We start from the raw sequence: 144,179 nt of genomic DNA, 5'->3' as shown, positions 1-144,179 counted from the left end.
ACTGCCTTGATTCAGACAGGGAATGGAAAAGCTTACTGGTATTCACTTTTTCCAAACTTTCACAATTTTAGACATTTCTATCGTATCTTTTTTCAAGAGAGAAAATGCCCAGGGGCAATGTTTGCTGGATACTTTAGGAATTTCCCAAGGTGGCCAAGATGGGGACTTAAGCTGCAACGTTGGTGGGCTTGTTAAACATCTGATTGCCACTAAAAATGCAGTCTAGTGCTCATTAAAGAGTCTGCACAGCATTTTCGTGGCGAGCCCTTATCTAACAGCATCCAGTTGTTTGGGAGCAAACATGACATTGATGTTGATTTCAAGCACCACTTAAAGGAATACTTACCATTTCATTTTCATTGCTACAGGACCTCAGAGACACATTGTGAGACTTTCTGGGACACTTTGTCAAAACTTCACCACCACTCCAGCAACATTTATTCCAGAAATTCTTTGAGGAACTCATCTAAACAGAGTAAGTGCTGTACTGCTTCACCTGATCTATCCTGCAATGTACCATTGTGTGCCAGCCAGAGCACTCACACCTTCAGTAGAACTACGTGCAAGGAGCCCACATATACTGCTCAACAAAAATTATATCTAATAAGCACTTGTGTGCTAAACATGCAAGCTTCTGGTTTAGCACTTCCTGGCAAGTTCAAATTATGGTAATCAGCTATTAGGATCAACATAATGTTCCAAATCCAGACTTTCAAAGAGGCTAATCTTATTAGCACTGCACTCATTTAGTGCCTTTTTCACCCTTTAGCCAAAATAACACCATCAAGTTAATCTTTTCTCAAACGTCATCCCCTTAAATTCTGGGATCAACCACGTAGCCCTTCTCTGTACCTTCTTCAATAGTTGAGTACCTTTCTTGAAACAGGGATACCAAAAGTGTGCACAGTACTCCAGATGTGGTCAAGTATAGCTTTAAAATGACTTCTCTTGATTTATCATGGAATCATAGAATGGTTCAGCACAGAGGAGGCCATTCAGCCCTTCATGTCCAAGCTGGCTCTCTGCAAGAACAACTCAGCTAGTCCCATTCCCCCACCGTTTCCGGATTCCTGCAATTTTTTTCTCTTTAGATAATTATCCAATTCCATTTTGAAAGCCATGATTGAATCTGTCTCCTCAGCCATCTCAGGCAGTGCATTACTGATCTGAACCACTCACTGTATACAGAAATGTTTCTGATGTTAGCATAGTGGTAATGTTACTAGAATAGTAATCTAGGGACCTGAGTTCAAATACTGCATGACAGCAAGGGAAATTTACTTAATAAATCTGGAATAAAAAGCTAGTCCCAGTCATAATAATCAAGAAACTACTGGATTGTTGTAAAAACCCATCTGGTTCACGAATATCCTTTAGATGAGGAAATCTGCTACCCTTACCTGGTCTGGCCTACATGTACCTCCAGGCCAAAGGAATGTGGTTGACTGTTCACAATCCTTTGAAGTGGCTGAGTAAGCACTCAGTTATATCAAACTGCTACAGAAAAAAGAACTGTGGGTGAACCTACATGACATGGACTGCAGGGGTTTAAGAAGGTGGCTCACCCCCACCTTCTCAAGGGCAATTAGGGATGGGAAATAAATGCTGGTTTTGTCATCCCACATCCCACAAACAAATAATAAAAATAAGCCCTTCCACCAATGGGAACAGTTTCTCCCTATTTATTCTGTCCAGACCCCTCATGATTTTGAACACCTCTATCAAATCATCTCTCAGCCTTCTCTTCGCTAAGGAAAGCAGCCCCAGCTTCTCCAATCTATCCACTTAACTGAAGTCTCTAATTCCTGAAACCATTCTCATAAATATTTTTCTGCATCCTCTCTCATGCCTTCACATCCTTCCTAAAGTGTGGTGCCCAGAATTGGTGTTTTATAAAGGTTCACCATAACTTCCTTGCCTTTGTACTCTCTGCCTTTATTTATAAAGCCCAAGGATCCTGTAAGCCTTGTTATGAAAGTGCTTCTGTTTTTAATTTTTTTTGAGGATTTGTGTTTTAGAATTATGGACATTGGTTTCATAGAGTCAGAGAGATACAGCACTGAAACAGGCCCTTCAGTCCACTGAGTCTGTGCCGACCAACAACCACCCATTTATACTAATCCTACATTAACCCCATATTCCCCATCACATCCTACCACCTACCTACACTAGGGGCAATTTACAATGGCCAATTTACCTATCAACCTGCAAGTCTTTGGCTGTGGGAGGAAACCAGAGCAGCCGGCGGAAACCCACGTGGTCACAGGGAGAACTTGCAAACTCCACACAGGCAGTACCCAGAACTGAACCCGAGTCGCTGGAGCTGTGAGGCTGCGGTGCTAACAACTGCACCACCCAATTTGGGAAAAATTTATTTGGGAAAACTAAAAAGACTCCATTTTTTTTACTAGAAGTCACATGCCTTAAGCTCAATAAACAACAGAAACCTTGGTGACTTTGGGAAGATTTATGATGGTCAGGAGATTCTGACTTCTTGTTTGGAGTTTCGCTTTCGAGATATTATTTTGGTTCATTTTGGGTGTGGACTGTCTTTGAAAAGCAGTTGGAGATAAACCTGCCAAGGGAGAAACACCCAACTCATCTTTCCTGCACCTCTCTAAGAAACCTGGAAAAATCCAGTGTGTCAGCTCCTGTTTCTCTACCTCTTTGAAAAATCTGCGAATCCAGAGTGGGATAACTGAAACCCCTGATGCCACATTTCTCCTGGAAAGCCTACCAGACTACTTCTCGACATCTCCAGAACGAACTGCTCCAAAAAAGGTTCCTGTGATCCGTCTCCGTATACCCGGACACCAGACAAAAAAGGACAACTAACATCCTTCCATATCTTTTCTTTTTTCCTCAAGAATTAGCAAGTATTTGGCCAAATACTTTCCATTATTTTGCTTTTTTTGTAAAAGAGCTCTGCAGAGAAAATCTCTTTATTTTTCAGTTAACTGGTGTGTGTATGTGTGTGTGTGGTATTTAAAAAGGAATTTTCATATTTCAATCTGTGTGTTGATGCTTTGCTTCGTTACTGGATAAGTCTTGTTTTATAATAAACTGATAGTTTTGTTGTTTATTGAAGAAACCTGGTGGTGTACTTTATTCGGGGATAAAGAGTAGAGTATATAATTGACCGTATTGGTACCTGGGTCAACATTTAAATATATGTTGTGACCTGTGGAGAAGTGGAACTAAAAAAGACAGTGTACTCCTCCCGCCTCGGTCATAACGACCTTTTAAACTACTTTCTCAACCTGCCCTGCCACCTTCAACAATTTGTGTACATATACCTCCAGGTCTCTCTGCTTCTGCACCTCCTTTTAGAAATTGTATCCTTTATTTTATATTGTCCCTCCTCATTCTGCCTGCAAAAATGTATCACTTCACACTTCTCTGCATTAATTTTCATCTGGCACATGTCTGCCCATTCCACCAGCCTGTCTATGTCCTCTTGAAGTCTATCACTATCCTCTTCACAGTTCACATACACATCCTAGTACCGACCCCTGGGGATCTCACTGTTTACCTTCCTTTAGTCTGAAAAACAACCATTTACCACTATTTTCTACTTCCTGTCACTCAGACAACTTTATATTGTGGCCCTTTATCAAACACCTTTTTGAAGTCCATGCACAACACATCAACCGCATTATCCTCATCAACCCTCTCTGTTACCTCATTAAAAGCTCAATCAAGTTAGTTAAACATGATTTACCTTTAACAAATCCGTTCTGACTTTCCTTAATTAATTCACATTGCTCCAAATGACTGTTAATTTTGTCCCGAATTATCATTTCTAAAAGCTTTCCCAAGACCGAGGTTAAACTGACTAGCCTGTATTTGTTGGGCTAAACCTTACGCCCTTTTTGAACAAGGGTGTAGCATTTGCAGTTCTCCAGCCCTCTGGCACACTCCTGTATCTAAGGACGATTGGAAGATTATGGCCAGTGCCTCCGCAATTTCCACCCTTACTTCCCTCAGTATCATCAGATGTATCTCATCCGGTCCTGGTGAGTTATCAACTTTAAGTAAAGCTAGCCTTTCTAATAACTCCTCCTTATCAATTTTTAGCCCATCCAGTGTCTCAACAACTCCTCTTTCAATATGACTGGCAGCATCTTCTTCCTGGTAAAGACAGATGCAAAGTACTCATTTAGTACCTTAGCCATGCCCTGTGGATCCAAACATAAATCTCCTTTTATGTCCATATTCGGCCCCACTTCTCCTATTACCACCCTTTTACTATTTATATGACTATTGAAGACTTTTGGTTTCCCTTTTATGTTAGCTGCCAATCTTTTGTCATACTCTCTCTTTGCTTCTCATTACTTTTATCACTTCCCCTCTAAACTTTCTATATTCAGTCTGGTTCTCACTTGTATTATCAACCTGACATCTGTCATTTGCACCCTTTTTATGCTCTCTTTTATTACTCTCTGGGGTGAATTTTCACCATGGAGATGGGAAACAGGAGCTGGGCTTGTTTTTGGATCAGAAACCTGACTCTGATGAAAGTCATGATTTTCATGTGGGTGAGCCCTTAATTGATATGAAGGCAGGTTTCCTGTCCAATTAGAGCCAGTGGTGGCAGGAACAGAGGTGGGTCAGATCAGGTGTGGTAATGATTTAGACTCCCCACTGCAGCCATCATTGAGGCTGCTGGCTGTCCTGAAGAAGAGAACTGTGGTTCATGCAAAAGCTTTCCATTGCTCCAAAGGGAGGATGAAATGAATGAAGAGAGCCGGAGGCCTGGCACTTGGGGCAGGGCTGCCTCTTGGTTCATTGATGCAGACCTGAATCTGATATTGGAGGCTGTGAAGGAGAGGAGGGAGTTCTTTTTCCCAGAGGGTGGGTGGAGATGGCCACAAGCAGAGATCAAACCGGCCTGGCTCCAGCTTGCTGCTGCTGCTGCGAGCGGAAGAAATGAGACAAGGAGAACTTGGATCCAGTGCCGAAAAAGGTTCAACACCCTCAGACATTCCATCAAGGTGAGTGCACTCCAGACAGTTTTCAGGGCTTCCCCCTACAGCAGACAAACCACCTGAGAAGCCTCGGGTGTATGCTGCTGCTGAACATGGAACACTTACTGAGCCCACAGAATGGCTCACAGCCAAAGAGCTGCTGAGGATATGTCACCATTGAGACATGCAACTCCGAATAAAGAGGGACAGATGCCATTGGCCACAGAGGACAGCAGTGCTTTATCTTGTTTTCTTTTTGTCATTGCAGGAGAAACACATGCACAATGCGAGAGAGAGAAGGCTCAGATGGGAGAAGGGGTGCTCTTCTCTAATGAATAACCCCCATGGAGCAAACAGCATGCAGATAGCCAGGATAGTGGTTGAGGAGGCAGTTGGGCCTGGTGAAACAGAGCTCTTGGTAGACCTGGTGAGTACAGAGGACAAATTGTTCATTAAAGGGGTGCAGTGCACTCCACCCCATCCGATAGCGTGTCACACAATGATTAACAATGGGTAGCCACAGCACTGCAGAGGTCACTACTCTCCAAGACTAGCTCTCATCGTCCTTATTGTGTCTCTCAAAGGTGCAGACACCCAACCCATGGCAGCCTCTCCCTCTGCATCTGTGGGTCCAGAGCAGCACGAGCAAGAAGAAGAACCATTGTCACACCTTATGAGCCCATCGTCCACCACTGCAGATACATTCACTTTGGTGGATCCTTGCATGCTTGTAGATATGGTGGCACAGGGTGAAAATCACATCACTAGAGTACAGGAGGAGGTGCCAGAGGCAGAGGGAGCTCTGGTCAGTCACCCTCGGAGGAGGAAGGCTAGACACAACCTACTGAGCTGGACACAGGTTCAGGGGCTCAGGAGTCACAGGTAAGGAGGCTCAACCAAGAACAGCAGCAGGAGATATGTTCCCACATGTTGGAGATCCCTGAAGCAGTGCAGGATCTTGGGCAGAGAATGGAGGAATCCATTCAGCTCATGTGCGCCACAATGGCTCAGGGCGATGAGCGCATGAACTCCTCCCATAGAGAGAGTGTCCAAGCTTTTGGAGAGCCATATGCGGCTATCGGAATGGATGCAGGAACTGTGCACTGACTTTCACATGAGATGCTGGGTAGCATGGATCAGTCAGTGGCGCAGGTGGTACAGAGATCTTTGAAGGGGTTTCCAGTGGCACCCCGGCTGGTATCTACTGCCAGGCATCTGGCACACCTGTCAAGTCCCGAGGATGTCACTAGGGAGGATAAGGGCGCCACCTCTCACAGGGCACCCTCATCATCCTCAGCCTTCTTGGCCCCTCTGGCTAAGGGACCACCTGTGCAACAGGACCAAATAATGGAGGCTGATACTGGCGCAGCAGCCTCTGCAGGTATACCCACAGGCCTCTCCATGATGAGGATGACCGCCACATGCATCTCAGATACAAGCTGAGACAAGTGAGCGGGCTGCCTCCACCTCTTCTGAGGCCACAAGGGGAGCATCACGTAGGAATAGCCGAGCAAGCAGACTACCATGTCATGTAGAGCACTAAATGGGTCACTGCGGTATCTTTCAAATGTCTCTGTGAACTGATTTCCTCTCTGTACACTTTATAAATAATGACACATTAAGGCACATGTCTAGGACTCCTTTTATTGCTGCCATGACAGGAAAAGGGGTATGAGGTGATGAAAGACATAGCAGGATCCTCCACGGTGAGGGCAAAGTCTCTGGACAGATGTGCTCCCTTCATTTGTGTTGAGTGATTAGATATTCCAGGCTGCGTCTCCATGCATGTGTTAGCACGGGTATTTCAGACTCCTTTCCATGCCCCTCAACCTGGGTCAGAGGAGCTCAGTTGAAATTTTCCTGAATCAGGAGATCTCTGACATTCATGGCATCCTCACGAATCCTTTGCACCCCTAGTTGTGCAGCAGGGGGCACCTTTCTGTTCTGCATTATCTTCCTCCATCTCCACCTCCTCCTCCTCTCTCACCTCCTGCTCCTGCTTCTCCCCTGATGAACTGTCTCCTTCCAGGGCTTCACCATCCTCAAGGCGTACACCTCTCTGGACAGCCATGTGAAGGAGAATGCAGCCACCACAATGACCAAGACCCTTGCAGGAGGGTATTGGAGAGAGCCACCCGATTGGCCCAGGCACCAGAATCGCATCTTTAGAAGCCCAATGGCCTGCTCAATGGTGATCCTAATGAGCAGGTGGCTTTGGTTGTCTTGCCTCTGTGCCTCTGTCTGGGGTTCCCGTAGAAGAGTCAGTAGCCATGTCTTCAAGGGATATCCCTTGCCCCCTAGGATACATCCAAGCACTTTGGGAATTGGAGTGAAGATCTGAGGCAGCGTGGACTGGCAGAGGAGGAAGGAGTCATGGCAACTGCCATGAAAGTGAGCGCACACATGGAGAAAGCTCTTGTTGTGGTTACAGACTAGTTGGACATTGAGGGAGTGTAAGTCATTCCTGTTGATGGATCTGACTGGCTAGTTGCTGGGCACCTTGTTGGCCACAGGGGTGAAATCGATGATGTCCTCGACTTGGGGGAATCCAGCAATAACAGTGAAATCCACTGCCCTCTGTGCCTGTGAGGCTGTATCTGTTGTGAAATGAATGTACTGACCAACCACTCGCAAAGAGACCATCAGGGACCTGCAAGGTGCAGTGGTGTGCAGCTACTTGCAAGATGGCACTAAGGTCCACAGCTAATCCTTGGAAGGAGCTGGAAGCAAACAAGTTTAAGGCCACAATGACTTTGATGGCAACTGGCAGGGCATGGCGACCAGTGCTGTGAGATGCAAGGTCTTCAGCAACAAGGCCACAGATGTCTGTGACCATCTGCCTGGAGAGTTTCAGTCTCCTGTGGCACTGGGTCTTGGTCATCTCTAGGTAGCTCCATCTTTGGCGGTAAATCCTGTTCTGAAAGTATAACCTCCGTTACCTTCCTGCCTCTCTTTCCTCTCTTGTGCCCTCCTGCTGCACAGAATTCCACTCTTCCTGTGGAGGATGTTTTCCCTCATCACCACTGGGACCAAAATCTGATAGTTGTGCCCCCTTTGCCAGCTGCAGCCTTCCTTCTGAACTGGTGGCTGCCCAATTGTGACTGGCAGTGATGCCCCCTGCTTTTCTGCCCCAACAATGCCATAGGGGGGGGTGATGGCCCTGTTCAATGCCTAAGTACTGAGTGCTCACTCTCACCGCCACCTGTGCAGTGTCTCGGGCACCTCCTTACAGAATACTGACTCACCCTCTGTCCTGCTGACCCTCTTATGGGGACAGGATAATTCCATGGGGTAGCCATGACTGGCTCCATACCCTTTACCCACCTCCCTTCAGCTGATCTGCAACAGAAGGTGCATGTAACTTGTGTGCCGCCTTCAAAATTCCACCCTTCAACTCTAATAAGCTTTTAACGAGCTTTAAAACTACTTTATTTGGCCTCAATAGGGAGGCGAGCAGGATCCCCATCCTGCCCTCTGCCCGCCCTAGTTAACATTGCCAGTGCCAGAAACAGCATCCTGAAACTGACACGCCAGCCAGTGCCAGTATTTGCAGGGCCCTCCCCAACCCTCACCTCTGTTTCACCTTCGGGAAGGCCCGTAAGTTTAGCCCTCTACCTCTTACTTCATCCAGGGAGCTCTGGTTTTGTTTGTCCTACCTTTCCCCCTCCTGGGAATGTGCCTTGACTGTACCTAACCCATCTCTTATTTAAAGGCAGCTCATTGTTCCATTACAGTTTTGCCTGCCAATCTTTGATTCCAACTTACCTGGGCAAGATCCATTCTCACCCCATTGAAATTGGCCCTCCGTCAATTAATTATTTTTACGTAGGTTTTCTCTTTGTCCTTTTCCACAGCTAACCGAAATCTTATAATACTATGATCAGTGTTCCCTAAAATTGTCCCTCACTGACACTTAATCCACTTGACCTGCCTCATTCCCAAAAACCAGATCCAGCAATGCCTCGTTCCTCATTGGGCTGGAAACATACTGATTTAGAAAATTCTTCTGAACACACTTCAGAAACTCTTCTATTACTAGCTCAGTCTATACTGAGATAATTAAAGTCCCCCATTATAACTACACTATAGTTTTTGCCTTTAATTTCTTCACAAATATGTTCCTCTATATCTTTCCCACGAGTTGACGGCCTATAGAATTACATCAAGTAACGTAATGGTACCTCTCTTGTTTCTTAGCTCAAACCAAATAGATTCTGCCTTTGACCCAATCTAGGACATCCTCTCTCTTCAGCACTGTAATATTCTACTTAATCAATACTGCCGCCCCCTCCTTTCTTTCCTTCTCTATCTTTCCTGAACACCTTGTGTCCAGGAATATTTAGTACCCAGCCCTCCCTTTTTTAGACCAAGGTCTCTGTTATCACCACAACATCATATTCCCCTGTGTCTATATGTGCCTGCAGCTCACCAACCTTATTGGCCATGCTCTGTGCATTCACATATATGCATTGTAAACCTAAATTGGACCTTATGCATTCCTTTTCAGTCTGACACCACCTAAAGCCTTACTGTTTCTTACTTTAGTGTTATCTGTTCCTCCCAGTCCTTTGTGCACCTTGTTTATCATTTCTAATGTTACATGTTGGTTCCCATCCCCCTGCCAAGTTAGTTTAAACTCGCCCCAATAGCCCTGGCAAACTGCCCCAGAAGGGCATTGGTCCTGACTCTGTTGAGGTGCAACCCGTCCAGCCTGTACAGGTCCCACCTCCCCCAGAACTGGTCCCAGTGTTCCAAAAATCTATAGTCTCTCCTCCTGCACAATCTCTCCAGCCATGCATTCTACCCTCCTATTTCTAAACTTACTAGCACACAGCACCAGGAGTATTCCAGAGATTACTATCTTTGCGTTCCTGCTTGCTAGTTTCTTTCCTAGCTTCCTAACATTTGTCTGGAGATCCTCACCAATCTTTCTACCTATATTGTTGGTACCAATATGTGCCACGACTGCTGGCAGTTTACCCTCCCCCCTCAGAGTGCTCTGCAGCTGCTTGTGACATCTATGACCCTGGCACCAAGGAGGCAACATACCATTCTGGATTCTCATCTGCAGCCACAGAGAAGCCTGTCTATTTCCCTAACTATAGAACCCCTTATCACTATTGCTTTCCCATTCTTCCTCCTGCCTCCCTGTACAGCTGAACCAATCATGGTGCCATGGACATGGCTCTGGCTGCACTCCCCAGAGGAACCATCGAACTCACCAGTATTCAGAACTGAATACCGGGCGGAGAGCGAGATGCACTCAGGGGACTCCTGCACTACCTGCCTGGTCCTTCTTGACTGCCTGGTGGTTACCCAATTCCTTTCTGCCTGCACTTTCTTAAGTTGCAGGGTGACCACCTCGAGAAACCTGCTATCCATGAATATACCCCTTGCTGTGCATCCCAACTTTGTGTTTGCAGTTTTAACAGAAGTGTGCCAGTATTCATTCACTGAGGTCTGTGCCTGTCTGAGCTTTCTGCCAAGCACCTCACAGGCATCCCCCTCTGGTCTCGCTGCAAACATCAATCCTCATTAACAACACAAAAAATAACTCAGCTACAAAGCTCGACTTTTTTGTTTCTGAGTCAGAAGATCATGGGTTGAAGTTCCACTCTGGGACTTCAGCACACAATCTAAATGCGGGATTGCTCTATCGTCAGAAGTCTAGGGTAGAATTTCTGCAGGGTTTCTGATCTCCCACTGTAACAAGCAGAAGATCGTTGTATATTCCAGAGAAACGGCATAAAGAGCCATTTACATAATTTCTCCGCAGTTTGCACTGGCCTGGCAATGCCCCAATTTTAAAATTATCATCCTTGTTTTCAAATCCCTCCATGGCCTCATCCCTTCCTATCTCTGTAACCTCCTCCAGCCCTACAACCCACCATCTCCCCCGTGCCTTTCCCCCCAACTCTGTATCTCTGCAGTCCTTCAGAGGCTTCTTGTGCATCCCTGATTTTCTTTACTCCGCCATTAGTCATGCCTTCACTGTCAAGACCCCTAGATCTGGAATTCCCTCCCTAAGGTTCTCTACCTCTCCTCCTTTAAGACGCTTCTTAAAACCCACCTCTGATCAATCTGTCTGATTATCTTCTTATGTAGCCCAATGCCAAATTTTGTTTGATGATCATTCCTGTGAAGGAATGTTTTACTGCATTAAAGGCACTATATAAATGCAAGCTCTTGTTGTTATTCCACCAAGAGTGGAAGAATCCTGCAGAAGTTTCAACATTTGTTATTTGGATGCAATGCTAAACAAGATCTCATTCACTTGTTCAGGTGGATGTAAATGATCCCAGGGCACTATTCAAAGAGCATAGGACTTCTCCACATGTTTTAGCCAACATTTATTCTTTAACCAATACATTTAATACAGCTTAACTGATCATTTCTCTTATTAGTCTGTTTATGGGACCTTGTGTGCAACTTGGTTGCTGTGTTCATTGACAAAACAACAGTGACTGGACTGCAAAAGTAATCCATTATCTGTGAAATGCTTTGGGATATCCTGAGGAAGAGAACGGTTCTGTTTAAAGGTAAGTCTTACTTTCTTCATTGTAGTTGCACATGGGGGGGGGGGTGGTGGGGGTGTGAAAACTGCAACTTGCATGGTTTACCTGTCTCAAATATGGGCAGAACTTTTCAACTGGAGCTCTAAGCAATCATGTAATTAATGAATCCAACCTTTTTTGTCCATGTGTGATGTTTAATGTATTATGTTAGACATAATATTTTTTGGCAAATGTAATGGGGTATGCAGGGAGACAAGATGGCTGTTCAAATGTCTTGAAGGTTGATTGGTCACTTCTATAGTAAATGTCTGTTCATGAATTCAGTGATTTGACTGCGTGGCTTCGTGGTGGTTGTTGGTTGTTGATTGGTAGCTTTTCTCCCTATCAGTGAATTGAACTTTTTTTATTGATTTTCATTTTATCATGTTTAATCCATGAAAATTTGAACCAATCAACACTGTTACTTTAAACGATAGTGGATATTTCAGTTTGTTGCTATTTTTACCCTACATATCATTTTGAGGTGTGATGTTTTAAGATATGACACCTCTGAGAGGTGTGATGTTACAGATACATATTAGGCACAAGATTTTTAATTATATTGGTAAACTTAAAGTTATGCACATTTTAACAAGAAACATACACAATGAAGTGACCTCCATTAGCAAAAATGAGAAATAAAGGACACCCATTAGCAAAAATCATAAAGGAAGAATTGGGTCTAAATATTTGGATGGTTGTCAAGGACACTTGACTATAGTTCAAAACAAATTATTCTAATTTTGGATGATAGATGAGGCTACAAATGAAACATTTAGATTACCAGGTTATTTGAACAGAACAAGAGGGCATGTGGAGAAAATTAACATATCCCAAGCTTCTAATCTTGAGATTAAAAGAATACTTTCCCCCATGCTTGATAAATACTTTTTATAACAAAAAAATGGGGTGAATGGGTATTGGGTTACAGGTAAGTACAGAGATGATCAAGTACTATATGGAATTTGATGGTTGCTGAACTGCTGTGGCAGTTGTCAATATCATATGAAGGACAGGAAGCAAGGAAAAGGTGGAGGGGTAGCTCTGTTAATTAATGATGGTATTAGCGCTATAGAGAGGGATGACCTAAGTTCAGGAGACCAGGATGTAGAAGCTGTTTGGGTATAGATGAGAAATCATAAAGGCAAGAAGTCACTTGTGGGAGTGGTGTGCAGGCCACCTAACATTAACCACACTGTGGGACAGGGTATAAAGAAAGAAATAATGGCAGCTTGTCAGAAAGGTACAGTGATCATAATATGATTGAATTTTACATTCAGTTTGAGGGAGAGAAGAATGTTTCCAAAACTAGTATTTTAAACTTAAATAAGGGCAATTATGAGGGCTTGAAAGCGGAGCTAGCTAAAGTGAACTAGCAAATCAGGTTAAGGGATAGGTCAATAGAGATGCAGTGGCAGACATTTAACGGGATATTTCAGAATACACAGAATTGATATATTTCAACGAGAAAGAAAACTTCCAAGGGTGGGACCTGTCATCTGTGGTTAACGAAAACAGTTAAAGATAGTATCAGACTTTAAAAAAAGCCTGTAATTGCGCAAAGATGGGAGGCAGGTCAGAAGATTGGACAGAATATAAAAAACACAAAGAGTGATTAAAAGATTGATAAGGAAGGTAAAATTAGAGTACGAGAGAAAGCTAGCTAGAAATATAAAGAAAGATAGTAGGAGTTTCTATAGATATTTTAAAAAGAAAAGAGTTAACAAAGTGAGCGTTGGTCCTATAAAAAGTGAATCTAAGGAATTAATAATGGATAATAAGGAGATGGCAAATGAATTGAACAGATATTTTGCATTGGTCTTCACTATTGAGGATACAAGTAACATCCCAGTATTAGCTGTAAGTCAGGAAATGGAAGGGAGGGAGGAACTCAAGAAAATTACAATCACCAGGGAAGTGGTACTGAACAAATTGTTGGAGCTCCGGGCCGACAAGTCCCCAGGTCCTGATGGACTTCAAAGAAGTGGCTAGTGAGATAGTTGATGCATTAGTTTTAATTTTCCATAATTCCCTAGATTCGAGGAATCCTAGATTGGAAAATAGCAAATGTAACTCTTTTATTCAAAAAGGGAGGGATACAGAAAGCAGGAAATTACAGGCCAGTTAGCTTAACATCCGTCTTAGGGAAAATGTTAGAAGCTGTTATTAAAGATGTTATAGCAGGGCATTTAGAAAAATTCAAGGTAATCAGGCAGAGTTAACAGGGTTTGTGAAAAGGAAATCATGTTTAACCAATTTATTGGAGTTCTTTGAGGGAGTTACATGTGCTGTGGATAAAGGGGAACCGGTGGATATATTGTACTTAGATTTCCAGAAGGCATTTGATAAGGTGCCACATGAAAGGTAAGTGCAGAAAATATAAGCTCATGGTGTAGGGGGTAATATATTGGCATGGTAGAAGATTGGTTAGCTAACAGGAAACAGAGAGTCGGCATAAATGGGTCATTTTCCCTTTGGCATGATGTAACAAGTGGTGTGCCACAAGGATCTGTGCTGGGGCCTCAACTTTTTACAGTTTATATAAATGACTTTGAAGAAGGGACCGCAGGTATGGTTGCTAAATTTGCTGATGACACAAACATAGGTAGGAAAATAACTTGTGAAGAGGCCATAAGGAGGCTACAAAGTGATATAGATAGGTTAAGTGCGTGGGAAAAGACCTGGCAAATGGAGTATAATGTGGGAAAGTGTAAAATTGTCACTTTGGCAGGAAGAATAAAAGAGAAGCATATTATCTAAATGATGAGAGATTGCAGAGCTCTGAGATGCGAGGGATCTGGATGTCCTTGTGCATGAATTGCAAAAGGTTAGTATGCAGGTATAGCACATAATTAGGAAAGCTAATAGAATATTATCGTTTATCGTGAGGGGAATTGAATAAGAAAATAGGGAGGTTATGCTTCAGCTGTACAGGGCATTGGTGAGACCACATCTGGAGTACTGTGTACAGTACTGGTCTCCTTATTTAAGGAAGAATGTAAATGTGTTGGAGGCAGTACAGAGAAGGTTTACTAGACTAATATCTGGAATGGGTGGGCTGTCTTATGAGGAAAGATTGGACAGGCTAGGCTCGTATCCACTGGAATTTAGAAGAGTGAGAGGTGACTTGATTGAGACATATAAGATCCTGAGGGGTCTTGACAGGGTGGATGTGGAAAGGATGTTTCCCCTTGTGGGAGAATCTAGAACTAGGGGTCACTGTTTAAAAATAAGGGGTCGCCCATTTAAGACAGAGATGAGGAGAAATTTTTTTTCTCTCAGAGGGCCGTGAGTCTTTTGAATTCTCTTCCTCAAAAGGCAGTGGAAGCAGAGTCTTTGAATATTTTAAGGCAGAGGTAGATAGATTCTTGATAAGCAAGGGGGTGAATGGTTATCGGGGGTAGGTGGAAATGTGGAGTAATCAATTCAGCCATGAACTTATTGCATGGCGGAGCAGGCTCGAGCGTCAAGTGGCCTACTCCTGCTCCTAATTCGTATGTTCATAAGACAACTAGCATGGATTCATACTGTAGGTTATTTGCTTCGTTTATATTGGGAAAAAATTAGATGGTCATTATAATGGGAGACTTTAATTATCCAAACATAGACTGGGATAATAGTAGTGTAAAGGGCAGTGAGGGGCAAGAGTTCCTAGAGTGTGTTCAGGAAAATTTTCTACAACAGTATGTTGCTAGTCCAACGAGAATGGAGGCACTGCTAGACCTGGTTCTTGGGAATGAGGTGGACCAAGTGGATTAAGTATCAGAAGGAGAGCCTTTAGGGATAGCGATCATTGTATCATAAGGTTTAGGTTGACTAGCGAAAAGGACAAAGAGCAACCCAGGGTAAGAATAATTAACTGGGGGAGGGCTAACTTCAATGGGGTAAGAATGGAGTCCGGGTGAATAAATTAGAGTCAAAAGCTGGCAGGAAAACCGATAGATGAACAATGGGCTATCTTCAAAGAAGGTAGGGCACAGTCAAGGTATGTTCCCTCGAAGGGGAAAAGTAAGGCAAACAAATCCAGAGCTCCCTGGATGACAAAAGAAATAGAGATTAAGATAAACAAGATAAAGTGTGCTTATGACAGATGCCAGGTAGAAAATACTATTGAGAACCAGGCTGAAAATAGAAGGTCCAGAGTGGAAGTGAAAAAGCAAATAGAAGAAGCAAAGAGAGAGCATGAAAAGAGATTGGCAGCTAGCAGTAAAGGAAATCCCAAAGTTTTCTATCGGTATGTAAATAGTAAAAGGGGGGCTAAAGGAGGAGTGGGGCCGATTAGGGACCAGAAAGGGGATTTACACATGGAGGCAGTGGGAATAGGTGAGGTATTAAATGAATACTTTGCATCTGTCTTTACCAAGGAAGAAGATGCAACGCAGGCAATGTTGAAAGAGGAGGTAAGTCGGACACTAGAGGGGTTCAAGATTGATAAAGAAGAAGTAGTAGATAGAGTGTCTGCACTTAAAGTTGATAAAGCACCAGGGCCAGATGTGATGCATCCAAGGATACTGAGGGAAGTGACGGTGGAAATCACAGAGGCACTGGCCATAATGTTTCAGTCTTCCTTAGACTTGGGGGTGGTGCCAGAGGACTGGAGAATTGCAAACGTTACACCCTTGTTAAAAAAAGGGTGTAAAGATAAGCCCAACAACTACAGGCCAGTCAGTTTAACTTCAGTGGTGGGAAAACTTCTAGAAAAAATAATTAGGGACAAAATCAATAGTCACATGGACAAATGTGAGTTAATTAAGGAAAGCCAGCATGGATTTCTTAAGGGAAAATCATGTTTAACTAACTTGCTGGAGTTTTCTGAGGAGGTACCAGAGAGGGTTGATGAGGGCAATTCTGTTGATGTGGTATACATGGACTTTCAAAAGATGTTTGATACAGTGCCACACAACAGACGTGTGAGCAAACTTGCAGCTCATCGAATAAAAGGGACGGTAGCAACATGGATACAAAATTGACTGCGTGACAGTAGTGGTTAATGGATGTTTTTTGGGCTAGAGGAAGTCTGTAGTGGAGTTCCCCAGAGATCAGTATTGGGACCCTGGCTTTTCCTGATATATAGTAATGACCTAGACCTTGGTGTACAGGGCACAATTTCAAAGTTTGCAGATGATACGAAACTTGGAAGCATTGTCAACTGTGAGGAGGATAGTGTCGAACTTCAAAAGAACATAGACAAATTGGTGGAATGGACAGATGGGTGGCAGATGAAGTTCAATGCAGAGAAATGTGAAATGATTCATTTTGGTAGGAAGAACATGGAGAGACAATATAGAATAAAGGGTACAATTCTTAAAGGGGTGCAGGAGTAGAGGGACCTGGGTTTACATGTGCATAAGTCATTGAAGGTGGCAGGACAGGTTGAGAGTGCGGTTCATAAAGCATACAGTATCCTGAGCTTTATTAATATGGGCATAGCATATAAGAACAAGAAAGTTATGTTGAACTTGTATAAGACATTAGTTCGGCCTCAACTGGAGTATTACGTCGAATTCTGGGTGCCGCACTTGAGGAAGGACATGAGGGCGTCGGAGAGAATTGTTCCAGGGATGAGGAATTTCAGTTATGAAGATAGATTGGAGAAGTTAGGACTGTTTTCCTTGGAGAAGAGAAGGCTGAGAGGTGATTTGATCGAGGTATTCAAAATCATCAGGGGTCTGGACAGAGGAGATAGAGAGAATGAGAGGGCACAGAAAGTATTTGGTAAGAGAAGCAAAAGTGACATGAGGAAAAACTTTTTCATGCAGCGAATGGTTAAGGTCTGGAATGCGCTGCCTGAGAACGTGGTGGAGGCAGGTTCAATTGAAGCATTCAAAAGGGAATTAGACAGTTATATGAAAAGGTAGAATGTGCAGGGTTATGGAGAGAAGGCAAGGGAATGGAACTGAGGGATTTGCTCTTTCAGAGAGCCGGTGCAGACATGATGGGCCGAATGGCCTCCTTCTGCGCTGTAACGATTCTGTGATTCTGTGAAAGTGGGTGAGGCAGGTAGAGCAATACCATGGAACATTTTTTCAGATGATAAAATGCGTTGGCCAGAGTTCATAGTAAAGCAGATTGTACATTGCCTGTGGAAGAAACAGTATTAATGGGATGAATGCCTTTTCTTGTAACATGCTTTTGTGTGTGCTTATGTTCTTGGCTGTGCCCTTTTCTCCCATTCTTGGCAGCAGTTCTCTTCTCTCACACCAGAAAATGTTTGTAGATTATTAATTTGGTTTTACATTTAGATTAATCAGTTCCTTTAGCCTCAGTTATGTAATAAAGTTTTTTTAAACAAGTTTGAGGATTTCTTTTCTCCCTGCTTGTTACAAAGTTTCATGCACAGTTTTCACTGATGTGGTTTTCAGTATCCTACTCCGCATCCTACTCCAATGACTGAGTCACGCTGAATCTACCTCTACCACAAATAAGTGCCAGTTCCTAGTTTTAAAACGTTCCTCATGGAAACAGCAGTGGGGAGCATTGAATAATTAGGTAGCAGTGTAAGTACTGAAGCACTCTAAAAAAAAAAGTGACCAGAATAGTTCTGGATAGCAGACCTAAACTATTATCCATAAGGAGTAGCCATCTGCCCATATTATCTACTTCCTGTGGGACTCGTTGAAGAACATCGTGTTGGAGAGCAGAAGGAACTGAACTACACTGACAAATAAGCCAGATAATATAACTCCAAAGTAAAAGAAAGTTAGTAAAAGGTGACAGCCCCGCAGCACAGGTAATGACATCAGAAACATAATCCAAGCAGCAAGACTTGCTGATTCTGATGATAATTAACACAGAAAAAGACTGGCCAACTGATTTAGTGGCAATTCTCTTGTGGGTGTAGGCCTGGAACATTTTAATTGTCATTGTGTTTGGAGCCTGCTCAAAGTGAAAGTTCATCTGTTTTAATTAGTACATGAACATCTGATGAAGTCATACACCCTTCATGTGTATTAAGGTGCTTTCAATTAGTGAGACATGCAAGTCTGTAAGAGACATCTGCTAGCAATTTAGAAAAATAATGTCCCTTAAAGAGACTCACAAGATGTAGGTTTTCTACTTTGCCCTGAATGAAACAGAGGCATACATCAAGGTGCGTATCTTTGTTAAGAGGCAAGGACCCCAATGGAACAATCAGTCATATCAACAGCTCTGACCCAGGATGAATTGATATTATTGATTAAAACCTGGAGAAAGTTAAAATCAGCACATCAACATTATTTCCTCTAGCTCAACAATAACAAAGATTTTACTCTATTTTTTTGCTGTCTGTTTCTCCACTAAACTGCTGAGTTAATTGGAGTCTATCCAGTACACCTCGAGTTGGCCTGCATTTGACCCAACTGGTTTAGATTGAACCTCATTAAATTTGGATTGGATTAGATCCAATCAAGTAGATTTTGAAACCATTTGCAAATAAAAACAGAAAAATGTATTGCATGAGTTCCTTGCCTCAGTTTAACACCTGAGAGAGATGGAGTACTACATTATCTCCCCTGGGAAGGGGGACAGAAAATAAGGAACTGCCTCTTGCAAAGACTGATTCTTTAAATGAAGATTAACCACAAGTAAGAGCAATACATCCACCTGGAAAATATCAGAACTAATCATTTGTGATATTACAAGTCGGAGTCTTGTAATTGATCTAAAGATTTGTTGACAACAAGGCTTCTATTTATTTTGCTCATTTAATGTAGAAAGATGATCTAGGGTATTTCACAAAGGTGTGAGGAAGAAAATTAACACCAAACTAATGAAAGAGATAGTAGGAAAGGTGACCAAAATTTTGGTCAAAGAGGTGGGGTTTATATATGTTACTGTAAAACACTAACAATTCTAATTGCAAAGTGATTTGTACTTGAATGCATAATCAAGCTATCACAAATTTGTTTCTCTCCAGTTTAGAACATTTAAAAAAAAAGCTTGTAAATAACATTTAAGAGAAACTGCTCACATACCTTGCAGAGTATCTGAAGAACTCTGAGTTTAATTGCATGCGATAGAGCTAAGCGATCCCAAAACCAACAGATCAGATCTAAGCTCTGTAGTCTTGCCACATCCAGCCGTAAATGGTGGTGGGCAATTAAACAACTAACTGGAAGAGGTGGCTCCACAAATATCCCCATCCTCAATGATGGGGGAGCCCAGCACATCAGTACAAAAGATAAGGCTGAAGCATTTGCAACAATCTTCAGCCAGAAGTACCGAGTTGATGATCCATCTTAGTCTCCTTCTGAAGTCCCCAGATGCCAGTCTTCAGCCAATTCAATTCACTCTGCGTGATATCAAGAAATGATTGAAGGCACTGGATAATGCAAAGGCTATGGGCCCTGACAATATTCCGGCAATAGTACTGAAGACCTGTGATCGAGAATTTGCCGCACCCCTAGCCAAGCTGTTCCAGTACAGCTACAACTGGCATCTAGCCGTAAATGTGTAAAATTGCTCAGCTATGTCCTGTACACAAAAAGCAGGACAAGTCCAACCCAGCCAATTACTGCCCTATCAGTCTACTCTCAAACATCAGTAAAGTGATGAAAGGTATTGGCGACAGTGCTATCAAGCTGCACTTGCTTAGCAATAACCTGCTCTGGGACGCTCAGTTTGGGTTCCGCCAGGGCCACTCAGCTCCTGACCGCATTATAGCTTTGGTTCAAACAGACGAAAGAGCTGAACTCAAGAGATGAGGTGAGAGTGACTGCCTTTGACATTTGACGGAGTATGGCATCAAGGAGCCCTAGCAAAACTGAAGTCAAGGGGAAAGCTCTCCGCTGGTTGGAGTCATATCTAGCACAAAGGAAGATGGTTGTGGTTGTTGAAGGTCAATCATCTCAGCTTCAGGACATCACTACAGGAGTTCCTCAGGGTAGTGTCCTAGGCCCAGCCATCTTCAACTGATTCATCAATGACCTTCCTTCAATCATGAGGTCAGAAGTGGGGATGCTCGTTGATGATTGCACAATGTTCAGCATCATTCGAGACTCCTCAGATACTGAAGCTGTCCATGTAAAAATGCAACGAGACCTGGACAATATCATGGCTTGGGCTGATAAGTGGCAAGTAACATTCACACCACACAAGTACCAGGTAATGATCATCTCAACAAGAAAGAATCTAACCATCTCCCCTTGACATTCAATGGCATTACGATCGCTGAATCCCCCACTGTCAACATCCTGGGGGTTACCATTGACCAGAAACTGAACTGGAGTAGCTATATAAATACCGTGACTACTAGAGCGGGTCAGAGGCTAGGAATCTTGCGGTGAGTAATTCACCTCCTGACTTCCCAAAGCCTGTCCACCATCTACAAGGCACAAGTCAGGAGTGTGATTGAATACTGTCCATTTGCCTGGGTGGGCGCAGCTCCAACAACACTCAAGAAGCTCGACATCATCCAGGACAAAGCAGCCCGCTTGACAGACAACCCCATCCACAAACATTCATACCCTCCACCACTGACACACAGTGGCAGCAGTGTGTACCATTTACAAGATGCACTGCAGCAACTCACCAAGGCTCCTTAAACAGCACCTTCCAAACCTGCAACCTCTACCACCTAAATCAGATTTCTGCCCCATACCACAGTATCAAAAAGGCTCTCATCAAAGTCACAAATGATATCCTGTGTTCCTATGTGACTGTGACAAAGGTAAACAATCCCTTTTCATCCTATTCAACATTTCTGCAGCCTTTGGCACAGTAGACCACCATCCTCTTCCAATGCCTCTTCTCCACCATCCACCTGGATGGGACTGCACTCACCTGGTTCCATTTGCCCCCCCACCCCACCTCCCCCATTTATTATCTACATGCTGCACCTTGGCAACACCATCAGAAAACAGTGTTAGTTTCCAGAAGTGCGCTAACGACACCCAGCTCCACTTCACCATTACCTCCCTCAACCTCTTCACTGTCTGCTTGTCTGACATCCAGTACTGGGTGAGCAGAAACTTCCTCCAACTATCAGGAAGATCGAAACCATTGCCTTCAGTTCTCACCACAATCTTAGTTCCCTGACCACCAACTACATATAGGAACTAAAAACAGGAGCAGGTCATTTAGCCCTCAAGCCTGCTCTACCATTCAGTGGCTGATCTGCAACCTAACTCCGTATATCCTCCTTTGTCCCATATCCCTTAATACCTTTGGTTACAAAAATCTATTCATCTCCGATTTTAAATTAACAATTGCCATTTATGGAAGAGAGTTCTCCTACCCTTTGTGTGAAGAATTGGTTCCTAATTTCACTCCTGAAAGGTCTGGCTCTAATTTTTAGACTATGTCCTGAACTCCCCAATCACTGGGAGTAGTTTCTTTCTATCTAGCCTATCTGTTTCCCTTAATACCTGGAAAACTCCTTAACCTTCTAAATTCCAGGGAGTACCACCCCAGTTTGTATAATCTCTCCTTGTAATTTAATCTTTAGAGTCCAGGTATCATTCTAGTAAATATACACTGCACTCCCTCCAAGGACAATATATCCTTCCTGAGGTGTGGTGCCCAGAACTGCTCACAGTATTCAGGTGTGGTCGAACCAGGGCTTTGTATAATTGAAGCATGACTTTTACCCCCTTGTATTCTAGCCCTGTAGTATAAAGGCCAACATTTTATTAGTTTTTTTGGTTATTTTCTGTACCTGTTCATGACATTTTAATGGTCTACGTATCTGGCCCTCCACTGTTTCTAGATTTTCACCATTTAGAAAGTACCCTGTTCTATCCTTTTCAGGTCCAAAGTGAATTACCTCACATTTGCCTACATTGAAGTTCATTTGCCATATTATATTCACTCATTTAATCGATAAATAACCCTTTGTAATTTTATGCCTCCTGTACTGCATACAGTTCTGGTCGCCACAGTATAGGAAGGATGTGATTACACTGGAGAGGGTGCAGAGGAGATTCACCAGGATGTTGCCTGGACTGGAGCATTTCAGCTGTGAAGAGAGACTGGATAGGCTAGGGTTGTTTTCCTTAGAGCAGAGAAGGCTGAGGGAGGACCTGATTGAGGTATACAAAATATGAAAAGCATAGATAGGAAGAAGCATTTCCCTTAGTGGAGTTGTCAACAACCAGGGGGCATAGATTTAAGGTAAGGGGCAGGAGGTTTAGAGGGGATTTGAGGAAAAAAAATTTCACCCAGAGGGTGGTTGGAATCTGGAACACACTGCCTGAAGGAACCCTCAATACATTTAAGAAGTATTTAGATCAGCACTTGAAACACCATAGCATACAAGGCTAGGGGCCAAGTGCTGGAAAATGGGATTAGAATAGATAGGTTTGATGGCTGGTGCAGACGCGATGGGCCGAAGGGCCTGTTTCTGTGCTGTATAACTCTATGACTCTATCTGCATTGCCTACAATGCCACCTAGCTTTCTGCCATCGGCTAATTTGGATATGTGGCTTTCTAACCCATCATCTAATTAATTATAAATATAATGAATAATTGAAACCTTGTGGGACACCATGAGTCACATCCTGTCAATTAGAGTAGCCGCCCATTATCCCTATTTTCGGTTTCCTGCAGCTCAGCCAATTTCGTAACCAGGTCTATAATTTGCTTTCAATTCCATGAGTATCAACTTTGGCTAACTGTCTCTTATGAGAGACCTTATTGAATACCCTCTGGAAGTCCACATAAATAGCATCCATAGATATCCCCAACTTGAGTCACCTCTTCATAAAGGTCAGGTTTGTCAGGCATAACCAATCGTTTACACATCCATGGTGGTTCTCTCTATTGAGCTGAAAATTTTCAAGGTGTTCAGTCACTCTACCCTTAATTATAGGCTCTCGTAATTTCCTGACAACAGATGTTAGACCAACTGGTCTATAATTCCCTGGTTTTCCTCTGTCACCTTTCTTAAATAGCAGAGTGGCATTTGCAATTTTCCAATCTGAAGGAAGGTTTGTTAATCTGTTAATTGTGTATCAATTGTTTGATTATATGCAGGTGGAGTGCGTTCATTGGAGTCTTTAGAAGCTTAGTTTAGTTTAGAGATACAGCACTGAAACAGGCCCTTCGGCCCACCGAGTCTGTGCCGACCATCAACCACCCATTTATACTAATCCTACATTCCTACCACATCCTCACCTGTCCCTATATTTCCCTCCCTGCTACCTATACTAGGGGCAATTTATAATGGCCAATTTACCTACCAACCTGCAAGTCTTTTGGCTGTGGGAGGAAACCGGAGCACCCGGAGAAAACCCACGCAGACACAGGGAGAACTTGCAAACTCCACACAAGCAGTACCCAGAATTGAACCCAGGTCGCTGGAGCTGTGAGGCTGCGGTGCTAGCCACTGTGCCGCCCCCAAGCATTTAGAAGCAGACACTTACTGAGACAGGTGGAGGTTTTTGAGTGAGGACCTACATGTTTGTAATCCTTTTACTCTGTATAATAAATGTGAAACTGAGTAAAGATAAGCTACAGCATTATCCTTCCATAACAAGCTTTTTGGAGTTTAACATGGTAGCAGAAGATGGTTGCCTAAAGCTGAAGGTTGGAAACCAGGATTTTTTTTACATAGAAAACTAAAATCTTACATGCTATTGTGGAATATATGGCAGAAAGCAAGTGTAAATTGTCAGGGTATGATTATCTTCTGATGTTCTGAGTCTGAACCATATGACCAGTGGACGAATGAAGTGGATATGTGGACACTGGTTACAACTCTTCTCTTCTTCTTTGGCCTCCTTGTCTCGAGAGACAATGGGTAAGTGCCTAGAGGTGGTCAGTGGTTTGTGGAGCAGCGCCTGGAGTGGCTATAAAGGCCAATTCTAGAGTGACTGCATCTTCCACAGGCGCTGCAGATAAAACTGGTTGTCGGGGCTGTTACACAGTTGGCTCTCCCCTTGCACTTCTGTCTTTTTTTCTGCCAACTGCTAAGTCTCTTCGACTCACCACTCTTTAGCTCCGCCTTTATGGCTGTCCTCCAGCTCTGGTGATCACTGGCAACTGACTCCCATGACTTGTGGTCAACGTCACAGGACTTCATGTCGCGTTTGCAGACGTCTTTAAAGCAGAGACATGGACGGCCGGTGGGTCTGATACCAGTGACGAGCTTGCTGTACCATGCGTCCTTGGGGATCCTGCCATCTTCCATGCGGCTCATATGGCCAAGCCATCTCAAGCGCCGCTGGCTCAGTAGGGTGTATATGCTGGGGATGTTGGCAGCCTCGAGGACTTCTGTGTTGGAGATACGGTCCTGCCACCTGATGCTAAGGATTTTCCAGAGGCAGCGAAGATGGAATGAGTTGAGACGTTGCTCTTGGCTGACGTACGTTGTCCAGACCTCGCTGCCGTAGAGCAAGGAACTGAGGACACAGCCTTGATACACTCGGACTTTTGTGTTCCGTGTCAGTGCACCATTTTCCCACACCCTCTTGGCCAGTCTGGACATAGCAGTGGACGCCTTTCCCATGCGCTTGTTGATTTCTGTATCGAGAGACAGGTTACTGGTGATAGTTGAGCCTAGGTGGGTGAACTCTTGAACCACTTCCAGAGTGTGGTCTCCGAGATTAATGGATGGAGTGTTTCTGACGTCCTGTCCCATGATCATTTTCTTGAGGCTGATGGTTAGGCCAAATTCATTGCAGGCAGCCGCAATCCTGTCGATGAGTCTCTGCAGCCACTCTTCTGTGTGGGATGTTAATGCAGCATCATCAGTATAGAGGAGTTCCCTGATGAGGACCTTCCGTACTTTGGCCTTGGCTCTAAGGTGGGCAAGGTTGAACAACCTGCCATCTGATTTTGTGTGGAAGAAAAGTCCTTCTTCTGAAGACTTGAACGCATGTGAAAGCAGCAGTGAGAAGAAGATCCCAAACACTGTAGGCGCGAGAACACAGCCCTGTTTCACGCCACTCAGGATGGGAAAGGGGTCTGATGAGGCGCCGCTATGCTGAATTGTGCCTTTCATGTTGTCATGGAATGAGGTGATGATACTTAGTAGCTTTGGACATCCGATCTTTGCTAGTTTGCTGACGAGGTCAAAGGCTTTTGGTGAGATCTATGAAAGCAATGTAGAGGGGCATCTGTTGTTTGCAGCATTTCTCCTGTAGCTGGCGAAGGGAGAACAGCATGTCAATGGTGGATCTCTCTGTTCGAAAGCCGCACTGTGCCTCAGGGTAGACACTCTCAGCCAGCTTCTGGAGTCCGTTTAAAACGACTCGAGCGAAGACTTTTCCCCACTATGCTGAGCAGGGAGATTCCAAGGTAGTTGTTGCAGTCACCGCGGCCACCCTTGTTCTTATAGAGGGTGATGATATTGGCATCACGCATGTCTTGTGTATTGCTCCCTCGTCCCAGCACAGGCAAAGCAGTTCATGGAGTGCTGAGAGTATAGCAGGCTTGGCACTCTTGATTATTTCGGGGGTAATGCCGTCCTTTCCAGGGGCTTTTCCACTGGCTAGAGAATCAATGGCATCACTGAGTTCCGATTTTGTTGGCTGTTTGTCCAGCTCATCCATGACTGGCAGGGACTGGGCTGCATTGAGGGCGGTATCTGTGACAACATTTTCCCTGGAGTACAGTTCTAGGTAGCGCTCCACCCAGCAGTCCATTTGCTTGCGTTGGTCAGTGATCGTTTCCCCAATTTTAGACTGGGGGGTGGGGGGGGCGAGCAATCTTCTTGATGGTTTACCCAAAAGCTCTCAATGCCATCATACATTTGTCTGATGTTTCCGGTGTCAGAGGCCAGCTGAATACAACTGCATAGGTGTTGCCAGTAGTCATTTGCACAGCGCCTGGCTGTTCTTTGTGCAGCGCTTCTGGCTACTTTAAGTGCTACAGATGTTAACTCCCTGGGGGCTTTCTTGTAGTTCAACAGTGCAGTGCGCTTAGCGGCTATGACAGGTTCCAGCTCTTGAAAGTGAGATTGAAACCAGTCTGCATTCTGCTTCTCATGTTTGCCAAAGATGGTCATTGCTGAGTCGTAGATGGCGTCTCTGATGTGGGCCCACTTCGTCTCTGCATCCCATGCAGGAGTGTTTTGAAGGGCTTTTTCAAGTGAATTTAGAAACTTATGTGGATAAGAAATGCTGTTAGTGTTGATGTGCAGGCAGCCTTCTGCTTGGAGTGATGTAGCTTCTTTGGTTTGAGTCTAACTTTGCTGCACACCAGGGAGTGGTCGGTATCGCAGTCCACACTGTGGAAGCTGCGTGTGATTTGGACACTGTTATATAGAGACTTGCCTCGTGATGATGAGGTCCAGCTGATGCCAACGACATGATCTTGGGTATCTCCATGAAACCTGGTGACAGGGTTTAGTATGAAAGAATGAGTTGGTGATGCAGAGGTTGTGATAGGTACACAACTCCAGCAGTCTCTGTCCATTCTCATTCATCCTTCCAATGCCAAAGCACCCAAGGCAGGAGAGCCATGAGTCATGGTCGGCCCCAACCCTGGCATTAAAGTCCCCCAGCAGGAACAAATGTTCGGTATTAGGAATGCTACTAATGATATTATGGAGATCCTCGTAGAATTGGTCTTTAACTTCAGGTGGGAAGCAGAGTGTTGGAGCATAGATGCCGAGTAGGTGTACTGGACCAGAGGCGGTGAGCAGTCGGATGGACAGTATGCGTTCCGAGCCATTTGAAGGTGGCTCTATTATGCTGAGCAAAGAGTTTCTGATGGCGAAGCCCACTCCATGCTGTCTTGGTTCTTCAGGATCCCTACCCTGCCAGAAGAAGGTGTAGTCTTGCTCTTTTAGAGAGCCGCTCGCAGGGAGGCGTGTCTCTACCATAGAGGAAACAAGGTATGGCCTTGGCATTGTTTCTTCCTACCAAAAGTGAAATCAGAAGTAAAGTGTTTTCTGAACTGGATGCTCATCAGTTGGATCTTCTGTTTGAATTCTTGGATGAAATTTACAAGAAAGATGACCTATTGAATACGTATGAAGTGTGGTCAGACTTTGATAGATTTCAGAAAACATGGTTATTCAATGGAGGAATATATCATGGACTTTAACAGACTGTATAGAAGAGTGAGGAAATTCAATTTGGAGATCCTTGGTCCAGTGCTATCATTTAATTTGCTAGATTGTGCTCGGGTGTTGCATATGGTTAGGCTCCTGGTTCTAACGGGTTCGGTTCTTGGACAAAGACTCCCTTTTGGATCAAATGTCTGCTACTTTAAAGAAATTCCTGGGGAAACAGTCTTTTACTGTGGCCCTGGTAGAAAAAACAAGAATGGAGGACTTAATGTTTACTAGATTTTGAAATAGTCCAGATACTGGATGCAGACAAAAGTACAATGGAAGAGTTAGACAGGAAGAATGAGGATGAAAGCACCTTTAGCAGCTCTGACTATTTCAGTGGAAGACAGAATTGGAACAGCAATCATAGTTGAATGAATCCCAGGAATGCCCAAGGAAGAGTTAATAGGTGCTTCAGATGTGACTCAAAATATCATTTATGTAATGAACTGCCCTAATTGGAGGGGCAGAGTCCTCGATGCAGAGAAGAATTCTTAGGCAGGAGAGGAAGAAACTGATGAATCTGACCAAATTGTACTAGTCACAAGGAGTTTTAGTCCTGTGATGAATGTATTAGTTGTGGATTCATTCCACTGTGCTGTATTGGATAGTGCTTGCACATCACCAGTATGTGGAACTGATTGGTTACAATGTTATCTGGATTCACTCAGTAGTGAGGATCGACAAAAGGTTATGGAGAATAAAGGTACTACCAGTTTTAGGTTTGGTGATGATATCAGATTGAAGTCACTGAAGAGAGTTGTAATTCCATGTAAGATAACTGGAGTAAGCCACTTAATGAGTATTGATGTAGGCCAGATTTTTACACCACCCCAGCGAGCCGGATGGTGGCATGGGAGTGTTGTAAAATTGAATGGTGGGGGGAGAAGCGAGAAACAGTCCACACGCCCCAGGCCAATCAAGGCCCTTAAGCGGCCACCTAAGGGCCTTCATCTGCCTCCGCGGGATTTTACCCATGGCAAGCAGACGTGCTGGGGATTTGAAAGGCTGTCCAGTGAGAGCTGCTGGCCTTTCCGCGCACCGGGGCATGACTGATCACCCTGATGAGGCATCCAAAACCTACCTTGGATCCTGGCTCCGTGCCATCTGCCACGGTTGGCTGGGCTGCAGTCCCAGCAGTGGCCACTGCTCCCGGTGTCGCTGCTGGGACTAAGAGCTGCCGGGCCAATGATTGGACAGCAGCTCAATGAGGCGGGACTTCCTCCCTCAAGTGGGTGGAAGTCCCACCTCGGGGCAATTAAAGCCCGGGGACCCGTAAAGTGCAGGACGGATCCCCAGGCTAAGCGGAAGTGGGTACGCCACCGACTTTTACGTTAGTGGTGAACTCCTGTCTGCCTACGGTAAAATACCGGCTGTAGTCTCTAGTGAGATACCTTTACTGTTGAGCAAGCTTTCAATGAAAAAGGCACAAATGAAACTTGATATGGAGCATGATAAGGCAATTATTTTTGGAAAGTCAGTAAATTTGCAGTTTACCCAGTCACGGCATTATTGTATACCCTTAATAAAACCTGATGTTTCTGGTCAGAGTGTTAGTATAAATGGCATCAGGTGTTAAGAATCAGATAAAAAGCAAATTGTCTTAAAGTTACACAGAGAATTTGCTCACCCTTGTCAGAGATTAAAACCCTGCTAAAAGATGCAGGTTTGATTGATGAAGAATATATGAAGAAGAGATTAGCAAAGTGTGAAATCTGTAAAAAGTATCGCAGGACACCATCACATACTATTGTCATTGGCATGTCACCTTACGAGGTAGTTGCCATGGATTTAAAGGTGTGGGACAAAGTCATAAATATTTTCATTCTACATTTTACAGACCGAGCTAAAAGATTTAGTCTTTCTCAAACAATATATAGCAAGGACAAAAGGGTGATTATGGACAAAATTATGGAGAAATGGACAGGTACTGAACTTGGGGTACCAGCTAAGTCTCTTATTGATAATGGAGGGGAATTTGCCAGTGACGAGTTCAGAGACATGTGTGAAAACATGAACATTATGGTTATGAATATTGGGCGGCACAGTGGCGCAGTGGTTAGCACCGCAGCCTCACAGCTCCAGCAACCTGGGTTCAATTCTGGGTACTGCCTGTGTGGAGTTTGCAAGTTCTCCCTGTGTCTGCGTGGGTTTCCTCCAGGTGCTCCGGTTTCCTCCCACATCCAAAAGACTTGCAGGTTGATAGGTAAATTGGCCATTATAAATTGCCCCTAGTATAGGTAGGTGGTAGGGGAATATAGGGACAGGTGAGGATGTGGTATGAATATGGGATTAGTGTAGGATTAGTATAAATGGGTGGTTAATGGTCGGCACAGACTCGGTGGGCCGAAGGGCCTGTTTCAGTGCTGTATATCTAATTCTAAAAAAAAATCTAAAAATCTGAAGCTGAAAGTCTTTTCAGCAATGGGCTCTGTGAAAGGAATTCAGCAGTGGCTAATGAAATGCTGCATAAAATTTTAGCTGACCAGCCTAACTTCAAGTTAACAACTGCCCTGGTTGGGCAATTCATATGAAGAATTTGCTTCAGATGGTTGGAGGATACAGTCCCTATCAATTGGTCTATGGGCGGAATCCCAAATTGCCTTCTGTACTGTGTGACAGTCCTCCTGCTCTACAAGGTACTACAATTAGTTCCATTTTTTTCTAAACATTTGAATGCTTTACATGCAGGGATATGGCTTTCATCAAGGCTGAGGTCTCTGAGAAAATTCGGAGAGCTCTGAGGCATTATATAAGGCCATCTGTGGAAGAATTTAATTCACAAGATTTGGTCTATTATAAAAGAGAGGGTCATAGGGAATGGAAGGGCCCTGGTAAGGTAATTGGTTGTGATGGTAAGACAGTAGTTATCAAGCATGGAAAACAAACTATTAAGGTTCATTCCTCGTGATTGTTCGGGGTAGGTTATAAAATCTCAGAATCTGAGCAGTTGATAGAGGGAAACGATGTACCTTGTACCTCAACTACTCATGTGTTTCATGGTGAAGGACCTGAGGAACAGAATGAGGTAGATCAGGGTTGGATAGTAATATGAGGGATCATGGTGCTCAAGAAAGAGCTATCGCATCCAAAGGACAATTGCCTTGTGTAGGTACTTGGGTGACATATATTCCAGAAGGGTCTAATAGATGGAGGGATGCAACAAATTTGGGATGTGCAGGAAATTCTACAGGCAAATTTAAATATTGGTTAAATGTTCAAGATGACGACCAAGAAGCAAGGTCCATGGACTGGCAGAATGGGGTGAAAGAGTGGAGAGTAAGAAAGAGCAGTGTATGTTCCAGTAGTGGGTCTGGAAGTGACTCTTGCGGAAGGAAGTGATCACGTACTGGAGAACGAACCTCTGATAATGTGCGAGGGAGATCTTCTAGCAGTAGTCCCAAAGGACATCAAAAGTGCAAATAGAGGCTATTGTTTGAACACATTCCACAATGAAACAAAGGCTAGAGAGCAGTCTCGGAACAGAACTAGAAGCAGAAGTCCTTCTGATCATGAAGCTTTGGTGGCTGCCAATAAACTTGAGGATAAACTAATCAGCGAAGAAAAACATAAGGAGTTTGGAGTTTATTCTGATGTACCAGATAGGGGACAGCCAGCCTTGTCACATAGATGGATTTATACTGAACAAGTCTTTCCTGATGGAACTTAAAAGGCTGCGAGGCTAGTTGCAAACGGTTTTGAAGAGTGACTGGTTTTATGGCAGTGCTTCTATTTGTATTTAAATTGCGGAAATTGATTTATTTTTTGGAGGCTGAAGATTTCATCGTTACTGGACTTTATTTGAAAGTTCACTGAGGAGACACTTGAGAAGTTGTTGTTGAAAACAACCTTTTGCTGGAAATCATGTGATTTAAGATAAATAAACAACAAAAACCTTGGACTAAGGAGATGTTTACAGAGAAGTAACAAGGCAAGATTTATGTGGGTCAGGGGGTTTTTGACCTGCTGTTTGGATTTTTGCTTTTGGAGAGATTTGTTTTTGGTTTCACTTTGGACAGAGTTGGGGTGTGCACAGTGTTTAAAAGAAAACAAAATTGGAAAAAACTTGCCAAGGGAGCAAACTGCAACTCAGCTTGTTTCATCTGTTTGAAAAGTCTGTCAGCTTTTCGATCTGTTTAAGAAGTCCTGAGAAGCAAGTGTAAGAAACAGACTGAAACTGTTGCTGCATTTCTCCTGAAAGGCCTGCCACACTGATCCTCAACGCCGTTGAAAAAGTACTGTTCTAGGAAGATCCCAGTGACAGCTGTCTATGCGTAATTGGAATGCCAGACAACAAAGGGACAACTGACATTTTTCCCATATGTTCTCTTTTTTTTTCAAGAATTGGCAAGTATTTGGTCAAAGTATTTTTTTTGTAACAAACCTCTGCAGAGAGAGAATTTCTGTATTTTTTCAGCGTGATTGTGTGATTGTGTGATTGAGAACTTTTATATTTCAATCTGTGTAACAAGAACACAAGAAATAGGAGTAGAAGTAGACCATATGGCCCATTGAGGCTGCTCCGCCATTCAATGCGATCATGGATGATCTTGGGCTTCAATTCCACTTTCCTGCCCGCTCCCCATATCCCGTGATTCCCTGCGAGACTAAAAATCTATTTATCCCAGCCTTATATGTAATGTGTTAATGCTTTGCTTCGCTATTAGATAAGTCTTGTTTTGATAAGAAAATGATAATTTTGTTTATTAAAGAAACCTGGTGTATTTTATTCTGGGATAAAGAGTAGAGTATATGATTGACTGCATTGGTATCTGGGTAAACATTTAAATATAGCTTGTGACCTGTAGAGAAGCGGAACTAGAAATGATAGTGCACTCCTCCCGCTTCGGTTGTAACATATAATTGGGGGGTCGTCCAGGATAACCCAACGCCGACAACATACAATTGTAAGTGGGGTAATAATAATTGAAAGGAGGAAAAGTAAAAAAAAAAACAGGTTTCTCGTGCATTAGAGTAAAGTTTGCACTACCAGAATGTTGTCTTCAATTGCTATAACCTTTCTGGGGAAAGAGGATGTATCCCTGAGTGATTTGAGAAACTTAACCAAGGCAAGGCTAAAGGATTTGGCAGAATTGTTGGTGTTAGAGTTGAAACCAGGGGCTAAGAAAGCAGACATAATTGCAATAATTTGAAATTGGAAGAAGAAAAATGCAAACCAGATGGTGGTACAGTGGAATTAGCTAAAATTCAGTTACAGATGAAGCAGTTTGAGCTTGAACAGGAAAAAGAGTTGAAACAACTTGAACCACAATTTCAAAGGGAAAGAGAAGGAAGGGAATTTGAATTTTTAAAAAATGGAACTAAGACAAAGGGTGCTCTTGACTCTAGTGAAAGTCTTGGTGAGGAAAGATCTGACTCTAGCCCAGGATCCAGTGGAGAGCTGTTTAAACTTGTACAAGCCCTCCTGAAGTTTGAGGAAAGGGACCTAGAGGCATTTTTCATTGATTTTGAAAAGATAGCCAGATAGATGAAGTGGCCGAAAGAAAGCTGGGCACTGCTAATGCAAAGCAGGTTGATGGGCAGAGCTCATGAAGTTTATGCCATGCTTTCTGAAGAGGCTTCTGCAGACTGAGATTGCAAAAATGGCTATTCTCGCTGCATAATGAGTTAGTCCCTGAAGTGGACAGGCAGCAATTTTGGAACCTCTAGAGACAGTCTGGGCAGACCTATATAGAATTTGAGAGGGTAAAGCAAATTAATTTTGATTGTTGGATGTGGGCACTAAAGGTAGAGGCCACGTATGAGAACCACAGGGAACTAATTTTCCTGGAAAAATTTAAAAATTCACTCCTTCTGTTAGTAGGAACCCAAGTAGAGAACCAGAAGGTTTCAACAGCCATACAAGCAGTGAAAATCACTGATTAGAAGCTTGTTTACAAGCCAAAACCCTTTGTCTGTCAACCCAAAAACCCAAGAAGGTGGGAGGGTGAAAGGAAGGCAAGTAGCCTGGGACAAGAAGGGACAGCTGGGAACGCCCTGGGATCTCCTCCTCAGGCCAGAAAGGAAGAAGCTGAGGGTGGAAGTGAGATCCGCAAGCCTAAGTGCTACCATTGCCACAAGGTGGGACACCTTCGTGCAGAATGCTGGAACTTGCAGGATAAACCCATGAGACTTATTGGGGTACGCAAAGCCAATGTAGAGAAACAAACCCTGATCAAGAGTACAACAGATTAGGCTGTAGCTGTGACTGCAGCTGTAAGGCCAAGTATAAAAACCGCTGTGAGTGCAGGGGATGTCAACAAGATACCTGAGAGTTATAGGGAATTCTTGGCAAAAGGAAATGTAACGCCTTATCCCTCAAGTGAAGCATAGAACATAGAACATAGAACAGTACAGCACAGTACAGGCCCTTCGGCCCACGATGTTGTACCGACCCTTTAACCTACTCTAAGATCAAACTACCTACATACCCTTCATTCTACTATCATCCATGTACCTATCCAAGAGTCGCTTAAATGTCCCTAATGTATCAGCTTCTACTACCACCGCTGGCAGTGTATTCCAAGCACCCACCACTCTTTGTGTAAAGAACCTACCTCTGACATCTCCCCGAAACCTTCCTCCAATCACCTTAAAATTATGCCCCCTGGTGATAGCCCTTTCCGCCCTGGGAAAAAGTCTCTGGCTATCCACTCTATCTATGCCTCTCATCATCTTGTACACCTCTATCAAGTCACCTCTCATCCTTCTTCACTCCAATGAGAAAAGCCCCAGCTCCCTCAACCTTTCTTCATAAGACATGCCCTCCAGTCCAGGCAGCATCCTGGTAAATCTCCTCTGCACCCTCTCTAAAGCTTCCACATCCTTCCTATAATGAGGCGACCAGAACTGAACACAATATTCCAAGTGTGGTCTAACCAGGGCTTTATAGAGCTGCAGCATAACCTCGCGGCTCTTAAACTCAATCCCCCTATTAATGAAAGCCAACACACCATACGCTTTCTTAACAACCCTATCAACTTGGGTAGCAACTTTGAGGGATCAATGGACGTGGACCCCAAGATCTCTCTGTTCCTCCACACTGCCAAGAATCCTGTCTTTAAGCCTGTATTCTGCATTCAAATTTGACCTTCCAAAATGAATCACTTCACACTATTCCAGGTTGAACTCCATCTGCCACTTCTCAGCCCAGCTCTGCATCCTGTCAATGTCCCGTTGCAACCTACAACAGCCCTACTCACTATCCACAACTCCAGCAACCTTTGTGTCATCGGCAAACTTACTAACCCAGCCTTCCACTTCCTCGTCCAAGTCATTTATAAAAATCACAAGGAGCAGAGGTCCCAGAACAGATCCCTGCAGAACACCACTGGTCACCGAGCTCCAGGCTGAATACTTTACATCTACTACCACCCTCTGTCTTCTATGGGCCAGTCAATTCTGTATCCAGACAGCCAAATGTCCCTGGATCCCATGCCTCCTTACTTTCTGAATGAGCCTACCATGGGGAACCTTATCAAACGCCTTGCTAAAATCCATATACACCACATCCACTGCTCTTCCTTCATCAATGTGTTTTGTCACATCCTCAAAGAATTCAATAAGGCTTGTGAGGCATGACCTGCCCCTCACAAAGCCATGCTGACTGTCTCTAATCAAACTATGCTTTTCCAAATAATCATAAATCCTGTCTCTCAGAATCCTCTCCAATAATTTGCCCACCACCGACGTAAGACTGACTGGTCTGTAATTCCCAGGGTTATCCCTATTCCCTTTCTTGAACAAGGGAATAACATTTGCCACCCTCCAATCATCTGGTACTACTCCAGTGGACAGTGAGGACGCAAGATCATCGCCAAAGGCGCGGCAATCTCTTCCCTCGCTTCCCGTAATAACCTTGGGTATATCCCGTCTGGCCCCGGGGACTTATCTATTCTCGTGCCTTTCAAAATTTCCAGCACATCCTCCTTCTTAACATCAACCTGTTCGAGCATATCAGCCTGTTTCACGCTGTCCTCACAAACGTCCAGGTCCCTCTCACTAGTGAATACTGAAGCAAAGTATTCATTAAGGACCTCCCCTACCTCCTCCGACTCCAGGCACAAGTTCCCTCCACTATCCCTGATTGGCCCTACCCTCACTCTGGCCATCCTCTTGTTCCTCACATAAGTGTAGAACGCCTTGGGATTTTCCTTAATCTTACCCGCCAAGACTTTTTCATGTCCCCTTCTAGCTCTCCTAAGTCCATTCTTCAGTTCCTTCCTGGCTACCTTGTAACCCTCTAGAGCCCTGTCTGATCCTTGCTTCCTCAACCTTAAGTAAGCTTCCTTCTTCCTCTTGACTAGCTGTTCCACATCTCTTGTCATCCAAGGTTCCTTCACCCTACCATCCCTTCCTTGCCTCATCGGGACAAAGCTATCCAGCAGTCGCAGCAAGTGCTCCCTAAACAACCTCCACATTTCTGTCGTGCATTTCCCTGAGAACATCTGTTCCCAATTTAAGCTCCCCAGTTCCTGCCTAATAGCATTGTAATTTCCCTTCCCCCAATTAGATGTTTTCCCATCCCGTCTGCTCCTATCCCTCTCCATGACTATAGTAAAGGTCAGGGAGTTGTGATCACTATCACCGAAATGCTCTCCCACCGAGAGATCTGCCACCTGGCCTGGTTCGTTGCCAAGCACCAAATCCAATATAGCCTCCCCTCTAGTTGGCCTATCGACATATTGAGTCAGGAAACCTTCCTGGACACACCTGACAAAAACTGCTCCATCCAAACTATTTGCACTAAGGAGGTTCCAATCAATATTAGGGAAGTTGAAGTCACCCATGACAACAACGCTGTTACTTCTGCACCTTTCCAAAATCTGCCTCCCAATCTGTTCCTCCGTGTCTCTGTTGCTATTGGGGGGTCTATAGAAAACTCCCAATAAAGTGACTGCTCCTTTCCTGTTTCTGACTTCCACCCATACTGACTCAGTAGACAAACCCTCCTCGACGACCTCCCTTTCTGCAGCTGTGATACTATCCCTGATTAGCAATGCCACTCCCCCACCTCTTTTTCCTCCCTCCCTATTCCTTTTGAAACATCTCAACCCCGGAACATCCAACATCCATTCCTGCTCCTGTGATATCCAAGTCTCCGTAATGGCCACAACATCGTAGCTCCAAGTACTGATCCATGCTCTAAGTTCATCACCCTTATTCCTGACACTTCTTGCGTTAAAAGCAGGTAAACCTACAGTTATACTTAGGGATACAGGAGCCACCCAAACTCTTTTGCTGGGAAAAGGCATAACTTTTCCACCAGAGAGCGCATTGAATGCCAAGGTTTTAGTGAATGGTATCGGCGGGAAGTATATACCCATACCTCGTATCACGTGCGCCTGGAGTTTGACCCAATGTCTGGAACGGTAACTGTAGGAGTTGTCCATAGTTTACCTGTAGACAGAGGTGACCTACTCCTGGCAAATGATTGGGACGGAGCGAAGGTAATAGCTTTTCCAGTCGTAATGGAAAAACCAAGTGAAGTTAAAGAGTCAGAAAAGTTGCAGGAAAAGGTTCTAGGAATGTTTCCTTCATGTGTAGTGACTCGAGCAATGGCTGAACAAGTTCCATTGTCGGGGGTAAAATTGGCATCACAGTCAGACAGTCGAATATCTGAAACTTTCTTTGGGGATTTGGATAAGCCGAAGGAAATGTTTCAGTCTTCTCTAATCAAGGCTCGGCAGAGGCCATTCCCTTGAGAACAATTGCTGCTAAGGTAGTAGTAGAGAAGTTAACCCAGTTCTTCAGTATACTACCCACAGACACAAGAGACTTTAGAAAGGTGCCATCAGACCCTCAAAACGATGATCAGGGCATTCTTCTTCTTTGGCCTCCTTGTCTCGAGAGACAATGGGTAAGCGCCTGGAGGTGGTCAGTGGTTTGTGAAGCAACGCCTGGAGTGGCTATAAAGGCCAATTCGAGAGTGACAGCCTCTTCCACAGGTGCTGCAGATAAAACTGGTTGTCGGGGCTGTTACACAGTTGGCTCTCCCCTTGCGCTTCTGTCTTTTTTTCTGCCAACTGCTAAGTCTCTTAGACTCACAACTCTTTAGCCCCGCCTTTATGGCTGTCCGCCAGCTCTGGCGATCACTGGCAACTGACTCCCACAACTTGTGATCAATGTCACAGGACTTCATGTCACGTTTGCAGACGTCTTTAAAGCAGATACATGGACGGCCGGTGGGTCTGATACCAGTGACGAGCTCGCTGTACAATGTGTCCTTGGGGATCCTGCCATCTTCCATGCGGCTCACATGGCCAAGCCATCTCAAGCGCCGCTGGCTCAGTAGGGTGTATATGCTGGGGATGTTGGCCGCCTGGAGGACTTCTGCATTGGAGATACGGTCCTGCCAACTGATGCCAAGGATTCTCCGGAGGCAGTGAAGATGGAATGAATTGAGATGTCACTCTTGGCTGACATACATTGTCCAGACCTCGCTGCCATACTCAGGACACAGGCTTGATACACTCGGACTTTTGTGTTCCGTGTTAGTGCGCTATTTTCCCACACTCTCTTGGCCAGTCTGGACGTGGCAGCAGACGCCTTTCCCATGCGCTTGTTGATTTCTGCATCGAGTGACAGGTTACTGGTGATAGTTGAGCCTAGGTAGGTGAACTCTTGAAGCACTTCCAGAGCGTGGTCGCCAATATTGATGGATAAAGCATTTCTGACATCCTGTCCCATGATATTCGTTTTCTTGAGGCTGATCGTTAGGCCAAATTTGTTGCAGGCTGCCGCAATCCTGTTGATGAGTCTCTGCAGACACTATTGTGTGGGATGTTAGATGCAGCATCGTCAGCAAAGAGGAGTTCCCTGATGAGGACCTTCCATACTTTGGTCTTCCGTCTAAGACTGGCAAGGTTGAACAACCTGCCATCTGATCTTGTGTGGAGGAAAATTCCTTCTTCTGAAGAAATTGAACGCATGTGAGAGCAGCAGGGAGAAGAAGATCCCAGTGTAGGTGCGAGAACACAGCCCTGTTTCATGCCACTCAGGATAGGAAAGTGGTCTGATGAGGCGCTGCTATGCTGAATTGTGCCTTTCATATTGTCATAGAATGAGGTGATGATACTTAGTAGCTTTGGTGGACATCCGATCTTTGCTAGTAATCTGAAGAGACCACGTCTGCTGACGAGGTCAAAGGCTTTGGTGAGATCAATGAAAGCAACGTAGAGGGGCATCTGTTGTTCGCGGCATTTCTCCTGTAGCTGGCGAAGGGAGAACAGCATGTAAATGGTGGATCTCTCTGCTCTGAAGCCACACTGTGCCTCAGGGTAGACGCGCTCAGCCAGCTTCTGGAGCCTGTTTAAAGCGACTCGAGCGAAGACTTTCCCACTATGCTGAGCAGGGAGATTCCACGGTAGTTGTTGCAGTCACCCTTGTTCTTATAGAGGGTGATGAAATTGGCATCGCGCATGTCCTGTGGTACAGGCAAAGCAGTTCATGGAGTGCTGAAAGTATAGCAGGCTTGGCACTCTTGATTATTTCAGGGGTAATGCCATCCTTCCCAGGGGCTTTTCCACTGGCTAGAGAATCAATGGCATCACTGAGTTCCGATTTTGTTGGCTGTTCATCCAGCTCATCCATGACTGGCAGAGACTGGGCTGCATTGAGGGCGGTCGCAGTGACAACATTTTCCCTGGAGTACAGTTCTAGGTAGTGCTCCACCCAGCGGTCCATTTGCTTGCATTGGTCAGTAATCGTGTCCCCTGATTTAGACTTGAGGGGGGCAAGCTTCCTGATGGTTGGCCCGAAAGTTCTCTTAATGCCATCATACATTCCTCTGATGTTTCCGGTGTCGGAGGAAGCTGAATACAACTCCATAGGTGTTGCCAGTAGTCATTCGTGCAGCGCTTCTGGCTGCTTTAAGTCCTACGGATGTTAACTCGCTCGGGGCTTTCTTGCAGTTCAACAGTGCAATGCGCTTAGCGGCTATGACAGGTTCCTGCTCTTCAAAGTGAGATTGGAACCAATCTGCATTCTGCTTTACACGTTTGCCATAGGTGGTCATTGCTGAGTCATAGATGGCGCCTCTGATGTGGGCTCACTTCGTTGCTGCATCCCCTGTCGGAGTGTTTTGAAGGGCTTTTTCAAGTGAATTTAGAAACTTCTGTAACAGCTGTGGGTAAGAAATTCTGCTAGTGTTGATGTGCGGGCAGCCCTTCTGCTTGGAGTGATGCAGCTTCTTTGGTTTGAGTCTAACTTTGCTGCACACCAGGGAGTGGTCGGTGTCGCAATCCGCACCGTGGAAGCTGCGTGTGATTTGGACACTGTTTATAGAGGCTCACCTTGTGATGATGAGATCCAGCTGGTGCCAACGACGTGATCTTGGGTGCCTCCAAGAAACCTGGTGACAGGGTTTAGTATGAAAGAACGAGTTGGTAATGCAGAGGTTGTGATAGGTATACAACTCCAGCAGTCTCTGTCCATTCTCATTCATCCTTCCAATGCCATAGCGCCCAAAGCAGGAGGTCCATGAGTCATGGTCGGCCCCAACCCTGGCGTTAAAGTCCCCCAGCAGGAACAAATGTTCAGTATTGGAAATGCTACTAATGATATTATGGAGTTCCTCGTAGAACTGGTCTTTAACTTCAGGTGGAGAGCAAAGTATTGGAGCATAGATGCTGAGTAGGTGTACTGGACCAGAGACGGTAAGCAGTCGGATGGACAGTATGTGTTCCGAACCATTTGAAGGTGGCTCTATCATGCTGAGCAAAGAGTTTATGATGGCGAAGCCCACTCCATGCTGTCTTGGTTCTTCAGGATCCCTACCCTGCCAGAAGAAGGTGGAGTCTTGCTCTCTCAGAGATCCGCTCGCAGGGAGGCGTATCTCCCGAGGTGCTGCAATATCCACATTGAGTCTACTGAGCTCGTTGTTAATGATGGCGGTCTTCTGAGAATCATTGATTTGTGTAAGGTCTTCCGACAGGCCAGGACACATAGTTCTGACGTTCCAACTTGCAAAACGAAGGGCTGGTACCTTCTTTCCATTTTTTGTTGTTCTGTTTGGTGCGGTGTTACAGTCCACTTGTCGGGCAATGACCCTGAGCTCCAAGCACCCATTGAAGCAGGTGGACTGTGGCGGGACAGAACCTTACTGACCGGGGGCTGCCCGGTTTGAGGCGGGCGGTAGCTGTCCAGTGAGATGTGACAAAGGCAACCCGTGGCGCCCAAGCTCTACGCCAATTGAGCTGGACTTATAACCCGTAACTGCTACCTTCCGTGTTGTTTTGGTCGCTGTGAGGCGACTATGGAGTGACCTCTACATGGCGCATGCCTGGGCGGATGTATGGAGGTTGTGAGTTGCCCAAGCGTCAAAACCCCCCTCTCTGCCTTCCTGGTGGGTTCCAAAGGAGTGCAGAGGACGATGTTTGGCACCGGTGTGTGCAGAACTGCCGGAAACATGCCAAAGGTGACACATGACTGCCTTTGGGGTTCCACTCTGGATTTTCTGTTCAGGTTTACTCCCTTAGCCTTGGTCTCTCCTGAGATGCCCACAAGGCAGTGGGGTTGTTAGGGCCCTGCTCAGGGATAGGTGGATGCCGGGGGGAGGGGAGGAGGTGTGGGGGGGGGAGGGGGTGCAAGAAGGAGGGGTGCGAGGGGGGGGGGTGCAGGGGGGTAGGGAATGGGGTGCGAGAGGAAGGGGGTGTGAGGGGGAGGGATGGGGGGGTGAGCTGGGAAGGGGGTGTGAGGAGGAGGGGTGGGGGGAAGGGGGCATGGGGGGGATCAGGGCATACTGTCATGAATATCCCCATGATAGGGATAAAGTGCTAGAATTTCTTTTGTTTGCCACTAGGGATTCACCTAATAAGTCCACTGGTTTCAGTCCTTCTGAATTAGTTTATGGACATGAGATAAGAGATCCTCTGAAACTAATTAAAGAAAGGTTTTTAGAACCGAGGGATGAATATTCTGTGTTAGGTTATGTAACTGTGTTCCAGGAATGGCTCGCAAGAGCCTGAAAAGTGGCTCAGGAACACTTTAAAGCTTCCCAAACAACCATGAAGAAATGGGCAGACAAGTATGCTAAGACCTGAACATTTCAACCAGGGGATGAGGTGTTATTATTACAGTCTTTCCAAGGTGAATCGCTGAAAGCACGATTCAGTGGTCCATATAGAGTGGTCAAAAGAATTGGTCAAGTAAGTTGACATCCCAGATCACCGGAAAAAGAATTGGCTGTATCATATCAATATGTTGAAACAATATCATCACTGGGAGGAGGATAAGCAAGCACAGGTATGTTCGGTAATAGGGCCAGTGAAGGATGAAAGGGATAGTGAGGATGAGGCAGAAGGAGGCCTCGACCATTTTCAAATTGAACCTCCTACTATCCGGTTAGCTGATACTGAATTGTAAGGGAGATTGGATATTTAGATGCAGAACAACAAGAAGACCTAACAAGGCTACTCATGGCATTTAAGAGTCTGTAGGGACAAGCCAGGATGTACAACCTTACGTGGGGTTGAAATTTATAGTCCCGCTGCCAAAATCGGCAGCCGGTGAAAACAATGGTGGCCCGTCTGCGCGGGCTGTATGTCATGGAGCAGTCACTATATTAAGCGCAGCGGCTCATTTAAATAGCTGGGGCAGACCACAACCCCCCCCCACTTATGATGTGGAAGGGGCATGTGCGCAGGCGCTGACGCAGTTTGTAAAGGACTTTGAGCCCTACCATTCAATTTAACTATTTAAAGGAACAGGTAATAAAAACATTTAAATCCATTTAAATTGCCCCTCTCACACCCCCAACTAATAACCATTAAAGTTAGTTACTTGCCCTCTCCTCCCTGACCTTCCCCCCCCCCACCCACAAAATACATAAACTTTGCACTATAACCCTTCCCACCAATGATATGACTTTGACTCCACTCCCCACCCCACCCCTGCATTGAGAAACCTGCCTCCTTCCCCCTCCACACCAGTGTTCCACCTTAATTCCCCAGACAAGGATCCGAAGGCACAGGAGTGCCGGCCAGTGGCACGAATATTGCACCGGGACGGATGGCACAAATGTACAGGTAATTAATTCAGTGATTATATTTATTTACATATGTTAATGGCAGTGCCATCACCGAGCATGGGGTGGGGGGAGGGGGCACCATGAGGCCTCGCCGCCGCCAACAATATCGGGCCAGGCCCTCATGGTGTCGGCGTGTGTGACAGCCCTCTCCTGGAGGCATTTGGTGGAGTTCCCTACCCCTAAGACTAAATGAGAAATTGTGAGATTTTTAGGGATGTGTGGTTTCTACTGCAAGTTTGTACTAAATTTTATTACTATAGCTGCTCCACTGACAGATTTGCTACAAAAAAGGAAAACCAAGGTAGTGTGGTCAGGGGAGTGCAAAACATCTTTTGCGAGGCTGAAAGCCATTTTGATTAATGAACCAGTTTTTGGGGAAATCCAGCTGCTTTGCCTGGGTTCAATTTGGCTGCTCCAAATTTCACTAAGCTCTTCAAGGTAGCAATTGATGCTAGTGACCTGGGGGTTGGTGCAGTGTTGTTACAAGATGTTGAATCAGGTATAGAAAGGCCAGTGGGATACTTTTACAAAAAACTAAATTAACACCAAAAAAGATATTCAACAGTGGAAAAATAAATGGATTCATTTTTTGGAGGCTGAAGATTTCATCGTTACTGGACTCTGTGTTTTTAAAGGTCACCAAGGGGGCACTTGAGATGTTATTGAAAACAACCTTTTGCTGGAAATCATGTGATTAAGATAAATAAAGAACAGAAACCTCAGACTAAGGGGAATTGTTTACAGAGAAGCGACAAGGCAAGATTTATGAGGGTCAGGGGTTTTTTGATCTGATATGTGAATTTTCGCTTTTGGAGAGATTGTTTTTGGTTTCACTTTGGACAGAGTTCTGAGTGTGGACAGTGTTTAAAAAAAACACTTGGAGAAAACTTGCCAAGGGAGCTAACTGCAGCTCTGCTTGTTCCATCTGTTTGAAAAGTCTGCCAGCTTTTCGATCTGTTTAAGAAGCCATGAGAAGCAAGTGTAAGAAACAGACTGAAACTGTTGCTGCATTTCTGCCACACTGATCCTCAACGCCGCCAAGAAAGTACTGTTCTCGGAAGATCCCAGTGACAGCTGGCTATGCGTAACTGGAACACCAGACAAAAAAGGGACAACCAACATCTTTCCATATGTTCTCTTTTTTTTCTTCAAGAATTGGCAAGTATTTGGCCAAAGTATTCCTTTTTGTTTTTTTTGTAACAAACCTCTGCAGAGAATTTCTGTATTTTTCTCAGTGTGAATGTAAGTGTATGAGGGGCTAATTTAATAAGGGAACTATCATATTTCAATCTGTATGTTACTGCTTTGCTTTGTTACTGGATAAGTCTTGTTTTGATACTAAATGGATAATTTTGTTACCTATTAAAGAAAGCTAGTTGGTGTATCTTATTCTGGGATCAAGAGTGGAGTATCTGACCACATCAGTATCTGGATAAACATTTAAATATATGTTGTGACCTTGGCGAAGTGGAACTAGAAATGATAGTGCACTCCTCCTGTCTCGGTTGTAACACTGGGTGATACCGATGTTAGAGTGGACACTCCTATAGCTGGAAAGGTAATCTTATCAATCTTTTTTGCTCTTTTGGCCACATATTCATGGGAGTGTAGATCTATTGACATAAAAGCTGCATTTCAGCAGAGTGATACCCAAAGAGGCAGCGGATGCAGAAGGAAAACTATGGAAACTACAAATGCCATAATGATGCTTCCAGGGTGTGGTATTTCTCGGTGAGATGTTTTGTTGAAAATTGGTTGTGTTTAACTAAAAGCAGATCCAGCAATGTTTTATTGGAGGACCCACTCACAAAAAGGTACACTGCAAAAGACTCAGGTGGTTGCTGATCTTTGTGCCCTCACAGAGGAGGGCCTCAGGCCTTGCTGGTCACATGGGCACACCCTGCCAGTAGCTGTAAATGTGACCATGGCCTTAAACATCTTTGCCTCTGGGACATTTCAAGGGGTGTCAGCCAGCCTGTGTGGTATCTTGCATTCGGCCGCCCATCTTAGTATAAGGCAGGTGATGGATCCCTTGTATAAGAGGGCATCAGAGTACATTAAGTTTCAAACTGATGGGGCCACTCAGGCACAGAGAGCCATGGGCTTTGTCTCCATGGCAAGATTCCCTCAGGTGCAGGACAGAGCAGCCAGGGGCATTTATAAATAAGAAGGAATTCAGGTGCTTTCTGCAGGTTTGTGCAAGGTTTCCTTATGGTTGCCATATCGCCTTCTTCCACAGGCAATCACAGGTGTCACAGTTGTTCATGACACCAGAGACACTGGGCTGAATTTTACCAGCCCCACTGACATCAGGGGTGATGGCGGGGGGGGGGGCGGAGGGGGCCTGGAAAATGCCTCCGGGAGAGGCCAGCCACGGGCCTTGACGCCAGGAAGGCCCCGTCCCATATTACCGGCGGCAATGAGGCCTTGTGGCTGCCCCCTCACCACTCGGAGACAGGGCTGAAATTTCAATATGTTAATGTATGGTAATGAATGAATTAATGCCTTACCTGCTGCCGCCGGCCGTCCCACTCTGATATTGAGGTCGGTTGCCAGGACTCCCGCGTCTTCGGATCTCCATTCGGTGGAACACTAGTTGGGGGGAGCAGGTAAGTTTTCAGTTCAGGTGGCGGCGGGGAGCGGGGGTGGCGGTTAAACGTGTTCAGTTGATCTGGGGGTGATGGGAAGGAGTGTAGTTCCTAGTTTATCAACTTTGGTGGGGGAACGTCGGGATCACAAGGTAAGTGTTTGTTGTGTGGTGGGGAAGGGCAAGCAATAAATTGTTTGCTCATGGGGGAGGTGGTGGGAGAGGGGCTTGAATCTTTTACATTTTTTACATTAAATTTATAATGGCTGTAACTTTCAAAATTCAATTTCAATGGAAGGGCTTGAAGCCCTTTAAAGACGCTGTTGCCTGCTGAATGGCGCTGGACGCCATTGCCAGGACTGAGCACCCGGCTCCTCCACGTCATGGGGGCGGGTTGGCAGTCTACCCCAGCCATGTAAATGAGCTTCCGCGTATAATATTGCGGCAGCTCCGCGGAGTAAAAACCGTGCATGTGGACCTCCACCTTTTATGGCCACCACTGAAAATAAAATCCAGGCCCCCATGTCCGCTTCTAGCAGACGAGGGTTATCCATTGAAGAAATAGTTGCTGACACCTGTGTGCCACCCTACAACAGAGAAGCTACAACAGCTGCCATCTCAGCACAAGGGCCACCATTGAGCAGGCCATTGGACTCCTGGAGATACAGTTCCAGTACCAGTCTGGGGTAGGGGAGGTGCACCCTCCAGTATGCTCCCTTAAGGGTTTCTTGCATGGGGGTGGTATGCTGAGCTTTTCACAACATGGCCCTCCAGAGAGGTGTGGACCTTGGGAAGAACGATGCGGAGGAATGGGATATGTCTTCGGAGGAGGAACTTGGTGGAGCACAGTGATCTGCACTGCAAGGCCTTTCAGAGGTCCAACTGACATGTCAAACCATTGACCAGGATGGCAGGGAAGCTAGGGCCACATTGATCCAGGCATTCTTCTCCTGACGACGGCATATCCTGGATGGCATTTGGCAAGGAGTGGCTGCATTCAAAATGCCTGCCATGCAGACCTGTCTGCTTTTATTTCCCCAAAAATATACTTTATTCATAAAAATCTGTGAAAAATACATTACAGAACAGGTCAAAACAGCACCAAGTTGACATTTCAGGAAGTGCTAAGGAAATCCATTTTCTTCAATATAGGAGTGAGTTGCCCCACAACCCTTCCATTCCATTTTACATGCCATGTACATTTTACAGCAAACCCATATTTGGTGTATACAGCCCGAGGGGTTTCCCATGGGTCCAGCCCCTCAGTTCACTTTGGTGGGAGGACCTTACACAGTGGTCTTTCCCCATTGAGCCTTTGTGGCAGCTGCCCCAATCTTTAGTGCGTCCTTCAGCACGTAGTCCTGGACCTTGGAATGTGCCAATCTGCAACATTCGGTCGTGGACAACTGTTTGCGCTGGAAGACCAGCAAGTTTCGGGTAGACCAAAGAGTGTCTTTCACTGAATTGATGGTCCTCCAGCAGCAGTTGATGTTTATCGCAGTGTGCGTCCCTGGGAACAGCCCGTAGAGCACAGACTCCTGTGTTACAAAGCTGCTTGGGATGAGGCCTCGACAAAAACCACTCTATCTCTTTCCACACCTGCTTTGCAATTCCAGAAGGAGGTGGGCAACAGTCTCGTCCCCAGCACAGCCACCTCGGGGGCAGCATGCGGAGGCGGTGAGATTCCGGCCGTGCAGGAAAGATCTGACAAGGAGGGCCCTTCTCACCACCAGCCAAGCTACGTCTTGGTGCTTGTTTGAAAGTTCTGGTGATGAGGCGTTCTGCCAAATGACTTTGGCAGTCTACTTGGAGAACCAAGCGACAGGATTCACCATCTCCTTTTCCTGTAGGGCCTTGAGAACATTCCATGCAGACCACTGCCTGATGGATGGTGGTCAAAGTGTTTTTATGCACAAACTTTTCCACAAAGGATAGGTGGTACGGCCCGGTCCAACTGAATGGAGCGTTCCGTGGCAATGTGGCAAGACCCATCCTTCGCAACACTGGGGACAGATAGAACCTCAGCAGGCATTGACACTTGGTGTTTGCGTACTGGAGCTCGACGCAATTTGATGCAGCCGCACACAAAGGTGGTCATCAGGATGAGGGCAACGTTGGGAACATTTTTCCCGCCTTTATCCAGCGGTTTGAAAGTCATGCCCCTCCGGACCCGGTCCATTTTGCATCTCCAGGTAAAGCGGAAAATGGCCGGCAGCATGTCAGAATCCATCAGGAAAGGTATAATCACCCTCATCTACAAGCGGAAGGGGAGAGGGCGGAAATCAGAAATTGGCGGCCATCTCATGGCTTAATGTAGACTACAAGATTCTTGCCAAAGTCATCGCCAGTCTGGTCAAGTCTGCTCTGGAATTGGTGATTCACCCTTACCAGACCTGTACTGTACCCAGCAGGAAGACCTCTGATAGCCTCGCAGTACTCAGGGATACGATCGCCTATCTACGGGACAGGGCTGGGGTATGGGCCAGACCTGCGCCACATACAGTAACAACGTGATCGCCTCGCACCTGATGACCAGGTTCGTACCCACAAGGGAGAGAGAACGCTGCTTCCACATGCTCAGTTTATGGTGTACCATGGCTACTCGCTCCTTCCAGGTTTTGGCGCATGCCCCGGCCCTTCCGAACCATATTCCAGCATCTTCAGGTAGTCTGACCTGACGGTGAAGGGAACACTGGATCGGTCGGCCCAGTTCCCAAAGAACATGGACTCACTCTTGCCACAATTTACTTTGGCTATTGAGGCCAGTTCAAACTGGTCACACATGCTCATCAGTCTGTGAACGGACAGCGGATCTGAACAGAAGACGGCAACGTCGTTCATGTACAGGGCGGCTTTAACCTGAGTGTCTCCGCTGCCTGGGATTGTCAGTCCTCTTATGCCCGCATCCTTCCTAATGGACTCAGCAAAAGGTTCAATATAGCAGACAAACAAGGCAGGAGAGAGAAGGACAGCCCTGTCTTACTCCAGATTTGATCGGGAAACATTTTAATTCTCACCCATCGATTGAGACTGCACTACTGATATTTGTGCAGACCAGTTTGATCCAATTGCAGATTCCCTCCCCAAACCCCATTTTGGAAAGCACGTGTATATGTGCGATATCTTGTCAAAAGCCTTTTCCTGGTCCAAGCTGATGAGGCAGGTGTCCACTCCCCTGTCCTGTACATAGGTGATCGTATCCCTGAGTAGCGTGAGGCTATCAGAGATCTTCCTGCGAGGTACAGTATAGGTCTGGTTAGGGTGAATCACCAACTCCAGAGCAGACTTGACCCGACTGGCAATGACTTTGGACAGAATCTTGTAGTCTACATTAAGCAGTGAGATAGGCCGCCAATTTCTGGTTTCCTCCCTCTCCCCCTTCTGCTTGTAGATGAGGGTGATGATGCCTTACCTCATGGATTCTGCCAGCCAGAAGATGCTCTCATACATTTCCAGCAGGTCTGGGCCGATCCAGTCCCACAGAGTCGAATACAACTCAACCAGTAAGCCGTTGCTTCCGGGAGTTTTACTCATCTCTAAGGCCTCAACTCGTCCAGAGTTATCGGTTTGTCCAGACTCTCCCGCATGCTGTCATCTAAGACCTCCGTGATAGATGACAGGAAGGACTGGGAAGCCGTGCTGTCCATGAACTTCACGTCGTACAGCCCAGCATAAAAGGATTTGTTAATCCTTAGTACGTCGGACTGCGACGACGTTACCAGGCCATCCTCTTCCTTCAGGCTGCTAATCACAGAGCTCTCTCTGCGTGCCTTTTGGAAGAAGAAACACGAGCACATCTCATCCTGCTCAACGGAGCGGACTCTGGACCAGAAGATGATCTTGGAGGCCACCGTGGCAAAGAGCGAGGCCTGCTGCCTCTTCACCTCTTGGAGATCCCCCTTGACCTCGATCCCCATTGACTGCAGCCGGAGCAGATTTTGCATTCTTTTCTGGAGTCGGGATATTTCCCTCTGTCTCTCTCTCTTGCCCTCTGAATACCTTTTAGGATAAAGAACCTCTTGATGTTCACCTTGATCACTTCCCACCAGTGAACTGGAGACTCAAAGAGGGGTTTCATGGTTCTCCAACCTTTGTAATCCCTTTTGAGTTCCTCAACGTTCTCTGGGGTTAGCAGTGTAACATTGAGCTTCCATGTACCCCTGCCAACCCGCTGGTCATCCAGTAGGCCAGTAAGAGGCAGTGGTCAGAGAAGTACACCGGCTTGACGTTGGTGGATCTGACCGTGAATGCATGGGACACAAACAGGAAGTCAATCCTGGAATGGGCAGACCTGTCTGGTCTTGACCAGGTGTATCTACGCTGCGCTCCGTCTGCAGGGTTGCTGAAGACATCGTGCATCTTGGCATCTTTTACTGTTTCCATTAGGAATCTGGACATAGTGTCTAGTTTGCTGTCGTCACTGCCAGATCATCCAGCTGCATCAATGATGCAGTTGAAGTCACCGCCAAGAATGACCAGCCTGGATGTCGTCAGCAGCAGTGGGAACTGCTGGAGGATGGTCAGTTGCTTGTTGCATTGAACCGGGGCGTACATGTTGATTAACCGGAGTGGAGCAGTGTTGTACATTACGTCTGCTACGAGGAGGCGACCGCTCACCACCTCCTTAACCTCGGAGATGGTGAAGTTGCCTCCCCGCAGCAGAATACCCAGGCCGGAGGAATGGGAATCATTCCCCCCTAACCAGATCGATGGCCTGTGGGCCCATCATCGCGACCATTGTCTGTAAGAGCTGAGGTGCGGGATTCCACACTCCTGCAGAAACAGTAGGTCGGCTTTGACCTTGGCGAGGTAACCCAAGGTCGAAACACATCGCGTAGTGGATTTAATGCTACGCACTTTAATCGAAGCAATCTTTATACCCATTTTAAAGTTGGGTATTGCTTACCACACCAGTTGTCCTTGCTAGTCCCAGTCCTTGGGTATGTTCCTGCATATCCATAGTGCACACAAGCTGTTTTACATTCGTTGGGCTCAGAAACCCCTCCTGGTTACTCATGGGGGGTTTGTTCTGCTGGGGTGGCATCGGGGGGGGGGGGGCGGGGGGTGGTTCTTGTAGGCAGCAAGGCTTGAGCTGTCCTCTGCTGGTGGTGTCTTTCCCCTCTGTACCTCCTCAAAGACATCACTGCTCCCAGCTTCCCGGAGCAGGAGTGCACCAGACGCTTCGCTGCTCTCGGTCTCCCGGAGCTGGGGTGCGCTGGGCATCTCGCTGGGATCGTCGCTTTGGGGTTGGGGCGCTCTGGTCCTGTCACAGCTTCCAGTGCCATGGAGCTGGGGGCCTTGCTCTTCCAGCTCCTTTGGGTTCTGCCGCTTCTTTTGCATGTGCCATCTTTCCGGCCCTTCCCCGTCCAATGAAGAGCAGCTGCCGTAGTCTGTCTCAGACGGTAGCCTCTTCTTGCCACTGGTTTAGGTGGTGATCAGTTCCTTTTTTGGAGGCTTCTTCCTTGTGGTTTTACTTTTTGCCACTTGCCACTGACCAGTTTGTCCATTTGCTGCCTCCTCCATTGATTCTGTCTTTAGAGAAGAGGTTTCCAGGCACGGGGTAGGTGTTGGGTCGCTAGTTGCAGCTGCCTCCCCTTTCTTCTCCTTCTCAGATAGACTTTCCTTGCTGCAAGGAGGATTGCTTGTCTCCCTCCCAGCACCAGACGCGTTCTCTGTTCCTTCTCCCGGTCTTTCCTTGGACCTTGCCACCTGTGCATAACTGTGTTTGGGGCAGGTTTTGTAGAGGTGGCGTGCGCCACCACTCAGGTTGCAGTCCTTGGTCTGATGGCCTTCCTTCTTGCAGACGACTGTGCTGCAGTTAGCTGCCATGTGACCAGATTTGCCACAGGTACGACAAACTCTGGGCTGCCCAGCGTGGACCAATAAGCCTCGACTTCCCCCGATTAGTGAAGCTGGAGGGGGGATGGATGATGGCTCCGTTGGCATCGACCTTCAAGGTCACCTTGACCTGTCGCTTGCTGGTTCAAATCCCAAATGGGTCCCTGACATCAGTACTGCTGCCAGCAACCTCGACGTACCTGGTGAGGAAGGCGAGTGCATCCATGACAGGGACATGAGGGTTGTAGAGGTGGATTGTCACCACCCGGTCACGTTGTGACGGCAGCCTGAAGAGTGGCTCCACTTTGAGGATGAACAGCGGCGCCAGGTTTCCTTTCTCCTTGAACACCTTCAGGAACTTGATGCATCCCGCCACATTCTTGAACGTCACGTCAAAATGTCCACCACTGGCGAAGTCCTGCAGGCAGAAGATGTCTGTAGCTTGGAATCCACAGCAATCAATAAGGATTTTCTTAATGAAGAAGTTACGGTCATGTCTGCTGTTTCCCCACAATGCCTGGAAGACACATGTACACCAGCCACACAGTGTTCCTGACCATTCACCTTTGCATTGCACATCCACTTCATCATGCTGGTGCCGTAATGCCCTCAAAACAATGGGACAATGGGATCACAAATCAGGGTGCTGTCATGAACCATTTCATTCCATGGAGGGTTAGTCAGTGAACAGAAGCATTACAAAAGTCACCCAAGTGAACCCCAAAGTGAAACTACTGGCGTGGCACCGTTTGCATGCGGCTGCGCCTATGGGGTTCTCACCCTGTGGCTGAGGCAGAAGTGGAGTCATTAAGGTGCTAGTGGGAGCACCACCACAAGCTGGCCCACCTGCGTCAATGCAGGGGCAGTTTTGGTCATGGGGGCTTGCTGTATAAATGGTACCTCAGTCAGAGGGGCCAAGGGGGCAGCCATTGATGAAGGTGTCCCGTGAGGGGTGGCGCCCTCGACATCATCCATGCCTGCCCCAGCCTTTTCATGGCGCACATGCATGTCCGAGGGAACCAGCAGCTGAAAGGCATCTGGTTGTCCGTTGATGGATCTTTGCGCCATCAATGCAACTGACTGGTCAATGCTACAGAATGTGACGTTCATTCTGTGCATGGCAGTGCGATGATCCTGCATCCAATCAGCGTGATGCTACATTTGGCTTTCCACAAGGTTGGCCACTCTTTCAACGGAGGAGCTCATGCGCCTGAGACATTGCGGAACACATCTCATGAATGGACTCCGCCATTCTCTGCCGAAGGCTCCGCACTGCCTCAGGTAACTCCAGCATTTAGGCACACATCTGCCTTTGCTGCTCCAGAAAGATCCGCCTTGCATGTGATCCCCGAGGCTCTGCATCTCCGCACAGCTGAGCATGGCTGGAGCTGTCCTCCATCCTCCAAAGGGGACTGCCAACAGTTGCCCCTGCCTCCGTCACCGGCCCCTGCTTGCACATGAAGTGTTGGTCACCTTCTGCCATCTGTTCTAAACTCACGTGAGGCTCAACCGAGGTGAGCTGGTTGAGGGAGCACTTGACTGCTGTGACGGTGGTGCCTCAGATGCCATCTTCCTCCTCTGAAATTGCTGCTGACAGCTACTCCTTCGTGCAGAGAGATCAACCGTTGACATGCTGTTCTCCCTTCGTCAGATACAGGAGAAATGCCGCGAACAACAGATGCCCCTCCACATTGCTTTCATTGATCTCACCAAAGCCTTTGACCTCGTCAGCAGACGTGGTCTCTTCAGACGACTAGAAAAGATTGGATGTCCACCAAAGCTACTAAGTATCATCACCTCATTCCATGACAATATGAAAGGCACAATTCAACATGGTGACTCCTCATCAGAGCCCTTTCCTATCCTGAGTGGCGTGAAACAGGGCTGTGTTCTCGCACCCACACTTTTTGGGATTTTCTTCTCCCTGCTGCTTTCACATGCGTTCAAGTCCTCTGAAGAAGGAATTTTCCTCCACACAAGATCAGGGGGCAGGTTGTTCAACCTTCCCCGTCTAAGAGCGAAGTCCAAAGTACGGAAAGTCCTCATCAGGGAACTCCTCTTTGCTGACGATGCTGCTTTAACATCTCACACTGAAGAGTGTCTGCAGAGTCTCATCGACAGGTTTGCGGCTGCCTGCAATGAATTTGGCCTAACCATCAGCCTCAAGAAAACGAACATCATGGGGCAGGACGTCAGAAATGCTCCATCCATCAATATTGGCGACCACACTCTGGAAGTGGTTCAAGAGTTCACCTACCTAGGCTCAACTATCACCAGTAACCTGTCTCTAGATGCAGAAATCAACAAGCGCATGGGAAAGGCTTCCACTGCTATGTCCAGATTGGCCAAGAGAGTGTGGGAAAATGGCGCACTGACACGGAACACAAAAGTCCGAGTGTATCAAGCCTGTGTCCTCAGTACCTTGCTCTATGGCAGCGAGGCCTGGACAACGTATGTCAGCCAAGAGCGACATCTCAATTCATTCCATCTTCGCTGCCTCCAGAGAATACTTGGCATCAGGTGGCAGGACCGTATCTCCAACACAGAAGTCATCGAGGCGGCCAACATCCCCAGCTTATACACACTACTGAGTCAGCGGCGCTTGAGATGGCTTGGCCATGTGAGCCGCATGGAAGATGGCAGGATCCCCAAAGACACATACATTGTACAGCGAGCTCGCCACTGGTATCAGACCCACTGGCCGTCCATGTCTCCGCTTTAAAGACGTCTGCAAACGCGACATGAAATCCTGTGACATTGATCACAAGTCGTGGGAGTCAGTTGCCAGCGTTCGCCAGAGCTGGTGAGCAGCCATAAAGGCGGGGCTAAAGAGTGGCGAGTCGAAGAGACTTAGCAGTTGGCAGGAAAAAAGACAAAAGCGCAAGGGGAGAGCCAACTGTGTAACAGCCCCGACAAGCAAATTTTTCTGCAGCACCTGTGGAAGAGCCTGTCACTCTAGAATTGGCCTTTATAGCCACTCCAGGCGCTGCTCCACACACCACTAACCACCTCCAGGCGCTTACCCATTGTCTTTCGAGACAAGGAGGCCAAAGAAGAAGAAGACTCCTCCACAACTGGCCCTGCAGGAGTCATAAGTCATTGGTTAGAAAAGCTCTCCTCTGTCAGTAGTTTCTTGCGCAGGGCTGCAGCAATCCATTGCAGCTTATGCACTTGCATGGACTACACCAATGAGGATGGAGCTCCATCCCTTCATATGGAAATGGTAACATCCTTTCACCCTCTCTCGGACGGACACCCATCTCGCCCTCACCAACTTCCTGCGAAGCTGCCACCCTGGCAATTTCAAGGACCTTCTCCTCCTCCATGGCAGTCAAATAGTGAGATGTGTCACTCCACCACTGGTGTGACCCCTTTCTCGTGAATTGTGTGCTTTTTTTTTTCCTGCAAAGTCAAGAGTTAGGACTATGGTGCTCCCCTTCACCGCATCCTGTCACTTACTCACATGGGGCTGGATTTTATTCGCACAGCGTGCTTTAAACTCGGCGGCTTTCTGACATGGAATTGCCGCCACACAGCCCCGGCGATATTACACACGGAGGCTGATTTAAATAGAGGGGGCGGAGAGGCTACCCCTGATGACATAGAGGGGGGTGCCGTCGCATCCCTGGCAATGCCGTCCAGCGCCACTTCACAGTATAGTTCAATATTTTTAAAGGTCCCGGTCTCCAGGAAATAACAAGATTTTATTTACGCCTTCAATTCCATCTCCCACCCCCCCGATGGGTAATTTATATACAAATTTTCCTCTCCCCCCATAATTTATCTTGTTTTCATCTCCCGAAGTTTCCTCCTGAAATTTGTTCCCTTTGACACACAACCCTTTCCCACCATCCCCACAGCCAATAAAAATTGGTTTCCCCACTCCCCCATCCCTCCCGCTCTGAAAGTTTTTTCCTCCCACCCCCCACTAGGTTCTCGCCTTGGAACGAACGGTGGCAGTAAAATCGATGTGGGACGGCTGCCGGCTGCCGCTTGCAGGCAAGTTTATTTGCATATCATTTAGGTTTATTTTAATTTGCAGATGAAGGATCCACTGCCAGGCACAGGGAAGGCTGCACCGAAGTCCCCCCGCCGCCAGTAATATGCGGCAGGCCCTTCTCAGGGTCACGGGTCGAGGCAGGCCTCCCCCCGCAGAATTTTACTGGCCCTCCCACCGCAATCCATGGCATCGAGGGACTCATAAAATTCAGCCCATGATGTCTATGGCTCCAGTATCATCTCCTCCACAACTGCTTGTGGTGTGAGCATTGCCTACAGCTTGGGTGCACCTGGGAACAAATATCCTCAATGTTCCTAAGCACAATGTGCCCTTAGGCTACTCTGCTGATAGGTGTGCAGGTGACTCCCGACTTGGGGGCCTGTCATCTGGGTGTTGCATTGTACTCACCTTGTTAGACCTCAGAGGGCCACTGAAGCACCTCCTGCACTGCACCCATCTCCTGCTGACCACACTGCATCTGTTCATCTCCTGAGCCACCTTCATCTATAGTCACAGACTTTCTAGATAGAAATGGAATAATAGGTCTCTGTTAGAACAAATAAAACAAAAGGAGCTGGTATTGCGACACATAAAGAAACAAAAGATGGTCTAGCGCAGGTGCAAATAGCAATTGCAAAATCATCACTAAAGCTGCTGTGCAAAAAAATGGGAGGAGTGGTTATGATCTGAAATTGTTGAACTTAATGCTGTCTGGCCTGCTGAGTATTTCCAGCATTTCCTGTTTTTAATTTCAGATCTCCAGTGTCTGCAGTATTTTACGAAAGGGAAAAATAAATATACGAGTTGTCTATCGGCAGCATCTAAGTTGCTGGATAATTTGCAAAGAAAGCCATAGAGCCTGTTCCTGGATTCTCTACCCTGAGACCTTGCTAAAGTGGCAGAAAACAGATTAGGAAGTTAAAGCAGAACAACATACTTGGGAGATAAGCTTGTATCGGAGAACCCTATGGAACTGAAGGATGACACATTGATTAGTTTTGGAAAGGATACCATCATGGAAATGAAATGCTATAAGTTTACAACATGAATTGAGGCGCTCAGTAATAAAAACCTGATTTCCAGAACTGCATGCTGAACATTTCGAAAGTAGAAGCAATTTGCTACTTTGAAAAAAAGTTTAACTCTATGCCTCAAGCAGAGCTCTGCACCAACCTAGATGAAGCATGACACATCAATGACAACAAGCAAATCATGTTTCTTTAAATTAATTCACTTCCTGTGGGAATGTGCAATTCAAGCATATTCCTATATCCATGGCCAGTGCTGGGTAAATTTCTACCCCATAATAGTTAATGGAAGAAAGCTCCAGCTTGCAGCTTAAAACATAAACATAGCTGCTTTGTACCTATTGTCCCTCCCCATCTAACTCAAAACATGATAAAACACTCAGCATAAAGTGCCAGTGGCTGAAAAGCAGCTGATGCTGTATCTACAATTCTTATCACAACAGATGTGGTGAATGGCACTTATCCAAACCATTAGCTCCCCTTTGCTGGATTTAACTGTGTGTGCACCTCATGCAAGCCGAGGAGATGGAACTGCTAACGTTGCAGCCACAAGACAGTCAAAAGGAAGGGGTCAGTCAAAGATAGGCGGAAGCTGAGCAGAAAATTAACTTTCTCAGCCTCCAGTATGCAATCTGAAAATAGTGGGAATCGCCATCACCTACATGTTTAGATTTTTGACGAAGAAAAAAATAGTAATCATCTTCTCACCAGCTCTGCATTTATGCCAAGATTGCTATCTAGCAATCAAATTAAATTGAATTGCTTTGATCTAAATTGAAGTAATGGCATTTGAAGGCATTAACTGAAAACCATGTAAAAAAAAAATTATTTTATGCTCATTCCAATAAAGAACCTCACTGACCTAGCATTGCTATAAGAACAAGCAACCAAGTCCCATTGGCCATTCTGAAAAGTTGCTGAACTTTTGGATTAGCCTTGGATAGCTCAGTACTTGCAAAAATATAATCTCCAAGCCAAGAAATAACCACCTGCATGACAAAATAATATTGTTCCAATATAGTGCAACAACAACCCTATTTTACAAGGACACCTTGAAACATCTATGCAGGCCAGCACAAACATGAGGATTCTGATGAAAGTTCATCAACCTGAAATGTTAACTCTGCTTCTCTCTCCACAGATGCTACCTGACCTGCTGAGTATTTCCAGCACTTTCTATTCTTATTACAATCACAAAGATATTAAGTTGCAGTGGGTAACGTTCAGCAACAGATGCCATACATATGATTCAAAGGGAACTGCAACCCAGTGGGTAACAGCCAGGACAAATGCTGCATAGGGTATGAGGTTCAGTGGCCAATTGCAGAAAGGGGAGATGGTGGCGTAGTGGTAATGCCACTGAACTAGTAACCCAGAGGCCCAGGCTAATGCCCTGGGGACCTGTATTCAAATTCCATCACAGCAGCTGGTGGAATTTAAATTCAATTAATTAATAAATTCAATTAGACTATTTTTTAAAAATCTGGAATTGAAAGCTAGTCTCAATAATGGTGCCATGATTATATCATCGATTGTAAAAATCCATCTGGTTCACTAACGCCCTTCAGGGAAGGAAATCTGCTGTCTTTCCCTGGTCTCCCAAAGCAATGTGGTTGACTCTTAACTGCCCTCTGAAATGGCCGAGTAAATCACTCAGTTGTCAAGGGCAATTAGGGATGGGTAACAAATGCTGGCCTTGCCAGTGACAGCCACATCCAATGAAAGAGTTTTTAAAAAAGGGTTACCAACCCTCATGACCGTGGAAAAGGTTTCTCCTTATTGACTCATCAAAACCCCTCACAATTTTGAACACCTCAATCAAATCTCCACTTAATCTTATTTACTCGAAGGAGAACAATCCCAGCTTCTGTAATCTGTCCACATAACTGAAGAAAATTCTGCTAAATTTGCCAGGCACCATCTCTAACTTATAATTTTTTGTAATGCTAAATTCAACAATTTTTCAATAAAAAGCAGATTCACTACCATGATGATCTGAATTTTGAATTAGCTATTCAAAAGAGGTTGTATTGTTGCATACAATTTCAAAACTATTGAAACAATCTCCCAACAGGAATGGGGCTTCGTCCAGAGGGGGAGTGTGTTGGAGGAGTGTAGGGGTCGACTGGAGAGGGGGCGGGGGGAGGGTGCAATTGGAGCGGTGTGGCAAATGAGGAAGCTGCTGATTCCGGGGTGATGGTCAAATCCTGAACGGGGATCAGAGGCTTTTGGGGGATTGGAGCTGATGGTGGTGGGGAGATCAGGGCCTGGGGTTGGGGGTGGGAAAGGTTGGATGCCTCGCAGGGACGGCCATTGGTGGGGGGGGGGTGGGTAGCTGGGACCTAATTGAGGAGGATCCTCAGGCAAGCACTTGGATCTGGAGGGGTAAGTGTGAAGGCATTTACCTCCTGAATCCACTTAGTCCTCATCTTGAGGAAGTTGCCAGTTTCCCACAAAGAACAGTACAGCACAGGAACAGGCCATTCGACCCTCCAAGCCTGCGCTGATCTTGATGCCTGCCGAAACTAACACCTTCTGCACTTCCGGGGCCCATATCCCTCTATTCCCTTCCTATTCATATATTTGTCAAGATGTCTCTGAAACGTCGCTATCGTATCTGCTTCCACCACATCCCCTGGCAGCAAGTTCCAGGCACTCACCACCCTCTGAGTAAAAAAACTTGCCTCGCACATCCCCTCTAAACTTTGCCCCTCGCACCTTAAACCTATGTCTCCTAGTAACTGACTCTTTCACCCTGGGAAAAAGCTTCTGACTATCCACTCTGTCCATGCCGCTCATAACTTTGTAAACCTCTATCATGTCGCCCCTCCACCTCCGTCGTTCCAGTGAAAACAATCCGAGTTTATCCAACCTCTCCTCATAGCTAATGCTATCCAGACCAGGCAACATCCTGGTAAACCTCCTCTGTACCCTCTCCAAAGCCTCCACGTCCTTCTGGTAGTGTGGCGACCAGAATTGCACGCAATATTCTAAGTGTGGCCTAACTAAGGTTCTGTACAGCTGCAACATGACTTGCCACTTTTATACTCTATGCCCCGACCGATGAAGGCAAGCATGTCGAATGCCTTCTTGACTACCTTATCCACCTGCGTTGCCACTTTCAGTGATCTGTGGACCTGTACGCCTAGATCTCTCTGCCTGTCAATACTCCTAAGGGTTCTGCCATTTACTGTATACCTCCCACCTGCATTATACCTTCCAAAATGCATTACCTCACATTTGTCCGGATTAAACTCCACCTGCCATTTCACCGCCCAAGTCTCCAACTGATCTACATCCTGCTGTATCCTCTGACAATCCTCATCATTATCCGCAACTCTTTGTGTCGTCCGCAAACTTTCTAATCAGACCAGCTACATTTTCCTCCAAATCATTTATATATACTACAAACAGCAAAGGTCCCAGCATTGATCCCTGCGGAACACCACTAGTCACATCCCTCCATTCAGAAAAACACCCATCCACTCTGTCTTCTGTGACCGAGCCAGTTCTGTATCCATCCTGCCAGCTCACCTCTGATCCCGTGTGACTTCACCTTTTGCACCAGTCTGCCATGCGGGACCTTGTCAAAGGCTTTACTAAAGTCCATATAGACAACATCCACCGCCTTTCCCTCATCAATCATCTTCGTCACTTCCTCAAAAAACTCAATCAAATTAGTAAGACACGACCTCCCCTTCACAAAACCATGCTGTCTTTCGCAAAGAAGTTCGTTTGTTTCCAAATCAGAGTAAATCCTGTCCCGAAGAATCCTCTCTAATAGTTTCCCTAATAAGGCTCACCGGCCTATAATTTTCTGGATTATCCTTGCCACCCTTCTTAAACAAAGGAACAACATTGGCTATTCTCCAGTCCTCTGGGACCTCACCTGTAGCCAATGAGGATGCAAAGATTTCTGTCAAGGTCCCAGCAATTTCTTCCCTTGCCTCCCTCAGTATTCTAGGGTAGATCCCATCAGGCCATGGGGATTTATCTACCTTAATGCTTTGCAAGACACCCAACACCTCCTCTTTTTTGATAATGAGATGACTGAGACTATCCGCACTCCCTTCCCTAGGCTCATCATCCACCAAGTCCTTCTCCTTGGTGAATACTGATGCAAAGTACTCATTTAGCACCTCGCCCATTTCCTCTGGCTCCACGCATAGATTCCCATCTCTGTCCTTGAGTGGGCCAATCCTTTCCCTTTTTTTTATTTCCAAAATATACTTTATTCATAAAAATCTGTAAAAATTACATTCCCAAACAGTTTAAAACAGCATCAAGTCAAAAAATACAAACAGTGCAAAGATGATCAGTTTCCTTCAATACAATCATGAGTTGCCTCACAACCCTTCCATTTCATTGTCATGCCATATACATTTTTACATTTACAGCACACAAAGTTTTCCCGATACAGTTCGAGGGGTTTCCCATGGATCCAGCCCCTCAGTTCAGCCTGGTGGGGGGAACCTTACACTGTGGTCTTTCCCCATTGAGCCTTTGCTGCGGCTGCCCCAAGCTTTAGTGCGTCCCTCAGCACGTAGTCCTGGACCTTGGAATGTGCCAGTCTGCAACATTCGGTGGTGGACAACTCTTTGCGTTGGAAGACCAGCAAGTTTTGGGCAGACCAAAGGGCGTCTTTCACCGAACTGATAGTCCTCCAGCAGCAGTTGATGTTTGTCTCGGTGTGCGTCCCTGGGAACAGCCCGTAGAGCACAGACTCCTGTGTTACAGAGCTGCTTGGGATGAACCTCGACAAAAACCACTGCATCTCTTTCCACACCTGCTTTGCGAAGACACATTCCAGGAGGAAGTGGGCAACCGTCTCTTCCCCACCACAGCCACCGCGGGGGCATTGTGCGGAGGGGGCGAGACTTCGGGTGTGCATGAAGGATCTGACGGGGAGGGTCCTTCTCACCACCAGCCAAGCTACGTCTTGGTGCTTGTTTGAAAGTTCTGGTGATGAGGCATTCCGCCAAATGACTTTGACAGTCTGCTCGGGGAACCATCTGACAGGGTCCACCGTCTCCTTTTCCCGTAGGGCCTTGAGGACATTCCGTGCAGACCACTGCCTGATGGACCGGTGGTCAAAGGTGTTTTCCCGCAGAAACTGCTCCACGAAGGATAGGTGGTACGGCACGGCCCAACTGCATGGAGCGTTCCACGGCAATGTGACCAGGCCCATCCTTCGCAACACCGGGGACAGATAGAACCTCAGCACGTAGTTACACTTGGAGTTTGCGTACTGGAGGTCTACACACAGCTTGATGCAGCCGCACACGAAGGTGGTCATCAGGATGAGGGCCACATTGGGTACATTTTTCCCGCCCTTATCCAGAGATTTGAACATCGTGTCCCTCCGGAACAGGCCAACCCTTTCCCTGGTTACCCTCTTGCTCTTTATATATGTATCCAGAGATTTGAACATCGTGTCCCTCCGGAACAGGCCAACCCTTTCCCTGGTTACCCTCTTGCTCTTTATATATGGATAAAAAGCCTTGGGAGTTTCCTTAATCCTGTTTGCAAATGACTTTTCATGACGCCTTTTAGTCCTCCTAACTCCTTGCTTAAGTTCCTTCCTACTGTCTTTATATTCCTCAAGTGCTTCATCTGTTCCTTGCCTTCCAGCCCTTACAAATGCTTCCTTTTTCTTTTTGACTAGGCTCACAATATCTCGCGTTATCCAAGCTTCCCGAAACTTGCCAAACTTGTCTTTCTTCCTCACAGGAACATGCTGGTCCTGGATTCTAATCAGCTGACGTTTGAAAGACTCCCACATGTCAGATGTTGATTTACCCTCAAACAGCCGCCCCCAATCTAAATTCTTCAGTTCCTGCCTAATATTGTTATAATTAGCCTTCCCCCAATTTAGCACCTTCACCCAAGGACGACTCTTATCCTTATCCACAAGTACCTTAAAACTTATGGAATTATGGTCACTGCTCCTGAAATGCTCCCCCACTGAAACTTCAACCACCTGGCCGGGCTCATTCCCCAATACCAGGTCCAGAATGGCCCCATCCCTAGTTGGACTATCTACATATTGTTTCAAGAAGCCCTCCTGGATGCTCCTCACAAATTGTGCCCCATCCAAGCCCCTAGCACTAAGTGAGTCCCAGTCAATATTGGGGAAGTTAAAATCAGGCCGGCAGCTGTAAAAGTCCAAAAGCTGCATGAAAATAAGGTTCACGGCCTCATTGTCATATTTAAATCTGCACCCCTCCTCCTGGGATCAGGTTGCTCACCTGACCACCTTCCAGTTTCACTTAAAGGCAGAAATGGGTGGGTTGGAGGTGGGTTTGGGTCAGGAAGCAGATTTCCAACACTTTTTTAACCCCCACCACCCAAACCCATCTGTTTTTTGAGGTTGAAGTTCAACCCAGTGTGATATTTTGATTATTTTCCATAATTGAGGAGCGTCAACAATTGATTTCTCTTACTGGCAAAATCTTCTACTGTTTATTCCTATATTTTATATAAAAGACACAGTTGTTGAATTGAAGATATGCCTGTCTCAATAAAGGATTTTCAGTCTGCCTTCCTTGAACAGGGGAGAACATATGTGACAGAACATAGGATATTTCAGTAGCTGATATATAGAGCAAGGGTTCTCAGTTATGCTGGTTCATCTACTGCGCAATAAAAATGAGCACCCCAAATCCCTAATATCAGCTCCTATTTTAGGAGTGAGTGGCAATGATGAACCTGAAAGAATATGTAATGCAAAACCTGAAAATTGTGACAGCATCCGTAATGGGAAACTGTGCCAATCACAAGAACTGGGCCATTTTTGCTGTAATGACTGGTGCTAGATGACATTATAACAGTCTTGATGAGAAGCAGAGTTAACGTTTCAGGTCAGTGAGCTTTCATCATGTTCTGATGAAAAGTCACTGACCTGAAACGTTAACTCTGCTTCTCTCTCCACAGATGCTGCCAGACCTGCTGAGTATTTGCAGGACTTTTTGTTTTTATTTCAGATTTCCAGCATCTGCAGTATTTTGCTTTTATTTATAACAATCTTGATGGTCCAGTACTCATGCATGATCCATGAGCATTGGCAAGCTATTCGACTACTAGAATATCACAGTCAAACCAAATTTTCTCTTCATGCAACACCAAATAGGCATGATCAAAATCAGCACAGACAGAGGAATTACCTCAGCTACTCACCAAATAAACACCAACAATGCTACTGTCAACAGCATTGGGTAAGGTAGTCAATGTGGGGTCAATTTTCAAGTAGCACCCAAAACAGTCCCTTTACTTACTGCTGGTCAGGCTACTGAAGACCTGATACAACCGTGCCCACCTATTTATACCTGAAATTTGCAATTGGAGTCCATAATTAGTGTAGGACCCTGATTTGCATATGTAAGCGGTGTAATGCCTGTTTCAGGCAGTTGGATTTTTCACCAACAGGCCCAACTAAAAATTGCATCAGGTGGGCCTTGGGTGTTCAAGGGGTGGTGGAGATGCCCTCCTGTACCCTGCCCTCCAACTACCTCGCCAATTTCAATTGCTGGCCGCCAAATTTTTTAGGCACAAAATGGGGGTTGGAATTTTAAAATCGCCCCCATGTCTTGGTAGTCTTGCTAAATTCAGCATATAAAATAGAACGATACATTGTAATGAGATAATCCGGAATGTTGGAAGTGGTTTCTGCTAGGGAAAATACTTCACTGGAAATTCTTCATTTCTCCTGCAAAACAATAGTAAGCATAGATAAGCTCTTCATTTGAAGCTCTTGGCTCATGTTGTCTGTGCCATTGGAAGTACTTGGAAGGTGAAGCTTGGGCACAAATGGATTTGCTAGGTGGGTCTAACCTATTTGTGTTGGCTCCTTGCATGCAAGACTTTGTAGCAGGCAATTTCCAGAGCTGTTGTTAGATCCTGTGCCTGTGACACCGAGATCTGCCTCTCCCCAGTTTACAGCAGCTGGTTTGCTGGAAGCAGCCTTGCCAGCCCGTGCAAACAGATGTAATGTATTTTTGCGCTGGACCATGCTGTTCTCATTTAAAAAGTGTGAACTTATAATTATCAGAATTATGCTTTTAATTATGTGGCAATTAGTCTCCTGCAATGAGCTGAGAGGAAGCATATAGAATTATTTATTGCCTTAATTCATTTCAGTCAAAATTTTGTGCAATTTTTTTTTAACCCTAGATATATCACTGGGTTGAGTAATGAAGTGGACAGCAGCTATGTAGGTTCGACAAACTGCAAAACACGGAGGAGAGGAACCATATGCTATATAACTTTGAGACCAGTGAAGAAACAAAATATAGATGAAAAGAAAAAGGAACACTTTCATTTATATAGTGCCTTTCATAACCTCAGGACATCCTAAAGTGTTTTACAGCTAACAAGTACCTTTGAAATGTAGTCACTGTTGTAATGTAGAATGTAGATCTGCATTATTAATCCTTCAATCCATCAATCCAATTTGAGCAACACTGGTATGAAGCCAATGGACAAGATGTTGGGGACGCGGGGGTGGTGGGTGGGCGGTGGTGAAGTCCAATCCTTGTACTGCCATTAACAGATTGATGCACGCCTCTCCACTGCACACAGCTGAGATCTATCATGGTTCATAGCAACCATGATCTTCCTTTTGGGGGTAGCCTTCTGGACAGACTCAGTTTTGTGAGCAGCTTAACCTTCTCAGTCACATGAGCACATTGTCACTGCAGTAATTCTTTTTTATTTGTTTTATGAGATGTGGACATCACTGGCAAGGCCAGCATTTGTTGCCCATCCCTAATTGTCCTTGAACCACCTTGAAACGTTGCAGTCCACATGGTGTAGTTACACCTATAGTGCTGTTAGCGAGGGAGGTGCTGGATTTTGATGGAACGGCGATATATTTCCAAGTCAGGATGTTATGTGGCTTGGAAGGGAACTTGCAGATCGTGGTGTTCCCATGTGTCTACTGACCTTGTCTTTCTAGGTGGAAGAGGTCACGGGTTTTGAAGGTACTGTTGAAGGAGGCGTGATGCGTTGCTGCAGTGCATCTTGTATATGATACGCACTGCTGCCGCTATGCGTCGGTGGTGGAGTGAGTGAATGTTTAAGGTGGTAAATGGGGTGCTGATTGCGGTTTCCATCACACTTCTGGCATTGTAACATCAGCAGAGTGGAAGCATTTCCAAGGAATTTCCCTCTCATGGGAAAGCAAGTAGGGAAGGGCAGGTTTGATTTTGCCAGGATTGCAGAACGGGGGCAGAGATGTCTGAAGAAATGATATTGTTACTTACTTTCCATGTTCTTTTGAAAAATTACATAAAGCACTTTATAATAGCCAGCGTTATTTTAAATATATAAAGGCTGTATTGCTGAAAATGCTGCAGTCCCTATTAAGTTTTAAACTCAATGTCAATGAGTATTGTAAAAATTATTCCAGATATCTACAGAATGATTTTGAGACTGTAACATGTTCCCCTTTATCTATTCCCCCCATTCTCAGATCTGTTAAACAATGTAATATTCTCAACCAAAAAGGCAGACTTGCTTCCTGACCTTTGTCAATTACCCTCTGAAACCAGGCTCCTGGAGTTGCACAAGAATATCCCAAGGATTGCTCTTTTCCATTTGTGAGTTTTGGCTGATATTACACCTCCCCTTTCTACCCTGCCTGGCAGTTATGTATGAAATTTCATGTCTTGTTAAAAAAGGGAAAATAATTGTAGAAAAGTGAGGGTCAATTTTAACTCAGCCTACTGGGCAGATCTAGAGTTAAAGTAGTTGTGATGAAATTACCACCCCATTCCTGCTTTGCCACCATACCTTTGACCCTGTATTCATTTTAACCCTCCACCTTTAATCCTTCTTTCCCTGGTTTGGTAGCCATTTGGTCCTCAGCCCAGTAAAGCACCCGGAAACATCTGTATGTACAGCAGCAGCATTAAGGAATGTAACAAGTTGATTTACAGTGACAGGTGAAGTCAGAGTGTAAGAGTGTGTGTTTTGTTTTTATTCGTTCCTGGGATGTGGGCTTCGCTGGATAGGCCAGCATTTATTGCTGATCCCTAATTGCCCTTGAGAAGGTAATGGTGAGCTGCCTTCTTGAACCACTGCAGTCCATGTGGGGTAGGTACACCTACAGTGCTGTTAGGAAGGGAGTTCCAGGATTTTGACCCAGCAACGGTGAAGGAACGGTGATATAGTTCCAAGTCAGGATGGTGTGTGGCTTGGAGAGGAACTTGCAGGTGGTGATGTTCCCATACGTTTGCTGCCCTTGTTCTTCTAGGGGTAGAGGTCGCGGGTTTGGAAGATGCTGTCTAAGGAGCCTTGGTGCGTTGCTGCAGTGCATCTTGTAGATGGTACACACTGCTGCCATTATGCGTTGGTGTTGGAGGAAGTGAATGTTTGTGGATGGAGTGCCAATCAAGAGGGCTACTTTGTCCTGGATGGTGTCGAGCATCTTGAGCGTTATTGGCGCTGCACCCATCCAGGCAAGTGGAGAATATTCCAACACACTCCTGACTTGTGCCTTGTAGATGGTGGACAGGCTTTGGGGAGTCAGGAGGTGACTTACTCGCCACAGGTTCCTCGCCTCTGACCTGCTCTTGTAGCCACAGTATTTATATGGTTGCTCCAGTTCAGTTTCTAGTCAATGGTGACCCCTAGGATATTGATAGTGGGGGATTCAGTGATCATGGTGCCATTGAATGTCATGGGGAGATAGTTAGATTGTCTCTTGTTGGAGATAGTCCTTGCATGGCACTTGTGTGGCATGAATGTTACTTGCCACTTATCAGTCCAAGCCTGGATATTGTCCAGATCTTGCTGTATTTATACATGGGCTGCTTTAGTATCTGAGGAGTCGCAAATGGTGCTGAACATTGTGCAATCATCAGTGAACATCCCTGCTTCTGATCTTATGATTGAAGGAAGGTCATTGATGAAGCAGCTGAAGATGGTTGGGCCTAGGACACTACCCTGAGGAACTCCTGCAGTGATGTCCTGGAGCTGAGATGATTGACCTCCAACAACCACAGCCATCTTCCTTTGCGCTAGGTACGACTCCAGCCAACGGAGAGTTTTCCCCTTGATTCCCATTGACTTCAGTTTTGCTAGAGCTTCTTGATGCCTTACTCGGTCAAATGCTTCCTTGATGTCAAGGGAAGTCACTCACCTCACCTCTGGAATTCAGCTCTTTTGTCCATGTTTTAACCAAAGCTGTAATGGGGTCAGGAGCTGAATGGCCCTTGTGGAACCCAAACTGAGTGTCAGTGAGCAGGTTATTGCTAAGCAGGTGCCACTTGATAGCACTGCCGATGACACCATCCATCACTTTACTGATGTTTGAGAGTAGACTGATGGGGCGGTAATTGGCCAGGTTGGACTTGTCCTGCTTTTTGTGTACAGGACATACCTGCAAAATTTTTCACATTGCCGGGTAGATGCCAGTGTTGTCGCTGTACTGGAACAACTTGGCTAGGGGCGCAGCAAGTTCTGGAGCACAAGTCCACAGATATTACAGTGAAGCTTATGTCACAGAGATATGTATTTCAAAAAGAGGTAGATGGAAAGATCTTTGCTACAGTAAGCTATGTTACATTCAGAGATTATATTGTGGAGGGCATGTGAAGGACAAAGTTGAGGCCAATATAGTGCCCTCATATTTCTGATACACTTTCAGCAGATGAGATTTTCCTCTCACTCCCTGCTCGGCGCATACTCAGAAAATTATCCTGAATACTCACTCGAAACATTTCATTTTATCTTTGCCAGTCAATCTTTCTTAGTATAGATACAAGATTGAATTTAATTTCACGACACAATCTGATTCTTTGCCTTTGGTTAGTGTGTTAAAAGTGAGCACATTGACTTCTTAAACTCCATTAATTGGCAATTATTGAGAGTAGAATTGCAGCTCCCAGTCGCCTGGTGTGAAAGCTGGATTTAGATCTCGAGAACAGATTGATTGTGAAAATACAGTCCGTTCTGAATCACAGAAATCACACCACGACATAAACATAATCTTCAAAATAAAAAATGAGTCACCAGCTCTGAATATCTGTTAAAACTTGACGAGGCAATAATGATCTCAGTGGTGTGGGTTTGTCACAAGTCTTGGGACCCGGATATATGTTTCCCAGATAGTGAATATGTATTGTTACAACCAGGTGAGAAAGAGGTCTAGGGTTCCCTTTCAGCCTTCACCTGGTCTTACTGTAACAGAGTTTAATTTTAAACACACCGTGTTTTTAGATCCACCGAGGTGAATCCTGGTTCACCGCTTTCCAATTATAAGGCAAAGAAACCAGCACAAACAGGCTTTCTTGGTTTAAAGAAGAAAAGTTGAAATTTCTTAAACTCTAATTCGATTGATGCCTACTGATACACGACGCGCCCACGCTAACATGCATACGTGATACACACATGCAAATAGAGACAGAAAAGAGCAAAAGAAGAGCAAAGTTTTTTAACACCCTCCATGTAGAGCTCGATACCTTCCAGCTTCTTCATGATGCAAGTATGAAAGTAATGGGCATCAAGTTCAATTGTTAGTTCACTTTGATACTGGAAAGTTCTGATGGATACTGGCTTTAGCTAGGGAATAGATTTTTGAGGCCACACTAAGAAGAAGCAAAAGGTGGTCTAGGCTTTCTTGTATCTCTTCAGTGGCGGCAAAGTCCCAAAGCAAGTTCATCTTCTGGCTTATAAGATGTATTTTCAAACAATGCTCCTTCATGGTTCAGAGATCCTAGGATGTAATGGAACAGTAAGGTTAAATATTGGTCCTGGGATCCTTCCTGTGTGCTCTAACTCACCCAATGGGTAGGGTGATCCTACCTGAACAAGCAGCGGGAAAGTTACCAATGCTTTCTGCTGGTAGGCTGCATGCAATTTAACTCAAGTAGCATCCCTACATACCTGGGTGTTGTTGAAGTTAGGCCTTCTTAATCCTCACTTCTTGCAACCTTTTCAGAAGTGCTCTGAACTTAATTATAATGGGATGTGTCTCTACGGCGAGAGTGCACAATCCATCTCAACTAAATTTAGGTGTGTTTCTCAATAGTTTATTTTGGAGATTTTTAACCATCTTGATGGGGTTTTTACTCAATGTCAGAAACCCAGCTGGCCAAGAAAATATCTTAGCCAGCCTGGTATCTTACACGTCTAGAAACCCCATCACCATGTTTAAGAATGTCCCAAACAAACTACTCAAAGATAATGCCATACCATCTAATGCTCATTGGTGTATTAAAGTACAGGTATGAGTCCATTTTTTGATTAAAAAGCATTTTTCCCACTCTTTCATTGCTTATGACTTAAGAATGTAAGAAAACATTGCAAAAGAAATGGTTATTTGTCATAGCAAGGCTGTTCCACAAACCATGTGCAAGCTGTCCTGTCACAGACCCTACCCCAGTTATTAAACTTCTAAGGGAACATTCCACATTTTTTTTCTTGAATTCCTCACCACATGGACGAACAAAACTCAACATTACCATACTTGTCACTCTTCTCTAAACCTTCACTGTTCCTTCGAAGGTAGGGTGTCCAGGATTGCATGGAATTTTCAAATGTTATTTTGAGTCACCTAAACAATGTTAGAATAAAATTGTCGTTTTGATTTATAATAGAATACCCTCAAGATGCCTCCTATGTTTAAGTAACATTATGATAACAGCTTCACATTGCCTGAAAACTCTCATAGAGTTATACAGCACAGAACAGGCCCTTCGGCCCACGGCCATTAAGCACCTAACTCTTCTAATCCCATTTTCCACTCAGTGATTGGTAAATATTCGCCCTCAAATTGTTTCTTGTAGGGATGGCAACTCTTCATCAAATAAATGTTTTCAATTTCCTGTTCCAATGTGTCTAACTCTACATTTATCCAGCAGCTCACATTCAGCCACACAGTTCATACTCGTACTGTACCAATTCCCTTCTGCTTGCAGGTATCATCATTTCTTTTAAATACAGCCCCTTTGAGAAAATGCTGAACAAGTTTTACATGACTGCTTGCTTCCCTAAATTAAATATTCCTCCCCCTGCTTTTGATCACTTGTATCTCCTTCAATTCCTCAATTCTTCCAACCCCTCATGCCTCTGTTCTTCCTTAATCCTCTGTGATAACTCGGATCACCCTTGCCTCCATCTGATGCCTCTATTTCTCAAAATCCTCTCCTGCCTCCAGTGCTCTCCCTATATCTGCAATTCCCCTCATGCCTTTTACAGAAATCTGATTCCCTACAAAGCTTAATACATGTCTCCTATCCTTTCAGTGCTTGCCCATGCATTGATCCCATTATGCCACTCATGGTTCTGATTCTTTCATACTACTCCAAGAGACTGATCCTTTCTTGCCCCCTCTTGCATTAGATTCCTCTGAGATGAAGCTCTGATCTTCATCATGCCTTTTCCATGTCTGTCATTCTTTCTTGTCCCTGGCTGCACTTACGTCTTGGTTTCCCTCATTGGTCTTCCATGCCGCTTATCCATTTCATGCTTACCTTCCTCATTGCTCTTCCATGCCATTAACGTCCTTCAGGCCCCTCCATGCACTGAATAAACATTGTGTTCCACAGTCATGTTTCTCTTCCTGTTGTTCCATATTTTCCTTAAAAATCTGTGTTTCAATACATGCCTACCTCACATGCCTCTGATATTCAATATTTCCCTCTATCTCTAATTCCCCTTAGATTCCCCTTCAGGTCTCTGACCTCCCTCGAGCTTTCTCCATACCTCTGATTCGTAATTTGCTTTTGATCCTGTGTCCCTGATGTCTTACTGGTCATCTTCCATGCCTCCTCATGCCCCTTCAAGTCCTTTACATTTCCCTTCTGCTTCTCCTTCCCCACCAGTTTCTAATTCTGATCATACCTCAACTCCTCTTGTACCTCCATGTGCCACTGTTACTGCTTATCACATAAAGATCAACTTTTGCGTATGTCACCATTTATGTGTGGCTTTCACTGACAACAATGTGGAGTAGCTTACAGGTAAAGTATTTCACTTGTATCTCACTAAGTTTAACATATAGACATGCCGAGGCCCTCAGTGTGTGTAAATCCTGGGAAAATTGAAATTTTTTAAATAAAATGTTTGGTAGTTGATGCAGTGAAATCATAGGTCAAAAGACCCAAATTCCACTTGCACCCCATAAAACCCTTCCAAATATGTTGAACTTTACTGCTGTATGGCAGCATTATCTCAGAGTGTGCAAAGTAAAAACAATCCTTTGGATCCTGATTTCACTAAAAACAATCAGGTGAAATTCTAAAAGGCAATTAAAGAAGAGCAAAAGGTGGGAGTGTTCAGGAATGTTTTACATTTACACAGCTGTTACCATCCTGTGTTCATTCTTAGGAATAGATCCAATATTTTTTTGTCACTAATGGTAGTAGTTGCTTCGCTTGAAGTTGTTTGAGAAACATCACTTAGGGTCAATGGGCACGAAAGTTAAGTTTTGAAAAATGATCTGGCCAAAGAATAGGCTTCATTGGTAAGAAACAAACCAGGACATGGCCTGCTGGGATCAGATCCAGAGATATGTGAGTAGACAGCTATGAATTTAGTAAGCTAAATGTTAGGAGGTGGTAACAGTGAATGCAGGTACACTTTGAGAGAGAGCTGCATTCAGTAAAAACTTCATTATGACGAGCAAACTTTGGTTTACAAAACAAAATCTAAATTGAAGTCCCAGCCCATTTCATAACATCATCGGGACATGGCCAGCTTTAATGCGCCATTAACTTTAAAAAATGCTCCCTTTTGGTGTTTCCAGTGTCAATGTGGACTCAGGGGTGACAGTTTGGTGAGAAAGGTTGGCACTTCCACAAGCCATGTGGTAGGCTCAAGAAGTCAGAATATCCCCGTACATTGATGTGCAGAGCACCATTTTCTTTATCAATTTTTTTTGGTGAATTTATGCTCACCAAGATGAAAGATGTTAGCATTTAGGAATGAATGGTTTACCATTCTGTCTGGTTCTCTCAATTCAGGGGCAGCATGAATAAAGACAGAAACAAAGGAAGAGCAAGCTGGCATTAATGTACCACTTTTTACGTTCTCAGGACTTTTCAAACCAGTTCACAGTGTGTAAATTATTTTTGATGCATAAGCGATGGTTCTTAGAAAAATGCACCACCAATTTATGTACAGCAACGTCCAACAAACAGCAATGAAATAAATGATCAGATAATTTGTCAGGAATTTCCTGATCGGTCGCAGTAACTTCAGTGAACATTCAGTGGAAAATCTGGATACAATCCATAAATAGGGTTTCCACCATAATTACAGTGGCTTAGTAGTAGAACCCCAGAACTAGGAAAACTCCTCTGTTCATCATTTAACATTGCTAGGGATCTTTTCCATTCATCTGAGAAGGTAATGAAGGCAAAGGCTTCATTGGCACCAATGTGGCACTCCTTCAGTAGGGCACTGAAATCTCAGCTTAGATTATGTGTTTACATCCCGGAGTAGGGTCATGACCTTCTGATTCAGAGGTGAGAGTGAGTGAGTCAAAATGCCACATAAAAGAAAAATGTGAAATACTGGAATCTGAAAAGAAAATGCTTATCTATCAAAATCTGAAAGCGGAAGATGAAGAAAGATTAACGTTTTAGGTGCAATCCCTCAGCAGAACTGATGAAATGTTAAACCTTCCTTTCTCCTTCAGGTAATAGCGGATGTTTCGATTCGTGAATGGAGTCTTGATCAAGTAGATTGCTTTGTCCTGCATGGTGTTGAGCTTCTTGAGTGTCATTGCAGCTGCATCCATCCAGGCAAGTGGAGAGTATTCCATCACACTCCTGACTTGTGTCTTGTTGCCAATGGAAAAGCTTGGGAAATTAGGAGGTGAGCCGCTTACTGCAGAATACCCAGCCTCTGGCCTGCTCTAGCAGGCACTACATTTATGTGGCTGGTCTAATTGAGTCACTGGCCAATGGTGACACCCAGGATGTTGATGCTGGGATATTTGGTTGTGGTAATGCCATCGAATGTCAAGGGGAGTTGGTTAGGCTCTCCCTTATTGGAGATGGTCATTGCCCAGTACTTGTTTAGTGTGAATGTTAGTTGCCACATATGAGCCCAAGTCTGGATGTTGTTCAGATCTTGCTGCATGTGGGCATGAGCTGCTTCATTAACTGAGGACTAGCCAATCATGTTGAACGCTGTGCAATCATCACTGTGCAAGTCGTGCTTCTCAGTTCCAGTTTTTGAAGTGGTTAAATTCAATAATTTCAATTAACATCGTCAAGATTAGGCATAAACTAGGCAGAGTTAATCAGTGAGCAGTAAATTAGTGCATTTACCTTGCACAGCTACCGAAACAACTTTAATTTTGGGATGTTCAAAAATATGTCCGCATTTCAGATTATCATTATCCAATTCCTGATGTACTGTATTTGTATTTATGCTATGGTTTATTTATGAAAATATTATTTTTGATTACATTGTACAATACACTTGTTTTAAAAACACACTACAAGCATTATGAGCATTTGTTTTTATTTTGTTATTTTGCAAATGAATTGGCACTATCAAAGCCACATTGCATGTACAGAATGTTAGAAAATTAGTACCTACCAGTGGAAAGTTAAAGTGCAGTGCAGCAAAAGATATATTATTGAAAGCTGAATGGTAACTATGTGTGCTTATTACCTAAAAACTGTCTAAGCTCGCAACATTACTCCCAAGAATTGGAATAGTTGTCCCTCTATTCTTGGGTCAGATTTATAGACCTTTGACACAGGGAAACAATGAGCTTTACAAATTTTAAAATAGTTAATATAAAGTGTTACTGTTAAGCATCTAAATTTGTGTTGGATATGTCTATAATATGAATGACATAACACGATTATATATTTAAATAAATTAGTCCAGGAGCAATTTGTGAAAGGGCTAAATAAATTAAATTCTAGCCCTTCTTAACAAATAAGCCTACGCCTATAGCATAACAGTCTGAAAAGTGTTCCTTTCTATTTGCTTTATTACATGCAAATTTCAAATATATTCTGGGTAGCGGGGGAGGGTGCAAAGTTCAAACTTATTTTTTCATTACTCCAGGATGAATGTTGCTGAAGGTGCATTATTTTTTAATAGCATGAATAATCACATTCACTCTGCTATAATTCTATGAAAGATGATGATCACTCTGCTATGATTGTATAAAAAATGATGATCAATTTGCTATAATTGTATGAAAGGTGATGATCACTGTGCTTAAGTTGTATGAAAGATGACAATCACTGCTTTAACTACGCAAGATGACGACCACTGCTTTCATTGTACGAACGACGACAACCACTGCTTTCATTGTATGGAAGATAATATTTACTCCTTTGATAACATGATGTTCACTCTCTTTTAATAGTAGAAAAGATGACGCCTTATCTCTCCTTCTCTTCTCCTTCAAAACCTCTTTTCTTATAATCTGCTATCTCTCTCCTCTCATGGATGCACTCTAATTCCCTTTCTTGCCTTTCTCTTTCATTCTTCGCCTGCCCCTCTATCTATTCTATGCTCTCTTCTTTCATAGTGTCTCTAATAGTAGCAATAGATTGGTGGTCGGCCAATCATTTCTGCATCATTGTGCTCAGTGTAATACAAAACTACAATAATTAAAATATAAATAAGTCATGCAATACGCTGGGTAGAAGATGGGATGACTTAAGTTAATTTTCTGTTACAATGTCACCTGAGCCAAGTAAAATTACTTATCATAGTCAGAATACAGAGGCATTAGTGAGAATGTAAGGCCACCTCTATGTAGTGGTGAGCCATGCAAACCAAGAAAATTCGGGTTCAATTCCCAGATGTACTGACATAGCCATTTGCAGCCTGGGTTGCATTGGGGCATTACAATTAAACTCAGCAATGCTGGTCTCAGGTTGGGAAATGTCAACTAAAGTCTCTACCCCTGGTGGAGATATGGTTTTTATGGATCTTTTACTTGAATAGACCATGGGAAGTCAATGATCAGCTCATACATGAAGTGCCACTTAGCTACACATCAAACTGTATCTTGGCATGAGGAAGAATCTTCAGGGGAGGAGAAGTTAATTGTTGTCACCTGTTACGACCAGGTGAGAAAGGTGTCTAGGGGTCCCTTTCAGCCTTCACCTGGTCTTACTGCAACAGGATTTAATTTTTAAACACACCATGTTTTGAGCTCCCCCTTGGTGAATCCTTGTTCACCACTTTCCAATTATAAGGCAAAGAAATGAGCATAAACAGGCTTTCTTAGGTTTAAAGAAGAAAAATGAAATTTATTAAAACTTAAACTCTAATTCGGTTAATGCCTATTGATACACTTCCTCAAAAGGCAGTGGAAGCAGAATCTTTAAATATTTTAAGGCAGATGTAGACAGATTCTTGATAAGCCAGGAGGTGGAAGGTTATTGGGGCTAGGTGGAAATGTGGAGTAATCAGTTCAGCCATGAACTTATTGAATGCCGGAGCAGGCTTCAGGGGTCGAATGGCCTACTCCTGCTCCTAATTCGTATGTTTGTATGTTCGTACACGCCGCACCCCACACCAGCATGCATATGCGATACACACATGCAAATAGAGACAGAAAAGAGCAGAAGAAAAATAGCGGAGAGGTTTGAGTCAATCTCTGAAGAGGGGTTTTTCGTTGGGGCCCAGTATTCTTTTTAAACCTGGTTCACTGTAGGAGACTTTTCCCTCTTGGGGTTCATATGTCTTCAGTGGTTTCCGAAGCCGGTGAGAGAGATGAGAGCAGACAGGAGAGGCTGTGGCAAGCCAGCCATGAGAGATCTTTTCAGTCCTGGAGCAAACAGCTTTCTGAGTTCAAATTCTCTGTGGCGTGTTCAAAAAAACTCCAACAGCCGGTTAGTATATGACTAAACTGGTCTGGCTGTGTCTGTTTGTGTATTCGGCCATCTTAGCAGTCAACCTGGAAGGTGAGCTCCTCCACCCTCAATATTTGTTAATCAAAAGTCCATTGTGGATTGAATGTGTCAGGGCATGGGCTTTTGTCCCTTTTAAGCACTGTCTGTAAATATGCAAATGTCTTTCCAGTCAAGGGTCTGGTGTTTTTTTTTAAAGCAAGCTCTTCCTTTACATCAGTAACAGTTTAAAAATCAATGTTCATGTGGCAAAATTAATATGCCTCATTCTTGGTAGGTGGGAGCCTGCATGACATCTCCACACCCAAGGGAATGAAATGCGATTTGAAGAAAAAAGGCGCATTTCATTAAAAGGTTTGAGAGAAATATAAGATACAGAAAGAAAAACCATGCATTTCTCTCATTCATTTCCATTCACTCATAAATTTTAAAGCTTATTAAAATTGTCCTTTCTGGGTGCCAGTGCTGCTTTAATGTCCCCTTTTTGGCATCCTCTTTGGGGAAGCTTTTCTTCAGTTTTCCCATTGCCATGACTGCCGAGGGTCTTTGCCTGTTGCAGTCTTTTTTTTTTCAGGAGAGTTAGTAGTGGGTGGGTCTATCCTGAACTCTCTTTCAGTGCTTTGCAAAGGCTTTTGACTTCAGGGAATGGGTTCCCTTTCCTCTGACTGTTTGGGAGGATTCTTTGCTGATCTCCACTTTGTTCTCTGGGACATTCCTGCCTGCAGGTATGTGTGCAGACTTGGCTGCACTCTCCTGTGACACTTTGATTAGGTGAGGCATCACCCTCATGGTTTCTCTGCCCCCGAGAGGTCTCTCTTTGTTGCTGCAAGTTTCTGTAAATGCTGTTAACAACTCTGGTGGGGTGCTTCTAGATTCTGCATTTACATTGGAGGATGTGGGGTCTAACTTTTTTAATTTTTCAGGGTTGGCTGACTGGACAGTAGGGGTTTTCATCCGGGACTCCTCCTGGACTTCCTTTAACCTGCCCTCTTTGTCGCTTTTTCCCCTTCTCTTTCTAAACTTTTGCCAGCCCTGTGCCTGCCTGTCCCCTTTTGTTCTCAGCGGGGGTCCCTTACAGTTCACCAGCCCTCTGCTGGAGGGTCCTCATAACACCGGTACAGGACTTAGGGATGCAGGTTGCACTGTAAGTTGGGGTTTCCCTTCAACCTGGCACATATGGCAGCTCCTGCAGTACTCCATCACATCTTTCTGGAGTTTTGGCCAGTCAAACTGCTGTCTTGTGTGGGTTTTAGTCTTTCGTTTACTGGCATGCACAGTCACTGTAGTCTCTTGGGCACTTCTTAATATTTCTCCCCGGTACCTCTGTGGCACCACTAACTGGTGAACTACTGTCCACTCCTTGCTCTCAGGTCTGTGAGGATAACACCATTTCCTTCTTATTCTTTAAATAGTAGCAATCAGGGACTCCCTCTGCTTCACTTTCAGACTGGGCAGCCTGTGCTAACTCTTGCAATACTGGGTTGGCTCGCTGAGCCTCAGCTAGGGAAGATTTATTTAATTCATTCCCTGGGTCTCCTAACTTTCCAAAGAAAGTGTCGGACAGGCAGACCTCATGGCCATCTACCTGCAGTGCCAATGCAGTCTCCTCTGGGGGAGCTGGTTTGATCATGGCCTGATCCACTACACATTCATGGAAACTGCAGGGAATCGTCTCCTGCCACCGCCCTGTCTCTCTGACCTCCTGCGGTCTTTCTTTCACTACTGGGGGGCTACTACCTTGTCCCCTGCCAGATCATTAACTAGGAACAGGTCAACCCCGTCCACAGGCAAACTAGGGACTATACCTACAGTCACTGGTCCCGAAACTGGATCGCACTCCAGTTGCACAGATTAAGGCATACACTGCCCTCCAATACCATTCACCACCATTTTGGTGTTCACTGCACTCTCTGGGGGAAAGGTCAGGCCTTTTCCCAGTAAAAGGGGTTTAGTGGCCCCTGTGTCACTGAGAATCACTGTGGGCTTGCTTGCCCTACTCGAGGGATGTGCGGTTACTTTCCCTTCAGACACAAAACCCTGATAACCTTCAGGAATCCTATAAGCTTTTCCCGCACTGGACGTAGTAAGCTTCCTGGGTTGCACTCTTACTGCAGTTAAAGCCACAGCTTGTTCTGCTGGGCTTTCCATCAGGGTCCCGTCTTCACTGAGTGGGTGTGCCCTGATCAACCCTACTGGTTTTCCCTTTAGTTTCCAGCAGTCAGCTTTTAAATGCCCTGCCTTATGACAATGGAAGCACACAGGTCTCTGGGTCTCACTCTTGCTCACACCACCTTCCTTTTTGGCTAGAGGAGGGCCCCCTGTGTCTCCTGCTTTTCTTGCTCTCCCAGGACTGCCTGGCAGAGATCATATTCCCACCCTTTGTCCTTTTCGGATTTGTGGAGGTGATTAGGAAAGGTTCTCCCCGGGAAGCCGACTTATAAATTAAAGCAAACTCATCAACTAGAACGGCTGCTTGCCGGGCTCTCTGAACCCGCTGCTCCTCTACTTGGGTCCTTATTGAGAGTGGGAGAGAGTTTTTAAATTCCTCTAACAGGACTACTTCCCTGAGATTTTCTCAGAGCTGAGCTGCATTTTAAGAGCCCTCAGCCATTGGTCAAAAGCCAGCTGCTTACTTCTTTCAAACTCCCGATAAGTTTGATTAGCTTGCTTTTTGAGGGTTGTAAACTTTTGGCGGTAGGCTTTGGGTATTAATTCATATACCCCGAGGATAGCATTTTTGGTCAGTTCATAATTTGATGAACTCTCATCTGGGAACAAGGCATAAACCTCATGGGCTTTTCCAGTTAGCTTGCTTTGTATTAAAAGAGACCAGGTCTCAGCTGGCCATTTTAACTGCCTTGCCAGTTTCTCAAAGGACACAAAAATGCTTCCACATCTTCCTCATTGAATTTTGGAATTAGTTGAGCAAATTTTAGCAATTTAGTACCCAGCCCTGAATTATGCTCCTCCATTTTGGCTATGCTTTCACTGAGGTTACTCTGTCGCCTCCAAGTTAACTCAAGCCGCTTCAGCTCTCTTTCTTCAGATTCTTTCTGGAATATTCTTTCTTTCTGCCACTCCTGCCTCTCTCTTTCTTTCTCCTGTCTTTCATTTTCTTCACGTTCCTTGTGGAAGGCTCTTTCTGTCTCTCTCTCTCTCTCTTTCCCTGTCTTCTAATTCAAGTTTCCTTTGTTCCAGTTCTATCTATGCTAGCAGTATCCTGTCTGGGTCTGCTTCTAACACTGCATCTGCTTCTTCAGCTTCAAGGGAAAAATGGTTGGCCACTAGTCTTAGGAGTTCAGACTTCCTAGCCTTGCCACGTACAGTGATCCCACACTGCTCAGCCATTTTTCTCGACTCCTCCATCGACAGTGCTTTTAACTTATCCCAAGTTACTTCACCCTGGCTTGGAAAGCTACTCGCTTCAGTTGCAGACAAGTTAGTATTCAATCACACACAACCACAAGAAAACCTGTATTAATCTTGCTCTTTTTTTTAGATTGGAAACAATTTGGCTTCCCACTTCCAATTCCTCGTTTGTCTGTGGGTAAAATTCCGGATGCCAGCCCCCAAATTTCTGTTATGACTGGGTGAGAAAGGTGCCTAGGGGTCCCTTTCAGCCTTCACCTGGTCCTACTGTAAAAGGATTTAATTTTTAAACACACTGTGTTTTGAGCTCCGCCTTGGTGAATACTTGTTCACCACTTTCCAATTATAAGGCAGAAAATGAGCACAAACAGGCTTTCTTAGGTTTAAAGAAGAAAAGTGAAATTTATTAAAACTTAAACTTAAACTCTAATTCGGTTAATGCCTATAGATACACACCGCAGCCCATGCCAGCATGCATACGCGATACGCACATGCAAATAGAGACAGAAAAGAGCAGAAGAAAAATAGTGGAGAGGATTGAGGCAATCTCTGAAGAGGGGTTTTTGTTACTGTCCTTCAAGCACACTGTAGTCCTTGCTTATGGTTAGATTTTGCTTTTCGTTGGGGCCCAGTATTCTTCTTAAACCTTGTTCACTGTAGGAGACTTTTCTTGGAGTTCCTATGTCTTCAATGGATTCTGAAGCTGGTGAGAGAGATGAGAGCAGACAGGAGAGGTTGCAACAAGCCAGCCATGAGAGATCTATTCAGTCCTGGAGCAAACAGCTTTCTGAGTTCAAATTCTCTGTGGAGAGTTAAAAAAAACTCTGACAGCCAGTTAGTCGTGTGACTAAACTGGTCTGACCATGTCTGTTTGTGTATTCGGCCATCTTAGCAATCAACCTGGAAGGCAAGCTCCTCTACCCTCAATGTCTGTTAATCAAAAGTCCATTGTGGATTGAATGTGTCAGGGCATGGTCTTTTGTCCCTTTTAAGCACTGTCTGTAAATATGCAAATGTCTTTCCAGTCAAGGGTCTGGTGTTTGTTTTTACAGCGAGTTCTTTCTTTACTCTAGTAACAGTTTAAAAATCAATGTTCATGTGGCAAAATTAATGTGCCTCATTCTTGGCAGGTGGGGGCCTGCATGACATCACCTCAGTCTTCATGTGTGTCTAATATTTTGTTCTAGGATAATTGTTGTCACCAGATTCATTAGTTTGTGATCCTGACTGGAAATGCATATTTATGGACATTGGATGAGGACAAAACTGGGTTCTACCATGATGGCTCACCTCCAAATAACCTGCCATGTTGTTCATCCACCCAGGTGAAGATGACCATGTTTATCATCTGGCCAACACTCACCAATAAGGTTCGGACAAGAATAATGGCATTTAGATGTGTTATGCTGGATAATATTTATCCTTCAACCAAATCACAAAAATATTATCTTGTTGCTATTTGTGTCATCTGGCTGTGCGAAAGTTGATTGGCACATTTCCTATATCACAATAGTCACTGCACTTCATTGGCTGTAAAACACTTTGGGATGTTATGAAAGCTGCTATATAAATGCAAGTTCTTTCTTACTGTAGGGAAATCCATACTCATGGAACCACACCCCAGAAAGGATTAACACCATCACAAGTGGGCATGAGGAAAAACGGTGACAAGAGAAAATGAAATAAAGATTGTATTTACTTGAACACACTCCTTTGTGAATAACTATAATTGAATTGGGTAATAATCAATCAATACTGCATTTGTCATGGATTCTAGCACAGTAATTCCTCTTTTAAATGTAGAGAAGCAGGATACTACTAGACGAACCTTGGTGTGATACAGTGTATATTGTACACATTTGAGTTCAGCATTCCTACTCTTAATTGTTGCTGAAAGAGCTTTGGTGTTAAGACTGACTAGATTTACTGTGGCATTGATGACAGTAACAGTGAGAATCCTGCCTAATGAATAGTTGTAATCAAATGGCTTATTCACTCCCACAAGGACAGTGCATGGCCTCATCAAAGACAGGATTTTGTGTCAATTTAATCAGAAAAGAAAAGGGAGGAAATAAGGGTGAAGATCAAAGTCTCCTAGTTCAGCCGCAGCATTGGATCTCTCCATTGTGCAGGTAAAAGGAGTAAAGGATTAGTTGATTTATGATTGGACTGCAGTTATTTTTCCTGTGTATATTTAGCAGGGTTATAGGTTAAGCCAGGCTACAAAATGTCAAATCAGTTTGCTTTTCTCTGATCGTAATATGAATGATACATTATGGTTGGGAATCAAACGGTTTTTCTGTTTAATCCTCAAAATATTTGTAAGCTAATTTCTTACCTCCCCCCCCTACCATTCATTGCCCATTGCAAGCCTCTGCAGGCCCTCCACCTCCATTTCACCAAGGCCTTTGACTGCAGGTTTGCCTTGAAAAACAATGATAACTGGAATAGAGAATCCTTCAGACTGCCTTGTGCCCTTGAATGATGGGAAAGGTACGACACTTGTCTATGCCTTCTCCTAGCAGCACCTTAATATGCTGTGGGACAAGCCAACAGCAGCCAAGAGCATTGGCAAATATCAATTCATGTTGTGCTGATACGTTTGTGAAACTGCACCCCTCAACATTCTCTGCTTGGTGTTCTTCCAGCTTTTAGTAAAGTGTTTCTTGCATTCACACTACTATACTGCCCTATCCTACACTGCCTGCTGTGGTTAGTAATTTACACTTGCAATCGATAATAGTGCATTTGTTAGATAAATGGAGTTGAGGTATTGATCAGCGATGATCGACTTGAATCATGCACTTGAATGCTAAATAACTTGTTCCTCTTTCTGTGTTCCTTTCTTCACCGGTACTGAAATTATATATGTGGTCTGTTTGTTTGCTGTTTCTGCCTCTAGCTCGCAAACCTTTGCTGTGTTTGACATTAGCCTGATTATTTTCCTTCCCTGACTTTAGATACACTATAAATCCCTAGTGATTTTCTATTCTTTGCCATAATCTCTTCTTCTTGTTTGACTCCATAGAACCAAATTTGGTCATCACCTAGCTCTGCATTCATGACTCCCACAATTTCCTGTTGAAATCACTTCAGTCTGGCTTCCAAAACTGAATCACCTAAATCAGAGTCACCACAACATCCTTTATGATTGTTACTGTGGCACATTATCCTTCCTTCTCTTCTGCGATTGCTCAGTAACATTCAACACAGTTGATCTCTCCATCCTCCTCCACCACCAATCTTCTATAATCCACTTCTGCAGAACTATCGGGTTTGTTTCCATTCCTGCATGTCCCTGCATAGCTGATACATTTACTTTCTTCTATCACTGCATGATCACTTCCAGAGTACCTCCATCATGCCCCCTTCTTTTTCCTTGTCTACATGTTGTCCTTAATGACATTGGCTATAGGTGTGGAATTAATTTCCACCTGTATGCTAATGACTTGCATCTCCATCCTTGACTCCATGACCATCTGGCAGATTGTTTGTACAACATCAACAACACCAACTTATATTTATACTGCACCTTTAACATAATAAAATGTCCCGAGGCACTTTACGGGAGCATAAGAAAGCAAAAGGAGATATTAGGTCAGACGACCAAAAGCTTGGACAAAGAGGTAGGTTTTAATGAGTGTCTTAAAGGAGGAAAGAGGGTAGAGAGGTGGAGCGGATAGGGAGGGTATTCCAAAGCTTGGAGCCTAGGCAACTGAAGGTGCGTCCACCAATGGTGGATCGATTAAAATCAGGGATGCACAAGAGGCCAGAATTAGAGGAGCACAGATATCTTGAATGATTTGTTGGGCTGGAGGACATTACAGAGATAAGGAGGGATGAGGCCATGGAGGGGTTTGAAAATAAGGATGAGAATTTTAAAATTAAGATGTTGCTTGACTGGGAGCCAACGTAGGTCAGCGAGTACAGGATGATAGGGAAACAGGACTTGGTGTGAGTTAAGACACGGGTAGCAAAGTTTTTGATGGTCTCAAGTTTATGGAGAGTAGAATGTGGGAGACCAGCCAGGAGTGTGTTGAAATAGTCCAGTCTAGAGGTAACGAAGGCAAGATAGAGGGTTTCAGCAGCAGATGAACTGGGATAGGGGCAAAGTTGATGATATTATGAAGGTGGAAATAGGCAATTGTAGTGATAGTACAGATATGAGGTCAAAAGCTTAACTTGGGGTCGAATGTAACACCAAGGTTACAAACAGACTGGCTAAGTCTCAGACTGTTGCCAGGAAGAGGAATGGAATTGTTAGCTAGGGAATGGAGCTTGGAGCGGGGACCGAAAACAATGGCTTCACTCTTCCCAGTATTTAATTGGAAACATTTCCGCTCATCCATTACTGGGTATCGGATAAGCAGTTTGATTACTTAGCAACAGTGAAGAAGTCGAGAGAAGTGGTGGTGAGGTAGAGCTGAATGTCATCAGCATACATGTGAAAACTAACGCTGTGCTTTTGAATGATGTCACTAAGATGAGCACGTAGACGAGAAATAGGAAGGGGCCAAGGATAGATCCTTGGGGAACACCAGAGGTAATGGTGTGGGAGCAGGAAGAGAAGCTATTGCAAGTGATTGCAAGTGATAGATAAGAATGGAGCCAGGTGAGAGCAGTCCCACCCAACTGGACGACAGTGGAGAGGCATTGGAGGAGGATGGTGCAGTCAACCATGTCAAAGGCTGTAGACAGGTTGAGAAGGACGAGAAGGGAAAGTTTACCTTTGTTACAGTTCCATTGGATGTCATTTGTGAGTTTGATAAGAGTTGTTTTGGTATTGTGGCACAGGTGGAAACCTGATTGGAGGGATTCGAACAACGGAGTTCCGGAAAAGATGGGGACAGTTTTGGGAGGTGACAACACATTCAAGGACTTTGGAGGGGAAAGGGAGATTGGCGATGGGACAGCAGTTTGCAAGCATTGAGGGGTCAAGGGTTGTTTTTTTGAGGAGTGGGGTGATGACAGAAGATTTAAGGAGGGAGGGACAACACCTGAAAAGAGAGAACCGTTTACAATATCGGCTGACATAGGGGCCAGAAGGGGAAGTTGGGTGATCAGCATTTTAATGGAAATAAGATTAAAGGAACAGGAGGTGGGTCTCATGGACAAGATGAGCTCAGAGAGGGCATGAGGGGAGATAGGAGACAAACTAGAGAGATGCGAGTTCAGGGCTCAGGCAGGGAGGAGCAATAGAGGAAATTTGGCCAGGTGGGCTCGTGGAAGAGAGGGACGCAGCAGAGGCAGCTGATTGGATGGTCATGATCTTAGTAACAAAGAAGTCCATGATCAAGTCATGTATGAACCCGAATTTTCTCTAGTGGAACACTGGGAGGACAGAAGTCACATTATTTAGATCATACCAAAAGTCCTGTATCCTTACCCAGACTCCATTCCTCCATCATTCGACTACCTCTTCTAATTCTGAGTGGCTAATTGGTTGGTCTAAATCAGACAATGTACAATCTCAATGTACTGTTTGATCCAGAGATAAGTTTGAAAACCCACAACAATTGCAGGACCATTGATGCAATATTGATGCCAATGTTGTTCCTTTGTTTAAGGAGGGTAGCAAGGATAATCCAGGAAATTGTATGCCGGTGAGCCTTACGTCAGTGGTAGGGAAATTATTAGAGAGGATTCTTCGGGACAGGATTTACTCCCATTTGGAAACAAATGAACTTATTAGCGAAAGGCAGCATGGTTTTGTGAAGAGGTGGTCGTGTCAAACTAACTTGATTGAGTTTTTTGAGGTAGTGACGAAGATGATTGATGAAGGAAGGGCAGTGGATGTTGTCTATATGGACTTCAGTAAAGCCTTTGACAAGGTCCCTCATGGCAGACTGGTACAAAAGATGAATTCACATGGGATCAGAGGTGAGCTGGCAAGATGGATACAGAACTGGCTCGGTCATAGAAGACAGAGGGTAGCAGTGGAACGGTGCTTTTCTGAATGGAGGGCTGTGACTGGTGGTGTTCCGCAGGGATCAGTGCTGGGATGTTTGCTGTTTGTATTATATATAAATGTTGGGAGGAAAATGTAGCTGGTCTGATTAGTAAGTTTGCGGACGACACAAAGGTTGGTGGAGTTGCGGATAGTGATGAGGATTGTCAGAGGATACAGCAGGATATAGATCAGTTGGAGACTTGGGCAGAGAAATGGTAGATGGAGTTTAATCCGGACAAATGTGAGGTAATGCATTTTGGAAGATCTAATGCAGGTGGGAAGTATACAGTAAATGACAGAACCCTTAGGAGTATTGACAGGCAGAGAGATCTGGGAGTACAGGTCCACAGGTCACTGAAAGTGGCAACGCAGGTGGATAAGGTAGTCAAGAAGGCATACGGCATGCTTGCCTTCATCGGTCGAGGCATAGAGCATAAAAATTGGCAAGTCATGCTGCAGCTGTACAGAACCTTAGTTAGGCCATACTTAGAATATTGTGTGCAATTCTGGGCGCCACACTACCAGAAGGACGTGGAGGCTTTGGAGAGGGTACAGAAGAGGTTTACCAGGATGTTGCCTGGTCTGGAGGGCATTAGCTATGAGGAGAGGTTGGATAAACTCGGATTGTTTTCACTGGAACGACGGAGGTGGAAGGGCGGCATGATAGAGGTTTACAAAGTTATGAGTGGCATGGACAGAGTGGATAGTCAGAAGCTTTTTCCCAGGGTGGAAGAGTCAGTTTCTAGGGGACATAGGTTTATGGTGTGAGGGGCAAAGTTTAGAGGGGATGTGCGAGGCAAGTTCTTTACACAGAGGGTGGTGAGTGCCTGGAACTTGCTGCCGGGGGAGGTGGTGGAAGCAGGTACGATAGTGACGTTTAAGAGGCATCTTGACAAATACATGAATAGGATGGGAATAGAGGGATACGGTCCCCGGAAGTGCAGAAGGTTTTAGTTTAGACAGGCATCAAGATCGGCGCAAGCTTGGAGGGCCGAACGGCCTGTTCCTGTGCTGTACTGTTCTTTGTTCTTTACCTCATCCCCAAGGCCACTAAAATCAGTATTCGTGATTTTTTATCCCTAGACTTAACTTCTCCACTCCCTTAGCCTTGCCTTCCTGCCATGGAGAGGTCACTTCATAGTTGCCTCGCAGCGACTGACACCACTGACCACCTCCAGGTGCTTACCCATTGTCTCTCGAGACAAGGAGGCCAAAGAAGAAGAAGAACTTCTCCACTGGCTTGTTTCCCAACCTCCCATTCGTCACCTTACACCAATTCCAACTTGTCTAAGACTGCCAGTTACATCCTGTCCCACTAAGTTCCACACGCCATCAACCCTGTCCTCCATTGGCTCCCCTTCTCCAAAAGCATTAGAATTTATAATCCTCAATTTTGTTTACAGCTCCCCCCACCCCTCACATCCCCCGTGGTCTTGCCCTTTTTACTTCTGCAACCTCCAGCAGCCCTTTATCCCAGCCCAAGCTCTCCAGTTCTCTGGCCTGAGATCTTGAGCACTCCATCTTCTTAATTTTCCACTCTATCATTTGTGACACATTATTAGCCTTATTGTCTAGAATGTACTCCTTAAACCCCTCTGCCATGCTACTTCTCTCCCAACTTTAAAATATTGCGCAAAACATTTTTATTTTTTTTTGTCATCCCCCCCTAAAGCATCTATAACAAACAGCTCAGCACCTCTTCATTCCCATTCTCCAGAATTTCAATAGACCATGCCACTTTTGATTATTTTCTGTTTCAGAATTCCAGTAGATCAAAGTAAATCCCATTCATATTATGAATGACCACATCATTCCCGAATCAATCTCATAATATACATTTTTATATCTCATTTATTCCCATTGTATGAGAAGTGGAGGGTATGATAGAAGTTTGTGAGAGAAGATGTGCAAGGTAGTGACGTAAGTGATTGTGGCAAAGCATTTATATAGAATTATAGAATGATACAGCACAGAAGGAGGCCATTTGGCCCATCGTGCCTGAGGCAGATAATACACCTCTATCCAATTAGTTCCACTCCTCTGCTCTCTTCATGGTCCTGTCAATTTTTCCATTCAAGTATTTATCCAGTTCCCTTTTGAAAGTTACTAGGTTTATAAGTTTATCGGTTGGTTCCTGGGAGTCTATCATGATAAGTCGAGAATGATTAAGTGATTTTAAGTCGCTCAGTTTTGAAGCAATTAGTGTAAGTGGAGAGTGGCAATGTGTCCCTTGTTCAAGAAAATCTCCTTGGGAAATTTGAGCCAATCTGGAAAATGTGATAGATCTATTTGTGCGACACTTACATTTAAAGTGCAACAGTTTATTACTAGATGATACAGTTGATCTGCTGTACAATTGCTCCAAAACAAAAATAAAAGCAAAAGGGTAGATTATCCAGCTGCTTCTCATTCTTGAGCAGTCATCAAAGACTCATTTTTAGCTTTCAACACTCACTAGGAATGCTGTAAGACAAACTATGAAATGGTCTCCACCTTAATTACGCAATTAGTATTGCTCCTGGATTATTTTCGCCCGCAATTTCATCTTAACTAACAAGTTAATACAACTCTGAATATTTCTTCTGTATGCAAATACTATAAGCTTTCACTTAAAGAATTGAAAATTAGTCTCCTAAATTCTTGCTGGTTGCTTTCAGGGTGGTTTGATTTTCTAATGAGGCGTCACCCAATATTCTGTACCCACAGCTATGACATACAGTCCTGTCAGTTCATGTAATCACTCCTTTCAAAGCTAATTCTAAACTTAAAAAAATGCAAAATATGGTGAAGCCACAAATGTGTTAATATTAAGTAGGAGTTACTATATTAAAAATTACCTCTGATGTAGTCATTATGTAAAATTTAAAAAATAATCAACTCCAAAGATCATATTGAGCTTGAGACTATTTCAACAATTCTCCTTTGGGCCCTTGCAACAGCCAATAAATATTTTAGTTGAACCCCTGGTTGGTTTTGTGGCTCTGGTTTGCTCATCTCCTTTATTCAAAAAGGGAAGGAGACAGAAAGCAGGAAACTACAGGCCAGTTAGATTAACATCTGTCTTAGGAAAAATGTTAGAAGCTATTATTAAAGACGTTATAGCAGAGCATTTAGAAAAATTTAAGATAATCAGGCAGAGTCAACATGGTATTGTGAAAGGGAAATCATGTTTAATCAATTTATTGGAGTTCTTTGAGGGAGTTACATGTGCTGTGGATAAAGGGGAACCAGTGGATGTATTGGACTTAGATTTCCAGAAGGCATTTGATAAGGTGCCACATGAAAGGTTATTGCAGAAAATAAAAGCTCATGGTGTAGGGGGTAACATATTGGCATGGATAGAAGATTGGTTAGGTAACAGGAAACAGAGAGTAGGCATAAATGGGTCATTTTCTGGTTGGCAAGATGTAATGAGTGGTGTGCCACAGGGATCTGTGCTGGGGCCTCAACTTTTTACAATTTATATAAATGACTTAGATGAAGGGACCGCAGGTATGGTTGCTAAATTTGCTGATGACACTAGGTAGGAAAGTAAGTTGTGAAGAGACCATAAGGAGGCTACAAAGGGATATAAATAGGTTAAGTGAGTGGGCAAAGATCTGGCAAATGGCATATAATGTGGGAAAGTGGAAAATTGCCCATTTGGCAGGAAGAATAAAAAATAAGCATATTATCTAAATGGTGAGAGATTACAGAGCTCTGAGATGCAGAGGGATCTGGGTGTCCTAGTGCATGAATCGCAAAAGGTTAGTATGCAGGTACAGCACTTAATTAGGAAAGCTAATAGAATGCTACTGTTTATCGTGAGGGGAATTGAATACAAAAGTAGGGAGGTTATGCTTCAGCTATACAGGGCATTGGTGAGACCACATCTGGAGTACTGTCTCCTTATTTAAGGAAGGATGTAAATGTGTTGGAGGCAGTACAGAGAAGGTTTACTAGACTAATACCTGGAATAGGTGGGCTGTCTCCTGAGGAACGATTGGACATGCTGGGCTTGTATCCACTGGAATTTAGAAGAGTAAGAGGCAACTTGATTGAAACATATAAGATCCTGAGGGGTCTTGACAGGGTGGATGTGGAAAGGATGTTTCCCCTTGTGGGAGAATCTAGAACGAGGGGTCACTGTTTAAAAATAAGGGGTCGCCCATTTAAAACAGAGATGAGGAGAAATTTTTTCTCTCAGAGGGTCGTGAGTCTTTGGAATTCTCTTCCTCAAAAGGCGATGGAAGCAGAGATTTTGAATATTTTTAAGGCAGAGGTAGATAGATTCTTGATAAGCAAAGGGGTGGAAGGTTATTGGAGGTCGGTGGAAATGTGGAGTAATCAGTTCAGCCATGAATTTACTGAATGGCGGAGCAGGCTCGAAGGGCCGAGTGGCCTACTCCTGCTCCTAATTCGTATGTTCGTATGTAGATTACACAAACATGTCCTGTGATTATCATCAGACTGTTTCCAAATTGATGTTTCACATCTGTATTGCAGAAGTGCTGAATGGGATGTGATGCTTTTACTACACATTTTGGACCAGAAAATAAGGAAAGAAAGACTTGCATTTATATAGCGCCTTTCACAACCACCTGACATCTCAAAATACTTTACAGCCAATGAAGTACTCTTTGAAGTGTAGTTGTTGTGTAATGTCGGAAATGCAGTAGCCAATTTGTATGCAGCAAACTCCCACAAAAGCAATCTGATAGTGATCAAATAATCTGTTTCTGTGTTGTTAATTCAGGGATTAATATTGACCAGAACACTGGGAATAACTACCCTGATGTTCTTCAGAATAATACCATCTTTTACACCCACCTGAGAGGGCAGACGGGGCCTCTCAGCTGAGCAACAGCACCACCAACAGTGCAGCATTCTCTCAGTATAGTACTGGAGTGTCAGCCTTGAATTCTGTGCTAAAGTCCTGGAGTGGAGCTTGAACCCACACCCTTCTAACTGAGGGATGAGAGTGCTACTAACCAAGCCACAGCTGAATTCACAGTCCTTTGGGAGTGATATATTCATACTCCCGAAGAGACCCAGAGACATAAACTATGTGAGGTTTTTCTGTCCGAATACGACAATATAAATGCACCAAATCAGGATGAATAACATTGAGTGGGACTATATTCAGAAATGTACATTGCTGCTTGTTGTGTTGTTTAAATCAATTGGACAATGTCTCATTGGCTGGGGAGATTTAATGATGGTGAGAATCACAGAGTTTCTTTTTAGCTTCATTTCCAGAATATCTATCCACTTCCCCTTGGCCCTGCTTTTTGACCTCTTACTCCCTTCCCGCCAGACTCTATAAATGTTTAATTGGTTCCAGTTGGCCTACGCTGTCAGCAGCAGGTTTTCACTTTCTGTACTTCTAATGGCCTCATACTGAGTAGGGCACAGCCTGCTAATTGAGAGCTAAGCTGAAGAGGGAGGTGGAACTATGAACAGTGAAAAGCGCCCACTTACCAGCTCCTGCTTCCAAGGCATGTCTGTGTTGCTGGAGTTTTTCATCTACATTCCATTCCAGTTAAGTCTACAGTGCCATTCAAAAACACTCCCAACCAATCCGCAGTATCTATTTCAGGGATAAGGAGATACATTTTGTCAAGATCTGTGCAGTGAAATGATCCTGACACAATGGGGGGAGAATTGGATTAGGCCAGTAATTGAACGTGGGTAACGCAATGCAAGAATAACCTGCACTTGTTCGTAGCAATGCAGGTAGCACACAAACTTGGTGTTGCCTGTTAGTTTAAATGATAGCTGCCGCAGCCCAGCACTAAGCACTCTGCTGAGTGGCTCAGCAGGAGACTCAAGTTCGTGCAAGGCAAGCACCACATAAGGCTAGCCTGCACTACTGAAAGCCCGCCTGCACCTCTTAAAGGAGAGGTGCATTTTGGCTGCAGCAGCTTCTGGAACTGATTGAAGAGGAGTTTATGAGCCAAAAGAGGAGTGGAAATGGTGCGACAGGCCAGAAAGCATGCTCCTAGTGTCTCCAGTGCTGCACTGGAGGGCTTGGTGCCAGAGGTAGACAGGAGGAGAGTGATTCTCTTCCCCCAGGGGACCAGGAGATCTTCCAGGCAGCCATTATGAAGGCAGTGGGAGTAGATCGCTGTCACAGTCAATGCCAGCAGTCTAGCTCGAAGGTCCTGGATGCATTGCTGCAAAAAGTTCAACAGCCTCACATGAGTGGTCAAGGTCAGTGATGCATCGTCAGGTGCCATTTTCTTACAAATTAACCACTGGCATTACACACTGCTCAATTCACCTGCCAACAATCTCTATCAACTTTGACTCAGAACCAACGTTCATTGACTCCATGATCATACACTTAGCACTGCTGCAAGGCTCACACACCCATCTCACAGTTATTCAACTGTGGCAGGCACATCACCCAAACACATGGCATCACACACACTGATACACTTCACTCTCTCTTGCAGGACAAGGTGACCCATAAAGGGAGGCAGTAGCACCTAAACCGGCAGGGGACATTGAGAAAATGGTGCTGGAAATCAATGGTGTGACCACAACTGAGGCCATGGCCTGCAGTGGAGCTGAAACCACAGAGGATAATGGTATGTTCCTATCAAATTCACCTTCTCACATCCCACTTCCCTGTCATCCCACAATCTCCTGATTTACAAGTGGCAAATGGTATAAGTCTTTATTTCCCCATTTCCCTCACCCTAACCCTAACCCTATCCTTGTGCCTTTATTCTTTCCTTTGGTTGGGAGTGTTTTTGAATGGCACCTGTCAAGAACTGATGCAGGAACCTGAAGTCCAAGAGAAACAAGAGACTGATGAAGAAGAAAGACTATCACTCGATCTCACACTCAGCCATTAGCTCAGAGAATGGCAGTGCGTGAACTTTAAAGTGTTGTTTAGATGATAGCCTAGAGGCTGGATCTGCATGTGGTGAGATACCGGGCACAAGTAGCCTGCAGCCAGGGCAGGGGAAAGGTTAGTATGCGTGCTAGCTCGCCAGATGGTGAGATCGCACACAAGTTCTGATGCGGAGGACTCAGATGAGGACATCACTGGGGTGATGTACGATAAAAGGCTACTGGATATGCAAACAGAAATGCTTAGTCCATTGGCAGGACTGCCAGAAAGCCTGCTGTTACTGCCAAAGAGCAGGGAGGAGTCCAGCACCAACTTTGCACAGGCCTTTGCACAGAGCTTGGAGCCCATCCTTTCCAGCATGGCAGTGGTGGCAAGCTCCATGAGAACACTTGTTGACCCGACCATGATGCAGTACTTGATAACTGATGTCTCAGCTTTCAGTGCATCACAAGCAGAAAATATGCAATGTCTGAGTGCTGCAGTGGAAGCTCAGACTGAGGTCATAAAATCTCACGTTGCTGTCATGCAGGCTCAAACTGCTGCCATCATGGCTCCTTCCTTCACTCCTTCCCTCCCTCCTCCACTCCTTCCTTCCTTCCCTCTTCCACTCCTTCCCTCTTCCACTCCTTCCCTCCTGTCATTCCCCCTTGTGTCCCCTCCCTTGTTTTCCCCAGAAAGCAAGTGTACTGAGGCCAATTGTAATCCCAGTGATCTTGTGTCTGAAAAGACAGATGACAGACAGCCTGTTCTTCATTGACGCAGGAGACAAAAAGAAAGATCTGCTCCAAAATAAAGGAAAATTGAAGCCTTTGCGAATCAACCTAATTCTACATTCAAAGGAGCTGATAGGGGCTTTCAGTGTCTCACAGCAGTCCAGCATACTGACTTCAGCAGATTACTAGGATTGTCGCCCTAGGGGGAATAACAGTGACTCCATGGAGCACCAACATGCTGTACTTTCTCAGGATGACAGCATTTGTCCTCCCACCACTGCCACTCTCCCAGTGCTGCCACTGTTGCCTGTCAACCAGCCATCCCAGATTGCTGCCGCTCATGTCAAGGTGCTTTCTAGGGCCAGAGCTGCTCGAGGTTGTCCTACAAGACCATTTGCAGTCTCCCCCACTGAAAGTCAGCAGCCTTTCACCAGCCGTGCTGCAACCACTGAGGTAGCACTGCATAGAAACACTAGGCCAGGCAAAGACACTGGCAAGACAGATACTAAGGGAATGCACAAGGTTGAACAGTTGACTTTTGTATGGAATATGGAATAGTCTGTTGGATCAAGTTGGTATGAAACTGTTGTTTTGTGGTGCCTTTTATTTCAGGATTGTAGCCAAGAAGACACTGTGATGATCTGTAACAGAGGGATGGTCAGGTGTGTGAATGTCATACAATGGGGATTTGGGGTACTATACACAGGAACTGTAGTCGAATGAGACAATCGTGGACAGCCCGGCCAGAATGTGAATGTGCTGGCTGCCTCTTCCTCCTCTTCCTCCTGAACTACTTGCCGTATCCCTGTTGGAGAGCTGTGCCTTCATCATGGCCAGGTTGTGAAGACCACCATGATTTGGGACACATGCTCCAACCAGTACTGGAGGACAGCTCCAGTGTGGTCCACGTAGTGGAACTGTTGCTTCAGCACCCCGAAGGCCTGCTTTATGATGTTTCTCGTGGCAGCATGGCTCTCATTGTATGCATGCTGGTCAAGCGTGGTTGGCTTGCAGAGTGGTGCCGTGAGCCAGGTGTTAAGCAGATAGCCCTCGTTGCCTAGCAGCCATTCTCCAGTTTAATGATGATGGCTGAAATACTGTGGAAACAGTGGACTGGCATGGAATGAAAGCATCATGACTGCTGCCAGGATAGCAGGCATTCACCAACACGATGTGCTGGGCATGGTCACACATTCAGCAAGTGTAACCTTTGCAGTTTTGGTACATCTTAGCATTGAGATGTGGCACCTGCTAAGCCACGTGTGTGCAGTGACACCCTGCACCACGGGGAAGCAAAATACTGCAGATGCTGGAAATCTGAAATAAAAACAAAATGCTGGAAATACTCAGCAGGTCTGGCAGCATCTGTGGAGAGAGAAGCAGAGTTAATGGGCAGAATTTTACCAGCCCCCAGATGGCATACTGGGAAGTGGGCGAGCCAATAAATTAGCAAGGAGCTGCGTCAGGATGGCTCCGTGATGCAGTCTCACCAGCAAGGCATTTTCCTGATGGCGGAGTGGCCCCCTCCACTGCGGGGAAAGGCCACCAGCTTAATGGAGACAGCCTCCCTCCAGCAGCCCAGGGGGGCCATTGGAGCCAGAGGTTCCAATGCACAGAGATGGAGCCTCCAGCAGGGAAGGCAGCCCCCATAGCCCCAATGATCTCCCCTGGGAGGTTTCCACTCTGACCCTCGGCCCTGTGAATTTTTCATTTCTTTTTAACTTACTTGGTCAAGCTCCCGAGGTCTCCAACCTGCCTCAGCAGCTACCACCTCTCCTGATGGGGCTGCTGAGGCTTCAGAGCTGCAGGCTTTCTGATTCAGCCAGCAGCAGGGACAGCTGACCCGCAGTCCTTGAGTCAGTGAGCTGACTACACTGCCGGCAAGTGTGGGCTTGGGACCCACTTTTCACCCACTTCTGGTCCTGAAGCCAGCGGTAAGATTCAGGCCAATGTTTCAGCTCAATGACATCTCATCAGGACTGGAAAAAGTTAGAGATGTAACAGGGTTTAAGCAAGTACAGAGGCAGGGGAAGGGGAGGGGAGAAAAAAATGGAAATTCTATGATTGGGTGGAAGGCAGGAGATGTTAAATAACTAAAGGGATGCTGGTACAAGACAAAAGGAAATGGTAATGGACAAGTAAACAAACAAAAGATGGGTTTAGAGATGATGTAAATGGCAATAGCACATTCATTACCAATAGCTTCTGTCTGAGAAAATGCGTGTGGTGGTTATAATCTGAAATTATTTAACCCAATGTTGAGTTCAGAAGGCTGTAAAATAGCTAATCGAAAGATGAGGTGCTGTTCCTCGAGCTCCTTTGAGTTTCATTAGAATGGTGTAGAAGGCTGAGGTCAGGGTGGGATTAGGGAGGAGAATTAAAATGACAGCCGACAGGAAACACCAGGTCACGCTTGTAGACTGAACAGAGAAATTTTGCAAAGTAATCACCCAATCTGTGTTTTGTCTTAAATAAAAACAAGAAATGCTGGAAATACTCAGCAGGTCTGGCAGCATCTGTGGAGAGAGAAGCGGAGTTAACGTTTCAGGTCAGTGACCCTTCATCAGAACTGGCAAATATTAGAAATGTAACAGGTTTTAAGCAAGTAAAACGGGGGTGGGGCAAGAGAAAACAGAAGATAAGGTGTTGATAGGACAAGGTCACAGAGAATAACTGACCAGAAGGTCATGGAGCAAAGGCAAATGGTATGTTAATGGTGTGCTAAATGACAAAGCGTTAGTACAGAGAGGGTGTTAATTGACAGAAAAATGAACAGCCCTGGCCTCAAGCACAAACATGAAATAAACAATGGGTAGGCACAGTAGAAACAAACTAAAATAAAATAAACAAAGAAAAAAGAAAAAAGAACTAAAAATAAAAATAAAAAGAGGGGCCTGTCATGCTCTGATGTCTTCCCAGTGTAGAGGAGATTGCATCATGAACAGCGAATACAGCACAAGAAGTACAAGTAAATCGGAGTTTCACCTGGAAAGAGTGAGAAGATTGGAGGTAAATGGGTAGAAGTTGCATCTCCTGCAGTTACACAGGAAGGTGCTGTGGGAAGGGGAGGTGGGTTTTGGGGGTGACTGAAGAGTGGACCAGGGTGATGAGGAGAGAACAGTCCCTTCAGAATGCTGAAAGGGGAGAGGAGATGAATATGTGTTTGGTGGTGGCATCACGTTGGAGGGGGCAGAAATGGCAGAGATTGATCTGTTGAATGTGGTGGCTGTGGGTGGAGGGTGAGGACAGAGAAACATGGTTCTGGGAGGGAGGTTAAGGGGTGAGTGTGGAAATGCAGGAAATGGAACAAACAGGTTGAGTGCCCTGTCAACAATCGTGGAGCGGAATCCTCGGTGAAGGAAAAAGGAAATGGATGTGGTATGCATAGTGGCAGATGCAATGGAGAAACTGGGAGAATGGAATAGAGTCCTTACAGGAAGCAGGGTGAGATGAGGTGTAGTCAAGTTAATTATTGGGGGGGGGGGTGGTCTGTGGGCTTATTGTAGATATTGGTTGACAGTCTATCCCCAGAAATGGAGACAGAGAAGTCAAGGAAAGGAAGGGAAGTGTTGGAGATGGCCCATATGAAGGCAAGAGAATCACAGAATTGTTACAGCACAGAAGGATGCCAGAGAAGGGTAGAAATTGGAAGTAAAGTTAATGAAATTTTCCAGTTCGGGGCAGGAGCAGGAAATGGCACTGATACAGTCATCGATATACCAGAAACAAAAGTGAGGGTGAGGACCTGAGTAGTGTTGAAAGAATGTTTCATATGTCCCACGAAAAGGCAGATGAAGCTTGTTCCCATAGCAACATCTTTTATTTGGACAAAGTAGGTGAAGTCAAAAGACAAGTTGCTCAATATGAGAACAAGTTTAGCCAGACGGAGGACAGTGGTGGTTGATGGGGACTGGTTGGGCCTCCATTCAAGGAAGAATTGGAGGGCTCTCACTATCTCAAACTGATTTCTGAAGAAAGAGGTCAAGTCTCAAACTGGTTGAAGCCTTTGAGGAAGTTACTAGATTGGTGGATGTTAATGGCCCAGTTGATATTATGTATCATTTTTTTCATCAAGCCTTTGGCATGGTGCCACACAAAAAGCTACAGTATACAAAGTTAAAATTCCTCCAACCAATCCCAGAATTGTGACTGCAGCTGTATATCTGGACTGTAAGGTCATGGGAGGTGTAAGCTGTCCAGCTGTGGTACCACCTCATTTGCTTGGTATCTTTTTCCTCCTATTTCTCTACAAAACATAAATTGACATGAGCATTAGAACACCCATGGTCCAAATTTTAATGAGAATAAAATTTTACAAGTACAAATACTAGTAAAGGAGGATTTATATTAAGAAAAGCTCAAAAAGTCAATAAATACTTACATTATAATAATAATAAATTCTACAGCAGAATCCAAAAGTAATAATCCAAATTCCTGTGTCCTGTGTCAGTTTTCAGGTCAGAATTATCCATTGTAAATGCCTGTTTGTGGTAGCATTATCAATGCCAAGCAAAGTTCCAGCGTGAAAAATAGGCTATGAGGCAGCCTGTCATTGGTTAATATAGAGATTTCATATGGAAACTGTTATGATAGTGTATTTGTTAGTATGTTAAATATAATTATTTAAATATATGTTTATGCTAATACAGGAAGTGATGCAATATCAAGTGATTCAGTTCCCTTGTTCAGTTAGCACGCGTAAGCTGAAGCAACAAGAAGTCTCCATTAAAGCTCTGCATTCAAACCTTTATGCCTGCTCTTCAGCTTCATTTGTATTAGTCTAGAAAGAGATAATACAATATGGTGACAGCAGTCGTGAGTGGACAGCATTGATCAGCAGCTGAAAACAACAACTCAAGCCAGAAGCCCTACCTGAAGCACTATGACCAGATCACAGCTCTCACAGCAGGAGAGCAACTGTGTGAGTAGAGATTGAAGGTGATTTGGTCGCACCCCCACTTTTGCTCTGAGCCGGCAAGAAAATTAATGGTAGTTTCAGCACTGAGATCAGTGCAGCGTGGTGTTTTGGCGTGAATCCCTTCCCGCCGTTGCCACACTCAAGTGGCATTATCCAAAACTGACACCAAGGCCCCTCCCGCCTACAAGCTCACAAGCCCACACTACAGCAACACAGCTCAAGGCGTGGCACATGCTCAGCTCTGCAGACATTGTAGCTTGCTGCAACGTTTAAAGCAAGGCTTGTCCCTCGGGGGAGAAAAAAGTAAAAGCTTTAGGCAATTGCAGCCAGATTTCCAGAGGTGGACTAGAAAGCACCTGATATCGCAGGTGAGTTCTAACTGTTTAAGCAGAGGATTGAACTATGCTTCCTAGACCACGAGGCTGTAGATGCAGAGAAGCAGGTGAAAAGAATTAGGATCACCATTGGAAACAAACGTCTGCACAGAATCCATACCTCTGGTTTCTCTGATGCTGACCAGAAGGATCCAACAAAGCTATGGGTAACATTAGAAAATCAGCTTAGGATCAAAGTTAATTTGAGAGAACACCACCTGGAACTCACACTGTATCGACAGAAAGCTGATGAGAGCTTGGACGACTTTGTTAACAGATGTAGAGAGAAAGCAAAAGAATACAACTTCTCTGAGGCTGAACTCTCGGAACGAATTATGGAGTTGGTAATTGCCTCTACCCCTATTGAGAGATTCCAGAAGGACTTCCTGAAAAAGCCGAAGGAACACAGCGTGCAGAACGTACTACAGGACGATGCAGGTACGAGGCAGTTATCACGGAAACAGTGTTTGCAAGCCTTAGGGTCCAAAACACCTGTCGGTACAATATCCAAGGCACCCAGGCTGAACAAGGTGTGCGGTAACTGCGGGCTGTCCCACCAACTGCATAAATCCCTGGCATACGCAGACACGTTCAAGGCATGCGGGCTTAGCAGGCTCTGGGCCAAACTTTCCAGAACGTCCAGTAGCAGGAATGTGGGGAATAGCCAGAGCGGGCAGCGCTCAAACTGCAGAAGTACGCCACCCAGTGGCGAAGGGAGGCAAGACACTTACAGGCATCGCCAAAAGCATAAACCTATCCATGAAATGGGGGTATGCCTGACCAAAATGGACGAGGTAGATCAAGATGAAGACACTACAGGTGAACAGCTATTTCACACAATTACCTCAGCAGAACAGGTCCATTCCGTTAACAAGACAGAAGCTTTTGCAACACTCCAGATTGTCTGCCCCAATAAGGCTGGACAGCATCGACTGAGAGTGAAGATTGACACAGGTACAAGTGCCAACACTCTACCTTTCCGCATTCTCAAGGACCTGTACCACGAGGCATGGAAATCTGTGCTCCAACCCACAAACGTAAAGCTTATGACATATAATGGCTCGATAATAAAGTGCCTAGGTTCCCTAAATCTGGAATGCAGGTATAAAGAGTCAACATGATCTACTCAGATATTCTACATGGTGGATGTGTCAGAACCAGCAGTAGCAGGGCTGCTGGCATGCACCAAACTTAACATGGTCACTGTCCATGAGCTGACCCAGTCAGAAGACCACAGCAGTCAAAACAGTTGCACACCCATTGGATCAGTACACAACCTCCAGAAATTGTACCCCGACCGGTTTGATACGGTTGGGAATTTCCATGGGGATGCAGTCCTACACCTTTCTGAAGGTGCCATGCCATCAATCAACCTGCTGTGAAAATGCAGCGTGCACATTCAAGAGAAAGATGAAACGGGATGGAATGAAAAAACAAGGCTTCATTCAATGAGTGCAACATCACACGGACTGGTGCAGTTCCATCACTACTGCAATCAAGAAGGACGTTTCAATTCGACTATGTTGAGACCCGAGGAGGCTAAATAAAGCTTTAAGAGATGTCCTCATAAGATAAAAACGCTAGAAGAGTTAAACCCATAGTTTGCTGCAGCGAAACACTTTTCCAAATTAGATGCAAAAAACGGATATTGGTCTGTACAGTTGTCAAGAGGGTCGCAAAAGCTAATATCGTTCAGAATTCCCTTTGGCAGGTATTGGTTCCGCCATTTACCACTTGGGCTGTCAGTCAGCCAGAATATATTTAAACAGCACAGGAACCGGATAATAGAACAAGTCCCGGGTTATGTGTGTATTGCGGACAAGATCGCTGGAGTAGGATGTACAGAAGAAAAGCACTTATTAATGGAGACCGCCAAACCCAAAGGTTTGGAGCAAAAGTGCTCATTTAAGGCTGATAACATACATTTCTTCGATGCCATTTAAACAAGCTCAGGTATCTGCCCAGATCCTTGGAAGATCAAAGACATCCAGTCAATGGCAACACTGCAGGACAAGGATGACTCCCAAAGGCTTCTAGGTCTATTCACCTTCTTTGCTGCATACATACCGAGCTTCTCGGAGAAGGCATCTCCACTGAAAGAATTGATACAGAAAGACATACTATTACTTTGGCGGGATGATCACCAACATGCGTTCAGTGCATTGAAACGAGCACTGTCAGCTAAGTCATGTCTTCAATACTATGACCTTGGGAGACAGCAACATTAGAAGTGGACGCATCACAGAAAGGTCTCAGTGCATGTCTTCTTTAAGGTGGCAAGCCTGTCACATTTAGTTCAAAAGGTCTGTCACCAGCACAAGCAAATTACTCCAATATTGAACAAGAATCTCTCGCTTTTGTCTTCGGGATCACCAGTTTCCACACATACCTATTTGGGAAAGAGTTCAAGGTCGAGACAGATCATAAGATGATCTGGAGAAAACCGTTCACAAAAGCACCACCTCGATTCCAGAGGTTACTCATCAAGATTCAGGGCTACAGCTGTGATATCAGATACAAACCCGGTAGTCAGATGATCCTATTGGACACTTTCAGTAGACTGCCCAATCTTGGGAAGGCGCAAGAAATGTCATTTGATTTCCAGGTGGACAAAGTCTGTGTAAGCTTGGCAGATGTTTACAATGTAGATCTCATGTGCTTCGGTCAAAACAAGAGGGAGGAACTCCAGAGGGAGACTTCTCAAGACCCCAGCCTCTGAGTTCTATGGCAAATTGTTGTAGCGGGTTCACCTGAGACCATTCAGGAGACCCCTACAAATCTGAGAGCGCATTGGCCATATCAAGATGAAATCAGTATATCCAATGGAGTACTATTCAAAGGATGGCAAGCACTCACCCCAGTGACACTTCATTCTGACATACTTGGACAGCTCCACCAAGGACACATGGGAATAGGAAGGATGAGACTACTCGCCCACGGGTCAATGTTCTGGCCCAGCATCAGCAAGGACATTGACTAGATGGTGAGATTTTGTGATGCATGTCAGGAACATGGTTATTCAACCGAAAAAGCCTCTCCAACTGCATGACATACCATCATCACCATAGATTAAGATAACAACAGATCTGTGCTCTGTGGGTAGAGAAGACTGTCTGCTAGTGACTATCACTCCAGATTTCCTATTGTTCAGAAGCATCGAGACACCTTGAGTACAGCAGTGGCCAATACTGTTAATGCCATCTTTATTCTTTTTGGTGCCCCGGTAGAAGTGGTGTCTGACAACAGCCCACAAGACACTGGAAAACCGTTCCAGGATATGTGTGAATGATGGTCCATCAACCGTGTCACATCATCATCTCGATATCCTCGTTTGAATGAGATGGCTGGACATATGGTCAGGACAGTCAAATCACTGGTCAAAAAGTGTTTGGAAACTGGGCAAGATATCCAAATTGCGTTATTGCATCTTCGCACAGCACAATTAGACTCCGGATTGCCATTACCTGCAGAGATTATATTCAGTCGACCAGTGAGAACCACACTGCCAAGTTATCATCACACCAAGTCATCCTTGATCACAGACCAGTTACATCAGAAACAGGTAAGATGAAAGATGCACATGATGTGCATGTAGGTGCAGAATTACCACCACTATACATTGGCCAGAAGATGAGGGGCCTTCATCTGTAAGAACAAACATGGATCCCAGCAGAAGTGTCCAAGATATGCAAAGAACCATGTTCGTATGAGGTGACCATGCCAAATGGTGCAAAGCAATCAATCTCACCTCAGGGGACTCTCTGCTGGCCAAGCATAAGATGACCAACCAGCATCGCCTACGCGTACCCGCGTACATTTTGCAGACAAAGAGACAACAAGCAACACATCGACAACTGAGGACAATCCTCCCAAAAAGAATCTTCAGGAAGCGAGGACGGACAGATTGAGAACACACCCACATATCATCACAAAGTCTAGTCAAGTCAGCTGATGACTAGTACAGTTCCAAAGGTGGACAACACCTTAAAGAGGAATGTTCAAATATTCTTATTACAGTTGAATGTTTTATGTAAATAGTGTTATAGTTGTTAATTTTCTTATATCTCATAAGGATTGCTTATTCATGTACATATTAATGTTATACTATATGGGGTTGTCATTTAAGGGAGCAGGGTTGTTGTGATGGTGTATTTGCTTGTATGTTAAATATAATAATTCAAATATATCTTTATGCTAATATGTATGTCATCCCAGGAAGATATGCAATATCACATGATTCAGTTCTCTTGCACAGTCAGTTCGCACATGTAAGCTGAAGCATCAAAAATGTTCCATTAAAGCTCTGTCTTCAAACCTTTATACCTGCCCTTCAGTTTTGATTGTATTAGTCTAGAAAGAGATAATACAACAGAAACAAGCTCCTAGCTGTTTTTATCCAAAGCTTCTTGCACCAAAGCCCTGCCCAACCAGAACAATGCACATCTTGGCCGGTGATTCAGCTGGAGAAATCTGTGGCTCAACCTCAGGTGGCATAATTAATTGGAACATAACTGCAAGAATCGCTTATCATTTGAAATGCAACTGATCTCCAAAGTATTACAAACCTGGAGGACGAAGGCAGCGATGGTGGAGTGAAATAAACACAATGCAATAAATGTCCTGGAAGTTGTAGGATCAGTGCCCTGTAAAATTTCCCATATGAGATTTGAGATTGAGAATACACTGCAAATTACCTCAGGATGCCCATACAATATGGAGTTCAACTGGTGAACTGAGTGTTAGGAATTAAACAGTGAACACAGGCTTTTGTCCATCCCTATCTCTGCAACCTTCTACAACGCTACCCTCCAAGAACTCTGGGTCACTCAGAAAAGTTTTTCTTTGTCCTTGGTAGAGGTGGCAATTTTTCTTACTCTTTATGTTAATCAGAAGACAACCATTACCTCTTCTGTAAGGATTTTGACCTAACTGGGGCAATAGATATCCTTACCAGTACAAGGACTGAATTTCAGAGGTTAGAAGATAAATTGTGGCTACACCAACCAGTCACAGGCAAAGCCATAAGTACCACTTAATTGTGTGTAGTCTGAGATCAAAAAAAGGTGAGAGAAGCCAGCTCAGATATCATCACTTGTGTGCAAGGTGAGTTCAGTCGGAAACGAAGATCCAAGCGAAATAAAGATAACTTCACCATGAAAGGGTTTGTCGACTCATCACTCCAGGTACTAATGCCTGCTTCGCAGGTAAGGGAGGAGATTGACCCAACCACAGCACGCATGAGGAAAAGGTCACGTACACTCTTAATGTCATTAATCACAAACATAGACTGGCTTTGCAAAGGCCCTAACTTGTCAGCTATTTAAGAAAATACTCTTAGAGTAATCTCACCAATTTATAACCTGAGACTCTGCTCATTGTTAATTAATGCTCAGCATCCATTACTGACACTGAATTGTCTGTGTAACCTTTACTACTCAATTTGAGAAATACTTAATCCATTAATGGTCTGTTACTCAATTGCTAGGTAACTCTGTTTATATTTATGCATGTCCATTAAGTGTTTGTGTACCCAAACGTAAATTATGTTTTGTAACCAATAAGTAGCTTTTGGTGCACGACTTGTAGCCTGGCTTCTTCCTTTAAGGTTTGGCAAGAAAGAGTTGGTTCCTTTGCTCAGCAGCTTGAAAGTAACCGAATTGAGGATGAGTAAATTAATAAGTGATCTTGTCATTATCACATTGCTGTTTGTGGGGGGTTGCTGAGCACAAATTGCCTGCCACATTTTTTACATTACAACAGTGACTACATTTCAAAAGTACTTCATTGGCTGTAAAATGCTTTGGGATGTCCCATGGTCATGAAAGGTACTATATAAATGTATGTGCTTTCCTTCTTTCTAAATTAATTCTATTTTGATTGTACTGGTTAATGCAAGATGATCTGTGAGCTGAGTCATGCATTACTCATTCTGATATCTATGCTGGGGGCACAATCACAGAGTTAAAGGGGGCAGACAGGACTCGTCAAGTTCCTCAGCTGCTGCACCATCAAACACTGTCCTTACTTGGAAATGTATCATTGTTCCAAAATCCTGGACCTCCCTACCTAACAGCCTTCACAACATGGACTTCAGCAGTTCAAAAAGACTCACCACCACCTTGTTGAGGGCAATTAGGGATGGGCAATAAATGCTGGCCTTACTAGCAATGCCCATATCCAGAGAGTGAATAAAATATGCATATATATTTGTCAGGATACCAATACCCAGCTTTTGTAAAAAAGTGAAAGTATATATTTCTGGGGATGAACTGGAAGAGGGATTTGAAACAGCTCAAAACTGAACAGCATACTGGGGTTGTCACCATTCGCTTTAGTTTGAGCAAGGAGGGAGATGGAATCACTGGCCAAGGCACGAGGATGGCTTGAATATTGCTGAAGGACATTTTGGTTTATTCGGGACTTGATGCTCATTCATGATCTCTTTATTCCCACTGACATAAATGGAGTATCTAAATCTGAATCATTATTTTCTCCTCAACTTGTACATTGCCATTGACCCCTATCTGTGGTTATAACTGCTTATGTCTGAGAGTGATTATAACTCAGTTGATAAACTGCCATTGTTCAAGATCCTCTACATTGTGGCTGAGGACCAAGGGGATTATTTTGAACTATTGGAGTGGGTTTAGTTCTTAGAAGAACAAACTCACATTGCCTTTGTTTTCAGCATCACTATAAACATCAGCAGTGCTTTTAATAAATGTACCAGTGAAGAGGCATGATTGATGTCAGCACAATTAGCTAATGCCCTCCCACTTTCACTGTACAGGTAGTGAAGTGGCTTCTCCTTCACTGACCCCTACAGAGTGTTCCTACTGATAACAGGAAAATCAGGCAATTTAAAAATCTTTGCAATGAAAACTGCAAGCTCAGTAAGTTAAGATACTGTCCATTACAATTTGCAATGTCGTTGCATTTGCAGAAAATGAAAGCACTTACTTTTTGAAAGCATTCTAAAGTGCCTTAATATCCACATGTTGGGTTATTGCCCCCATTTAATCAAGTCTTCTATTTCCTTATTGGCACTAAGGCAGTTTAAAACCGATTACACATACACACACACGAAGAAGGGTCACTGACCCGAAACGTTAACTCTGCTTCTCTTTCCACAGATGCTGCCAGACCTGCTGAGTGAATCCAGCATTTCTTGTTTTTGTTTCAGATTTCCAGCATCCGCAGTATTTTGCTTTTATTATACACATAGACAGTAGCTCACTGAGAATCTGATCCTTGCTTATTCGAGCTGTTAGTTCTCAGGGTCCACATGTACATTTGACAGAGTATTTTCCTGATTTATGTTACGATCAATTTGAAGATCTCCCTATGTATATATAACACTATTTATGTAAATCTTTACTCAAGTTCAAATTTGAGGGCTGTGAGGAGAGAGCAGGGAAGAACAGAACAGAATAGAGCAGGGACCTGGACTAATGATCCAGAGAGATGAGTTCAAATCCCACCATGGCAGCTGTGAAATTTAAATTCAGTTAATTAAATAAATCTGGAATTAAAAACTAATGCCAGAAATGGGGCGACCACGAAACTACCAGATTGTCATAAAAGCCATCTGATTCACTAATGTCCTTCAGGGAAGGAAATCTGTTGTCCTTACTCAATCTGACCTACATATGACTCCAGACCCATAGCAATGAGGTTGATGCTTAATTGCCCTCTGAAATTGCTAGCAAGCCACTCAGTTGTTACTCAAGCTGCTACAAAAAAAAGTAAGAATAAACCAGATGGGACACCTGGCATTGACCAAGGCATCAGACATGTCAAAGGCACACCTAACTCAGTCAACTCTGCAAAGTCCTCCTCACTAATATCTGGGGGCTTGTGCCAAAATTGGGAGAGCTGTCCCACAGACTAGACAAGCAACAGTCTGACATAGTCATACTCACGGAATCATTGCTTACAAACAATGTCCCAGACACCACCATCACCATCCCTGGGTATGTCCTGTCCCACCAACAGGACAGACCCCACAGAGGTGGCAGCACAGTGATATACAGTCAGGAGGGAGTTTCCCTGGGAGTCCTCAACATTGACTCCGGACCCCATGAAGTCTCATGGCATCAGGTCAACCACAGGCCAGGAAACCTCCTGCTGATTAACCACCCCCACTCCCCCCCCCCACCAACCCCATAGCTGATAAATCAGTGATCCTCCATGTCGAACATCACTTGGAAGAAGCACTGACGGTAACAAGGACATAGAAAATCCTCTGGATGGGGGACTTCAATGTTCATCACCAAGAATGCTCGATAGCACCACCACTGACAGACCTGGCCAAGTCCTTAAGGACATTGTTGCCAGACTGGGCCTGCAGCAAATAGTGAGATAGATTTAGAACAGCTCTGGCAGCTCAAAACTGGGGATCCATGAGGTGCTGTGGACCATCAGCAACAGCAGAACTGTACTCCATCACAATCTGTAACCTCACGGCCCAGCATATCCTTCACTCTAGCATTGCCATCAAGCCAGGGGACCAACCCTGGTTCAATGAAGAATGTGGAAGGGCATGCCTGGAGCAGTACTTGGCACATCTAAAAATGAGGTGCCAACCTGGTGAAGCTACAACACAGGGCTACATGTATGCTGAACTGTAGAAGCAGCATGCTATGGACAGAGTTAAGCAATCTCACAGCCAATGGATCAGATGAAAGCTCTGCAGTCCTATCACATCTCGTCGTGAATGGTGGTAAATAACTAACCGGAGAAGGAAGCGCCACAAATATTCCCAACCTGAATGATGGGGGAGCCCAGTATGTGAGTGTAAAAGACAAGGCTGAAGTGTTTGCAACCATCTTCAGCTAGAAATGCTGAGTGGATGATCCATCTCAACCTCCTCCTAAGGACCCCAGCATCACAGGAGCCAGTCTTCAGCCAATTCGATTCATTTCACGTGATATCAAAAAACGGCTGAGCGCACTGGATACAGCGAAAGCTGTGGGCCCTGACAACATACCGGCTGTAGTGCGGACTTGTGATCTAGAATGAGTAGCGCCCCTTGCCAAGCTGTTTCAGTGCAGCTACAACACTGGCATCCACTTCAGGAGTTTTCAACCTTTTTGATTCTGAAGTTCCCCCCACCCTCCCAGCACCATGTTATAAAAGTGCCACGGACCCCCGTTACACAAGTATATTTTCTGCACAAAAATTAGTTATACAATTAAGCATATATATTTATTATTATTTTCATTTTACTTACAACTTGACTGCTATCCACTAGTCTTTCCCCTTCTTAGGCTGGGATTCTCTTTTCTCCACACTCTGACTGACATGAAATATCTCACATAATCACCTTTCCAATTTGCAATTTATTTGTCCCTTCAGCAAGCATTTTTTTCAATGCATATACTGTATAAATGTAGTACTGAGTGCAATTCTACTACCTGCTGCCACAGCCAACAGTAACTCAACTGCAACTTTCCCACTCTTGTAAATTTACTCATAGAATTACAAAATCATTATATATGTATATATACACACACAAAATATCTGCATTAATTATTTTGTTTAATACAATTCAGTTGCACAGCAATTGTAACAAGCCCTGTCTTGACCAGTGTTTTTCCACTCAAAGGGCACATGCTTACACTGACTCCAAAGACAAATAATCATGTTTCCAAGTTTTGTGTTTCATACAATGGCAGTAACCATCTAGCACAGTCCTGCCTCCAAGAGCTGTCAGCCAATCAGAGGCTGGCAGTTCTATGTCCCAGCAGTGCCACCGCGAGCGGTGACCACTGTTGGGACTGCACCCACCGCGAGCGGTGACCACTGTTGGGACTGCACCCACCGCGAGCGGTGACCACTGTTGGGACTGCACCCAGCGGAAGGAGCAGCATGGATGCCAGCCCTGAAAAAGGTGAATGGTGTTTCAGGACTTGCCAGAGACAATTGGCTGGGACGGGTGGGGATGATCGAGAGGGTGAGGGGAGGTGCTCCAGTAGGGGCAGCTTGTGCTGCTTGGCAGCCCTCCATGCGTCACAGGTGCCCGATAAGAGGAACCCCCCCACCCACCACTAGCCCACAAGGAGGCTACAAGGTTTAACTGAGCGACCTCCCCATGGTGGCAAAGTGGCCGTCTGCCGCTGGTAATATACCAACGACAGCAGGGGGAGGCCTTTAAGTGGCAATTAATTGGCCACTTAAGGGCCTCAATTGGCCTAGAGCAGGCAGGCCATTTGCTACCTCCCCTGCTACTGGTAAAATGGGAGCGGAGAAGGTTGGGCGACAAGAACAGCAACCCTGCCTCCCACAAAATTTTACATACGCCCCCGCCACCCTCCCCCCACCCCACCCCACCTCTTAGCACATTCACAGGAGGGTTGAAAAATTCCAGCCTATATTACTACAAAGCTCTGGATATAGAATTGGATTTTATCCTACAAACATGAACAATGCTCTGATACACCCAGTTATCATTGCAATTCCTCCAGCTTCTGAATCTGGTTCCCCAGGAACAAAACTACAATCACAAATGCCACAATTACTCGAAGCTGCAATTTGGGTGGCACGATAACTCTTTGAAGTCCCACGTAATTATCAAGACATAGCACAGGTGAAAAAAAAATAAGAAAAATCAATGAGTAGAGAGGGGTGGTGGGGGGCGGGGGGGGGGGGGTGGGAAGAGAGTCACATACACGTGGTGACACTAAGGAGAAATCAGAAGTGCAAAGAAAGCATGGACACATAGAGAAGTTTGCCAATTGATTTGATAATCATGTCACTGGGGAAACAAAAGATGAATCACTAAGTCAAGAATTCTCTCTCTGTCTCTCCCTGACACCAATTCTTATTGCTGTTTGCCAGGAAAAGACTCAGTGTCTTATCTCTTTGCTCCACCCTCCCCCATCCTCTGAGGTCTCCCTCTGCACATTGCATCAAACACCAAGCACTGCCGTTGCCTCGTGGACGACCGACTTACTTTCTGTCTCTCTCTCCACACACTTCAACTAAAACCTGTGTGAACACAGAGGGACCCCAACTCTGATTCACTCTCATTGGACAGCTCTCTTGATTGACAAGGCATCTTGGCTACTGCTTGTCCCAAGTCTGATTCTGACTCGTCTATTGCCACATCAATTTTTTTCCGCACATTTTTGGCAGACCCCTTGAAACCTTCTTGCAGATTCATAGCGGGCTGAGGCTCTCTGGTTGGGAACCCCTTATCTACCCAACAAAGTTGAAAATTGCCCAGGGATGTCCTGTCCACAAAAAGCAGGACAAATCCAATCCAGCCAGTTACCGCCCCATCAGTCTACTCTTATTCATCAGCAAACTGATGAGAGGTGTCATAGACAGTGCAATAAAGCAGCACTTAACAACAACCTGCTCACTGATGATCAGTTTGGGTTCTGCCAGGACCACAGGCTTCCAGACCTCATTACAGCCTTGGTCCATACATGGACAAAAGAGCTGAATTTCAGAGGCAAGGTGAAAGTGACTGACTTTGACATTAAGGCGGTATTTGACCAAGTGTGGTGTCAAGGAGCACTAGCGAAATTGAAGTTAATGGGAATAAGAGGGAAAACGTTTCATGGTCGGAGTCATACCCAGCACAAAGGTTGTGGTCGTTGGAGGCCAATCATCTAAGGCCCAGGACATCGCTGCAGGAGTTCCTCAGGGTAAAGTCCTAGGCCCAACCATCTTCAGCTGCTTCATCAATAACCTTTCCTCCATCATTAGGTCAGAAGCCCAGATTTTTGTTGATGACTGCATAGTGTTCAGTTCCATCTGCAACTCCTCAGATAATGAAACAGTCTGTGTCCGCATGCAGCAAGACCTGGTCAACTTTCAGGCTTGGGCGGATAAGTGGCAAGAAACATTCATGCCACACAAGTGCCAGGAAATGATCACCTTAAATGGGAGAGTCTAAACACCACCCCTTCACATTCAACAATATTATAATTGCCAAATCCTCCACCATCAACATCCTGGGGGAGGGGAGATCACCATTGACCAGAAATTTAACTGGACCAACCATAAATACAAAGGTCAGAGGCTGGATATTCTGTGGCCAGTGACTCATGTTCTAACTCCCCAAAGCCTTTCCACCATCTACAAGGCACAAGTCAGGAGTGTGATGGAATGCTCCTCACTTGCCTGGATGGGTGCAGCTGCAACAACACTCAAGGAGCTCAACACCATCCAGGACAACGCAGCAACATTGATTAGCACCCCATCAAACACCTTAAACATTCACTCCCACCACCACCGTCATATCATGGCTGCAGTGTGTATTAATGTTCCCTCTAATTTTTTTTCAAGATGCATGGGCAATTTCTTTAAGTGCATGGGACCTTTCATGTTTTTTGCGCAGCTGCGCACATGCAATAATTTAAAGGGGCCACCTTCTGTGCAGTCTGTCTGGTGACTTTCAGGTTGCTGCACCACTGCACAGTTGCGCAGCCTACAGGGAATGTTGCTGTGTATCGTCTACAAATACACTGTAGCACGGTCGCAACTCATGAAGGCTCCTCAACAGCACCTACCAAACCTGCAAACTCTACCTCCTGGAAGGAAAGGGAAGCAGATGAATGGGAATGCCACCACCTGCAAGTACCCCTCCAGGTTCCACTCCATCTTAGAAAAGCTTAGGAAAGCTAATAGAATGTTATCGTTTATCGCGAGGGGAATTGAATACAAAGGTAGGGAGGTTATGCTTCATCTCTACAGGGCATTGGTGAGACCACATCTGAAGTACTGTTTACAGTCCTGGTCTCCTTATTTAAGGAAGGATGTAAATGCGTTGGAGGCAGTACAGAGAAGGCTTACTAGACTAATATCTGGAATGGACGGCCTGTCTTACGAGGAAAGATTGGATAGGCTAGGCTTGTATCCACTGGAATTTAGAAGAGTAAGAGGCAACTTGATTGAAACATATAAGATCCTGAGGGGTCTTGACACGGTGGATGTGGAAAGGATGTCTCCCCATGTGGCAGAATCTAGAACTAGGGGTCACTGTTTAAAAATAAGGGGTCACCCATTTAAGACAGAGATGAGGAGAAATTTTTTCTCTCAGAGGGTCGTGAGTCTTTGGAATTCTCTTCCTCAAAAGGCAGTGGAAGCAGAGTCTTTGAATATTTTTAATGCAGAGGTAGATAGATTCTTGATAAGCAAGGGGGTGGAAAGTTATCAGGGGTAGGTGGAAATGTGGAGTAATCAGTTCAGCCATGAACTTATTGAGTGGTGGAGCACGCTGGAGGGGTTGAGTGGCCTACTCCTGCTCCTAATTCGTATGTTTGTATTCCTTTATCATCATTGAGTCAAAATCCTGGAACTCTAACAGCACTGTGGGACACAGTGTTCAACACACAGACTGTAGTGGCTCAAGGCGGCAGCTCATCACCACCTTCTCAAGGGCAATTGGAGATGTGCAATAAATGCTGGCTTTGGCAGCAACACCCACATCCTGTGAATGAATTTTTAAAAAATTACCCCTGGTATGTATACATGGAAGGTCTCCATACTGGTTTACAGTGCCATCTGTTAGCTTTCCTTGTGCGTGTTGAATTGAGGATTTAACTCTATTCATCTAATGCTATAACTCAGGTTTCCTTGTCAGTATAGAATTGAGTCTTACCTGCATGCACAGTGTCATTTTTCAGACCTCCTTATTGTGGGCTGTATACTTTGTCAATTCTCTCAATTGAAAAATAAATGCCATTTACGGAATACCTCAGGGCAACATTTTTAGTTGAAGAGAAATATTTTGCACAGCGATTATTCAAACCAAATCATCAACACACAGATCAGTGGTAGATGGAGGCCTTAATGTCTCTACAGGCAATCCTAATGTGGCAAAGAAGCAGTTACAACATGTCAAGGAAATGGGTTCTCACATACTAACAGAATTACTCACCTTGTCTAAACAAAACCATTTGATCCGGAAACAGCAGAAGCCTCATTAGGTGCACGTGGGGCAGGGTTATGTTACATAGCACCGTGTTAACTGCTCTTCAGTGGCACGTAAAACTTGTGTTAGATTTTTATCTCCCGCCCAACCCCCACCCTGCTTAACCCACTTACCTGCAGTCGAGGGCAATATGACAGAGGGAGTAGGGACTACACATCATTAGCAATGTCATGTACAAGGAATATAAACAATTACATTTTAACAGATTTCCCCAGTATAGCAGACTCCAACTCAATACTGTTCAGCACTGAAATGTATTCTTTTTATTTATTTAGAGATACAGCACTGAAACAGGCCCTTCGGCCCACCGAGTCTGTGCCAACCACCAACCACCCATTTATACTAATCCTACACTAATCCCATATTCCTACCACATCCCCACCTTTCCTATATTCTCCTACCTATACTAGGGGCAATTTATAATGGCCAATTTACCTATCAACCTGCAAGTCTTTGGCTGTGGGAGGAAACCGGAGCACCCGGCGAAAACCCATGCAGACACAGGGAGAACTTGCAAACTCCGCACAGGCAGTACCCAGAATTGAACCCGGGTCGCTGGAGCTGTGAGACTGCGGTGCTAACCACTGCGCCACTGTGCTGTCTTATACAGAGGATTAGAGACCCTGAGTGATCTCAGGATTAGTTAGTTATATATGCATGTTTATATGTCTTGCTACATATTTTACTTTTCCAACTTTCTCCTCTGAAGTGGTGCTGGGGTTGCACAGGCGCTGATGCTTTCTGGTACCTCACTGAAGTTGCCTTTCCTCGGTATGCAAGCCTCCTCAATGAGTATTGCAAGTTGGTGAGCACGGTGGGAGGGTCCAATCTGACCCTGTCCTCACCCTATGTCCACATACGCGCACTTTCTGGCAAAAGTCACTGGCTAAAAATTAGAAGTAGGATTTTCTTTTCTTCCCTGTTTCAGGAATATTGAGGATAATTATAGTAGCTCCACTAACATCAGCATAGAACAGTGATCAGACCTGTAACCTTACTGGTCTGTGCAGTTGAGTATTACATAAAATGGTTGGAGTGTGTGTTTGTGTGAAAGAATGAAAATAAAACATGTACACATCATTTGTAGTTGAATCCACGAAGGGAAGGAAAGTTTAAAATTTCTCTTTAAATATTTTTCCACATTTGATCCCATTTTCTTATGGGCACATTTATATTTCAGGAATGGTGCTGCAACAGCCTGCTGGAAATGCATTTAAATTAAATCATAAATATGAATCTTAGCTGCTTAATATGCAAACAGCCCATGAACTCCTGGTCATGTTTCTTCTAGTTTGAACATCTCCTGTATGTGAAGTTGTCAGACTATTGAACACACAGACTATTAAGAGCATAATCAGTGCATACTTCATGTCAACATCACTTAATATGTGCATCAATTCCCAAGGCAATTAACCTGCAATTTCCAGCCCTGTTGAAGGAGATTGTAGTTCTTGCAGAGTAGCTTTGTGGAAAACTAGAATTTATTAAACCCAACTTTTGTTTATATTGTGGAACTATAATATAAACCAGGTTGGAGTGAATTTGCCTAAGATGCCCTTGGATTCAAGCAGCTTATTGACATTCATAGTCAAGGCTCTTACATAAAGGATTGGGTACTGGGGGGTTGCTGGCACATTTTAGAAATCCAGGCTGGTCTTTCCTCTCCCTTTTCCTGAGACATTGAAATCAATTGTAGCAGTTTCATTATCTCCCTGTAGAGATTTGCTGACTTGTTACAAATCACAGGCTGGACATTCTCAGTGGAAGTGAATTCACCGCCACCACACCGCACCGCAGCCCCCACCCCCTCCCGTCGCCCCCACAACCTCCTGGCTCACTGGGATGATTTTTGCAATCCATTTTTCATATCATACTGTGAACCACGTGGCAATATGATTTGCCATATTAACTCATAGTGTTTAGCCATTAAATGTTATTGAGATCCTTGATTTGATTATTGTGATTGTAGATTCGAGCCTCACTTTAGAAGTTGGGCACATAGGGCTAAGACGAGCTGTAAAAATGGCAGCCTGCCCACGCAGGTCGCACGCCTAAGAGCCACCGCGATCTCAAGCGCGGCGGCTCATTTAAATAGCCAGGGCGGGACACACCCCCCCCCCCCCCCTCCGATCATGTGCAGGGGGCAGGCTGTCCGTCCCTGGCAATGGCGTCAGCTGCCTGCGTGCAGGCGCTGCTGCCATTTTTAAAGGGCAGTCAGCCCTACTGCCTTGTTTTAATATTTCAAGAAATATACAATTAAATTACATAAATACATTTCTTTTGCTCCTCTCCCACATTCGCCAACAACAATTAAATTAACTATTTGCCCTTCCCCCCACAAAACACCTTTACCATCTGACTTACCCTCAAACTGCACAAAGTTTAAAGTACATCCTTTCCGACCATTCCTTACACCCATGACATTAATTTGACCCCGTCCCCTTCGTGCACTGACAAACTTACCTCCTCCCCCCTCCCCACCAGTGTCGCGCCTCATTTCCCCAGACAGGGATCCGAAGGCACGGGAGTGCCGGCCACCGGGCTAAAGATTACGGCGGGCCATCAAGAGGAGGTGTAAATATATTTAAATTAATTAATTTAATTGATTTAAATATTCAAATTGTGGTCCTGTTGCCCAGCGGCGGGAGGCCTTGCTGCCGCCGGGAAGATCGGGCCGGGCTCTGGCAGCATTGAGGTCCGTGGCAAGCCTCATCCAGGGCCATCTTCAGGCCCCTCCTGCCACAGATTCCAACATTGAGGGCTTCTTAAAATCCAGCCCCGAATGTAGAAAAACACTCCTGTGCAGTACTGAGGGAGTGCTGTATTATCCAAGGTAAGGCATTAAACAAAGGCCCTTACTGTCTGATCTCCTGATGTTCTGGTCAACATCTCTCCTTCAAACAAAATCACCAAAAACAAATTAACTGATCATTCACATCATTGCTGTTTTGGGATCTTGGCTTGGGCAAATTGCCTGCGTGCATAATATTTCAACTAAATTTCAAAGCAATTCATTGTATGTAAGGTGCTTTTGATCGTAACCTACTATATACATGCAAGTTCTTCTTCCTGTTGTTGTAGTCAGAGCACATCTCAATCCCAAATTATATTTCCAAGGATATCCCACAGGAAAATTATTGTTTACAATTCTCTTTTCTCTACCCCCTATGTAAACCTTGCCAAACTCTGAACTCCTTGCATGAGAAACCATCCTTCAGGATTTTGGTTGTATGCCACTGTGGGATTAGCACTGCTGCAATGTAAATTAACTATAGATTACAAAGCATCTCGCTCCTGGCTTTCCAGTGTTTCCATGACAACACATTTTGCAGATACCACCTTATTAGCAGCCACCCAAGACGTAGTGCCATCTTTTGTCAACAGTACATTCTTTCAAAGGCGGAATTGCTTTCAGGTAAGTCTGCACATAATCAAGACAGCAATTTTCAGTGGAATTGATCTATCAGTTAAGATTCTTTTGATACTAAATGCAACATTAAGTGTGTGTTTCCGTTAAATAATCAAATACCTGTTTCTTTTTTATCACATAGTAAGAAAAACCATTAAATGAAAACAATTTTTCAATATTTCTGTTAAGCAGTATTATTAGCCAGAAATCTGGTTCATTACTTCTGTATGTGAGCATATGGAAACAGTGACAGTTTACTATTATAGATAGATAGTTATATCTTCATCCATAAAAGCTGCACAAAAATAGTCAGCAGTGTCAAAGAAAAATTTTGTGCACCACAAGGGAAGCACATCTACTGCTGTGTTTGTGCATTACACCACAAAGAAATTCAGTACTTAGTGAGGTTGTACCTGTGACTTCTCCATTTGGAAAAGACAGAACATGCAACAGCAACAGACGCATTCTCTGCTGTGCAAATGTGCACCTAAATCCCATGTGTAATGTACTTGAAGTATAAAGTTTCACATGTTTGCCATACATGTTCTCCCAATATGATGTAATGTTTTAATGTAGTTCATTATCAGAAAGTGCTTATTATAGAATTTGAACAATGACTGGAGTTTGGACTCAAAATATAATTTAGAGAAGCTAAAGTTGCAAACAGTGAAAATTGGAAGTTAACTGATATTTAGAACAGACTTCCAGAAATATGCAGAACTAAACAGTGCTAATAACTTGCTCTCATCTTGTTGTGGGCAGGATATTTGATCCCGGTGTTGTCAGTGCTTCAAAGACACTCCCTGGCTGGGGGTGTTGACAGCTACCTGCCCAGCATATCAGTTTTTCCCTGTGGATACTACACAAGTTTTAGCTAGCAGCATGTTCTCATAATGGAATTGACATATGCTGCCAAAACTTAGCAAAGGTTTACCAATTCAAATCTCCTTAATTACACAGTGGTTTTCTGAAACATCTGGAGAGCAGCTAGTGTGGGATTGTTTTGCTAATAAGCCTAACTGTAGTTTTTTTTTACTGTAGACTATGAATAAACATATGGTGGATTCAAGGATAAAATTTTAATGGATCAAACCCCTTTTAGATCACTTCTATCTAGAAATCCAAAAGGCAAAGTCACTTCATTGAATTGTGTAAATAGGTAGAAACTTTGTCCTTTCGATTTCCATACAGTGGAAGCAAACTACAAGGGGTTTGATTCATTAAAATTCTATGCTTGTATCCACTTTATATTTATAGGGCAGTATTTGGGGTTCTGGGCCAGGACCCTGATGTCAGGGTCAAATGGAGACCACAACCCTGCACTGTGTTGGAAACAGTTAGGCAGTGATTTTCCCCAAATTGACCATTTAGTGGTCAGAGGGCAGGCTCGCCGTCCAATTAAGGACGGTGGGTGGGTTCTCGAAGCTGGAGAGCCAAAAGGAGGCACTCCAGCTCGGAAGAAGCTGCAGCCTGCAGTTCAGGTAAAATGGAAAGAGGGCACTTCCACCTTGAGACACTCTCTCTTCAACTTTTTAAACTATTAAATTAAAAAATGAGGCAGGATCTTTGAGCCCCACCAAGGTCAGGAATGGAGGTGGATGGGGCCCAAAAATAGCAGAACCGGCCGGCGTGCCAGTTTCCCAACCCCGTTCCGAGTGTTGGGGCCCCATGAGATAGGCAGCCAGTTAGACTCATTAAGAGCCCTGTTAACAGCAAGTTAAGGAGGCTGGCTGGGATTTTCCATCTGGCCTACAGTTTCCCCCACAGTGGAGGGCAGATCAACTGCCTGGAGGTGGGTACCTAGCAGCAGGCCAGGGTGTCAGTGCTCCCAGCAGGCCTACAGGCCCTCCCTGCCTGCCTGGGTGGGGATACTGCCAAAGGCCACCCTGTGGAGGGATTCCCCACCTACAGTGGTGGCCTGTCTGCTTTTTCTATTTTTTAATTAATTTTTTAAAAAGTAGCACCTTACTGTTGAAGAGCCTTCTCAGTTACTTACCACTCATTGCTGCAGGGTGCTGCTTTGAAGCTGAAAGGCCTCTGATTGGCTCTCCAGCTTCGAGAGCCTACCTACAGCCCTTAATTGGACAGAGAACTTGTTTCCATGCCTCTCGTGCCTTTCCAGGCAAGTAGATGGAGGATGCCTATTATTCATGCCTATTATTTCCTTAAACTAAAATTTCCATCACTCTTTTATTTTTAACAATTACAATGAATCCATTGGAAGAGGCAGCAATGGCTGTAAATTATTGAACTTTGGTAGGACATCCAATTGGAACATTTAAATACATCCTCAATAGGAGTTACATTTAATTGTAGCATATCTGCTTCAATTTTATTCAATAAAGAGTAATGGTTAGTGACCATCATTTTCTTGAGACACTAGGGTAAATTTGGTAACTCTGCTCTCAATGCTCAAAGGAAGCACAGGTCAGAGATAGGGCTCCAACACAGTGGCCCAGTTATCTGCCCTGTGCTCCCTACAAGCATTAAAGTAGGCTGAAAAGTAAGAGAGCAGTTCTTCTGGTTCCTCTTCCAAGCTGGAAATTGTGTGAATTATGTTGACAAATGGAAACAGCACTTTTGGGTTTACTGTTTATGTTACACCTAAGAAACACATTTCTGATGGATACAGTCGAAGTATGACCACTGCATACCATTACGAGGGTTTTCTACATTAAAGGATACTGCAGCAATACATTATTCTTTACCCTGCATGTGAACGTCAGACCCAAAAATCTGCATCTGAAAGAACCTGCTCTTACAAAGTGGATATGAGAGGGCAGGACCCCCTTCAAACAAGCATTCTGACAAAGTTTGTGCACTCATATCAGTGAGAGGAGTCCCATGATAATGACAATGCATCCAAATATCCTTCCTCCTTCTTACTGTTACCACTAGCTTATTTTCCTAGAATTTAGAAATATGGTGAATTGGTTTGGGCCTTGATTGGAGGATCATTTTAAAATAATTTTTTTTCTGCTAAGCCTATGAGGGACTGATGCCTCAGAGGCTGAGAGGATTCAGATTTCTTTTACCTCAATAAACTCGTCTTCATCTCCTGCACTCACGTTCCATTTGATCATTTAAGGCTGCAAGCCCTGCTTGAAAGTGTTTCACTGCAAAGTTTCATAAAATTCCTGAACTGTTTATTGATCTCCTCCAGTCTAATGGTTACTTGTAACTCTTGCTTGTGATAGCAGGATTCTGCTGTAGGAACTAAAGGGTTAACACCCACCCAAACACACAAAAATCTTACAAGGCCTCTTAGATTCTTCCTTTTATGTGTTTAATACTTACTTGTTTCCATATTCATACTGGCAACAGTGCCCTTCCTATATGGCAACAGGGCTAACATTAATAAGGGAATTAAGGGATATATTTTCCAAGCCTTCAAAAGTTATTTATTCTATTTTCCTAGATTTCGATGGCTATTATTCAAAATGGTGGCTGGGCAAGATTTTCTTGTAGTTGATTTTGTGAAACTAGTGTTCAATAGTCGACACAGCAGACAACTGTCTACTTGCAACACATCAATAAAATGCTCTTTTCATTATTCCAAAGAAGCAAATTGACAATTAAATGTACAACTGACAGAAATGTTGAATAATGCAGTTGTGGAATATGCAAACTTGTGCACAATGGCTCTGAAAAAATGTACAAAATGCCAATTTACACACAAGTGCTATTCTTCCTAAAAGAAAAAGTCCATGCCGGAACTGATCCTCACATAACACACAACCTGTCAAAATACAGACCTTTCAGTAAACCAAATAATTTACATGTTGTAGTTGTTTAATAATTTCAATATAAATATAATACAGGAGGGTGTATGGTTGACCATGTCAAAGGCTGAGGAGAATAAGAAGATGTTTTTGTTGCTAACTTTAGTCAGGACCGTGTTAGTCCAGTGGCAAAAGCAAAAACCTAATACGGAAGATTCAAGCAGGGAGATATGGGAAAGAGACCACAGTTCAGAGAGGTGACAACATGCTCCAGGATATTGGAAAGAAAGGTTGATGGTTGCCCTGCGAACTATTGCCTAGAGAGGCGTTGTTTTGAAGAGCGTGTGTTGAAAGGCGGGAGGCAGTAACTAAGGAGAAGGAACCACTTACAATGTCAGCAGGCAAGGGGGCCAGGAAGGAAGGTTGGGTGATCAGCGGTGTAGTCAAGAGAGCAAGAGGTGGGACACATAAATGATATGAACTCAGTGAAAGCATGCTGAAAGACTGGATGAAAGCTAGAGAGATGTGGATTCAGAGCTCAGCCAGAAGGGAGCCTAGGAAAATGTTTGATAAAGAGGAAGGGGCAGAGGCAGCTGAACATATGGCCTCAGTCTTGGTGACAAAGAAGTCCATGAGTTCCTTGCACCTGTTGTTGGAGGTGAAGGTGAAGGGGATAAGGGAGAGGCATTTAAGACAATCGTTGGTACTGAAGAAAAGAAGCCAGTGTTTATCTTTGCTCTCAAATTCAATCCTAGAATGGTGGGCAGTTTTGACTGAGGAGAGTGAGGTCTACTTATGGTGGATGTGCTCCATGTGAATCTGGATGTGAATCTTAGAATGTATGCCTAAACCAGTTGTGTACCAGTTATACCCTTAGATTTGAGGAGGTTAAGATGGGGCCATACCAGGGACAAAGCCTGAGATGGGAGACAGTAATAGTTTGCTAGGGACAACAGCATCAGATATGAAAGTGAAGGAGTGGCTGAACAACTCGACAGGCGCAGAGTATTATGGTGAAGGAAAAGCCAAAGAATAAGCTTTTGGTAGTTTGAAAGTGCATTTGTAGTGACCTTCATGGGGTTTGTTTCCAGGGCTTCCACAGTTGGAAATGGGGTTGAAGAAAGGTAGGAGGGATACAAAGAAGTGTTTGGTGGCAGACTTGTTAGTGATCAAGACCATGAGAAGGTGATCACAAAGATAGCAAGTTTGTGGGAATGGTGTTGAAGAGGGGTAAGAGGATGAGCATGAGGTGCTGAACATGGTGAGGTAGTTGAAGAAGAGAAGATGCCAGAGGATTAGAGGATAGACAAAGGTGTGGCTTGATGATAATGGCCACCAGGGTGTTTTGGGTGTGAGGTATCACTAAGTGGAGAAGTTTCAGCACAAGTCAAGGTGTCAACACACATGAGCGATTTTCAGTCAAACCCAGGGAGATCAATGAAATCGTCCACAGTAAGGTTATGGATAAGATGTGCCTTGTTCACAAGTGGACAGGCATTCTGGAGGGAAATGTGGAACAAGGGCAGTGGATGTTGATTCTCTAGCAGAGTCCAAGGGGGCAAGAATAGGTGGGATGAGTGAGAAGGGGAGGTTGTTGGGATTAACCCCGATGGTACATTGGGTGGGGTGGACAGTGAGAGCACAGGATGGGGCAGTTGAGGTTACTGTTTATAAGGAAGGAGGCAGCAATGGGTGCCTTGATGAGCCCTTTTTGGATTCCGAAGAGACATGAGGGTAACTGTAGGCTTATCCTAGGGTGATTCGAGTGTGAAGGGGCATCAGGAGAGTAGGAAGGCTGAGCAGTAGTGATCGGTTAGGGTAGGGATTGTTTGGACAAAATACCTGAAAGCAGAGAAATGACAGGTGGCATGCCTGGATGACAGGATGGAGAAAAGATAAGAGAGAAGGGCCTGAAAGGGAGCAAGAGTAGAAGATAAAAATAATGGGTTTCGACCCAGAGTAGCAACAGGCAAAATGCACACCCAAAGGAAATTTGTGCGACATTGGCATGGTAGAGATTAGGAGATATGTCCTGGTTATAAACAGAGACGAACGAGCAGGTCAGAAGCTGGGAATTCTATGGCAAGTAACTCACCTCCTGACTCCCCAATGCCTTTCCACCATCTACAAGGCACAAGACAAGAGTATAATGGAATACTCTCCACTTGCCTGAATGAGTGCAACTTCAACAACACTCAAGAAGCTTGATACCATCCAAGGCAAAGCAGCCCGCTTGATCGGCACCCCATCAAACATTCACTCCCTCCACCACCAGCTGATGGTGAGTGCAGTGTGTACCAGCTACAAGATGCACTGCAGCAAGTTGCCAAGGCTTCTTGACAGCACCTCCCAAACCTGCGATCTCCACAAGGGCAGCAGACTCTTGGGAACACCACCACCTCCAAGTTCCTTTCCAAGTCACACACCACCTTGACTTGGAAATATATCATTGTTCCTTCATCATCGCTGTGTCAAAATCCTGGAACTCCCTACCTAACAGCACTGTGAGAGTACCTTTGCCATACTGACTGCAGCAGTTCAAGAAGGTAGCTCACCACTTTCTAAAGCGTAATTAGCGATGGGGCACACCTGTGGAAGAGCCTGTCACTCCAGAATTGGCCTTTATAGCCACTCCAGGCGCTGCTTCACAAACCACTGACCACCTCCAGGCGCGTATCCATTGTCTCTCGAGATAAGGAGGCCCAAAAGAAGAAAAAGAAAAGAAAAAGAAAGAATTAGCGATGGGCAATAAATGCTGGTCTCGTCAGCGATGCCTACGTTCCGTGAATGAATAAATAAAAAATCATAGCCAGCAGCAACTTCCCTTCCACCAACCCACCCCCCCACAGTGTTACCTCCAGAAACTCCCAAGAATCTCTGCATGCTCCCCTCCACTTCCTCACCTCCATACTGCCCCTTGATGACATCAGCCACAGGCATGGGTCAACTTCCACATGTACACAATCAACTCCTACTATTTCTCCACCACCCCTCTCAACCCCTTCATTGCCTATGTCTTAACCAGTCTTGGAAAGCTGCAATTTCGCCCCACTAAAATTGGGACAATGGAAGCTATTGAGCCGGATTTTATTCTCATCCCGACGGCAGGATTCATGATGGGGGTGCGAGGGGGGCTGGAGAATCGGGGCAGAATGGCCCGCCACGGAACCCAACGCCAGGAATCCCAGTTCCAATTATCCCGTGGGCAGGATAGGCCGATGAAGACCTTACCACCCAGAGGGCCAAATATGGGCCTCTTCCCACTGTCGTCAGGATCTTACCAGCGGCGGGGTTGGGGGGTGTTGTGGGGGTGACGCTGTGTGGGGAGGACGCCTTGGAAATCAAGGCGCCCTCCTTGCGAGCTTGAGGGGGGTGCTCCCTCCTTCACGGGCAATTTGTGGCCCACAGAGGACCCCCACAGGGAACAATTGTACCCCCCGGGACCTCCCTCCCCCAGACCGAATGCCCACCATCCCCTCACCTCTTGCCAGGGCCTTCTGGACTGGCCCTGGTGGCCCCACCTCACCTACCTCTTCTCCTGGGTTCCAGCACAGGGCCTGGGTCCGAGGCCTCTGCAGTACAAGCAGTGGCCTTCGCTCCTGGTGGCGCTGCCGATACTGCTGAGCTGCTGGCCCTGTACTTGACTGGCAGCTCTTGGGGGTGGGATCCCAGTCCTTATTAAGTCTTTAAAGGGACGGGGATCCCACCTCCTTAAACTTTAACAGTAAAAGACCGGAGAATCGCTCCCAGGGGTTGAAAAAATGAAGAGGTGGGGTTCCCCCTGCGTTTTTGGCCTGGCACCAGGAGCTCTGCCTCCTGCACAAAATCCAACCCATTGTCTTTGGCCCCTGCCATGACCTCCACATCATTGCCATCGATCCCTCTGTCTCCCCAGCCATTATCTCAGGATTAACCAGAATGTGTGGAACCTTGGTACCTTGTTCCCAAGCTGAGCGTCTGATGCCTTGTCCTCCCCATCAAAACGAGCACTTGCCTACTTCAACTTTGACCTCCATCCCTTCCTCAGTCATTCTCCTGGCTTCACCAGAGTTGTTGAGTCCGGTGATCTCCTGGCTAACTCATTGATCAAGCTTCAATTATGTTTCCTTCTTTGTATCAGCAGCCATTTCTTTTGATAATACCTCTGCAAAGTATCTTGAGACATTTATCTATGTTAAAGGTGTTGTATAAATGTTATGAATCTACAAGTGTCAGCTTGGCTCAGTCGGTATTATCATCATCTCCAAGTGGGTTATGAGTTCAAGCACCATGCCAGAACTTGAGCACATAACGCGGACTACAGTAAGGATTACGAATTCTGTTCTTACTGTCGTTCCATATAATTTGTTCGTTGTCTCTCTCATGTGGCATTGCACATGGTAAATCAGAGAACATGGACACTCTATTACATGTCTTTGATCTTTATCTGTTGGCATCTCTCCTCTTCTGCCTCTCTTTTCCTTCTGTTTCTCTCCCCTTTACTCCTTTTGCTTTTCTCACTCTCTTCTATTTCTTTCCTTCCTTCCCTTTGAGTGAAAAGTGGTGGGTGGTATGTTGTGCTGTGGCAGGCAAAGGAGCCACCAATATTTACTGGCTGCAATTGGGGTGAAGACTGCAGTCTTCTTATACCCTCAGTCCCTTCTTATACCCTCTTCTCCAGTTCCTGTTGGCATCCTTCCATCTACGAAAGATGATGGACATGCAGTAGGTGGGAGGCGGTGGCGTCGTGGTAATGTCACTGGACTAGTAATGCAGAGGCCCAGGCTAGTGATCTGGGCACATCGGTTTTAATCTCACCACAGCAGATGGTGAAATTGGAATTCAATTAATAAATCTGCAATTAAAAAGCTATTCTAATGGTGACCATGAAACCATTGTTGATTGTTGTAAAAACCCATCTGGATCACTAATGCCCTTTCCTTCCTTGAGGGAAGGAAATCTGCCTTCCATATCTGATCTGGCCTACATGTGACTCCAGATCCACAGCAATATGGTTGACTCTTAAATGCGCTCAGAAATGGCTGAGCTCGCAACTCACTTCAAGGGCAATTAGGGATGGGCAATAAATGCTGGCCTGGCCAGTGATGGCCACATTCCATGAAGAAATAAAATAAAAATCCATTTAGGTGGCGTGTCTTCTCTGGATGCACCTTCTGAAGGCCAATCCTTGAGAGGCAGGCTCTACCACAAGTGCCACACATGAAGCTGCCAAGTGATGCTGCGAGTTGTTCTTTTTGACATTGGTGCCTGTTACCAAGCTGCTGGTAGCCACTGATTGTCATGGTTGCGCACGCTAGTCCACAGAATGTGTCGCCATTGCCCTCTTTCGTCAGCTAGTGACTCCCAGGTGCGATAATTGACATTTCGGGTCTTCATGTCATGCTTGCAAGCATCCTTGAAGTGGAACTTTGGGCAACCCACTGGTCGTCTGGCCCCGGCTACCTCACCATACAGAAGGTCCTAGGGTATGCGACCGTCTTCAATCCTGCAAACGTTTCTGATCCACCGAAGCCGCTTCTGTTTGATTAGTGCCAACACACTTGGGAGTTCTGCCTTTGAGAGGACTGCCACATTTGTGATTTTTTTCCTGCCAGGATATACCCATATATAATGTGCCACAGACAGCGAAGATGGAAATTATTGATCTTCTTTTCCTGGTAGCTATAAGTCACCCCTGTTTCATAGCCATACACCAAGGTGCTGAGAACAACGGCCTTATCAATCATTAGCTTGTCCTAAGGGTCAGTTTGGTGTTATCCCATGCGCATTTTCCAAGTCAGCCAAATGCAGTCGCTACTTTCCCTATGCGTTTATCGAACTCTGCATCAAGGGACAGATTGTCTGTCACCATGGACCCAAGGTTGCAGAATTTGCTAACCACTTCCCTTCTTTCCTGCAGCTATGGAAGGAGTCTACTTGCACACTAACTCAGATGGTAAGCTCGACAATCTATCAAGGCTGAAAGCAAAGATAAAAACACATTGCATCCTGATCAGAGAGCTCCTCTACACTGATAATGCTGTGCTAGTCGCTCACACGGAAACTCAGCTACAAAGACTCCTGGCCTGTCTCTCCCATGCCTGTAATTTGTTCTCCTTGACTAAAAACATCAAGAAAACCATGGTCATGGGACAAGGTATTGCATCTTTGCCCTGATACCCTCTTCTAATAACTTGTATTTCTCCCAGTCCCTTGCTCCCATTGTGCCTCCCATTCCTTCATCTTTCCACGACCCATTTCCCTTCCTACCACCCTCTCAATCCCATCATTGCTGTTATCTCTTCCCCTTTCCACTATACTCTCGACCCTTGTATCCTCCTCGCCTCTTTGCTCTCCTGTTATTCATCTCATTGTTAGGCCTTCATCCATTCCCTCCTCATTCCCATTCATTTCCCCTAGGATGAATTCCAAACCTGTGACTCTACCACCTAGAAGAACAAGGGCAGCAGACACATGGGAACACCATCACCTGCAAGTTCCCCTCCAAGCCACACAGCATCCTGGCTTAGAACAATCTCATCTGTCCCTTCTTCATCACTGAGTCAAAAACCTGCAACTCCCTTCTGAACAGCACTGTGGGTGTACCTACACCAGATGAACAGCAGCAGTTCAAGAAGGCAGCTCACCACCACCTTCTCAAGGGCAATTAGGGATGGGTAATAAATGCTGGCCTTGCCAGCGATGCTCACATCTAAAGAATGAATTATAAAAAAGGTCACAGCACCTCTAATCCTCAGTCAGTTTAGCTCCACCCCTCTCCCTTCCTATGTGTTTCCCTCACAGAAACTCTATTTACTTTCAAAATTGAGCTTGCTTTTTAAAAATCGAAGCTGAAAGAGTAAAGAAGCTGCCTATCTGCTTTGGTATTAACTTATATCTCTCTCTATATCTGATAAGTGTTAGAAATTAGAATCTCTGGCTCACAGGTATAAGCAATTATATTGACCTTTTCTAATTGTCAACAAAACACATGTAAGATAATTAGTTAGTTTTCAAATTTAATTAACAAGTTATTTATTTAAAATTGAAGTAACATCAAATACCTTTTTGTGTGCTAAAGTTCGAAAAAGGCACCTGCGATGCGTGCACACACTCCCACCGTATTTGTAAAGGGATTTGCATGTGCGCTCCTAATGGCTGCCGGCAGTATGCAGAGCAGGTAATTCATCACAATGCTGATTTGACACCAGCGCTGAACTCCATGTTCCAGCCTATGCCCTTTGTTAACCTCCCATGGCTGAACACACATTCAATGGCATGAAGGACCCCCACTAGCTCTATTTAAAGGGATTATTAGCTGCTTATAGGTTAGTTGCTGAATTATTTTTCCTGGCTGTTGGTGCAATTCTATGTGTTTTGGTGAGCTTTTCCATAACTGCTTAAAGTTTCAATAGCCTACACGGAATGGTGTGCCAGGTGCTGAAGTACTTTTTTTGGTGACTTTAAGGTTTGCGCTGAAATCAGTTGCTTCCAGACATGGTTGGGCTAGTTTAGTTTAGAGATACAGCACTGAAACAGGCCCTTCGGCCCACCGAGTCTGTGCCGACCATCAACCACCCATTTATACTAATCCTACACTAATCCCATATTCCTACCACATCCCCACTTGTCCCTATATTTCCCTACCACCTACCTATACTAGGGGCAATTTATAATGGCCAATTTACCTATCACCCTGCAAGTCTTTTGGCATGTGGGAGGAAACCGGAGCACCCGGAGGAAACCCACGCAGACACAGGGAGAACTTGCAAACTCCACACAGGCAGTACCCAGAATTGAACCCGGGTCGCTGGAGCTGTGAGGCTGCGGTGCTAACCACTGCGCCACTGTGCCGCCTAGTAGGGCTTCCACTTGGCATTGAGCATAACTGGGAGAATGAGCAGAGGCCATGTAGAGCATGACAAGCTGCTAGAAGAGGGAGGTAGAGGATGGGGGAGCAGGGCTCTCAGCAGGAGGCCCCATCTGCAGAGGGTGTTTCGGAGGCAATTCCCTGACTTGGACTTCAGTGACACCCAATGCTTGAGATGTCTGCACTTCACTGAAGAGGTTGTGACCGAAATCTGTTAACTGGTGAAGCCACAACTCCAACCTCAGAGAAGGGCAAGGACTACCTGTGGCTGTCAAGGTGATTATGCCCTGAACTTTTATGCATCTGACTGCTTCCAGGTTGCTACTGAAGATATAAGCAATATCTCTCAGTTTGCAGCGCACTGCTGAATAAGAGCAGTCACTGAGACTTTCTATACAAAAAGAGACAGCTTCATCTCATTCCATCTTGCCAAAGACAAGTAGGTGGAGTGAGCACAAGGGTTTGCTCAGATTGCAGGTTTCCATATTGTGCAGGGTGTCATTGTTTTGCATGTGTCTTATGTCAACTCTACCATTTTTCTGAGCCAATAGGGATTCTGCTCCCTCGCAGCCGGTGTGTGACCATGGGCAGCACATCATGCAGGCGAATGCCTGGTATCCTGACAGTATTAACAATTCGTTCATTCTGTGACAAAAAGCAGCAATGGCTTGGTCAGTCAAGGGGACTTGCCAATATCCCTTAAGCAAATCAATCTTGCTAACAAATGCTGAGTTCCCCATCCTATCAATACAATCCTCAAGCCTTGGGATCAGATAGGTGTCCGTCTTTAGTTACCACATTAACCTTTTGGTAATCAATGCTGAATCTTTGAGAACCATCTGATTTTTGTACCAGAACGACAGAAGAACTCCAACTACTTTAACTGGGTTCAACTATATCATTATTTAACATGTATTGAACCTCCTGCCTGATATTGGCCAGAGATTGCTGAGATTGAGTCTGTAGGGGTTTTGTTTAATTGGTTTAGCTTCCCCTACATCAACCTGATGAATAGCCAGAGAATTATGACATGGCTTATCTGCGCCTACAGGCTTATATTCCCTCAATAGGTCAGCTATGTCATTCCTCTGTTGAGGAAATATGGTTTAGCACCTCATGCAGACCCTCCAACATCACCAGGATCACCGCAGGAGGTTCAGTCTGAGAACTCTCAGTCTCAGACTCATCATCTGCTTCATCACATGCACCAGTATCACCATCTACATTCTCTACCACCTGTGCTACACCTACTGGATGACTATGCTCAAGATCATAGTACCTTTTCAGCATATTCACATGACACACGCTTTGACTCTTTCATCTGTGTGGGGCACTAACTACATAGTTCACGTCACTGAGTTTCCTTTTGATACAGTAGGGTCTACTTAACCTTGTTTTCAATGCTTTGCCAGGCAAAGGCAACAAGACTAGCACCTTATCGCCAGGTTGAAAATTACTTGTCTCAGCTGTTCTATCTGTTTGTGCTTTCATCACCTGCTGAGAAGCTTTGAGATGTTCTCTGGCCACTGCACACGCTTTTGAGAGCCTTTCTTGGAAATTTGACACATAATCCAAGAGGGTAGTTTCCTCTTCCTGTGCCAAAAATTTCTCCTCAATGAGTTTAAGGAGGCCCCGAACCTCATGCCGATAGACAAATTCGAAGGGACTGAAGCCAGTTGTCTCATTTGTCCCAAATTGCGAATAACAAGAATGATATCCTTTTATCCCAATCTTGGGGATACTCAAGACAATAAACCCTAATCATACTCTTTAGGATTTGGTGATACCTCTCCAAAGCACCTTGGGACTGCAGATGATAAGCAGATGACTGGAGCTGCTTTACTCCTAAATTACACATGACCTCCTGAAATACACCTGACATGAAACTTGACCCCTGGTCAGACTGAATTTCTTTTGGCAACCCATCTTCTTTCTTTGGCCTCCTTGTCTCAGGAGACATACCAAGTGAAAAACTGGACCAACACCTCAATCACAACTTTAGCTGTGATCTTCTTCAATGGCACTGCCTCTGGGAACCTAGTGGACAAATCCATGGTGGTCAAGAGATACTTATGACCTTACTTACTCTTCGGAAGGGTCCAACACAATCCACAAGAACCTACTAAATGGTTTATCAACTGCAGGTATCAATATTAAGTGGCTGGCTTAATCGAAGGCTGTGGCTTCCCTACCATCTGACATGTGTGACATGTGTTACAAAAGTCAACCACCTCCTTATGCAGCTTCAGCCAGTAAGAAGGCCTGAGTCTTCCGAATATCCAAATGATCTGCAACTGGAATCTCATGGGCAATTCTCAAAATTTCACTGCGGTAACGAGGAGGGACAACAATTTGTTGGACTACAGCCCAATCCTCATCAGCGGGCCTCTGGGAAGGTCTCCACTTGCTCATCAAAATGTCATTCTTGATATAATAACACTCAGTGACCTTTTCAGCCCCTGCCTCAGAACATGCCATCTGAGACAAGCTCCTCAAATCAGCGTCTGCCTGTTGTGCCTCAACCAAAGAAGATCTGCTAAACAATTCACAATTGTTAGCCTTGGAGCCTTTAACACCAATATCTCCATCCAAATCCTTGAAAAGATTTCAGCCAACCAAACATCTAAATTTTCCTCCACAACAACTGAATCCATCTCATCTTGTTTAACCTTATGAGCCTAGGACCTAGTCACAACACAATCCAGGAATAGTCCAGGAAACTTCAGTTTCCGCAGCCTCAGCTGGCTTTCTCAAAACCACTGGAGACGCCAATACTTTATCCTCAGTCAAGTCATTTCCAAGCAAAAAATCCACACCTTCAATAGACAAACTAGGAACAGCAGCTACGGTAACAGAATCAGTGACGAAGTCACATTTTAAACCAACCTAATTTAAGGGAACAGGTAAATAATTTTCATCAATACCCTGAATTAACACCTTCACGTTCAATGAACTACCAGGGGAGAAATTCATGTCACCTGCCAACATCAGTGACTGCCGCTCCTGTATCTCTAAGGTTAACAATTGACTTACCTGCCCCACCAGACAAACATGGGGATACTTTGCCCTCAGACAGAAAACGTCTATAGTTTTCTGCAACCTGATTCACTCTAACAGTGAAAGTTGGAGAAACTACCTGCTTGTTGTGAATATTAGCTGCTAGGACGGTATTTTCTGAAGGAACACCATTTTTCACTTCCGCTTCCAACACACAGCCTTTACATGCCCTTTTTTGTGACAAAAATAGCATGTCGGTACCCTCAAATGAAACTTGTCATCTGAACTTTCTCTTTTACTAACATGAGGAGTGTTTGTGTCTTTACTATCCTTCTCAAGAGAACCAGATCGCTTTCCATTATCAAACTTCCTATCTCTCCAATTTCTCTGAAAGTTTCTAAATTGGGCCTGTGACTACTGTTCTTGTGAATCAATTCATAATCATCTGCCACTCCTGTGGCTTATTTTATTGTACAAACCTTATGTTCTTCCAAGTGGGACTATATTCCCGAAGGGACACTATTTTTGAATTCTTCCATCAGAATCACTTCCCGAAGGCTCTCAAAGTCTTGTACAACCTTTATCAATCTATACCACCCATCAAACATCATTTCCTTCTCCACATATCACATTCCACATTTGTCTGGCCCTGTTTCCTTTTTAAATTTGTGAATTTCTGTCTGTAGGTCTCTGGTACCCACTCATCGGTACTGGGAACAGCAGTCTTTATTGTAGTCCCGTGAACATCTTCTCAAAGAGATGAGTACACCTCCAAAGCTTTCCCTTTGAAAACATGCTGCAGGAGCATTGTCCTAGATGATTTAGGTCAATTCAGATTCGTGGCAATTTTCTCAAATGACACAAAGTACATTTCTACTCCTTCCTCACTAAATTTAGGTACCAAGTGAATATTCTTTGCCAAATTAAAACCACAAGGAATTTGCTCTGGGCCATCCTCAGCTTTCACCTCCAATGCACATTCATGGACTTTGAGCTTTTCCTTTTCCAATTTTATTTTTTCCCTTTCTAAATTTTCCCTTTCCCTTTCTCTTTTAAATTCAAGATTTTTCATTTCTCTTTCTTCTTCAAAATCAACTTTTTGCATTGCTCTTTTTCTAATTATAATTCAAGTTTTTGCATTTCTCTCTTTTTTTCCTTCTCTTTCCAATTTCATCCTCTCTTTTTCTAATTCAATTTTGGCTAGTTCTACACTAGCAGAAACATCCTTTTCTTTCTCAAGCTCCAAGTGAGGAGCTAATTCTTCAATGATCTCTGCCTCCATAGCCCCTAACTTTAAGCTGAGACCCATTTTCCCTGCTATAGCTTTCAAATTATCTTTGGTTAACTGTTCCAAGGCACTAAGAGACAAATCCTCTTTCTCCACAAAGGCCTGATCATCAAAGGTACTCATGTTGATTCCCCACTGACTACAACAAAAGTAAATGTGAAATCCTGTTTGTTTATAATCTGGAAAAGTCCAGTGAACCCATTTCACAACCTACTTTGGATTGATCCCGGACTAGCCCCAATTCTGTTATGATCCCCATGGAGGTCAGCAAACCAAATTTACTGAACAACCCTAATAAAAAAAACAAATGGACAAGATTTCACTTTGATAACTTTTACTCTAACAATCAAACCAAAAGCTATAGAAATTAAACATGGATCATGGTCAATATATATATTATAAATTACACATTAACTATCAGGTACAACAAAAATAGATCACACAGATTTACTGGGCAGTCCACTCAGCATATATGGCACCAAGTACAGCCACAATGTTCTTCAAAACTGTGAACTTTCTCAAGTAGATCTCCAGCTCCTTTCTTCCAAAATGCAGCTACAAATTCTAAATCAACAGCAGTTCCCCTTCAACCTGAACTCCATGGATACAGTCTTCACCAAAATGGTGTACTTCTCCAGTGCCTCCTCAGCTTTGCTCACAACAGTCTTGATGGTGTGGATCCACAGTATTACCTTTATCCGAGCCCTTCAGTGACAACTCTATGCACTGGATGGCTGGGTCTGGTTAATCAGTTCCTTTAAGTAACAGAAACAGCTCCTAGATCCAAACTTCACATTCTTCAATGATAATAACAAGAAATGCAGGAAATATTCAGCAGGTCTGGCAGTATCTGTGGAGCATTTCAGGTCGGTGACCCTTCATCAGAACTGGCAAATATTAGAAATGTAATAGGTTTTAAGTAAGTGAAGTGGGGATGGGGCAAGAGGCAACCAAAGAGAAGGTGTTGATAGGACAAGGTCACAGAGAATAACTGACCAAAAGGTCATGAAGCAAAGACAAACGGTATGTTAATGGTGTGTTGAAAGACAAAGCGTTAGTGCAGGGAGGGTGTTAATTGACAGATAAATGAACAGCCTGGCCCCAAGCACAAACATGAAAAAAACCACTGGGTAGGCACAGTAGAAACAAACTAAACAAACTAAAATAAAATAAACAAAGAAAAAAGAAAAAAGAAAAAATAAGTAAAAATAAAAATAAAAAGGGGGGCCTGTCATGCTCTGCAATTATTGAACTCAATGTTCAATCCGGCTGTCTATGCCTAATCGATAAATGAGGTGCTGTTCCTCGAGCTTGCATTGATGTTCACTGGAACACTGCAGCAATCCCAGGACAGAGATGTGGGCATGAGAGCAGAGGGGAGTGTTGAAATGGCCAGCAACCGGAAGCTCGAGGTCATGCTTTTGGACTGAGTGGAGGTGTTCCGCAAAGTGGTCACCAAATCTGCATTTGGTCTCCCCAATGTGCAGGAGAGCACATTGTGAGGATAGAGGTGCAGGAAATGGGCCAGACAGGGTTGAGGGCCCTGTCAACCACAGTGAGGGGGGAATCCTCAGTTGAGGAAAAAGGAAGACATGTCAGAAGCGCTGTCATGGAAGGTAGCATCATCAGAGCAGATGCGTCGGAGACAGAGAAACTGGGATAATGGAATGGAGTCCCTACAGGAGGCAGGGTGTGAAGAAGTGTAGTCGAGGTAGCTGTGGGAGTCGGTGGGCTTATAATGAATATTAGTAGACAGCCTATCCCCAGAGATGGAGACAGAGATGTCGAGGAAGGGAAGGGAAGTGTCAGAGATGTACCATGCGAAGGTGAGAGAAGGGTGGAACTTAGAAGCAAATATAAAAAACAATCTGCAACTTTTTATTTAAGTAAATGAGAAAACCATAGCATATTGAAATTAATGAATGGCGATTTCCTTTCTGATAAATATTTCCATTTTCTGGTAGAAATATATCTCAGTTCAATATCTGTGTAAAGTTATGTATTCAAGTATAATTGCCTCATTCGAAATAATATTGACCCTGAGTTGTATAAGAAGGATTGAAGTGCAAATATTAATGAGTCTGTGCTAGAAATTCAGCTATTAGCAAAGCTGGTTAAAGGTTTCATCCCCTCCCCAACAGTTTAAGCGTAGACCAACCTTAGCTCCTGAATGTCATGGCATGACTCAGCAAGATCACTAATTCTTGTTGCTTTGCCATTTTACTCCCATCATATCATCTTACACAGTTGGTGTACCACCACAGACCAACTTTATGATTTGGCATCATTGATATTACTCAGGAAGTTGTCAAATCGTATTACAGAAGTTCCTTTCCAATTTGAGTCTGTTGACATCACTTCCTAGAGATTTAGTAATTGTCAACTAGCCTGTAAACCAAGGAATAACCTCCAGCCAATACAGTGTGTCCCAAGAGCAACTCTTAATACAGGTGACAGTGTATGGTGTATGTACAATAATAATTCAGCCGTGAAGTGCTTTTAATTAAACATCATTCTGATGACACATTAATGAGGTTACAGATTTTAATTAAGGTCTAATTGAGAACCCAGGTTTCCAGAGATCCTATATTAACTCAAAGTACCTGAAATGTCATTTAATTAAGAGATGAGGTAGACTCAGTCTGGGTCTCTGCATTGCCTTTAAGCCCAAGGGATCGTTTCAGTTTACATTGAAGTTGTTCATTCTATCAGATGATCATTACTTACTGGAGAAAAAGTATTGACTAATACAATGATTCTAAAACAGAATTTATTTGTCAGTCTCACAAGTTAACAGGAATCATACACAATGTCCATATTAACCCTTTCCTTGAACAAACCAAATATGATTTCTCCTTCTCCTGCTAAATAGGCAGGAACATCATACAATTGCAATAAGTGTAAACATTATCTTGCTGAATAAAGAGGAACTGTTGAAACCTACACAGTGTAAGCCTTTCCATGTTAAATAACAGGAACTCAGCAAAATCACAGTGTGAACCCCTTACCCTGCTGAACAAACATACTTTCTGAAACAAAAACAAGAAATGCTGGATTCACTCAGCAGGTCTGGCAGCATCTGTGGAAAGAGAAGCAGAGTTAACGTTTCGGGTCAGTGACCCTTCTTCGGAACTGACAAATATTAGAAAAGTCACAGATTATAAACAAGTGAGGTGGGGGTTGGGCAAGAGATAACAAAGGAGAAGGTGCAGATTGGACCAGGCCACATAGCTGACCAAAAGGTCACAGAGCAAAGGCAAACAATATGTTAATGGTGTTTTGAAAGACAAAGCATTAGTACAGATTAGGTGTGAATATACTGAATATAGAACATCAGCAAGTGCAAACCTGAAGAAAAACAACCTGAAAAAAACAGTGGGTAAGCAAACTGAACAAACTAAGATGAAATGAAATAAATGCAAAAAATGTAAAAAGGAATGCAAAAAAAAGGAAGAAAAAATAACTAAAAATGACTAAAAATGAAAGTAAAGTGGGGGGCTGTCATGCTCTGAAATTATTGAACTCAATGTTCAGTCCGGCAGGCTGTAGTGTGCCTAATCGGTAGATGAGATGCTGTTCCTCGAGCTTGCGTTGATGTTCACTGGAACACTGCAGCAATCCCAGGACAGAGATGTGAGCATGAGAGCAGGGGGGAGTGTTGAAATGGCAAGCAACCGGAAGCTCAGGGTCCTGCTTGCGGACTGAGCGGAGATGTTCCGCAAAGCGGTCACCCAGTCTGCGCTTGGTCTCCCCAATGTAGAGGAGACCACACTGTGAGCAGCGAATACAGTATACTACATTGAAAGAAGTACAAGTAAATCGCTGCTTCACCTGAAAGGAGTGTTTGGGGCCTGGGATAGTGAGGAGAGAGGAGGTAAATGGGCAGGTATTACACCTCCTGCGATTGCAAGGGAAGGTGCCCTGGGACGAGGACGAGGTGGTGGGGGTAATGGAGGAGTGGACCAGGGTGTCGCGGAGGGAACGATCCCTTCGGAATGCTGACAGGGGAAGGGAGGGGAAGATGCGACTGGTAGTGGCATCACGCTGGAGGTGGCGAAAATGGCGGAGGATGATCCTTTGGATATGGAGGCTGGTGGGATGAAAAGTGAGGACAAGGGGAACCCTGTCACGGTTCTGGGAGGGAGGGGAAGGGGTGAGGGTAGAGGTGCGGGGAATGGGTCGGACACGGTTGAGGGCCCTGTCAACCACAGTGGGGGGAAATCCTCGGTTGAGGAAAAAGGAGGTCATATCAGAAGCACCGTCATGGAAGGTAGCATCATCAGAGCAGATGCGTCGGAGACGGAGAAACTGGGAGAATGGAATGGAGTCCTTACAGGAGGTAGGGTGTGAAGAAGTGTAGTCGAGGTAGCTGTGGGAGTCAGTGGGCTTATAATGGATATTGGTAGACAACCTATCCCCAGAGATGGAGACAGAGAAGTCGAGGAAGGGAAGGGAAGTGTCAGAGATGGACCATGTAAAGGTGAGAGAAGGGTGGAAATTGGAAGCAAAGTTGATAAAGTTTTCTAGTTCGGGGCGGGAGCAGGAAACGGCACCGATACAGTCATCAATGTACCGGAAAAAGAGTTGGGGGAGGGGGCCTGAGTAGGACTGGAACAAAGAATGCTCGACATATCCCACAAAAAGACAGGCATAACTAGGACCCATGCGGGTACCCATAGCGACACCTTTTACTTGAAGGAAGTGCGTGGAGTTGAAGGAGAAGTTGTTCAATGTGAGAACAAGTTCAGCCAGGCGGAGGAGGGTGGTGGTGGATGGGGACTGGTTGGGCCTCTGTTCCAGGAAGAAGCGGAGAGCCCTCAAACCATCCTGGTGGGGGATGGAGGTGTAGAGCGATTGGACGTCCATAGTGAAGAGGAGGCGGTTGGGACCAGGAAACTGGAAATTGTCAAAATGACGTAGGGCGTCAGAAGAGTCACGGATGTAGGTGGGAAGAGACTGCACCAGCGGAGAAAAGATAGAGTCTAGATAGGAAGAAATAAGTTCAGTTGGGCAGGAGCAGGCTGACACAATGGGTCTGCCGGGACAGTCCCGTTTGTGGATTTTGGGAAGGAGATAGAAGCGGGCTGTCCGGGGTTGCGGGACTATGAGGTTGGAAGCTGTAGAGGGAAGATCTCCAGAGGAGATGAGGTCAGTGACAGTCCTTTGGACGGTGGCTTGATGTTCGGTGGTGGGGTCATGGTCCAGAGGGAGGTAGGAAGAGGTGTCTGTGAGTTGGCGTTGAGCTTCTGCAAGGTAGAGGTCGGTACGCCATACAACAACAGCACCACCCTTGTCTGCAGGTTTGATGACCATGTCGGGGTTGGACCTGAGAGAACGGAGTGCCTCAAGTTCAGAGGGGGACAGGTTAGAGTGAGTGAGGGGGGCAGAGAAATTGAGACGACCAATGTCTCGCCGACAGTTTTCAATGAAGAGATCAAGAGCGGGTAAGAGGCCAGGGTGAGGGGTCCAGGTAGAGGGAGAATGCTGGAGGCGGGTGAATGGGTCTGCTGGTCGGGGGGAGGACTCCTGGTCAAAGAAGTGAGCCCGGAGGCGGAGGCGACGGAAGAAGAGCTCAACGTCATGCCGAGCGCGAAATTCATTGAGGTGGGGGCGTAAGGGGATAAAACTGAGTCCTTTGCTGAGTACAGAACGCTCAGCATCAGAGAGGGGGAGGTCAGAGGGTATAGTGAATACACGGCAAGGGGTCAGATCAGAAGGGGTGGGGTCAGAGGGAAGTGAAGCGGAAGGAGGATCTGGAGGGGCACTAGTCCCCATCAGCTGCTGGAGCTTGCGTTCCTTAACACCTGAAAGGAAGAAAAAAAGTTTTTTGTTCATGCGTCGGATGAGACGTAAGATGAGATGAAACTGCGGAGTAGAACAGATTTGAGATAAGGTGAGACGGTGCTGCTGGAGAGAGAGGTCCAGTGTGTGCATATGGCGGCGCATAGCACTGAGTGTAGATCTCAGGATGCGGCGAGAGTAGCAGTCCGAGGAATGTTGTATTTCTCGGAGATACCTGTGATCCTGGGTGGTTTCAAAGCATGATGGGTGAAACTGCAGTTGGAATCCACGTGGAATCAGTCGGAGCCGGAGACAGTCACTGAGGAAGGAGATGTGGCTGTGAAAACGAGTTTTGGTAGATACCTTATCAAACACCAGGAGGGAAATAGAAAGCAATGAAGGTGAACAAGGTAAAAGAGACAAACGAAAATCCCGTCGGAGAGAAGAGCAGAACTTCTTCAAGGTAGGCATTCCTGGAAGAGAAGTGGCAGTGAATTAAACACTAAAATAAAAGCAAAATACTGCGGATGCTGGAAATCTGAAACAAAAACAAGAAATGCTGGATTCACTCAGCAGGTCTGGCAGCATCTGTGGAAAGAGAAGCAGAGTTAACGTTTCGGGTCAGTGACCCTTCTTCGGAACTGACAAATATTAGAAAAGTCACAGATTATAAACAAGTGAGGTGGGGGTTGGGCAAGAGATAACAAAGGAGAAGGTGCAGATTGGACCAGGCCACATAGCTGACCAAAAGGTCACAGAGCAAAGGCAAACAATATGTTAATGGTGTTTTGAAAGACAAAGCATTAGTACAGATTAGGTGTGAATATACTGAATATAGAACATCAGCAAGTGCAAACCTGAAGAAAAACAACCTGAAAAAAAACATACTTTCTGCATAGTTATACCATGAATTATCCTCAATCTGCTAAATAAATAGGAACTCTGCACATTTTCCACTGTAACTGAAACATATCCAACAGGGTACAGAGGAACTCAATACAGTAACATAACCTTAGCCTGTTTATAAAAAGAATGTTAATAGAGTTACACAGTGTAAATGACAACGTGCTGCAGTACAACACAATGAACACTATGCAATGCAAAATAATTCAATGCAGAACAGTACAGAATATCACAGCTAATAGTTAAAACCTATTGCATTTCTAACCTTTGCCAGTTCTGATGAAAGGTCACTAACCTGAAACGTTAACTCTGCTTCTCTCTCCACAGATGCTGCCAGACCTGCTGAGTATTTCCAGCATATTTTTGCTTTTATTTCAGATTTTCAGCATCTGCAGTATATTAGAATATCACAGCTCATCAGAATGCACCACAGAATGCCTGGAAGTGAATACAAGGTGCTTAATGTGATGGGCACCACACACACCATTCAACCTGTGGTGAGTGGACAGATTTTGTGCATTCATTGGTATGAACCTGTGAAATTTTCGTTCCCACTCCCCTGCAGTAAAGGGGGAAATCCCATTCCTGCACCTAGGAAGAAGGTGAAATCAGAGTCTGATTATTCTCAAAATGAGATACCATTTCTCATCGGATGATCAGTCCCTTAAAGGACCCCCCATCAACTAGGTTACCCCAAAGTAAGATGTCCCCTCAGAAGAATTTGGTTGGCAGATAGGAGAAGCGCTGAAGGTGGATTCCCATGAAGAAGAGTAAGAGCCAATGCTGAGAAGGATTTCAACCCACACCATGAAACTGTCAGTTTTTTTGCAATCCATGTTCATTTCAGAAACCACTCAATAATTTTGGGGACAGCCCATTCAAGGGGGCAAAGGAGGGGATCAGGCAAATTGTTTACAAGGAAACTGATTTTTAGCAAGAGACAGTGTGGCAAAATAGAACATGGGAGCCAATATTTGTGTTTAGTGCCCAGAGAAGGTTTAATGACTAAGCACTAAGCACAGAAAATAGGGATGGAGATGCACAGAGGCAGGTCTCTGCCCTTTTGATTTCTGTGGCTTTCGTGGGGCACGGTTTGCCCGCAACCACGACAAGTGTAGTCTGGGCAGACATTAAAATTAGGTGAAAGCAGAGAAGTCCTTTCCCCTCTGTCCTCATTTTCCAGTTCCCACACCAGCCAGGTGCACGTTTGGCAGGGCATTCACAGAAGAGTCAAGCCTCAATCCCTTTCTCTGCTCATCAGGGATGTCAGGCTAGGGATCAGCTGGAGGCCTTCTGTTTCTGGAAAGCAATCAGATGATTCCCATCACGCCAGCCATTGCTGCCGCTGAAGATCTCTTGCGCCAAGGGGCATGCATTAGCAGGGAATGTGGCCCAGCCATTTCTGTGGGGCCAGAAGGAGTAATGCTTCCCCCCTCACCACATAAAATTTCTCTCTCAGTTCTGTGGTGGACACACTGAAATTCCTGCTGTCTCCATTTACCAAGATTCTGGCTACCTGAACAATTTTCCAGGCTTATGGAAATGAGACCTGGCCCTCCAAATGGTTTAGGCCTCTCCCCAAGGTCTTTGAGAGAGCAATACGAGTGCTCCCTGCCAGCCTGAAGTCTATCCATTGTTAAAATTTTTACCCCCACCACCCCAGCCTGAATACTTTTTTTTAAACATTTTCAGAGGAATGTCGGATCTATTTCTTTTTATTAAATCACTGACTCCTCAGGATTAACCTGTTCGCATGCTACCAGAGTGCATATTCGCCAGGGCAGTGAATCTAATGATCCTTTACATTGCGTCTTACTTTTTGGATGTGATATTCTCAGTGGCAATTGTTTTTAGGTGTTAAACCTAATTTGGTATCATAACCTGTAAATTACACTTAACACCGAGACTTGATTATAAGCTTGGCCTTCCATCTAGAGATACCAAGAAGAAACCCAATAATTAAAGGGAGATTGCATTCTTTAAAAGGCTAAGTATTATTTGTGTCACTTTGAGTGTGAGGCAGAGGTGATACAAAATCACAGTTGAACCATGGTTTAATACTTGTCTTCTGTAAGAGGCATAGTTGCATGTAAATCTGTCCAATTGTGCCTGGTACATATACCAGTGCTTGCTAAACTGAACAGTGCTGTAATATACAAATGAGCTATGATTCAATGTAAGTGAATATGCTGTGATCAGAAAAGCATTTTAAGCAATCTCTAATTATTACAAACTCACTGTGATTATGATTAAAATATAAACAGAATATGTTGGAAATACTGAGCAGGTTGGCAGCATTCATGGAGAGTATCTCCAGCATTTGCTATTTATATTGCAGATTTTCAGCATCCACAATATTTTGCCTTATGACTATGATTAAAATGTTTTGTGCCATATAGTTAGACTATACTAACTATAATGCAGCTGGGAATTGCACTTTATCCAGCTAAATTGCACAAACGAGCCACTAGCAGTTGGGTAAATTTCAGCGAGATCTCACTCTGGGTTTAAAACCTCATTAAAATGGAGGAATCGGAGCTACAGTGTAACATGTCCAATCTCCAAGTCATGTTCGCATCCAGTGAGACTTCATTCCAGGAGTGCAGCCTTGCTGAAACTGCATTCTTACATGTGTACGTCGAGAAAAAGACTTGGGTAGTTATAGTCATGATGCTCTGTCCGTCATGGTGTGGGCAGGCTTGATGAACCAACTGGTCTTTTCCTGCCCATCAATTTTGTATGTTCAAAAGATGCAACACAGTGTGAGGAAACACTGGAGAGTGAAGGTGTGAGATGTGAAGCCATGAAGAATTATTTTCTATTGAGCAAGTATTTAATAAATTAAAAGGAGATTGAATATTGTATTTTTTATTAATATAGTGAAAAGACATGTTTGTAGTTAAGTTCACCACATATTTCAAGGAAAAGGACAGAGTACTTCAAGTAAAAGTTTTGGAGGACACACCACCACAAAGATCCTCCACTTGGCTCAGCCTTGGAGAGGCATGGTTCATTAACAAAAGTGTACCCAATGCTGTCTCAACAATCCCACTGATCAGTTGTTAAAACACTCAAGATATATTTGCTTGACAACCACCCCGGAGGTCTCTCCATGGAGAAGGTTATAAGTGGTGGACTAACATGGCCAGAAAAGTGATGAGAAGAATCGGCTTGACTAACAGAGCCCAGGTAGGTTGTACGCTGCAATGTGTAACCACTGCATGGTTGATTAACGTCAGTGTACATAGGACCAAATATGGTGTCAATACTTTGTGTTCTTGGGCAATCCCTGGCTCCAGCTACCTGTGGACATAGGGTGTGGCGGTTGAACAGCAAGATTTCTGCTCATGTTCATTCCGCTGCTATGATATGACTATTATGGTTCCTTAGAAAGCAGTGGATGTGGTTTCTAGATGAGGATGTATTGTCTGTGTGGGAGGTATTACATAACAATGTGTAATTCTGGAACTTGCATCATCAGTTCTTTAAAAAAAAATTCTCCCTCCTCTCTTTAAGGCACTGACTCTTGCTGGGATACAGTGTCATGGGTACATGCTAATTCATCCAAATTGGCACTCTTCATGAAAGTGATTGTTGGCAGGCTATATTCAACTGAAGGAGGCACCATTGATTCTGCTTGATTTTGCCCACACCAAAACCCGAACAGGCACACTTTCCTGGCAAAGGTATCCAATAACAATCAGATTTGGGAACATTGGCTGTTTCTTTTCCTATTCCTAGCCCAAGGATGCAAAGGCCAATTGTATTGCCCTAATCATTGTCTCAGTTATTATCAGCTAAATCAGCACAAGTCAGAAATCAAACCTGGGAGCTTCTGGTCAGAAAGTAAAAACAGTTCACACAAGACAAGCTATATCCATGCTTACTAACAACAACAAAAACTTGTTTTTATATAGTGCCTTTAGCTAGCAAAACAGTCCAAGGTGCTTAAACAGTTGAAAGTGAAGAACAAGTGTTATATGTGATGCTATTTTCTGCAAAGATTTTCTTTCATGTTATATTCTTATATACGGTATCTTCTAAATGTTTCAAAATGTAAAAAGATAGCTGATTTGAAGGATACACTTTCTCCCTCATTCATTAAGTGCAGTAACATTGTTACTTCCTTTTTTGGGTCTTGATTTTCAATCCTTTATTGACCTCTTTTCCATGATATAGTCTGGGTACCATTTATGATCAGCTCCTTCTTCTTTGGAGGCCTTCAGCAAACCTGATGCTCTGTGCATTTCTAGACCTTCAGCATCCCTGTGGGTGTGTTGCTAGAGCCAGAAGCCAGGGTTTGCACTTTCCCTGAATAACCTAAGGTTTTAATAGAACCATCAGCCCTATGGCTTGTGTTCCCTTTTTCAGTCAAGAAATGTCTCACTCACCTGAGAACTGGGCAGAGTCGCACATTTGAAACCAAGAGCTCACTGTGTTAGAACATGCGAGCCACCTGCATTCCCACCTCTCCATGATGCAGACTGGCAGAACATTTCTGATAGTGGTTGTTACGACCAGGTGAGCACTGTGTCTAGGGCTCTTTTGCTGTCTTCACCTGGTCTTATTAAAACAGGGTTTAATTTTAAACGCATTGTGTTTTGAGCTCCCCTTTTTGTGAATCCGTGTTCACAGTTTCCAATTATCAGGCAAATAACTGAGTACAAACAGGCTTTCTTTGGTTTAAAGTAGAAAGATGAAATTTATTAAACCTTAACCTTAATCCTAATACAGTTCATGCCTGCAGATATACAACATGCTCACGCTAGCATGCACATGCGATATAAACATGCAAGATAGGGACAGAAAAGAGTAGAAGAAGAGATAAGTGGAACAGTTTGAGGCAATATCTTGTTACTGTTTCTCGAGCTCGCTGTAGTCCTTAATTGAAGTTAGATTCTTGCGTTTCATTGGGGCCCAGTAATCTTCTTAAAACTTTGTTCATGTGGCAAACCTTTCTCTCTTTGCATTTCACATGTCTTCAATGGTTTCATTGAGAGATGAGCAGGCAGACAAGCAAACAGATAGGCAGAGGAGATGTTCTTTGTTCCGGGAGAGCACAAGGCATTCTGCCTGGCAATTCCTTTGTTTGGGAGTTCAAATTCAAAAAGTTCCCAGGATGCTCAGCAGGTTAGTCATGTGACTACTTCCTTATATGGAACAGTCTCTTCCCATCCCTTGTTGGAGGCTCAAATTTCTCTGCCCCAACCAGCTAGCCATGTGACTAAAACTAGTCTGACCACTTCTGTGTATTGGAGAGCAACTGCAGAGTCTCCGTTGTTTCACCATTGTCTGTTACCATGGAAATGTCTTTCCGGTCAGGGCTTGCAATTTTAAGTTTTAATGTTCATGTGGCGAAATAATGTGTACCTCAGTCTTGGCAGGTGGGGGCTTGCCTGACAGGTGCTTAAGGAAACACTGCTTGGGGATTTGTGGTCATTGACAAATAAACTCAGTTGAACATACAGCTTTATTCTGAGCTACCTTCTCTCTTACCACATACTTCCTGCAGGCCACAGGAATTCTCCAGAGGTGTACTTACACTGCAGGTCTGTGTCAATGCAAAGCTAATCTGACTGTAACTCTGAAGTCAGGGCCCATCCTCACTTCAAGGATAAATAGAATTGGGCTCCCCAGAGAGATTAGTCTCATACCTCATTGATTTGGCATCACAATAGTTGGGTACAATATCAAACTTGGTTTTCGTTGGACCCCTAGACGCTTAGTAACTGTCAAGAAAAACCATATGCCAAAAAAGGAATATTAATTTATTGCTTGGAAACTGACATTAAACTTTTAATGGAAAAAATCCTGCAGTTAATTTTTTTTTTTAAACTGAGATCCAGGATGGCCACCGCAGTTTGCATCTGAAACACTTAGTTACATTCCAAGACCCCAACCAGAGACAGAGGTCTGAGGAGCATAGACCCAGAACAATAGCTTGCTGTAAGTGATTGAATTACCTAAGATTGTTTTATCAGCATGGCATTCAAGGCATCCTAACACCTTGGCTTTGAAAGAGCAAACCCCTCCAAGTGGGGCCTGGGGATCCAATTCTGAACCTTGAATCTCCTTAGAAGGTTCCAGAGAATACCCTGAGGCAGTCATGTGACCATCTGTCCACCTTCTTGAGAGCTGGCTGTTTCCTTGAACAAAGGGTCAAGCCAGTAACTCAGATTATGCAGCAGCAGGAAGGATGTGTGTCTCCATCTCTCTTTCTCTCTCTCTCCCCAGCTAACACCACAAGTCTGAAAACCATCTGCAACTGTGGACCCTCCAAGCTTACAGATTGCTACAGACAGA

The 144,179-nt window shown here is 44.6% G+C and overlaps 1 protein-coding gene across 10 annotated transcripts; it reads left to right on the top strand.

Annotated features, from left to right (window-relative positions):
* Positions 1 to 42,453: 42,453 nt before the first annotated feature.
* On the top strand, positions 42,454 to 102,296 carry LOC137375816 (uncharacterized). Of its 10 annotated transcripts, XM_068043305.1 has the most exons (5): positions 43,303 to 43,684; positions 72,622 to 72,727; positions 91,574 to 91,708; positions 95,610 to 95,699; positions 97,340 to 102,296. In XM_068043305.1, the coding sequence occupies exon 5, from the start codon at positions 98,318 to 98,320 to the stop codon at positions 99,101 to 99,103; it is 786 nt and encodes a 261-aa protein (XP_067899406.1). In that variant the 5' UTR covers positions 43,303 to 43,684; positions 72,622 to 72,727; positions 91,574 to 91,708; positions 95,610 to 95,699; positions 97,340 to 98,317; the 3' UTR covers positions 99,104 to 102,296. The 10 variants fall into 10 exon arrangements, with proteins under 10 accessions (XP_067899409.1, XP_067899406.1, XP_067899412.1 ...); XM_068043308.1 differs by lacking the exons at positions 43,303 to 43,684; positions 95,610 to 95,699 and adding an exon at positions 42,454 to 42,524; XM_068043311.1 differs by lacking the exon at positions 95,610 to 95,699 and having other exon boundaries at positions 97,384 to 102,296.
* Positions 102,297 to 144,179: the final 41,883 nt, after the last annotated feature.

The sequence above is a fragment of the Heterodontus francisci genome, chromosome 12 (genome assembly GCF_036365525.1).
Source record: "Heterodontus francisci isolate sHetFra1 chromosome 12, sHetFra1.hap1, whole genome shotgun sequence".
Taxonomy (NCBI): Eukaryota; Metazoa; Chordata; class Chondrichthyes; order Heterodontiformes; family Heterodontidae; genus Heterodontus; species Heterodontus francisci.
The sequence above is the reverse complement of the archived record's forward strand: the minus strand, read 5'-3'. Positions and strand labels throughout refer to the sequence as shown.

Bases quoted from the DNA above. Each gene is read 5' to 3' on its own strand.
- LOC137375816 (XM_068043308.1), top strand. From the start codon at position 98,318: ATGGAGTTGGTAATTGCCTCTACCCCTATTGAGAGATTCCAGAAGGAC.